At 36.4% G+C, this 144,179-nt stretch overlaps 1 protein-coding gene across 1 annotated transcript; it reads right to left on the bottom strand.

The window, feature by feature from the left end:
- TUSC1 (tumor suppressor candidate 1) lies at positions 53,146-124,846 on the bottom strand. The gene is made up of 3 exons (XM_013993494.2): positions 124,727-124,846; positions 57,250-57,316; positions 53,146-56,655 (listed from the first exon to the last, which is right to left on the bottom strand). The coding sequence occupies exons 1-3, from the start codon at positions 124,844-124,846 to the stop codon at positions 55,631-55,633; spliced, it is 1,212 nt and encodes a 403-aa protein (XP_013848948.2). The 3' UTR covers positions 53,146-55,630.

The raw sequence follows: 144,179 nt of genomic DNA, 5'->3' as shown, positions 1-144,179 counted from the left end.
AATCCCCCCCGCAAGATGCCTCTTGTTCTAGATAAATAAAAAAATAAATAAATTCTCCCTTAATCAGAGTTTCTAGAGTTTCAGAGTCTCTTCCTGATACAGAGAGGGAGACACACTTTAAATGGAGAGTTCCCTTATACCAATAGCCCCCAATTTGCAGTTCAGCATATAATTTTTCAACTTAAGCATGGTACTAAATGATATGAATTCAACAGAAATTTTACTTTGAATTTTGTTCTTTTCCCAAGCTAGTAACATTCAGTAAGATCCTCTCTTGTGATGCTGGTTGGCAGGTGAGCCAAAGCTGCCAGTCAGCTGCCAGATCACAAGGGTAAACAACCCATGCACTAAAAATCAGGCTGTGCCCATACAACCATTCTGGTTTTCACTTGGAGTACTTTCAGTGCATTCAATAAATGGCATGAAATATTCTACACTTTATTATAAAATAGGTTTTGTATAAGATGACTTTGCCCACCTGTAGACTAATGTAGGTCTTCCGTGCAGGTTTAAGATAGGCTGGCTTTGGCCATGATATTTTACATGCATTTTCAACTTCTACTGTTTTCAGCTTCAAATGGGTTTATCAGGAAATATAAGCCTGCCTACCATAGGTCAAAGATCTATAACTTATTTTTTTTTAAATTTTTTTGTCTTTTTGCCTTTTCTAGGGCCACTCCCACGGCAAAGGGAGGTTCCCAGGCTAGGGGTCTAATTGGAGCTGTAACCACCGGCCTATGCCAGAGCCACAGCATCATGGGATCCGAGCCACGTCTGCAACCTACACCACAGCTCATGGCAACACCAGATCCTTAACCCACTGAGCAAGGCCAGGGATCGAATCCGCCACCTCATGGTTCCTAGTCAGATTCGTTAACACTGTGCCATGACAGGAACTCCTATAACTTATAAATCTTATAAATTGGTAACTTCTTCAGTTTTCAGAACACACCTGTGTCTGCAGTTTCTTAAAAATAATTAGCCTAAAATAATCACTATGTCAAAGAGGTATATCTTGGGGTGAAATATTTTGTTCCCCTTTAGGAACTGTCTAATGGTCTTGTTTAATAATTTAATATCTGAAAAATCTACCTTTAAACAATTTAAGTGAGCCAATACATTTATTTTTTTCTCCTTTTCTTTTTTTCTGCTTAGGCAAGCTTAGATCTATTTTCAATAAATTCTTAATTGATACTTGTATAGATATAAGAACTGGAAATGTTACAATCTATTTCCTTCTTATAGGACTTTACAATGATTTTGCCATATGAGCTATATACAAATGAAAACTGCACTAAGAATATAATACAATTAATAAGTCGAAATAAGGAGTTGAGGAAATAGCTCCAAAGATGTCTAGGGCAAAGATTTCAGTTGAGTCAAAAAACATAGTAAGATTTAGGCTAAAGTCACCAAATATTAAAATATGAGCCAATGGGAATTCTTGTTGTGGCTCAGTGGTTAACGAATCTGACTAGGAACCATGAGGTGGCGGGTTCGATCCCTGGCCTTGCTCAGTGGGTTAAGGATCTGGTGTTGCAGTGAGCTGTGGTATAGGTTGCAGACTCGGCTCGGATCCCTCATTGCTGTGGCTGTGGTGTAGGCCTGCAGCTACAGCTCTGATTAGACCCCTAGCTTGGGAACCTCAACATGCCATGGGAAGCAGCCCTAGAAAAAAAAGGCAAAAAGACAAAAAATAAAAATAAATAAATAAAATATGAGCCAATGGAAGTTTAAATCTACCCTCAAATATTTCAATTCTTGCAGCTTTTATTTAAATAAACTGACATAGATTTTTTCCGTATTGTAACATTTAAGATTGTATTCAATCTGGCACCCTGAAAAAAATTTGTTTTTCATTGACTTTTTTTTTTTTTTTTTTTTTTTTTTCTTTTCAGGGCCGCACCCATGGCATATGAAGGTTCCCAGCCTAGGGGTCAAATCAGAGCTGTAGCTGCTGACCTGCACCACAGCCACAGCAATGTCAGATCCGAGCTACATCTGTGACCTATACCACAGCTCACAGCAATGCTGGTTCCTAAACCCAGTGAGAGAAGCCAGGGATTGAACCTGTATCCTCATGGCTACTAGTTAGATTCCTTTCTATTGAGCCATGATGGAAACTCCTTCATTGACTTTTAAGTGTAGTGTTACTTTTACTTTTGACTTCTGATTCCAAGAGTAATTATCATACCATTTGAAGAAATGTTTATATTTACACAGTTTTTTCAATATAATGCCATCCAAAAAAAAAAAACCAAACAAACCAACAACATAAAGTTATCCAATCAAGAAGACAAATAGTCTACAGAAATTTTTTTAGCTTCTATTAACCCTCTAGCCTTACTCAACTCCTTCATTTATTGTTCTGTTTTCATAGGAGCTCCTAATTACTTCCATCCCATTTCAGTTGTAAATGCTTCTTTATTGCCATTCTTTCATTAGAATAAATTCTCCAACCTATTCAAGGACCTGACATTTCACTGCTGATTTATAAGTGATCCTGATTTTATTAATCAGATGTTGGCCCTGGCTATGGAGTTTCTGTACTGCCACTGTTGATATCTATTGATGAACGGCCCTCTTTCTTCCTCCCCATTTCTGGAAAATGTACATTTTCAGTATTTTATTTCAGGAAGGCTGAAATTAAAAAAAAAAAAACTAGAGAAAAGAGGAAATCTTGGAATTGTTTTGCAAAGAGTTATTATTTCACACTGTTGGTTAAGCAGACTATGGTTGCAGTGGGGATAATGGTGACCTATACAATATTTTTCTGAAATCTTCTATTAGAAATTCTTTCTTCATAGATTTCAAGCTATTGCTGAATTGGCTGCCATAGGACCAAACCATAACATCACGTACAATATTCTAAAAGAAAATTAAGCAACACATAAAAAACCACATTAAAGTAAGGTGTCTGATTTTAGTATTTCATGTTTAGAAGTCTCTACTTTAAAATATATACTAGTGACTACTGTGAACTGAAGTTTAGCACTTGCCATCAGCCTCTACTGCAGCTTCTGACCCACAGCACCCCCTGAGTGAAGCTCAGCGTGTAGACCAGGAGTGAGGCAGTCTGTGCTCTGAGAAAACTGGAAGAACAGGTCTTCAGATAGAGATTTTTAGGAGAAGATTTTATGAGCCCAATTCTTGCATCTCCTCATATCTAGAAAAATACTAAAATCCATCAATGATGACTGATGTCTGTGATTAGTAGTAACTTTCAGGAGACAAGCAGCAAACTTCTGTAAAACATGTGCCTGGCTGCATGCACCTCACCCTTCACCTTTAATACACAATCTTGATAATTCCCCTTTCCTCTTTGGGAAATCCCTCCTGGACTGCAGTTAGTATACAGAACAAAAGGTGTCATTTGTGAGAACAGCCACTCCCAAAGGTGGGCCAGTGAGCCCTGAGGGAACTCAAGAAATCATATCAATGGAGTGATTTTGTTAAGCCCAGATCTATAGTCTTCCCAGAGAAACTGGTTTTCTATAAATCTTCTTCTGTAATTCTGGTTATCTGTAAATCTTTTTTTCCTACTATCCCTCCTTCTTGCAAAAACTCCTCTATCCTAGCTTCCACTCTTGCTTCCTCAGAGCAGTGGTTTCTCAGAGCTACCTGAGATGGTGTTTCCTGGGCTTAAGTCCTAATTTCACCTGAAATAAAACTTAACCTTCAATTTTCAGGTTGTATTTTTTTTAGATGATTATATATATATATTTATAGTATATATATATAATAGTGTATATATTACATTTATATATTAAATTATATTATATTAATGAACAATATATAGTACCCCAGTCTGCTTTTATTGTAGGAGAAAATGTCCCAATAATAATGTAGAAAGGAGAGACCCCGGCCATGATGACTAAGCAAAGTCTAGCCACCTGCCCCAACCACCCCTCCCCCACACATCTGCTTCTGTAAATTTGTTTCTGCATCTACTACCTTGCCTGATGTCACTCCAGTCCAACTAGCCAAGCACGGACCCAGAAGAAGTAGCCCATAAAAGCCTTGTGAAACCCTTCTTCCGGGCTCAGACTCTGGAGATCCATCTCCTCTGAGTCCGCCTGGGTAATAAACCTGAGTTCTCCAACTCTCCGAGTGCTTGCTTGGTTTCTCGCCATGTAAAAGAGCTGATCCACTGCAGCCACAGAGTTGCTGGAGCTGGTACACTATAGCCACAGGGCTGTCACCAGAGCTGATACGCTGCAGCGCAGGGCTGCTGGGTAGCTGCCATAACATTTCGACTTCAATCTTTGTTTTAGTTTGGTCTATCCTTGTGAGGCAGAATACTAACTCAGGTAGTCAGCATAGGAGCATGGGCTTTGATGTATTCTTTGATATGACTATTGATTAACATTTGTGGCTTAAGGGTTACAGGGAGTAACATCCCCACAGACCTTGTTTACTATAGGTAGTTGTACCTACACCCAGATAGACATTAATCTCTAACCTCATGACTTAATTTATGGGAAGAAAAGGGCAAAGAAACAATGAGACTTAAGGGATATTTCCACCCCTAAGATTCCTATTGGACAAGAACTGATAGAGGTAAATGGGCAAGGCCAATGGGAGAAAACTGCATCTTTCTGGACCCCATGTTTGTACCCCCCATCTTTATGGGATAAAAACCCCTATAGGACAACGGAGAGTGGGAGCTCTTCTGCCCCCTCCCAGCAGCCCTGGGAGCTATTTGTTTCCTGTAATAAAAAGACTTTGCTTGCTTGCTGCCTGTGTGTTCATGGAGTTCATTCTTCGACTGTGTGAACAAGAACCCTGATTCCAGTAACATCTTTCTGGCATCATTTGTATAAAATTTTTTTTCCCTTCTTTTTTACATGATTGTATTAGTTTTCTACAAACTTTGTGGTTTAAAAATAATACAATTTATATTTTCCTACAGTTCTGGGGTCAAAATCCAAAATAGGACGGCCAAGCTGTCTTCCTCTTGGAGGTTATAAGGAGAACTTAATTCCTTGCCTTTGTGAGTCCACATACATTCTTCATTGGGGTCATGACTGCTTCCTTCATCTTTTTAAAAGCCAAATCTGTATCATCAAATTTTCCTCTGTGAAATCAGTTCTGACATTAGATGTTAATCTCTGTCTCTGACCCTCCTGTTTTCTTATAATGACTATTGTGATTTCCTTGGGCCCACCTAGATAATTCAGGGTAATCTACTCATCTCAAACTCCTTAACTTAATCACACCTGCAAAATCCTTTTGCCATGTAAGGAAACACATTCACAGGCTTTGGGGATTAGGACATGGAAATCTTGGGGTGACCATTATTCTTTACCAAAATTATATAAGCCTCTGTGTTCTTTGGATTCATACTCTTTTTATTTTATGATTTTTTAAACCTGGGGAAAACTCATCATTTTTCTAATTATCTATAAAGTTTTTCATTAGTTACATTACAGCTTTTTGAGTTGCCGAGCATGAGAATTTAATTCTTTTTTTTCATTATATAAAATTTAAGGTTTCTGAATGCTAGCAGTTAAAGTGTTAAGCTCTCTTCTATTTTTAGTACATCATTTTCTGTTGTCTTGGGATTTGTTTGATGTCCCATTACTTCACCACTTAACATGAACCAGTCACTAAGTCACTTTGTATGTCTTTTAGTATGAATTATTAACGGTTCATTATCATTTGTATCATATGGATGAATAGAGCAGATGTAATTTTCTAAAAATATACTGTAAAGTTTAATTTAGGTTTAATTCTAGTTTTCCTATGCATATCTCATTCATCGTCAAACAACAGGCACCAAATATGAAGGAATGTTGGCATGAGCAAATTTTAATCATTTTTCAGTCTGTAGAAACATTTGTCTCCATGTCTTCACCATTATTGGAGTTAGGGAAATTTCCCTTCTTTCTCCTATTAGTTCTTTTGGCTGCCAATTAAAATGAAATAAGGAAGATTAGTAGGAGAAAATCTAATTTATTATGTACACCTGAGGTATCCACATAAATCTAAAGATTTCCAAAGACAGCAAGGGAAGGTGAGGTATATATATTCTGGACTAAGGAGAAGGAAGTAGTGGTCTGAGACTTTAAGAAGAAATAAGGTAATGCACAGGAAGATGAAAACAGTTAATATTTGGTAAACAAATGTGTGCTGATCCATCCAAGACAATGGAACATAGAGGGGATTTTGATCAAATGGCTTTTCTAGGTTCCTCCCCTTCCACCACACCTAATACTATATTAGAATTATCTCTGGTGATAGCTCCTTCCTGGGTCAGTCTTCCTATTTTAAGTTCTTTTAGGCAGTAAGGAGGGAGTTCAAAGATTCTTCCCAAATCTCTTGGGCCTTCCTTGACAGTTAGCTCAAAATAATATACCTGCCAGAGTGGCACAACTGGGGGCAAGACAGGAGCAGCCTGCCCTGAGTCCCATCACCATTTCTATACATCAAAATAGGAATTTTTCAGGGGCTCATTCTAAAACATTTTACCCCCATCATATATGGCTATCATTTTAGCTATATGAAAATCAGGCAAACTAAACTGTTGATCTTGGTAAGATGTGATGTCCTTCACTGAATGGGAAGCATCTCTGTGATTTAATAATGTTTAGTAATACAGCCAAAACCAGGACTTATAGTCCTAATTTGCATGGGGAAAAAAACAAACAAGGAAAAAACTCTAAACATCTATTCAGTTTTAGCAAGCTGCACCTCCAGAATAGAACACAATTTGTCCATTTCCTTCTACCTTCACTATCATTTCCAAGTACACATCTTTCACCTGTATCACAACAACTATCAGTCTCTTCTCTTTGTCTCTTTCATCTCTCTGGTCTATTGTCTTGGGACAATAAATACATGCAGAGAGAGACATATTAATGTCCATGTCATGTGAAATGTAAATTATAGCATGATATTTAGAGCTCTGCATGAACTACTCTCCACCTAGCTCTTCCATCTTCCATCCTTCCACTTACCCATCTTCTATTACAATACAGTCACACTGGCCAGTTCTGTACCCAACGAGCTCTTCTCCACAAGAGATTTGCCATGGTTTTTCTAACTGCCTTAAATTATTTTCCCCAAAGTCTTCTCATTACTGGCTCTTGTCCTTCAGGTCTCAGCTTAAACGTTATCATTTGACAGAAGATGCCTTCCCTAAATTAAAGCCTCCCTGTCATTATCTGCAGATTACTTGTAGATTTCCTTACTCTTCTCTAAAATGTCAATTCAATGACTTCAAGGGCTCTTTCTTATTTTTATTATATCCACAGAACTTTGCATAGTACCTTACACATAATAGGCAATCCATTTGTATCTAGCAAAAAGATGAATTAATAAATGAATAAATTATGAAAAGGGGGATTTTAGCTTATTCCTCTTATCACTGGTTTTTGACTCTTATTCCAGATTTATGTATCTTACAGATGCAAAAGCAATGTCGGAGAAAGAGATGGAGAAGAAATCAAATCAAAGAGAATGCCCCACAAAGCAGAAAAAGTCATTTCCAAATACTTCACCAGCTAGTTATGACACAGCAACTGGAGAAAACGCCTATGCAAATTCAGTCATGCAAGCCCCATTTAGCTCAGGAAAATGTGTAGAAATTGATTGAGTGAGCAGCTGGTGATATTGTAGTCAGGCTCTCTGGAAGTTAATTGGGAAGCGTTGTGAAAAATCCTGACATTGAACATGTAGCTATACTGACTTCCATTGTGCCCTAGACACTCATCACACTGTTGCTCTTCACTATTACAAAATAACAGGATGCCTCTGAGTCTCTGATGATGCTCATCAATAGCCTGCTAAGAAAACTGAGTAGGAGGGAGTGAAGAGCTGGAGCTTGAACTTTTATAATTGGAATGAAACAGCCCCTAATCTTGTGAGTTCCTACTCCTTTCATGAAATATTTTTGTTTTCCCTTAGACGAATAATTCCTTCTAAGGTCTTTCTTTATATTTTTCTCATGGAAAATCTAGCATTGAAATATTAATTACTTTCTTCTCCTGGTGTTTTATTTATGTATCTGTATCAGTGATTTTCATGGAAAAAAAAAAAAAAAAAACCCAAATATTGTGCTTAAAATACCACATGGCCACATATTTTTTTCCCATCAGGCTGCAGTTCAACTCCACTGTGCTATTGTTTTGGAGTGGGCGTGCTCATGTGTCCTTGAGCTGGTAGGCTGGCTGGTGGTCTAGACCTCATCTGGAGGAACATGGCTATTCTCTATGTGTTTCTCACATCTTTCATGTCTATAATATTCTAGGCATTGTGCTGTGTACTGAGAATAAAAAGGACAATAAAACTTTGTGAACTTGAAGAGTGTAGGCTATAAAGAGGAATGATAATGTGTAAACAAATATACTGCATGTATTTATTTATTTATTTATTTAACCATGAAATCACTGTGTTTCTTCTCTCTCTCTTTTTTTTCTTCTTCTTTTTTTGCCATGCCACAGCACCACATCTGGGCCACTGCAGTCAAATTGCTGGATCCTTAACCTGCTGTGCCATGAAAGAACTCCACAACTGCTGCATTACATACCATGGGCACTATGAGAGAAATCCGTGATGCATAAAAAGGACATCAGAGAGAAAATACTCAATCCTAGGTAGAGTGAGAAGGAGGAATCGAGATAGACTTTGTTATAGATGTCTCTCCACTGAAGTCTTAAAAATGAGAAACATTTTGTTAGGTCTCTAAGCAAGGATTCTGTGCAGAAAGGGCAGTTGAGCAAAAGCACAGACGTAGAAGACATGCAGTAATTCACTGGGCATGGCAAGTGGGAGATATGAATTCAGTAGTGCAAGATAAGACTGAAGAGGCTGTGGGGGCTTCATGTGCCAGACTGAGTTTGAATTATAATAATAATAAAAAATAAAATAATAATAATAATTATTTCCCACCAAAACATGTATTATGTTTTTGCTACATGCTAGGAAAAACTTCCTAAGTCTTTTCGTGGCATTTTTCATTTAAAGGTCCATATACCTCTATGATGTGGGCACTACTGTTAGCTCTATTTTAAGTGTAGTTATTAAGGTTATTTAACATAGAGACTCTGAATAAACTTATATAATCCTTCAACCCTGCAGATCAAATCCTTTAAATACAAAAAAATAAAGTCTTGCCCTATTTCACCACCTACACCACCCAGCCAGTAAAAGAAAACACAAATCTTCCTTTCTATGAGAACATAGTATTAAATAGAATTGAAAGTTCCATGCATGATGAACTCCCAACTTAAGCTGCTTGCCATGTTTCATAGCATGTAATAGGGTACTGAACTTTTAATAAGCATACAAGAAAATATTTACTGAATTTAAATAAATCAATTCATACTGATGAGGAGATATGAAATCTTTGTAGGCTAGTTAATTATGGCAATACAGAAGTTTTCTATATTCACCATAACACTAAATGATTCTAGGGAAAAACCTTCTTTTGATAAATTCAACATGCTTCTTCATGATCTCGATTAATTGTTGCATTTGTGTTAACATTTTATTGAGTATATTTTCTGTCACTCAATGCATCTTATTTACAATCAAGTTTAAAATTATTTAGGGCGTTCCTATTGTGGCTCAGTGGAAATGGATCTGATTAGTATTCATGAAATCCATGGCCTCATTCAGTAGGTTAAGCACCCAGCATTGCTATGAGCTGTGGCATAGGTTGTAGACACAGCTCAGATATGGTGTTGCTGTGGCTGTGGTGTAGGCCAGCAGCTGTAGCTCTGATTCATCCCCTAGCCAGGGAACTCTCGTATGCTGCAGGTCTGGCCCTGGGGGAAAAAAAAAGGAAAAAAAAATATTTATATATTTCTCTCCCCCGAAGAGCAGTTATGGTTTCTACTTTTAATAACTTGATTTATGTATCATATGGATATTTCCCTTTTTTGTTCTGTCTTCTGGAAATCCCAGAGACAAACATGTTTTATACAAGATTCAAAAAAACCAAAATCATATCTCTCAGCCTAACATGGAAGCAAATAATAAAATCTCTAAGCATATCATTCAAAGTGATATCAACTTTCCAAGGCTCTATACAACTAATAATGCACCGCTTATCTATGAAATGACTTTTTGTTGTTCAAATATGATTTGGGGGAATTTTCTTATTTAAAACATTTGTCATAAAAATTGAAAAAAAAAGATCAATAGTGACAGTTACCTAATAAATATTTTCCAGACATAATTTCTGTTAATATCATGAAACATATTTTTGAATCTTTTTAAACATACAACTTTAAAATAAAAATAAACTAGAAATACGGTTTTCTAACATACCCTATAAAAACATCATGAATACCTTTCTATGGTATTTGATATTTTTCTACATTGTTTCTAAGACTATTCTATTCATGATGTGCCATAATTTCCATTACAAATGTCCTATTATTGACTCTCACATTGTTTATGTATTATCACCATTGTAAACAATGGTAAGACATGTAGTCTTCTGTAAATATCTTTTTACACACTCATTTGTTAAGATAAATACATGTGAAGTAGAATTATTGGCTCAGAAAGTATATACATTTTTCAATGTTTTGATGTAGACCATTAAGATATGTCCACAAAAATTGGTCAAAACATAAAATTCCCAAAGAAAAAATTCAAGTGTTCATATCTTACACTTTCTCAAACATGGAACACTGCAATGTATTATTTTCTTTATGATTTGATTGCTAATCTGCATTACTATATTTGTTAATGGAGTTGAAACTAGCCTTATAGATCACTACTAGGGTGTTTAGGACAAAGCACATTGCTACTCCAAAGAAAAGACTTCAAAGGTAAGTCCCTTACCCAGGTCGTATATATATATATTTTTGCCTTTTTCTAGGGCTGCTCCTGCGGCATATGGAGGTTCCCAGGCTAGGGGTCTAACTGGAGCTGTTGCTGTTGGCCACAGCTTCAGCCACAGCCACAGCAATGCCAGATCCAAGCCGCATCTACAACCTACACCACAGCTCATGGCAACGTCAGATCCATAACCCACTGAACAAGGCCAGGGATCAAACCCACAACCTCATGGTTCCTAGTCAGATTCGTTAACCACTGAGCCATGAGGAACTCCATCCAGGGTCATGTTTTTATCAAGGGAATTGAATACTATAATTGGCAGTTTCCACTACATTGTTGTAGTTGGGAATATTAACTTTTCCCAAAAGAAAAAATATTACTTCTAGTTAAAAGAGAAAAGCTAATGAGTCAACCTATATGAAATTACTAATTGTATTGTACTAATTGTAGTTAATGTAATATTGTTTCCACTCTCAGAGGCCTCTATTCTGAGGATCTTGACAAAAGAGTATTCCAACGAATACTTCGTGTTTTACACCTGAAGATGAGGGGAAAATGACCTGTTTGCACATGATTTTCTGTCTTGTTTGGTTTAAACCTTTGTTTAATTGGAATCAGTTAGCCAGCTCATCCTGCTAAATACCAGAGATATAATAACAGTTTCATAAGAATTTGGGAAACAATGCATTTTCTTTGCTCATCTGCCCAAAGGGGAAGAGGAGAGGCCCAGAAACCAAGTTTATCTGATTCAGAATAACGTGTTCAGTTTTTATGAACAAATAGACTTCATCCAAACAAAACCCATGTGTATGTCTGCCAGGTCAGTCTTATAACCACCTTGCATGGCAATGATAGACTAGGCAGGAGAACTGGCATCACAGTCTGGGTTCTACACACCTGTACATCTACCACATGGATAGTAGTTAGGTTTCACTTGTAAAGGCATACAGAATCCAATGCTATATTATTCATTTTATATTTTCAAACATGTAAGACAATATTAACATAAATGTATTGCTAAGTGAACCATAGCTAATCATTTTCTGTGGATATTAACCTAATTGATTTAAGATATTAGAGATCAAAAATAAATTGGAGTTTAGTACAAACATTAAGATTTAGTTGTATGGTCTCTCCCCTATAATTACTCAATAAAATAGCCACAGACTACTTTTGTATAATACACATGTCACATTATCTTGTGAGCATCATCAATCTCAAAGTAATTGAATTACATACAATTTTTGTGCTAAAAATCTTAACCATCCTACAACTATGCTCATATTAATTCCTCACATTTGCTCACAGATGACCTAAGAGATAAATACTCTGCTAAAATCCAGGAATCATGAATATAGATGTCCAATATACAACTCTGTCTAAAGGTTACAAGTTCAATTCCAATATAGATTAGAAATGATGCATTATCATCATACTTTGAAGGTCACTAGAAAGAAGTCAACAATTTGATGCTTGCTTCCAGGAAAAAAATGTTACAAAAGTCTTCTCTTCATCAGTAAAAATTGGCCTACTTCTCATAGGTAAAATCTTTACAGAAATAGAAACCAAAGCCTTAGAGAGATCAAATTAGAGAAAAGAGTAGCAGGGGGAGGTTGCAGGGTGGAGGGAAAGCAGTGCCCATGCTCCCAGTGTACGCTTACATGAGGAAGAATAAATTTACTTGATCTGTTATCAATATGCAACCTTAGATAAAAGATACTTAACTTATGCTACATATGCTATCCATTTATTAATAACCATCTAGTATTTCAAAAATAAATTACTAATTTTGAACTATAAAAAAGTATAATATGTCATAACATGTGAATCTTTGGAAATAATTCCTTTGAAAACTGCCCCATTCAGTCATCTACGGAGATATGAATCACCCTAGTGAAACTGACAGTATTAATGTCCTGAACCTAGCCAGAACACAGATTGGGACTTGAACCCATGCACCGGGAGTTGAACCCAGCCTAAACCCAGATTGGGACTTAAACCCACGGTTTTAAATTAGAATCACTCACCCTGTGTCTGGACTCACTGATGTTCAGGCTTTTCATGTCTCTGCGCAGAATGAATTCAGGGAGAGACAAAGTGATAGGTAAGAAATAGATTTATTAAAATAGGATGCTTGTGAGAGATGCAAGTGTGCACGCAGGAAAGCTCTGCCCTGAGGATCTGGTGGGCTACAGTTTTATCATCCAGAGGGAGTGGGGGTCAGAAAAGATGACCTCTTCCTTTCTGGCAGTACTAGCTCCTCCTTGGTATCCTGTAAGGTGTGTATTCAAATCAGCAGAAGGGTGGTCCTCAAACTCCTGCCCTTGGTTTGAATCTGAACACAGGCCTCATCCCATCCTCCACCCAACAAACTGAGGCAATTCTCACACTTCCACTAGTCAAGCAAGGCTGCCTTATTCTGATGGCTTTCTTTGAGCAATTTATTAACTTACAGTGATCTCCCAAAGTCCCCTAGAGTTCCCTCTCTATCTATGATCCTCTACTGGGACATCTAAAACCATATGTGCCTACTCTATCCCTATTACTAGGCTATTCAGTTTCCATAGAATTTTCAAGAGATCAGGTTTGCAACTAGATAAACCATTGAACAAATTTTATTTTCAAATTTAGAGCTATGGAAAAAAACTAAATTGAGAAAACCAAACTATAACAAAAGAATTTTATAATGATCTACCAAACTACAATTTACATGATCTATAATTAATTGCAATATATTTAGTGCAAATTAACTCCCATTTATTTGTTAAGCCCTTTCTATTAAGGATTAGCAAAATACTAGCTAATGTGGCAAAATACTTTTTCTAAGAGTTCCCCACTTTGCCTCATATGAGTCAGTCTTTTTTATCTTTTTATGTTTGTAGTAATAACTCTTGAAGCATACTGAATCCAGAAGCTTTTCAAATTCTGTTGGAATTTACCTAGAATAACTTTCAAATATGGGAGCCATTTTCCTTAAAAACTCTTGATATTGCTCTGATCTTATTACCCTTTAAACTTACTATATTTGTCTACAGTTTTTTGTTTTGTTTTGTTTTGTTTGTTTGTTTGTTTGTTTTTTGTCTTTTTGCCATTTATTGGGCCACTCCTGTGGCTCATGGAGGTTCCCAGTCTAGGGGTCAAATTGGAGCTGTAGTCACCGGTCTACCCCAGAGCCACAGCAACGCAGGATCCGAGCTGTGTCTGAAACCTACACCACAGCTCACAGCAACGCAGGATCCCTAACCCACTGAGCAAGGCCAGGGATCGAACCCACAACCTCATGGTTCCTAGTCGGATTTGCTAACCACTGAGCCACAACGGGAACTCCCTACAGTTTTAAATTATTAGTTTGTTCATTCAATATATTTGAGCAGCTATTATGTACCAGTCAGTGTGCTAGGAGCCAAGAAAACAAAGTTAAATAGATTTGGACACTTTCTGTAAAATGCTTAATCTGGAGTTCCCTTCGTAGCTCAGCAGTTAAGGAACATGACTAGCATCCATGTGGATGTGGGTTTGATCCCTGGCCTTGCTCAGTGGGTTGTGGATCTAGCATTGACATGAGCTGTGGTGTAGGTCACAGACATGGCTCAGTTCCTGAGTTGCTGTGGCTGTGGTGTAGGCCAGCAGCTATACCTTGGATTTGACCCCTAGCCTGGGAACCTCCATATGCCACAGGTGCAGCCTGAAAAATAAAATAAAATAAAACATTTAATCTATGTTGAAAGAGAGAAAAATCTGTGTGTGTGTGTGCGTGCGTGTGTGTGTGTGTGTGTGTGTGAAGTGCTATGTTAAAGTCATTTAAGAAATGGAGTATTTCAAGCTTCCAAAATGGAGCTGGGTGACCATTGTGGATGCAGTTTAAGACACACTCCAGAATCACTGAGAACTTGAATTTTCTCTGAACTATATCAAGCACAGGGAAACCAACAGCCCTTTTTTCAAAATAATATCTTCTAGCAGCTACTAGCTGCAACATTTCCAAGTATCCCTCTCCCCCAATTAGCAGCTACGTAATCATTCAGATCCCAGCCCAACCTTGTTTAAGAGACACTCTTACTTTTTGCCAGCTCCAGTTATAATTCTTGATAAACAATCATGTAACTAAATGTAAACTTTCAGGTTTTGCCTATATAAGCCTTCCCTATTATGTAATCCCTGGAACAGAGTTTGAGTGCTTCTTGAATCTGTTTCAGCCAAGTTACAGTCCTAATAACCCTTCAGTAAACACCATTGTACTTAAATCAGGTTTATGTTTCCGAAAACTTTGTTAATAAAGCAGAGGCAAAGGAAGGAATGACTGTACTTAAGAATCAGGGGAATGGAAAATGACATCTTCTGCCAGATTTGAAGAATAAAAAATGAGTTTCTACAGTGGACAAGGGGGATAAGAATAAAAGTTATCACAGACATAGAGAATGACATTTCTGACTGAGTCTTTCCTATACACACCTTATAACTAGCTTGAGTTCTCTTATGAAATATTAACAATAGGAAACATGAACCTGTATGTTTTTCACATGCCAAATTTTCCAGTGGTTTCTCAAGGGTGCTCCCTCAAAACCATGCTCTTCTAAAGACCTGAGAGTCCATATTCTCAGACCCTCACTGGCTACCAGAGTTGCTAAGCTACTGTTTAGCCCTTCTGACTCCCTCAGATTCCACAAAACAGATGTCACATTCACCATCTGGATTCATAGCCAGTGCTGCCTCACCTTGATCATCACACCTTACACAAGTGCTATTTCCTTACCATTTTTTCTAAGCTAATTATTTTTCTGGTTTTAGTATTCTGCCTTCTTGGAGTGGCAGTTTAATTGTATTCAATGGCTATTTTGGAAAGGTGAGCATCTAGAAAATTGACCAAAGGAAGGCCATCCCCATTGCAAAGAAAATAGTTTTATCTTTATGATCTTTTATTATGTCCTTTGTATAATATTATCTCCTTCTCTTATATTTGAAAGACATTTAGAACAAAGTGATTAAAAAATTCTCAATCATTGTTTCATCTTATAATGATTTTAGTATCTCTATATTGATATAGCCTTTTATTTGGAGAGTTCTTTTTCTTACTTCTGTAAACTGATTTCTCAAAGCTTCTCTTTAAGTATTTCTAAAAAATACTGTTAATGATGGATGAGCATAGTTTGAAGTTTTAACCTTGTTCACATGCCAGTTCATTATTTTTGCAATCTAGTAAATACGCATTAAAGTCTGGAGTCACTATTTAAAAATATTAAAACAATTTGTACATAAATCCCATCCTCTACCCACACAAAATGCAGAATTTAATGGGACTAGGTTAATATGTGGCTAGAATTGTACTAAAATTCTTTCTACATTAACACAAGTAGTCTTTTAGAAGCTAAGAATTCCATTCCCCCAGCACCCTGGTATATTACTTTTTAACACTTGCTATTAATTTTAATGAAAATGATTGAAAGTAATAGTCACTAAATGTTTTGGAAATTTTCCAACCTATGTTGATACTTAATTGAAATGTGCCTAAGGCACTTAACATATATTAGCCTTACAATGATAGTTGTTTGGATTTGCATAGGACTATAAGAAAAATTGTAAATAACAGCAATGCCTTTGGGCAGGGAGGCTGGAAATTATAAAACCAAGGTTAATGAAAATGACCTTTCTGTACAAATGTTACTATCAAAGGTAAAAAGAATGGGTTATTTGTTAGCTATGAAAAATAAACAAAAAATTAAGAGTGTTCTCCTATCCCACTACTATTTTGCAATGTTTTGAACTTAAACTTCCTTTTTTCTATGGGGTACACTCCTTTTGTACTAATTTGTGTGTGTGTGTGTGTCTTTTTAGAGCTTCACCCACGGCATATGGAAGTTCCCTGGCTAGGGGTCTAATCAGAGCTGTAGCAGCCGACCTACACCACAGCCACAGCAATACAGGATCTGAGCCACATCAGCAATCTACACCACAGCTCATGGGAATGCTGGATCATTAACCCACTGAGTGAGGCCAGGGATTGAACATGCGTCCTCATGGATATTAGTAGGATTAGTTTCTGAAGAGCCATGATGAGAATTCCTGTACCAAATTTTGTTCTAACTTATAGTAAACTCCTTTTATCTAATTTCTCTAGTTTTGAATTTAAAATAATTTTGTCAATAACACGGTAAAAGTCTCATTTTAGGTACTTATGTAATATGGCCATTTATGAGGTTTTTCTTACAAAAAGTCATAAAAATGATCTGGGATAAATTCTGAATTATGCCTAAAATTATAGAGAATTAAGGGGAATAGGGGGATATGTAAATGTGGAAGAATCTTTTGATCCATTCAACAGAAATTCAGTTTACTATATTTCATGTATAAGATATTGTGCTGTTATGATTATTTTTTTTCAATTTATTGGAGTGTAGTTAATTTAAAATGCTGTGTTAGTTTCAGATTACAGCAAAGTGAATCAGTTATACATATACATATGTGCTTAATTTTAAAAAATAAAAAAATAAAAATAATGTCTGCCCACATTAATAATATAGTTGGGTAAATATTACATATTCACAGAAGTAATTAGAGAATAAGCAAAAGTAATAAAAATAGAAAAAAACTAAGCAGTTTAAATTAGAGACAAATTTTGTTTCTGACTTTCCCTTTATAGCTATGAAAACAAACTGTCTTACTCTCCTTAAGTTTAATAAATCATGAAAAAATAGTATTAGGAAAATTAAAGTTCCAGAGTTCTATAAGATATTCTGAGTTAATTACCAAAAACAGTTTTGTATCCAAAGACTAAAAATCACCAAACTCTATTGTAATTATATAGACATGTACTGCTTACTAATTTTAATGGAAGCATTAGGAATTTTCTCTGAAAGATACTAAACATACATTTAATTAGAAATGTTCAGGTTCACTTGAGAAATCAGAACTCTTGTTAGCGAATCTTTTGTGCAAAGAAAAACTTGTTACAACAGAATATAAAATCATGTACAAGACACTTGAGAAAGCATGTACAAAGATACATAAAATTAAATAGGAGCACATATGGTCTGGATTTTTCTTTTCTGTAATAACCACAAATGACATGGATGGAGGTATACAAATAAGTAGAAACATACTTACAGACATTAATTTTATCAGTCAATGAGGCCATAGGTAGGACTGGTGATATTTGCACATAGTTACCATTATTCCTAGTCCAACCACATGCATTTATTCCAAAAACCTTTCTTGATGCTCCTACAACATACACACTTAAGGATGATCACCATTTAACCCTCTTTTCTTGCACAGTTCTGTCTCTGAGATGATTCTTTTAGTTTGTCTATCATTATTCTGATTCGGCATTCTTTGTTTCCTCTATTCACTTGCCTTGTTGCTCCTTTCAACCTTTAATGCAAGGTCATCTCTAAGACTCTGGAGTACTTTTCTTATTCATTCTCACTCTATCTATAGATAGATAGATAGAGTTATATTCTATCATAAGCCTCTAAGCATCACCTCTCCTTAGATGGCTCAGAATCTTGTGTTTCCAGCTCTTAGTCCTCTGACAAATTTTGAATCTGAATGTTTATCCCCTCTGCTTCTCAGAGTTCTTTGATAACTCTACTTGGACTTACAACTTCAGCAAATCTGTCCCAAACCATCTCTCCACAAGAGTTCCATATTTCCTGTTGTCTCTTCTCATGCCTAAATGTCACTTGACTACCCTCCTCTGTCCCAGTACTCTTACATAGAGGCTCAGATTTGATGCCTATTTTTTTTTTTACTTTTTTTTTTCCCATTATAGATGGTTTACAGTGTTCTGCCAATTTTCTCATGTACAGCAAGGTGACCCAGTCACACATGCAAATATATATTCATTTTTCTCACATTATCATGCTCCATCACAAGTGACTAGATATAATTCCCAGTGCTATACAGCAGGATCTCATAGCTTACCCATTCCAAAGGCAATAGTTTGCGTCTATTAATCCCAAATTCCCAGTCCATCCCACTCCTTCCCCCTCTCCCTTGGCAACCACAGGTCTGTTCTCCATGTCTATGATTTTCTTTTCTGTGGAAAGATTCATTTGTGTCATATATTAGATTCTAGATATAAGTAATATCATATGGTATTTGTCTTTCTGACTTACTTCACTCAGTATGAGAGTCTCTAGTTCCATCCATGTTGCTGCAAATGTCATTATTTTGTTCTTTTGGCTGAACAGTATTCCATTGTGTAATATATACACCACATCTTCTTAATCCATTCATCTGTCCATGGACATTTAGGTTGTTTCCATGTCTTGGCTATTGTGACTAGTGCTGCAATGAACATGCAGGTGCATGTGTCTTTTTCAAGAAAAGTTTTGTCTGGATATATGCCCAAGAGTGGGATTGCCAGGTCATATGGTAGTTCTATATATAGTTTTCTAAGGTACCTCCTTACTGTTTCCCATAGTGGTTATTCCCATTTACATTCCCTGACCTAATCAAACTGACCAACTTTTGTTCAGCAAAGGAAACCATTAAAAAACCCAAAAAGACAATGTACAGAATGGGAGAAAATAATTTCAAATGATGCAACTGGCAAGGGCTTAATTTCTAAAATTATTGATTACTGATAAATTATCCCTTTTATTATTATATTGTACCTGTATCAGTCTAGCTGATACACTAACTTCTTAACAAGAATATAAAAACAACTTATATAACTCAACAGTAAAAAAGCCAAAAATCCAATTGAAAAATGGGCAAAAGACCTGAATAGAAATTTCTCCAAGATGATGTACAGATGACCAACAAGCACATGAAAAAATGCTCAACATCAGTGATCACTGGAGAAATGCAAATCAAAACTACTATGAGGTACCACCTCACACCAGTCAGAATGGCCATCAGTAAGTTCACAAAAAACAAATGCTGGATAGGGTGTGGAAAAAAGGGAACTCTGATGCCTCTTTTTTAAATGCTTAATTCCACCTTCTAAGCAGAAGTAAAGCCCCCCTTACTTCCTTCAAACCCCCACAAAATTAAAGTGCATTCTAGCTATTTGTCTTCTAATAAAATTTCCTTTTGATTTTTAAATTTCTACTCATGGCACCAACCCTATAGACTTTCAAGGTTAAGAACATTTATTCAACTTGATTTTTTTTTTTTTGGTCTTTTTTGGTCTTTTTAGCGCCACACTAGCAGCATATGGAGGTTCCCAGGCTAAGGGTCAAATCAGAGCTATAGACGCTGGCCTATGCCACAGTCACAGCAATGCCAGATCTGAGCCATGTCTGTGACCTACACCACAGCTCATGGAAATGCTGGATCTTTAACCTACTGTGTGAGGCCAGGAATTGAAGCTGCATCCTTGTGAATACTAGTCAGATTCCTTTCTGCTGAGCCATGACAGGAACTCCCCAACTTGCTTTATCTTCCTTATCCTCACATTTAGTTAATGCTGAAAAACAGTAGCTTCTCCTCTGCAAAGCCCTCTGGTTTGATAACTTAATTTAGGATTTCAGAGCCCTCTTCTCAAGTTTAAGTTGCCTCTTCTTTCCTCTAAAAACCATGATGCAAAGGGCTTTTTGCTACTGTATTCAAATATTTTATTTTTAAATATTATTATACTGGAGATAACAATGATATAATTATTATACTTCATCTGAGTATCCATAACAAGAACACCAAACAGTAAATGATAGATTACTTTATTTACTGGTAAATTATCCCTTTTATTATTATATTGTACCTGTATCAGTCTAGCTGATACACTAACTTCTTAACAAGAAGTGTCACACTTCTTCACTAATCTGTTCAATTCTGCTCCATCTCAAATTCTATAGCCTTTATTTTCACCTATTTCTTAACTACCACCACCACCACCATCATCATCACCATCATATTCATCATTATTCTTATAATACTTTTCAAGTGTGTGTAAATATATAAGGCTATATTCTTGTAGTCAATATATACACTATAAGAATTTGTTCATAGATTTTCATTTTCAGGGAATTTTCTTATGCGTATTTGTTAAGAATGATAGCATAATATTTAAAATCATATTACTAATTCTCCAGAGGATAAGGAATATCCTTAACCACTTGGAAATATATAATAATAAAAATGTTCCCTGAACTTTATTAAGAAGTTTAAACTTGATAGGAAATAGATAATAAATAATACATGCTGTGAGACTTCAACTAGTGTTTGAGGACAAATGTCTTAAATTTGAGTAACTCTTTACTATGAGAAAAGTACACAAACCTCCTTAAAGCCTTTCTTTCTTTGTATCAAAAATCCCCACTGAGCCTGTGTTAGCAAAAGATTTTTCACCCAACAGTATTATATTTCAATAACATCAGTGCTTTCTGAGATGCACAGGAATTAAAGGGAAGGTAATTCTAATTCTCAAGAAAAAAGTCTGTGACTAAGTGGAAATACTAACTATTAAGAAGGCCAATGCTAGTAAACAAGACATTAATTAGATTTAAAAGATTATTTTACTTATGTCTCTAGGTTTAAGGGTTGTATATCTAAAAATTTATCTCACAGGCCTACAAAGATTGAGGACCTCTAATTTTTCTTTCCCCTGTGGGGTATTGTATATTCAAAGCCTCAAATCTATATATTTTTTAATCCCTCATTTCATCACAATAAAGTTCAACAACCAGTTTTTCACTCTAGGCAACCATAAGGTCTAAGCAGAAAACAACACAATGCAACTAAAAAAGTAAACTGGATTTTCAACCCTAGTCCCTAAAAAAGAGAAGAGGGAATAAAAAGATAACACAAAAATATTATAGGCTTCAAGTTCCTGTCAAGGAGATTAAATCCAAAAGCCTCTGGCCATGTCTCATTATAATGCCTCTTTCCCTACCATGAGCAACCTGGGCTGCTCACTCCCTACTAGGGCAGGAATGTCAGAGTCCCTCCCCACTGGGAACCACAAGTCTGCTCTCCTTGGCCAAGATCTGTTTTCTGTTTTGTCGACAGGATCACCTGTGCCATATTTTAGATTCCACAAGTAAATGATATCATATGATATCTGTCTTTTTCTTTCTGACTTACTTCACTTAGTATGAGAATCTCTAGGTCCACCCATGTTGCTGCAAAAGACATTAATATTTTTTATGGCTGAGTAGTATTCCATTGTATATATGTACCACATCTTCTTAATCCATTCATCTGTTGATGGACATTTAGGTTGTTTACATATCTTGGCTATTGTGAATTGCACTGCAATGAACATAGTGGTGCCTGTGTCTTTTTCAATGAAAGTTTTGTTTGGATATATGCCCAGGAGTGGGATTACTGGATCATACCACAGTTCTATATTTAGTTTTCTGAGGTACCTCCATATTGTTTTGCACAGTGGTTTACCAATTTACATTCCCACTAACAATGAATGAGGGTACCCTTTTCTCCACAACCTCTCTGGCAATTGTTATTTGTAGATTTGTTAATGATGGCCATTCTCACTGGTGTGAGGTGGTAATCCATTGTGGTTTTAACCTGAATTTCTCTAATAATTAGTAATGTTTAACTTTTCTTCATGTGTCTGTTGACCATCCATATGTCTTCTTTGGAAAATTGTCTATTTAGGTCTTCTGCCCATTTTCCAATTGGGTTTTTTGGTTGTTGTTGTTGAGTTGTATGAGTTGTTTGTATTCTGGGCCATTTTAAAGAACCTCAATGCTTTTCTTCTCTGTCAACAGAAACTATCTCTGAACAAAACCTCAGTCCCCTAAACCAAAACTTGGGGCATCCCAGGACAATTTCTCTTCCTCCTCCCATGGCACAAGCCATGCTCCCTCTGTCAAGGGAAGGAACATTGGGCCAGGGCTAGATCCATTGCCATTAAGGACCCCTCCCAGTGGAATGACACCACCTGGACTGAACAACATAGCCTAAGATAAAATATACTTACCCATTTTCTTAAGTGTGACATGCAGAACTCAGACCAGGGTGAAACCTTCCAGTGGGGGCCCACTGCAGTAGCTGGTTAGGGAATGCCTCCATTGGCCTTAGAGTTTTGAGGGGCCTCTGGGGCTCCCTCAAAATATGCAAGATTTGACCTGGGGATGCCCAGCTCTCAAGCCTGCCAGAATGGTCCCCAAATCCTTTTGTCACCTTGGGAAAAGTCTCGCCTATCAAGGCTGGGGATGCCCAATCCTCACAGTGTTATCTAGGGGTGCATGTGAATGTCTTGGAACCAGGCAAATCTCTGACCTAGAGATGCCCAGATCTCAGAGACTATTCCTTAGTTTCTTTAACCCATCACCTTTTCCTGATGGAATCCATTACCTCTTCCTCAAATGGGAAACTAGTCAGCCCTATTGAGGATGTCTCTAAAATAACTGGGATCTCTTCTCTCCCTGGGTTATAGCAACTGACATGGCCACATGCTCAGAGTTGCCTCTCTCTGATCATCAAGAAGTCCCACTGTGCTTGCAGCTTCTTTTATTTCAATAAACTCTGTTTTCAACTTTCACTATGTATCTCTCTACTACTACTTTGAACTGGAAACTGTGAGGCCTCTGTTTTGAGTGTTTGTACATATCTGTATGTGCACTGTACATGTATGGCATTACCAAAATTAATTCATAAAAGATCTCTACTTAATTGGCTTAAAGGAAATTATGTGCTCACACAAATTCTCAAAATACATAAATAAACTGGCCAGAATTAATCCTAGGTTCATGTGAACTGGAAATATTCAATATTAAACTAATATCTGGTTTTAAAATTAAAGTTAGTTTGTTAATATAATTAATATAAACATGTTATACATTAAGTATAACACCTTTTTTTTACATATGGTTTAATAGAAATTAAATATGATCTTGTTACATGTGTTACAAATTTGCCGGCAAGAAAAATAAATTGGTATGATGAAATTTTTATAAATAAATTGAATGTAAGTAAAATAAGAGCTTCTGGGGAATTTTTAGGAATAAGGGTTCTAGGAATATCTACTTAAGGATGATCTCTCCAGATATTTCATGATGTAAAAATTAGAGTTCTGCTAAATTAAGTTAAATGATGGAAACATTTAATAGCTTGGTCATTTCCAAATAAAATAAGATACTGAAACATTACTTACTGAATATCAGTTTTATTTTTCAGAGAAACTTATGGTATGTTTGGTGCCATACTGAGGCATTTTCTATGAAAATGCATGCTTTTTAAAAATTTTTGTTATTTATTTTAACCAATCTACAGAATCCAGATATAAAAGACAGTTCATTGTTACTTAAAAAGTTAGGATGTGTGTTTTCAGTAAAAAGGTACAAGAATAAAAAGAAAGCTGGTACAGAATTTGGAGTTGACTTCTCTGTTAAAACAAGATTTTTCTTAGAATGCTGCCTTCAGTAATGAATTGCAAATTTCTTTGCCTTTAAGTGACTTCTATTTACTTTTAAGAACTTGTGTTGCTTCAGTTGAGTAAGCAAGTATTATTTCACGATCTATTTGACCAAGTGCTTTAAAATTTTTTGATATTTTTAACAAACTTTCCAAATGTCAAATTCTTAAAGTTCTTCTGACCTCTGGCTAAGTTGAGGTGCTTCAAAGGGCCCCTGAGGCATCTCAGAAAATATTAAACTAACTGGGATTACTTTCCCTGTTAAATTACAAAAAGAACATTGCCAAATAAAGTTAAGAACATGTAGATAAAGTTTATTCCACTTTGGAAAATTAACCTCTCATTGCCAGGCTATTGCTATCTTGATGTCCTTATAACCATGGCAACAATCTACTGTTAAGTAGGGGAATTTAAAATGGGTAAACAATAGCTAAATTAAACAGTTAGGGCTATGGGAAATCCAAGAAAACTACTTGGCTTTTCCTGGCTCCCTGGCAAATATAATTCTTACTTGATGGATTAAAACTTTTCTTGGCTATAGGGCTGATGCCCTCACAAAAAAAAAATGATTAAAAATGTGTTTCCATTTGGGGTATACTTTCTATAGTCTCCAGTTATCAAGGCACCTGTTTCACTGGACAAATCATATAAGCCCTAATTTTTTTTTCAGACTTCTTAAATTATCACTGTTATTATCATCCTAAATCATCAGGCAACATCAACAAGTTCAGGAAAAAAAAACTTGTACAGAACCAAATTAATTACATGGGATAAAAACTGCTAAGTATGATTATAATCTTTATATCTTTTGTTTGAAATATCACTGGCTTTCGATCTTTATTATTCAGATATAAAAAATCTTTTGCTTCAAGTTACTTAATGAACTACAGCAATTTGGTAAAATTAAAACATTTTTCGTTTCTCTCTGCCTGGTCCCTCCAAAAATTAGAGACCTCTGGGTTCTGCAACCTTATTAGGTAAATAAAAAACTGTCTCCTAAAATGTAAATAATACCTGCTCTGACCCTGACCATAAATGTAATTTTTCTTCCAAGTTTACTGAGTTTAGTGTTTACTATCTAAAACTTACCCATGAATAATTCTTTGCTGCTATGTTACATTACTATAAAATGTAATTGAATTAAAAAAATTTCTGTTTTTTTGTTTTTTTCTTTTTTATTTTATATTACTCAGTGAATTTATTACATTTATAGATGTACAATAATCATGACAATCCAATTTTATAGGATTTCCATCCCACAACCCCAGCACATCCCCCCACCCCCCGAACTGTCTCCTTGGGAAACCCTAAGTTTTTCAAAGTCTGTGAGTCAGTAGCTGTTCTGCAAAGAAGTTCAGTCTGTCCTTTTTTCAGATTCCACATGTCAGTGAAAGCATTTCATGTTGGTGTCTCATTGTATGGCTGACTTCACTTAGCATGATAATTTCTAGGTCTATCCATGTTGCTAAAAATGCTAGTATTTTGTTCCTTTTAATGGCTGAGTAATATTCCATTGTGTATATGTACCACTTCTTCTTGATCCACTCCTCTGTTGATGGACATTTAGGTTGTTTCCATTTCTTGGCTATTGTATATAGTCCTTCAGTGAAATTCAGAGTACATGTGTCTTTACGAGACTTGGTTTTCTCTGGATAGATGCCCAGGAGTGAGATTGCTGGATCAAATGGTAGTTCTATTTTGAGTTTTCTGAGGACTCTCCACACTGCTTTCCACAGTCATTGCACCAATTTACAATCCCATCAACAGTGTACTAGGGTTCCTTTTTGTCCACACCCTCTCCAGCACTTCTTGTTTGTAGACTTTTGAAGATGGCCACTCTGGCTGGCATAAGGTGGTACCTCATAGTGGTTTTGATTTACATTTCTCTAATAATGAGTGATGTTGAACATCTTTTCATGTGTTTTTTGGCCATCTGTATGTCTTCTTTGGAGAACTGTCTGTTTAGATCCTCTGCCCATTTTTTGATGGGGTCATTTGTTTTTGTGGTATGGAGCAGTAGGAGGTGTTTATAAATTTTGGAGATTAATCCCTTGTCAGTCACTTCACTTGCAAATATTTTCTCCCATTATGTGGGTTGTCTTTATGTTTTGCTTAGTATTTCCTTTGCTGTGAAGAAAGTTTTAAGTTTAATTAAGTCCCATTTGTTTGTTTTTGTTTTTACTGTCATTACTCCAAGAGGTGGATCTGAGAAGATGTTGCTGTCCTTTATGTCGGAGAATGTTTGGCCTATGTTTTCCTCTAAGAGTTTTATAGTGTCTGGTCTTCTATCTAGGTCTTTAATCCACTTTGAGGTTTTTTTGTGTGTGTACGGTGTTAGGGAGTGTTCTAATTTCATTATTTTCCATGTGGCTGTCCAGTTTTCCCAGCACCACATATTGAACAGGCTGTCCTTTCCCCATTGCATACTCTTGCCTCCTTTGTCATAGATTAGTTGACTGTAGGTGCATGGGTTGAATTCTGGGCTTTCTATCCTGTTCCACTGATCTATATTTCTGTCTTTGTGGTAGTACCATACAGTTTTGATGATTGTTGCTTTGTAGTTAGTCTGTAGTGAGGGAGCCTGATTTTTCCAGCTCCAATTTTCTTTTTCAGGATGTCTTTGGCTATTCTGGGTCTTTTGTGCTTCCAAACAAACTTTAAAATATTTTGTTCGAGTTCTGTAAAAAAATGTCCTTGGTAATTTGGTAGGGATTGCATTGACTCTGTAGATTGCCTTGGGTAGTATAGTCATTTTGATAATATTAACTCTTTCAATCCAGGAGCATGGTATGTCTTGCCATCTATTTGTGTCATCCTTGATTTCTTTCATCAGTGTCTTATGGTTTTCAGAGTACAGGTCTTTTGTCTCTCTAGGTAGGTTTACTCCTAGGTATTTTATTCTTTAGGATGCGATGGTAAATGGAATTGCTTCCCTAATTTCTCTTTCTGATCTTTCATTGTTAGTATATAGAAATGCTGTCAATTTCTGTGTATTAATTTTGTATCCTGTGACTTTGCCAAATTCATGGATGAGCTCTACCAGTTTTCTGGTAGAGTCTTCAGGATTCTCTAGGTATAGTATCATGCCATCTGTAAATAGGGATAGTTTTACGTCTTCCTTTCCAATTTAGATTCCTTTTATCTCTTTTACTTCTCTGATTGCTGTGGCTAGAACTTCCAAAACTATTTTGAATAGTTGTGGCAAGAGCAGACTCTAAGCATGTTTTTGAAGCTGATTGCTATAATGTCTGTTTGGGTGAATATCAGACACCCCTATGATAATTAGGGGTTACATGTATTGGAGAAGGTATCATTTGAAAGACTATCTCTAACTTTGATAAAATGTTTCTTTTTGGGTATTCTTAAATGCATCATGCACAAGGAAAAAAATTAACTCAAATTTATATTTCTCTCTTAAGAAGGGCCTTGCTTTGGACTGCCTATTGAGAGATCTACTAACTTCAAACTCACCTTAAAATAAGGTTCCAAAAAAAAAAAAAAAAAAAAAAATTGCCAGGACAAAAGAAGACTACCTCAGAAGTAGACAGTTCTCCCAAGATTGCCAGACCTAAACATATGGTTAATTTTCTTCTTGGTTTCTTTTTATTTTACACATAAATCAAATGTGAATTTAAAAAAATCAATCCAATTGTTAATTATCTACAGCTATACTTTGGGCTTACTTGGGTGGGTTTCTTCTCTCCATGGCCCTTATTTGTCAGCCCTTTGGTAATTTACTCTAAGGAAAATATAATTCTGTCCAGGATTCTATTGATATTACTACGGACAAAGCCAGTATATAATTTCTCTTAAAGATAAGGAAAAGATAAAGCCAGTTGAATTGGGGTATACTAGGCTGCATCTAGTAAACCCCTTAAATTCCTATATATAAGTTTTACTAACAACTATACTATTTTCTATTAATTATTTTAACAAAATTGTTGCTTCTTATATTGCCAAATGTATACTTGAGTATTTAAAATAATATATGGTTCCATATGAAATCGGTATAACTCTAGGTATGAGAAAATGCAACAAGAGGGAATAATTTCCTGGACCATAATAGACTAGTAATACAGGTGGTCCAGAGACTTGGCTACTGTTAATAAGTCCTAGTCCAATAATAGAACACTGAATGCCCTGTCAATTAAGTCTTTGCCGGACCTGGGAATGATCATTCCCAGCACCATGGGATGAAATGGCCATGAAATGCTTCCCAAAATCATAGCCACAATTATGACCACAGGGTATCCCTGTGAACTGGAGATTAACATTGTCATCTGCCTCTACATGGATTAAACCATGAACTACCACAGCTGCTGACCCTCAATATCCCCTGAAAGGAGTTCAGTGTGGAGATCAGGAATGAGGCAGTCTGTGCTCTGGAAAAATGAAGGAACAGGCCTTCAGATAGTTAGATATTTCAGATAGGGATTTTTATGAGCCAAAATTCTTGCATCTTCTCATATCTAGGAAAACACTAAAATCATTAAGAGTGACATATACTTTAGACATTTAGAAGAAAAATAAAATTAGAAGACCAAATGGAGTAGCTGTGATTCAGACATCCAAGGTAATACCAGATAATATTTCGGGAGTAATTTTAGAAAAATACTTGTATTGCTAAGAACTTAAGGTTTATACACACTTCCTGTTACCAGCCATTCTCAAATCAAGATTGGCTGGCAGCAGAGAGTTACTACCTTATGTTTTCAAGGGCCCCTCTTGTAACAACAGAAAGATAAAAACATATAATGACTAATAGCTCTTGTTATTCATATGTTAATATCACATTAACAGTTAAAACCTACTTAGATAAAACTAGGCAACTAACAACCTGGCTACAAGTCTCCCCAAAGTGCCAGGTCCAGATTGAGTTTCAGGCCTATTCTAAAAATTGAGATTTCTTTTTCTATTAACATTCAAACTTCTCCAGTTATTTCTGACTGGATCTGTTACACCTACATTAAATATATAACTGCACTAAGTGGCTTCATTACTTTATAATAATTCCCTTACTGATCTTTAGCTTAGACTTTTAATCTGCTGGTTAGTTTGTTTCTTCTAGAATACAATAAACAAATCTCCAAATGATAATTCAATGAGGATATTAATCAGTCAACATCTGGGCCACGTTGGAACAAGCCATTGCATGGAGCTGCACCTCTTTTTTCAGGAATGCCCTGAGAGAAAGCAGGCAGAGGGAATCCAGAACCCTACAATGCCCCCATTCAGCAGGAAGCAAGTAGAAGGGTCATCAGCCCTTTCCTCTTTTGATCTGGGTTCCCTTTCTTACCATAGAAGGAAACAGGCAGGTAGTTAGACATGAGCAGGGTATACAAAGGGGCCAAAGACTTGGGCCTCGAGAAAAGAGGGGGGAAAATCTTATAGGCTTCAAGTCTCCTTCAAGGAGATTAAACCCCAAAGCCTCTGGCCATGCTCATTATAATGCTCCTTCCTTCACCTTTAGCAACCTGGGCTGCTCACTCACTGCTAGGGAAGGAATGTTGCCCATTCCTCACCCTGCCTCTATATACCCTTTTCCCCATGCAGATAAGGTATCCTGCCTGAAACCAATCAGAAGATCAAAGATGCCCCATACAGAGATCAAACAACACTCAGCCCTTATACACAGTGCAGGAGGCTAGCAAATGAAATTGGGTCTCCACTCAGGTCTGCAGCGTGGGGATATAAAAAACAACAGTAAGTGAGGTGGGCCCTCTTATCACCTGTGAGTGCATGCACGTGTGCTCTCTCTCACTCTCAGAAAATGTACTTTTGCTTTAATAAATTTGTAAAATTCAGTCCCTACTCCAGAGTGGCCTGCTCTCTCTCTCTCTCTGAGGGTGTAAATAAATTTTGCCATACACTGCTGTGACTCAAGTTTGATTTTGATCCAGAGCCTCTCCCATCTTGAACAGAAGGCTCCTGCCTAGAGAGCCTGCCTGCCTCCATCCTTATGCTATGAGACTGCTGGCTCTCTGTCGGTGCTGGTGCTGCACTTCCCAGCCAGAATAATTCCCCACCAGGGCACCCAAACCACCAAATTCTTGCTGCATGTGGGCAAGAATCAAGAGAAACAATCCAGAGGGACCTGACAAAAGAACAAAGAAAGAAGGGTTCCTGCATATCTGCTATGTACAAGATACAATGTTACATAGTTAGACATATCTCTTTCAATCATTATAATTTAGAAAGATAAGTGTTATTATTTTCTATTTATATCCAAGGAAAGGAAAAAATTCCAAAATCTTAAAAAGATCTTAAAAAGATTCAAGTCCAAGTTCAGTTTTTCATTCTCTAAGTCCTTAGTAGCTAAAGAAATCAACTTTGGAGCAAATGAAATGTCATAATTGATACAAAATCTTAAAAACCCATTCATGTAATTAATGCAAAATATAAAGAGATCTTGGATTTTTTTTAATCTGTTGGCAAAGTTTAGGTTGGTTAAACATGCAAAATGGGAGGTTTATTTTGATGATGAAGTATATCCCTTCCAAACCAGAGATGAAGTTATTTCTCAGAAGAAAAAGATGTTCATTAAGTACAAAAAATCTACATAGTAACAGATGATTGGGGTTCAGTAGTTGGTCATGCAATTTGATTTAAAACAGGATGCTTAAAATTTCATGAACCAAGATGAATTGAGAAATTCAAATGTCAGTTTACTGTCTTATCAGAAACTGTACCCATTACAGACCTGGGGAGGATACAAACTACTGATGCCCCAAAGTTTCATTATGTGTTTAACAATTAAAATAAATTTTATTATGATTACCTTGCTACAATTGTATGCTCAACATCTACATTCTGCTTTAACAGGAGGCAGAGTTCATAACTGACCTATGAAGTTCAGCATTCAGGCCTCATCAAATGCATTCCCCAAGCCAATGAGTTAGCAAAATATACTCTGAGACCTTGCAAATAAACAAGAGGATAGAACACCCAGATCTTTGAGGAATTTATGCTGTACCCTATATCTTGGCTCAGCATCAGTGAAAATGGTAATTTCCATCACAACATGAATATAATGTTAATTATTCCATGGTATTCACTCCACATTCTTTTTCTACCAAGTCAGTGAATTTTAAATCTAGTTTGAAAGACAAAAAAATGGCTTTTGTTTATACATGAAACAGTGACTATCATGTCTGCTTACTAAATAAAATCAATTCAGGCTGAAAGGTTAGGAGGTCCTGATAGAGTTAAAGTCAGAAAACTTAAGCTAAAATTTTGTACAATCAAAGCAAATACCTAATACTTTTTTTGACCCTGAAAAGTTAAATAAGGTCAGAAGGAATTTTTAAAAAATAGTAGTGGCAAAACATTCTGTCATTTTTATTATGTTTTACACAGAAATTGAGTCTTTAAGATTCTGAAATGTTATTCCTTATAACTTATTTTAGAACCTACTTAATATTCATAAGTATCCCTTACTGTCCTTTGTTTCTAAAATTAATACAATTCTAAAACTGGAACTCTTATGTTTGGTTAAGAGCTTAAATCTATGTTATTTTAACTCATGCAAAATCAACTGGAGAACTAAGGATAATTATCCAAATAAATCAACCAAAAACAAAGTTTTGGAGCACTTGTATGTGATGAATAATGGAAAAAAAATGTTTTAGGTCCAAATTTTATAGATGAAACTTTCCGCTCTTTATTTTAGAGGTCTGAAACTTGGTGTGGTTCTTAGACTTATAGAGTACTATAGCAGGCAGAATAAAGACCCCCTAAGATGTACCCACTTTAATCTCTGGAAGCTGTGAATACGTTATGTTACATGGCAAGGGGGAATTAAGGTTGCATTTGGAATTAAGGTTAATAATAAAATGACTTTAAAATAAGGAGACTATCTTGAATAACAGATAAGGAGATTATCCTGGTCCAATGTAAACACAGGAGTCCTTATAAGTGAAAAAGGGAAGCAGGAGAATCAATATCAGAATGATACAGCATGAGAAACGTCCACTGGTCATTGGCTTTACTGGCTTTGAAGGTGGAAGGACATCTGAATCAAGAAATTGGCTCCTTCTAAAAGCTGGAAAAGTGAAGGAAATAGATTCTCTCCTAGATCCTTGAGATGAAAGATATCCCTGCTACCCCTTGGATTTAGCCCTTGAGAGAGTTCATACTTCTAACATAAAGCTAGAAGTTATAACACAATTCTAAGATTAACAAGAAAAATGTGGGGTTTGTGTTTTTTTTGTTTGTTTGTTTTTGCTTCTTAAGGCTGCACTCACAGCATATGGAGATTCCCAGGATAAGGGTCAAATCGAAGATATACCTACTGGTAATGCCTATGCCTAGGCCACAGCAATGCAGAATCCTTAACCAACTGAACAAGGGCAGGGATTGAACCCGCAACCTCATGGTTCCTAGTTGGATTCGTTTCTGCTGTGCCATGATGGGAACTCCCCAAAATATGCTGTTTTAAGCCACCAAATCTTTGGAAATTTGTTACAGCAGCAATGGGAAAAAATACAAATATTTCAACAAAAAACTACTGGTAGCTCCTGGATGGTTTATGGGTAGCAACACTCCTACTACCTAAGAGTGCCTGGCACACACTACAGTAAATACATTTTACTGATTACCAATTCAATTTCCATAACAGGTAAAATAATCATATAGATAAAAATATATTGAATTCACATATTGTTAACCCTGATATAAGCCACACATATATGTTTTTTGAAGGAATTTGGAAAACTAAAATAAGACAAGACTTTATCCTCAATTTTACTCTTTTTTTGGGTAGAAACAGCAAAATTTCACAAGGGAAAAAAGAAAAAAGAAAAATACAGTGGCATAGACATGTATATATTATACAATGGTAGCTGAAACAATGCTACCAAAATACCAAAGAAGGAGGACAATTAACAATGACAACAATCATTAAAATATTATTATTATTATATGGATATAGATAACAATACAGATATTAAGGTTAATTTTAGTGGTTATTATTATCATCAATTTTTAGTTGACCTCTGCTAAAAATGGAAATTCTGGATTCCATTTCTGCTTTTATAATACTGAGAGAGATTTTCTGAAATAATGTCCTCCTTTTCAAAAAAGATATATCTTCCTATTTCGGTCAATACTATTACAAAAATACAGGATTAATTTATAAAAGAATATTTATACTTGTTAGTTTGCAATTGTATGTAGATAGCTCTTTTTTACTACCCTCCAAATCTTAATGAAAGAAAATAATGCAGTGGAGGAAAGAGTAAAAAATAATTCATTAAGGGGATGTAAGCTACTCCTCTCTAACAGTAATGGAAAGGATTCATTTAGGGGAATACTTTCTGGCATCCTTTTTTTCAACTAACAGCACAATTGAATGTTGTATTAAATGTGGGGGAAAGGAAGAAGGGCACAAACAAAGTGGTTGTAATGGGACAAAGATATGATTAAAAAGACCAGAATGCATCTTAGCTGTCCTGTTTGCTTCAGACTCCAGAACAAAAAAAAAAAAAAAAACAGCAGAAAAAAGGACGTATAAACATTCTAAATTATGGGAAAAGGGTGGTTTACTTGTCATGTAGATTTAAATAAACTTGGATCAAACTGCGCCTATTTTGAGACCACCTAGGGGGTCAAACTGTGTTTTTCTCTGGAGTCACTCAGTGTCATATGGGTCATAAACCATGTTTGCTAGAACTCAATAAATAATAAAATTTTTCCTTTATCTCTTCTAGATCTCTTCTTTACCCACAAAATGTCATTTCTGGGGAAAAGAGAGAATTCAAACTCATTACAATTGTTAAACTAATGAAACTGAGGGTATATTTAACATTCTCTGAAGCCCTGACAAATACAATCTAGTTGGGGAGAAGTTTAAATGGTATGAAGGAAATCTGAGAGGGAAAGTAGATTTTAATATATAGTAATCAATTCTGTTTAGGTAGCAGGAGACAACATGCTATCTCAATCATGAGCATAGATTCAAAAGTCATAAACAAGATTTTAGAGAGCTATATTCAGGATTACATAGAAAAGATAGTCCAAGTTAATTCAGTCATACAAGTGTAGTTCAACACTGATAATTAACTCAGCTTCTTAGCAAATTAAAGGAGGATTTTTATGATCATCTTGATCTTTACAGAAAAATGAAAAAATTGAATACAAGTTATTATCAAACCTTCACAAAATATAAAAGGGGAGGGAAAAACTTGGAAAAAGTGTACCTTCCTAGAAGCACGTATTTTAAAATCAAGAACATGATAAGGAAATTCATTATCATTGCTTCCATTTAGCTCAGTTCTAGAAGTCCTTGTTAGAGTGAAGGAAAATAAATAAAATTATTAGAGTTGTTAATAATGTAAAATAATTATTATTCATAGATGCTATTACCACTATACAAAATCATCAAAAAAATCTATAAAACATGTTACAGAAAATAAGAGAGTTTAACACTGTGTCTGAATATATGGTCAGTGTACAATAAAATTCTGTATGCTAGGAAGAAACAAAGAATGAAATAATCATTATAATCATCATTTTCACCATAATCATTATCTGTCATTTATAATAGCTATCAAATATAAAGTGCTTAGAAAATGTTTAATAAAAGATATATAAAAGGTGTATGGAAAAAACAAATTTTCACTGAAATATATTAAAGATTTAAATAATTGGAGAGATACACCATTCTTACGGACAATAAGACTTCCAAATTTATATATACTCACTTACTAAAAGTCAAAATTCTAATAGAGTTTTTTCTCAGATCTTGACAAGCTAAATCTGAACTTTATGTGAAAAAAACTCATATGACCCCAAAAGAGCCACATATGAAAGATGCCATTTCTCTAGACATAAATATATGATGAACGAAAAAAACCACAATTACTGCTTCCTGAAAGAAAGGAAGCTGGGAGGAGCATGAAAGAACTTTCTGGCATGATGACAATGTTCTCCTAGACTTCGACAACCATTTGTGTGATACAAGAGATGCATGCATACATCAAAACTCATGAAATAGTACCTATAAGGTTTGTGCATTTCACTGTATGTATATTTTACCTAAACAAATATTGAACTCTAGTTCATAAATATGTAAACTGAAGTGTTTTGTGTTAAAAGTACTGATGTCCTCAGTTTATTTTCAATGCATCAGAAATAAGATGAAGTGGAAGTTGCCCTGTGGTGCATCTGTGGGGTAGATAGCAATCCCAGGTCCAGGAACTTCCATGTGCTGTGGTTGTGGCCAAAAAAAAAAAGATGAATTGATGGATATAATATATATAATATATTAATGTATAATAAAATATAAATAATACATTAATATATAATAAAATAATAATGTATATAATAGAATGGTGAAATCCATGACAGAGCAAATTTTTTTTTAAAGTTGAAGGTAGGTTTATGGATCATCAGGTAATCTTACATAATACTTGTTCAAATGTAATCGAAATGCAATGTAAAAGAAGCTTGTGAAACTGAAACACCTTGCAATTCTACTGTTTTCTAGAAGTACACCTGCACTAATTTTCAATATATAAGATATAGCACAGTTCCTAATAGCAAAACAATTGGGAACAACTCAATCCTCAAAAAAGGCTGAACAAAATTTTGTTATATTTGCATAATGGGATACTTTATAGCTATAAAAATAAAAAAACATACAACATGTGAATACAATTTAGGAATGTATTAATCAAAAATATTGTCAACAGAAACTGCATAAGCAAAAAAGCAAAATAAAAATATATTTAGGGATAATTTTATATAGGATGAAAGTATATTTTTAAAAGAAAAAAGGATAAATCCAAACTTGAAAATAACAATTATCCCTGACTATGTGTCAAGAGAATGAAATAATAAAGAACTAGTTAATGAAACTGTATTTCTTTTATTTTAGCTCTTAAATTGGGTGATAAGTTCATAGGTATGTATTTTATGATTATGGTTCCAATCTTCCATATACCGAATATTAAATGTATGATTTTATGCATTCATATCAGGAAATAAAATGCAATTATATCAACAACAATGAATTTGCCTTTTTATAATTAAAAATTAAAAGTTCAACAAGAGAGATGAAAAAATTAAATATCTAGGAACCACCCTCTCCATGAAGAAACATCCACTTAGGTTGCTTTCCTCATAAGCTATTGCCATTGCTGCCATTGCACAGATGTGTTTAATACTTCGAAGACATGTTTAATATTCACCTCAATTTATCTTACAACAACTGTGGCAATACTATTATTTTCCACACTTTACACATGAGAAAATTTAGAGGTTAAGTGATTTACTCAAGGACATACAACTCGGGGGAGATGGCAGAACAGTAATTCAGAATTGCCTGACTCAAGAGCCCAAGATTTATCATGTTGTACACAGAAGCTGTCATTGATTTTTCAGGGGTCAATTGTCTTATACATCTCCAAATTGAACATTTTATAAATTTATGAAAGAAATACATTTTAGGAAAGCCTTCAACATTGAAAGTGAGTAGAGTTTCAAAGGAATTGTTTCAAAATATGTCTAAAGATTTTATCTAATTAATAAATAATAAAGAATGGATTTGTAATACTAATTAACCCAAACAATATGAACTATTGCCAAAAGGTAATAAAATTAGGGTTTTGTGTTTTTAAAGTAAAATATGTTCATTATCCTGTATCCACTGATATTTAAATGTTCAGCAGTATCCTCAAGAGCTCCCATTCCATCTTAAGTTCCCATAAGTGAAGGACCACTCTAGTTCATAGGTTATAGTTCAGCCTGAAATTGTCACAAAAAAATGGGACTATCCTAAAAATAAATTGCAATAACATATGATAATCACAATTCAAGTACTAATCGTCATGTTTGTCTTCGATATCAGATTTTCTGTAGCTCTTGGGAAATGAGATGTGTTTATCTGGCCTTCTCTAGCTGCGACATGCCTATATATCTTTTGCAGCTATGATAATTTATGTTCAATTTCTACATAAATATTGTTTCAGGGAAACATAAATGTGAACTTCTTTTAATTCTCTGCCTTCCTTTGCTTGGATAATCTCTTGGCTATGCTCTGGCTTTTCTCCAAATACCATTAACTCAAAAAATAAAGAAAATATGAGTGAAGTAGCATGTACCCCAGCCTCCACAACTCCCTCATAAACCATGCAGTGTAAAAATTGAGATAGATTTATCAAACATCTGGTTGTAGATAATCTTCCAATCATTTAGAATCATGTAGACAGCAGCAGGCTTACTTGAAGAGAAAAAGTAGTATGCGACCTTTAAAATTAGTTTAGATACCTTCTCTTAATAGCCAGAGATAGTTCTTTTTGTAATAAGATAAACCCCTTCCCTCCATCTCAGCTGATGACCTTTCTTCACACTTTGTTGAGAAGAGAGAAAAAGAAAATAATGCCATTAGAGCCCCCCAATAAATCTGCTGATCTGCCTGTATCTCTTCACCTACTATCTGCTTGCTTTCTTATGACAAAGAATGAAGTGTCCCTACCCTTTTCTAAGGCCAGCTTTTCATATATGTCCAGACTTCCATCCTCTTGCCTCTATCTCCTCTTTTGGAGGACACTGGTCCTTTATTCATTTGCTCCAGGAATATTAGTCCTTCCCTTTTATTGCATCATTCCCCTAATTAAAAAATAAAAATAAAAATTTCTCTTAATCCTGTATTGGCTCAGTTATTTTATTTTGCTGTTATTATAATGCTGCTCCTTTAAACAGAAAAGTCTTGAAAAAGTTAATAATTAATTGTACATATATGATCCACTTTGTCACCTTCCAATCTTTCCTTAAGCTGAACCACTGAAACCACCCTTGTCAATGTCAACCATGGCCTCAGTGACAATCTATCTTACAGCTCCTTCTGTGTTCTCCTCTAACTCAGCCTATTCACAGTATTTGGCATACTTGCTAATTAATCTTCCATCTTTGTCATAGTCTCTTTGGCATCCATGAAGTATCATACTCTTGGTTTTTGTTCTATCCCACAAGCTGTTCCTTCTAAGTTTTCTTTTCTGGCTTCAGCATCTCTAAGTGAAATCTAAAAATTTAGGAGCTCAGATCCCCTTGCCTTTTCTATCTATATTTACTCCCAGATTTCTTCTACTCTGTGAAGAATGATATCCACATTTATATATCCAGCCCTGCTCTATTCCCAGAGCTTATAACCATGTATTTATAACACATCTTCATGTCTATTTCCAAAAAAGCATTATCTTGGTTTCTCTCTTGGCCCCAGAATCAATCACGCTGGTGATTGAGAATGTAAATAGATCTGTATTTTCAGTGCTCCAAGTCAGTGGCTTAATATCACATTTAGAGCAAAATTCAAACTTCTTTTCAGAGTTCACAAGGAAGTTCTGCCCTCACTGGCTCTCCTACTTCTCTTTTCTACTACATTGTTACTACCCTTTGCTCACTTTCATTGTCTCTCTCTTTCAGACATGAATAAAACCAGAATGTAATTAAGAGAAATTTTTCATATGTGATCTATTTCAATAGATTCTTCAGGTGTCCTTTTAAAGTGCTAAAATATTTTCCTTCATTTGTATTGGACAACTTTTCTTTTACTTCAAGCTAAGCTATGTTTTGATTAAATCAGCCCCTATAATTTTTTGATCCTTCATAGTATGGCTGAAACTTTTCACCATTAGTTTTTTAAATATTCTATGGAATTTGATGAAGGGAGCTCTTGCTGCTGCTATACATGTTACCATTATTTCAGAACAAAGATGCAAATGTACAACTGAGGCCATGTTAAGCAGTCATCAGTGAGATAATTAGATAAAGGAGCAATAGATTTTTTAAGGTGTTCTGATTTTACTCACTTCACAAGGAGTTCAAGGCCTTTTAATTTTATTTTCACCATTCAAAAAGCTTTAGAGGTTACCTAATAAAAAGTTCAGTTACTAACAATGGTTGGTTCTAAATTTCAGTTTTATGCTACCGTAAGGCCAAGAAAACAATAATAATGTCTTTCTTTTCCTTTTGTAATAAAGTTTGATCTAAATAACTAATCAAGTACAGTAAACACTTTACTTTAGAATGATACCTATTCTTCCTCTATCTTGTTTTGTTTCTGTTTGATTTTATTTGTAACTGCTGAGTTTAAATAATAGTTTATGGTAAGCTTTGGGAAAATCTTTTTGCAAGTAAGAGGGACATATAAATTTTTGATATGTAAAATAAACTGCAAGACAGTGTTGAACTGCTTACCAGTAGCTCTCTTAAAATGGACTTATGGCTTTAGTAAATGAGAAATTGAATACAAACCTAAGCTGTGTGATATAAAAATCATTATAATCAAAGGCTCCAGTAATAGAAGATGATGTTATACAGGGGAAAAAAATAATTGTTCTGTATTCTGTACTTATTAGACAGTACTCTTCAATAGAAATATGTCAAGCTACATATGTGCTTTTAACTTTCCTTGAAGCCACATTATGAAAGTAAACAGATAAAATACTTTTATTAACGTATTTTCTTTAGCATAATAAATCAAGTGTTGTAATTCTAACATGTGATTAATATAAAATTATTAATGTAATATTTTAATCTTTTCTGACTAACCGTGTTAAACTCAGTTTATATTTCATACTTACAGTGCAACTCAAATCAAACCACTCAAATATTCAAAAACTATCTCTGGCTATGGGCTACTATATTGGCCAATGTAGTAGATTATATCTGTAAGCTATTACCAGTTTAAGACACTATACATTTAAGAGGTATTTACAGGTACCAAATTCCAAATTATCATTATATGGAATACATAAGAAATTTAAGTAATATATAAAAGAGGAAAGATACATTAACTTCTCCTGCACTCAACTTCAGTGATTCCATAATACAGCATTTTAAATGTTTCTATTCAAATAAACATGGTTTTGTGCTTTACCTCCTGCTGCAGCAACTTTAAAATGCTGCAAGTAAAAAGCTGCTAAAAATTACAGATTGCCACCTAAGAATTCCTGCCTACATGATGATAATTAGTCCTATTTTTGAAGGACCACAAATTATTGCCAAACAATTAGATATACCTCTAGGAAAACTCATTTCTTTTCTTTCAAAATACATTTTTGGAAGAAGAGAAAAGTAATGTTTCCATTCAGTTTAGGAATCTTTTTCTTTCTCAAAAGTTAAAATAATTCTTTATTACCTATAATAACCTAGGTATTTATTAGGGATACAAGATGAATAAGACACTATTTTTTTTTTCTTTGTAGGGCCGAACCTGAGGCATATGGAGGTTCCCAGGCTAGGGGTTGAATCAGAGCTGTAGCTGCTGGCTTACGCTACAGCCATAGCAATGCCAGATCCTTAACCCACTGAATGAGGCCAGGGACCGAACCTGCCTCCTCATGGTTACTAGTTAAGATTCGTTTCCCCTGAGTCATGACAGAAACTCCAAGGCACTATTCTTGCCTTTAAGAATTCACAATCAAATGAAAACCTGATATACTTTTATATAATGTCACCTTTCAAAATATATGTTCATTTACTTCAGGGAAAGAGTCTAAGAGCAAGACATTATTATTATTATTATCATATTATTATTATTATTATTATTATTATTATTTGTCTTTTTGTCTTTTTAGGGCCACGCCTGCAGCATATAGAGGTTCCCAGGCTAGGGGTCTAATCGGAGCTATAGCTGCCAGCCTACGCCAGAGCCATAGCAATGCCAGATCCAAGCCATGTCTGTGACCTACACCACAGCTCACAGCAACGCTGGATCCTTAACCCACTGAGCGAGGCCAGGAATCGAACCTGCAACCTCATCATTCCTAGTCGGATTTGTTTCTGCTGTGCCATGATGGGAACTTGGCAAGATATTATTTTTTAAACTACTTTATTGAGGTATGATGGACAAACACAAAGCTGCACATATTTAATGTACCCAACTTGATGAGCTTGGAGAGATATATATACAAGCTGTGCCATAGACATAGTCTTCATCTTCAAAAGTTTCCTACTGACATTATTTTTGTGCATGATGAGAACACTTAACATAGGATCTACCCTCTTAGCAAAATTTTAAGTATGCAACACAGTACTGTTAACTATAGGCAGTATGCTGTGCCATAGATCTCTAGGATTTACTCATCTTGTATAACTGAAACTTTTAGTCTTTGGCTAATACCTCCCTATTTCTTTCTCCTCCCAGACTCTGACAATCAGCATTCCATTCATTGTTGCTATGAGCTTGACTCTTAGATTCCTCATATAAGTGATACCATGTGTATTTGTCCTTCCGTGTCTGGCTAATTCCACTGGGCATAAAATCTGGTTCATCCATGTGGTGAACAGGACTCCCCTCTTTGATAAGGTTGAATAATATTTCATATATATGTGAAATTTTCTTTATCCATTCAATCATCAATGTACATTTAGGTTGCTTCCATATAATGTTTCAATGAACATGGGAGTTCAGGTACGTCTTTAACATCATGATTTCAATTGTTTTGCGTATACATCCAAAGTGTGATTGCTGAATCCTATGGTAGTTGTATATTTAATTTTTGAGGAACTTCCATACTGTTTTCCATAATGACCAATTTGCATTCCTACAAATAGCATACAAGGGTTTCCTATTCTCCACATCCTCCTCAACACTTGCAATTTTTTTTTTCTTTCTTTTTAGCTAATAGTCATCCTAGCAGGTGTGAGGTGATATCTCATTGTGGCTTGGGCTTTCATTTGTCTGAGAATAAAGATGTTGAGGACTTTTTCATATACCTACTGGTCACTTTTAGATCTAATATAGAGAAATATTTATTAAAATTCTTTGCTCATTTTTTAATCAGATGATTTTGTTGATTGACTGCTATTGAGTTGTAGAATCACCTTATATATTTTGGATATTAGCCCTTTTTTTAATTTCTTTAAAGTTTTATTGAAGTACAGTTGATTTACAATGCTCTGATGATTCCTGATGTACAACAAAGGGATCCATTCTTTTTAAGATTCTTTTCCCATATATCATAGAATATTAGATAGAGATCCTTATGCTATACAGAAGGTCACCATTGGCCTTTAATAAGGTATATGGTTTGCAAATATTTCCTCCTGGTCAACAGGTTGCCTTTTCATTTTATTAATGGTGTCCTTTGCTGGGGAGAAACTTTTTGGTTTGATGTAATCTTACTTGTCTATTTTTGCTATTGTTGCCTATGCTTTTGGTGTCATATCCAAGAAACCATCGTGAAGGACAATGTCAAGAAGGTTTATTTCTTTATTTCCTTCTAGGAGTTTTGTGGCTTTAGGTCTTACATTTAAGTCTTTAAATCACTTTGAGTTAATTTTTGTATGTGGTATAAATGCTCAATGTCATTCTTTTGTACATGGCTATCTAGCTTTCCCAGCAGTATTACTAAAGAGACTATCCTTTGTACATTGTATGGAATATTCACTTTTAAATGAAATGAGTTAGGGAGAAGTTATACAGATGAGGAGAATTAAATTGGGGAAGACAGCTTTGTTCATGAACCCTAGAAAACCTCAATAATAGTGACAAAAACCACTGTCCAGATCACTATTCCATTACTTCTCGCAGTGAAATCTTTTTTCATCTTGTCCTCCTAACTAAACAAAACTTGAACGAAAAACGACAGTTTTGTATTAAAAAGATTTTTAGGAGCTTCGGCTGTGGCACAATGGGTTAGAAATCTGACTGCAGAGGCTTGGGTCCCTGCAGAGGCATGGGTCAGGTCCCTGGCCTGGCACAGTGAGTTAAAGGATCTAGCATTGCCACAGCTGTGGCATAGGTCTCAGTTGTGGCTTGGATTCAGTTTCTGGCCTGGGAATTTCCACATGCTGTGGTGTGGCCATAAAAAATTATTTCTTATTTATCTCCCTTCTATTCTTTGTATGCTTTCGAAGGTAGTGACTGAGGACAGTGCCTGTCACAGAGCAGGTACTCAACAGATATTTAGAAAGTGAATGACTATCACTTTTATTAATATAGGAATAGATTACTTTTAAATTTCTCATCTCATACATATGTTTGACACTTGATCTTCATAATGATAAAATACAAAGAAGAGTGAAATATGCTGTTTCTTGCCCTGTTTAACACAGCAGGGGGAACATATCAATGCTCAAAAATTATGTGTCTCTGGTTTTATGCCTTATCAATATCCATGTAGACAGAAAGTGCAAATTATCCTCATCGTGAAGGACTTTCAAGTGATATAAAAATGATAAGAAAAATAGTTAATATAAACATTGCATGCTAGAAGCAGCAAGAGGTAGAGGGATGGTGGATTTAGAAGTAATCAAATATATGTTTCTTTAGTGCAGGTTGAGTACATACAATGAAATAGTATATCCACAAATTTTATAACATGTAACACTCAGGGTATTATTTTAATCTCTTATGACAAATGTTGTAGATTAATTGCTTTGATCATTTTGAGACAGAACCAGTTATTTTTAAGCAATATGATAGGGCTCATTCAAAAATCAATTTTAATAAAAGTTATCTTAAATATCATTGCTGTTAGCCTTAGCAAATCCTTTTCATTTGTATCGGGTTTTCGATTTTCAATGCACTTTCATGCGCACTGATCTCTTTTGATTTTCTCAACAATTCTGAGTTGATGTTACTATGCTATAAGTAAAGATATTGAATCCAATTGATTTTGCTGACTGAAGTTTAAGGAAAGAAAATCCTGAGAGACTGCCGTAAATCCAGTCTTCCCTTCTTGTATAAATGTACTTCACTCTTTGCTTTTATCAACATTCTTCTCTGATCAACATGCTAGAGATAAGAGATGGTTTGCCATCTCCACACAAGAACCCTTCATCATCAACTTCACAATCCTAGTAAACAAAGAGCCGGCATGTTTTCCTGTAAGAAATGGTGGGTTTCTTTTTTTCTTTTTTTTTTTTTTTTTCTTTGTGCACTTTAGGGCCATGCCCATAGCATATGGAGGTTCCCAGGCTAGGGGTCAAATCCAAGCTGCATCTGCCACCTACACCACAGCTCATGGCAATGCCAGATCCTTAACCCACTGAGCAAGTCCAGAGATCAAACCTGCATCCTCATGGATCCTAGTCTGGCTCATTAACCACAGAGCCACAAAGGGAGCTCCAAGAAATGGGTTTCTTATTAATATTTTATATTTCTCTCCCAACACTGTGTGCTGGTTGCCAAGTCTCCCGTTTGTCCCTTTCTTTTACCCTACACACAAGGCAATGACTTAAAACTATGAAATTTTCAAATTGGCACATACATGATCTATATCAATTTTACTATCCTAATAGGATTAATTCAAGATAGACAACAAATAGAAATAAATCATCAGAAGACTACTTCATGAAATCCAACTCTAGAAACGAAAAGCTCTCTTGTGCATCTTTAGGTTATCTTTCAGAATGGTCTCTTGCATGTTTTCCCTCTTCATGTCCAATATGATTTCTGTACTTTTTCTTGATATCCAGACTCACAAGGGCTCTCAGACGTGCATTGGAATTCATCCACTCCTTAAAAATGTGTTGCCTCAATTATATCTTCTTCCATGGGCGTGTTCATCTCGCTTTCCTTTAGATTACTCTCACCTCTCCCAAAACACAGTCAAATCAATTCCATACATACAATAAAAATAATAATACCTTCAGCAAATTTTCCAACTCTGTTTTTCTCTTTAAAAGATACTTGTTTTGGAGTTCCTGTAGTAGCACAGTGGAAAATGAATCTGACTAGCATCCATAAGGATGCAGATTCAATCCCTGGCTTTGCTCAGTGGTCCACAGATACGGCTTGGATCCTGTGTTACTCTGGCATAGGCCAGCAGCTATAGCTCTGATTCAATCCCTAGCCTGAGACCTCCATATGCTGTGGGCGTGCCACTAACAGGACAAGAAAAAAAAAAAAAAAAAGATACTTGTTGCCCAATTCCTTGTAACTCCTCAGTAATTTATAATCTAACAGCATACCCCCCAAACCCAATGATTTAACCATTAATTGTTGACACAGGTTTACTTGGTGGTTCTGCTGATCTGGGCCTGGCTGAGTTGTCCTAAACAGGCTTGTTCATATCTATGTGATTAGCTGACTGGTTCTTTGGAAATTAACTAGTTGAAGATAGTTGACTGGTTGTTGACAGAAGTGATCAGTTTACACCTGTTCCATCCAGCTTCCTAGATTAACCTTGTTCATGTGGTGACAGCAGAATTTCAAGAAAGTATGGAAGTGTGAGTGATCTCGAGTCCTATACACAAAAACATTTTCAGTTCATTTGCAGTGCATTAGCCAAAGCAAGGAACAAAAAGGAGTAAGTTATTTTACAAAGCCTATGGATATAGGGATGGATCGAGAATAGGATCATTTTTTTATTTGGACTCTATCACAGCTTGCTTAACTTCTTTGTAGGTTGTTTTTGTTTTGTTTTCTTTCATTTTGTTGGCAGCACTCATGGCATGGAGATGTCCCAGGCCAGGGATTGAACTTGTACCACAGTAGTGACCTGAGCCACAGCAGTGACAATGTCAGATCCTTAACCATTTGAGCCACCAGAGAAATCTCATTTGTAGAATTAAATTGTTCATCTTTTTTTTTTTTTTTTTTTCTGGTCTTTTGGGCCACACTCACAGCATATGGAGGTTCCCAGGCTAGGGGTGGAATTGGAGCTGTAGCTGCTGGCCTATGCCACAGTCACAGCAACATCAGATCCAAGCCATATCTGTGACCTACATCGTAGCTCATTGCAAAGCCAGATCCTTAACCTACTGAGAGAGGCCAGAGATCGAATCTGTGTCCTTATGGATGCTAGTCAGGTTCATTTCTGCTGAGCCATGATGGGAAATCCTAAACAGTTCATTCTTTCATCAAATGTATCTTCCCTGGGTTTTAGGAATTACAGTCTCCTAGATATCCCCTTACATTTGTAGCCTACTCTTTTTAATCTTCTTACTTGACCTTTGTCAGTTCTTTGAATATATGCATTCCTCTAAATTCATTCTCTGAACTTTATTGCTTATAACTGTAGATGTTTCTCTCACAATTATATCATCTTTACTCTCTTGTCACAAGTTCTACTTACAGATGAAACAAATTAAGAAACATACTCTTCTCTTGTGATTTTGATCATGTTCAAGCCCTGTTATCTCTCAATTCAACCATTGCTCTAATTTCTTTACTGGCATTCTTACCTCTAGTTTCCCCTTTCCTATAATTATCTTCTATGTAACCTTTCTTAAACTAAGTTTGATCATGATATGAGCTACCCTACAATTCTAAATCAATCACTTCTCAAAGAATGTTGATTTTTCTCCATTGAAAGATTGAATCCTCATTTGGAATTTAAGGCTTTTCATTATTTGACCACAGACACTTTTTTCAAACTTATAAACAATCTTATATTCCCTTCAATTTAATCCTATTAGTCTCCTTATTCCTAAAGCATTCCCTATACATCCCTTTGATCATGTTCCCTTAGTCTTAAATAATCATCCCATGAAACCCAGCTACTCGATCCTATATCTGTCTTTACAGAATTAGCTCAAATAATACTTCATGTGAATCCTGTTCTTCCTAGTTGGGGGAGTTAATATTTTATTTCTGACTTCCTATTTTACATTATATGTCTGCTTCTCTGGACTGGATGTGAAACTTCAAGAGAAGAAATGATTTCATAGATTGTATTATTAATGGTAAAATATTTTAAACATGAGACTTATTAAAATATTATATATATGTTGAATGGTATTGAATCACTCAGGATAGTTTTTTTTAAAAAAAATCTCTATAATAAAGTAATATATGCTTAGTATTTCTCTAATTGTAAAACCTAATTTTTCCTATGTATATTTTGAGTTAGTTAAATCAAGAAAACATCAAACTAGATTAACTGAAGATCAAATTTTGAGATCATTTTACTCCATGGAATCTTCAAAATCCATTAAATTAAATACAATAAAAATAATAGCATGCCAATCAATATCAATATCAGTAGTGTTTATTTATTGAATCAATCTGGGTTTCCATAGGATGGTACACTAAAGGTGAGTAATTTTAAAATGGTTCAATAAAGGGCTATTTACAAAAACTGAGTTTGGTTTAGGGAAATCAGAGGAGACAGAGCAGTACCCTGAAAGTAGTAACACCTACTGTGAAGAATTTCACTTTATAACCCCTCGGCCAGAATTGGTGAGAGACTAAAGTCCATGCTAGAACCTGGAGGCAGAGGGATCTGTAAAGAAAGCAGACTTATAGGAACTGTGACTTTTTTTTCTTTAGGGCTGCAACAATGGCATATGGAAGTTCCCAGGATAGATGTCGAATCAGTGCTGCAGCTGCCAGCCTACACCACAGCCATAGATAGTATTGCCAGATCCAAGCCATGTCTGTGACCTATACTGAAGTTCATGGCAATGATGGATTCTTAACTCAATGAGCCACTGAGTGGGGGCAGGCATCAGACCTGCATCCTCATGGATACTAGTCAGGTTCGCTACCACTGGGCCACAGTGGGAAGTCCAAACTCCAGAGCTTTGACTTTTGATAGGCAGATGCAACTAGCCTGCTGTTGCCACATGAACGAGTTTAAGCTACGGAGCTGAATGGAACAGGTGTAAACTGATCACTTCTGTCACCCCAGCCAACAACCAGTCAACTATCTTCAACTAGTCATTTTCCGCAATGGGAACTCCCAACTCTGAAGCTGTTGACATTTTTTTTTTTTTGACTGGACCGTCTTACTATTTTTTTCATATTACTCAATGAATTTATTACATTTATAGTTGTACAATAATCATCACAACTCAATTTTATAGCATTTCTATCCCAAACCCCCAGCACATCCCCCATCCCCCAACCTCTCTCCTTTGGAAACCATAGTTTTTCAAAGTCTGTGAGTCAGTATCTATTCTGCAAAGAAGTTCATTCTGTCCTTTTTTCAAACTCCACATGTAAGTGATAGCATTTGATGCTGGTGTCTCATTGTCTGACTTCACTTAGCATGATAATTTCTAGGTCCATCCATGTTGCTAATAATGCTGGTATTTTGTTCCTTTTAATGGCTGAGTAATATTCCCTTGTGTATATGTACCATATCTTCTTTATCCACTCCTCTGTCAATGGAATTTAGGTTGTTTCCATGTCTTTGCTATTGCAAATAGTGCTGCAATGTTGACTTTTGATAGGCGGATGCAACTAGCCTGTAGCAAGCCCATGTCTAACCCTACTTCCTTCTTTTTATCTTTTGCTAGTATTTCAATGGGAGAATCCAATCAGAAACCAACCTTGCTCTGAAATCCAAGGACCAAGGGAGATCAGTAATGTGGTAAAAAAATGTAGGGTGGAGAGGAATGTAGAGTGAATCTAGAAGGCAAATGTCTGATATCTGGGAGTTATTTTTGGACATTTTGTTTTATTAAATTTCATTTTATGCTGCTGAATCTTGGTGTCAGAAGAATACTTCATGAATTTATTTCATTGTGAAATATTTTATTTAATATTAATGTAAAATTTTCTTTTTAGTTAAAGGGAGTCTTCTGATCCAATTATTTTGCATTTTTGTAAAGAAACTCAACATCTGCATCAATATTGTGGGAAAAAAACAATGTGGAAAGAGAAGATTGAGAAGCCTGTTGATTATAGCTTTCCGCTTGAGTACATAATCAACTTCACAGTCAGGTATTTTTGCATCTTAGAGTTATTAGCAATGCTGATGTGCCTCAATAAAAGTGCTTTTATTCTTCTCAGAAAAGGTTGTGAAACACATAGATTCAGTAATAACCTTTGGGATTTGTAGGTTAATTTGTTAGGCTTCTTATAGTTAATAGATACAAACCTTCCCAGAGTAATCACTTGAAAAATATAAAAGGCTAAGCAAAGAAATATATACTGAAAAATTCTGATGTTTTAATCCTATACCTTAAGAAGTAGTTGTGAAAATTATAAAGTAAAAAACCTAAAATAGTTTTCATTGGGAGTTCCTGTTGTCACTCAGTCATAATGAACCTGACTACTACCCATAAGGATGCAGGTTCAATCCCTGGCCCCTCTCAGTGGGTTAAGGACCCAGCATTGCCATAAGCTGTGGTGTACGTGGCAGACACAGCTCAGATCTGTCATTGCTGTGGTTGTGGCTGAGGCCAGCAGCTGCAGCTCTGATGTAACCTCTAGCCTGGAATTTCCAAGTGCCAAGGGTGAAGCCTTAAAAAAAAAAAAAAAAAAAGTTTTCATAGCTAATTCTTTTTGTCCCCAAATCTAAGGGATATGAAAAAAGTATCTTTCAAAAATAATAACTTTCTTACTTTGGGAGTATTGTATTTTAAAGCATACAATCCAAGTTCGGGTATAATATCTAATTTCAGTCTCGTAACAAATCTAGCTATAATACATACTTGGATATATTCTATTACACATTGTTTATACTTTAAAAAAGTGTGTATTGAAAAGATTAAGTAATATTCTTAAGGTTCAAAACTAAATAATGAAAAGCCCTGCAAATGAGCTTTCTTACTCCAGTGTATAGTATTAGACTCTATCAGGATCTATATAAATATTTTGAGCACATAACAAAATTCGCATATCATTTACTATACTAAGAACATTTTAGAACATACACAGAAAGAATAAAATTTAAAAGCTTGAGATAAACATAAATGTAAGAGAAAATCTGAAATTTTTTACCTGCTCTTAGCATATCAGCATACCCTACCTTGAAAATTATTGGACAATAGTACATAAACCAATTTACCCTCTGAATTAAAATAAACTTGTATTCCTTAATGCTTTCCTCATGCAAAATGAAACCTCTAGCTATCCTATGCCCAAAATTATGTATAAGGAAAAACGACAAAATGTGAAACACATTTTTAAGGAAAAATTATGAAATTTTATAACAATTTATATATATGGAGCATTGGAAAAGATATTCAGAATGATTTCTAATTTTTTTTCCTATAGTCGTAGGGCAAATACTATATGAATTATGGAATTATGGAATACAAGTTTACTTCTATCTTACTATTAACTTGAAAATCTTTCCATATGTTTATTGGCTTTCTGGTTTTTCTCTTGTGGGTTCTTCTGCCGTTTTCTGTTGGGATGATTGCCCTTTTTTTCTTTGATTTTGAGAATCCTCAGTATATACAGATATTAGCTTTTTGTCCACTTTTTGTTCTTTGTTTCTGGTTTATTTTCCTAAACATTGTGAAATACCCATATAGTTTTATGTCATTGTAGCACTCATTTGATTCCTATTTAAAAAATTCCCTAACTTAAATTGGCTTAAACAATAAGGAAATGTATTTTCTCACATAAGGGCAAGTCCAGATGTAGGACATACTCCACGTGTGATAACCAGTGCTGCAATGATGTTGTCAAGAAATAAGTTTCCTTACATCTCTCTGAAATGCTGTTGTAATGATCATATGCTAGCTGCCAGGGGTAATGGGACTATATATTTCTTTTCTGTGAGCAGCAGAGATAACTGTCCATCAAATAGGCAAAACTTTCAAATATCTACTCTGCTCCCACAAAATAGTTTATCCATCTATCCTCATGAGTCCCACAATGTGAAAATTATCAAAATTTAAAGGAACACAAAATTCCACTGTTATTTACATTGTTCTATAACACACAGAGTGAAAAACAAAATCTTTTTAATGGTGCAAATATAAGCATAGCCATGATAAAGAATGCAAAATTAGGCAACTATTGAATAATTACATCATGCTTAATAGAGAAAGCCAGAAGCATTCCTATTAAAATCAGAAATAAACTATTTGAGTAAGTCCTGGGGATATAATGCACAGCATAGTGACTAGTGACTACAGTTAACAATATTATATTCTATATTTGGAAGTTGCTAAGAGAGTAAATCTTAAACGTTCTCATAAAAAGAAAAAAACAAATTCTATCTGTGATGATGAATGTTAGCTAAACTTACTGTGATAATCATTTTGCAATACATGTATATGTCACATTATTATCTGATTGTCATAAAATTAATACAATGTTATATTTCAATTATATCTCAATTTCAATTAAAAACAAATTTGTTTCTTTTTGACCTTGGAAAAATTATTCAACTTATTTTTTCATCAGTGTCCTCATTCATAAATAGGAAAGAATACTACTACCTAGGATTGTGATGAGCATATTCTAAGTTATGGAGTATGATGTATATGTCGTTCTCTGTGAACACTGTTATGTTGTCAAAATGTGTGAAGGATGCTGGGCTAAGAGGTCTCTTTCAGCTCTGAAAGTTGTAGAATTCTAGAATGTAAGAAACGAGATGAACAGAAAACATTTCCCCCTCAAGTTATAAATCTTGATTTACATGAAATAGAATAATGTTACTAAGTACAGGCTCTTAAAACCATTTTTTTAATGTGATATATACTATTCAGAGATGGCTCATACATTATAGGGATTTCATGTGTGAAATTTAAGAGCTATATTTCCTGTCTTATTTCAAGCAACATTTGTACTCATAAGAACAGCATAAAAGGGAGTGAAAAAGGTCAGATTTTTTTCAATCTATAAAGCAATCACACTATATTTATATTCTAAATTATGTACTTTCAGAAATACTACACCAAGACATAGACAATTTTTCTAAAATTTAAGTAAATGCAGCCCTCAAGATAGTTGTTCACCAAAATGAGTTCTCCCATTTTCTCATAGTAATGAAGACTCTAAACATGAGTACATTTTTAAGCATCCTTTGAAGTTAAATGGATCATGTGATGAGGTTTTACCAAAGAATGTGACCAGAATTTATGTCATTTTCAGATCTGGCCAGGGCTCTCTCTTCCTTTCCCATATGCTGAGACCTGGATCTGGAAGTAATCTATTTCTACCACACATAAGAAATAGTGAAAAGAATCTGAGACCCTGAATGATCATGTGCAACAGGGCTTCCTGATATCCTGAAGTAATTTAGTCAGGAATTTTATGCACTAGATTTATAAATCTTCACTGTTTTTAATACTCACTGAATTGTTGGGTTTCTTGGTCATTAGCAACAGAGGCTTTGCTGTAACTACAGGCAGATCCATTACATTTAAAATGTGAGTCAAAAATAAAGTGAGGCTACCTGGAAAAATGACAGGCCACAGAAAACTTTCATCAGTTTTAAATATGAGATATGAAATAGACTGTTGTTTGAGTTTCTCCCTCTAAGAACTCAATGTTTAGAGTAGAAAACCTATTAAGACAAGAATTAAGCACCAACAAACATACTGTTGTCCTTTTTCAAATTTTCTCTAAAACCTGACAGATGTGTGAGAGTTTGGGTTTAAGAAAGGACTTCCTTACTAATAAATTAACATGAAAAATATAAAGACTATACTGACAAGTAGAGTCTGAATATAAATTTAATAAGCAAAATCTCCTATAAATCTTCTAAAACAGTTTAATTCTAATCAAGAGATGCTAGTCTTAAACTTTAAAATCTAAAATTTGAGCCCAATAACCTTATAACATCAAATATGGGTATCATCTAAGTGTTTTCCTTGGTCATATTTCCAGCACATAACTTATACACTGTCTATATCAAATAAATAAGGTATATATCAGGGAAACAAGTTTATAGTAGAAAAATTAGAGTTTATAATTGATTAATTAATCACTCCACAGAAATATTAATCATTTTTGTCATTCACTCACAAAGATTTTGTGACAAATCCTCAGTGAAAAATCTGTTTCTTTTATCAAAATAGAAAATGGTATTTTGGAATTGGAATCAAAATCAAACTTTTAACAATTATTTAGTATATATTAATAATTTAGTTTATTAAATAATTTGGTATTAGTTTCATCATGGCAAAACTCATAAAAAGACAAATCTATGTCTAAGACTCTAAATAATACAAAAATGTTTTCAAGTATTCTTCAAATATTCAAAATGTTCATGAAGCTTAGCAAGGACAGCTTGTTCTATGATCTATAAAAGTACTCATTTTATATTATTTTGATTTATATCTTAATTTTTTATAGCTAAAAAGATACATTTTTGTGAGTAGCAGCAATAAAAATCTGATTAAAAAAATGCAATCCTCCTCACTGAATTTGCTTGCTAATATTTTTGTTGCTCATTTCTATAAATTATAAGCCCTCTTTTTATTACACAACAAATGTGAAGTTATGAAAATAAAATGTCATTGTAACAAGGTATAATAATATGCTGTTTTAGTTTATTTCAGATCAAACTAGAGCCTAGATCAAACTTTTCTAATTTAACTTTATTTCTCAAACAGGTGTATATTTTGATATAATAAAACATCTGTTATATTACTACACGATGCTTTATCAGTTATCAGTGAGGAAATTCAACAAAGTTGAAATATGTATTAGCCTTAACTCATCTTGGTATTTGAGTTTCAGAATTTTTAAGAGTTTTCAGGAATTATGCTCAAAAGAATTCCTCATTTGTATGTGTGTGCCTCATTACTTTGCAAATTTTTTTTACCATACTTATACATTATTTTAATACAATAGGTGTTTAAAACTAGGTAAATTAAATATTTTGCTTCATTTTTTTGTTTTATTTATTTATTTGTTTTTGGCCACATCTTCAGCATGCAGAACTTCCTGGGCCAGGGATCAAACCCATGCCACAGCAGTGACAACACCAGATCCTTAGCCCACTGAGCCACCAGGGAACTCCTAATTTGCTTCCTTTTGCCAGTTTTGCTTAAATTGCCAGTTGCCATAACTGGGAAATAGTTTTAAAATTTTTGTATTATTACATAGAGCTTTAGCAAATTCTCTCCTGCTTGCTTATAAGGAGAGCTAAATGTCAATTCACTCAAAATATACATATCTACTAAATACCCATAAAGACATATAGGAGCAAAATATAGAAGGCAAGCAAATTTTCAACAAAATATACATTTGTGACTTTTGCAATTTGAATTATAAATCTCATTGAGATACTGTACCTCAATAAAATTTTTATAACATTTTTAACTAGGTGTTATACTCATTTTAATGGTGAGAAAACTAAGGTTTAGAGAGATTAACTAATTTATACCTCAAATCACAGTTAAGTAGCAGTAGGGCTGATACGAATTTTCCCATTCTTCAATTCCTACTGTCCCTAAAAACTGTTTTCTTTCACTACTAGAAAATGAAGTAAAGGGGACAAAAATACTTTTCATATATCTACTTATTCTCATCAAGTTTCTTTTCCTTATTTCTTGGTCATCGGGAGGATTTTAATCTTTACAAGTATCAACTACCTTAAGCAAAAAGTGCAAAATGTCTTCAATACCCAGGATTAGAAAAAGAACAAAACTATTGTCCCTAGTAACTTGTTTTATAATACATGCTGTGAAACTTTCAGAACATGCCACAAATAAAACAAAAACTCTAATTCCTGATTTTTTTCCTAGGTGTTAACGAAAACTCTTCCTACACATATTTTTTCCTTCTCAAACTGAAGTGTTTTCAACCACTTAAATACTCTCTTAAACCAATGATTTTTACCAGGGACAATGGTATCTTCTTCATTAGTAGCCAAACATGATGAACTGATTTTAGAATATTTGTCATTTAGAACTCTGTGTGTGTGTTGAAATCACAGTTGCGACTTAAAGCGCTTTGTTTTGGGGCTTTGATATACTAATAATTCATAATTTCTTAAAAATTTTTAAACACTAGTTAACATTAGGCAAAGTAGCTTTGTGCTGTACTCTAATGTCAAGTCTAAAATGTAAAAAAAAAAGAATATTTAGACTAATTTTTAGATTATTTTAAAAGATCACTGTTACATAAAGCAAAAAGTTTATAAAGCATAACCAAGTTCAGATATTAAAATATGTATAATATATACATACATATATATTTCTTAAGGGAACGTGTAAACCTTTAACACACTTCAAATAACAATCATGGGATGGCTTTAAGTTTTGTTTGTTTTTTAATGCACGAAATTCATTTACCAACTCAAAGAATTACTTATAAGCGGTTTAAAAATTCCCAGGGTGAAGAGGAAGTGGTGGGTAAACAGATTGGTATATATTAGATTATAAGGACTAGAGCTAGGGGCAGATAGGAGTTTCTAAATTGCAAACATCACCTTTTTCATAAAAGGATGGTACTTTATAGGATATCCAAGTAACACCAACTCATAAAAAAAGATAAAGTGTTGGCCATGTAAGAGAGAATGGCTGGAGGCTTAAGAGGATTAAAGAATCAACAACAAACTCAATAAATTCAAAATGTATTATTCAAAACAGGAAAAAAACACACAAGTTCTCACAATACTCAGAAAAGTTCAGACATTAGGAAGTATTGACTGGCACCCATTTCCTGCTGTTTTATAAACTTGCCCTTCCAGTGCTAGGCCTCTCTTCTCAGAAACCAGCAGGTGCCATTGACAGGTGCTCTGTACACGTGAATGGCCCTGCGCCCTTCTAAGCCTCCCAGGGTCTCCTCAAAGCGCCCGGGGAAATGTCCTGGGCTAGGCAGCAGGCTGGAGAGCAAGACTCTGGCGAGAGATGGGCTGGGGGAGCCTTGAACTGAGGAGGTGGGGCCCGCGTGAGGCCCCGCCCCCCACAGGCTGAGGCCTCGGGTTACAGCCAGGGCTCCGAGGGCTGCGGCTCGGGGGATTGGAGGCCTGAGTCGGGTTTGAGCAGAGACGGCTCCTCTTTGTCTCCATGCGGGCGCGACTCGCGCTGTTCGAGGTGCAGCTGCAGCAGGGCCCGGCGGTACATGGCCTCCAGCTTCTCAAGCCGGGCTCTCAAGGCCCTGGGGCTGCCCGGCTCATCCTCGGGGCCGCCGCCTCTCGCCCTCCGGTCTGTGCCGGGCTCCTCGGGCGCCAGGGTCGCCCTCGTCACCTCCCCGGACGCCCCGTCGCCATCCTCGCTGGGGAGCCGCAGTGCTTGTCGGAAGAGGCTGCGGTTCTCGCGCTTCAATCGCCGGTTCTCGAGCCGCAGCCGGGCGTTCTCTTCGCGCAGCCGCGCGTTCTGCCGGTCCCGCTCGTCCCGCGCGCGGATGGCCTCCAGGTGGCTCGCGGCCAAGTCGGCGAACCGCTCCTCCAGCTGCTGTCGGGCGCCGCCGGCACGGCCTCGCCAGCCCACGCTGCCGTCTCCTCCACCACCCCCACAAACGCGGCCCGGGCGGCCCTGCCCGCGGCTGTCTCCGGCGCCCCCGCTGCCGCAGGTCCCGCGCCTGGTGGCGCCACCACGCATGCGCCACATCGGTCCCGTCCCAACCGCGCCGCCAGGGCCGTGGGCCCAGGGGCCGAGCGCCGAGGCGCCGGCGAGTTCGGGGCCCGGCGGGGCGGCTGGGTCAACAGCAGAGGAGGCGAGGAGGTGGCGGGCGGCGACTGCTGGCTCGGGGCCAGAGGAGGCCGGGAATTTGCCCGGTCTGAGGCGTGTCTTGTCTCCTCCGATGGAGCTGCCCCCCGGGCCTACGATCTCCGGGCCGGCTTGCACACAATGCCCCTGGGGACCTCTTTGCTGCTCAGCCCTTTGGCAGCGCGGGGGAAAAGCGTGTATCCTCTGCCGGATTCCGCCAGGGCGCTTCTGTGCCGGCCAGGGCACTGCAGGAGCCAACCGGCCTCGCCCGGTCTCCAGCGCAACCACCAGTAACCTTGCTTTTTACGGGGAAGTTTCAAAGCAAATAATAATAGAATAAGTTCTGGGGCAGCATTATGGGGCAAGTTGAAAAGCTGTAACGGGTTCATTTACAAAGAACACAACGGTTTAACCTTACTCTAAACTTAATAAAACATTCAACAGAACCGAGCTGAGCACCTGTCAGGAGGCCCTCAAATGGGAAATGTAGTTCTCAAAAGAATATAAGCAATTCTCAGTTGGTGAACAGCTAGGGTTCCACCTGGCAAATTGTTTGCAGTTCTATAGAAACAAGGCTATAATTGGTTGATTTCTTCAGGCCTGTTCACAAAACCTATGAAACTCAAAATGCACTCATTCATTCAAGAAACTTTGGATACTCAGTAAATTCCAAAATTTCTGGGGACAGATGGATACAGGTCGTTGAATGAATCACATTCTTTGCTTCTCAGGGATTCTATTTCCACAATAACTGGATAATTGCAAAGTAAATGAAGGATAAGATAACAGTGCCAGAATCTCATGGGAGAGAGGTGGTAGCAAGAAATCTATACTTGTAACAATATCTCAGGTAATTTTTAGGTTAGCTAAAGTCCTCAAACCACTGGAATGACCTAGACGAGCATTTGAGAAACCTGGTTTACACTTGCGGTTTTTGATGAACAGTACAAATAAAAGTAACTAGAGGAAAAGACAGAATTAGTCAATTTTTATCCTAAAACACCATAAACACAATCTCTCAATTGTCGTTATCATTTCATGAAGTCAAAAATTAGTGAATATAACTTCAGAATTTTCAAAAAAATATATAAATTTTGCTTTATGAAGGCAAACACCATACCATTTTTAATTTCCATCAACAGTACATGGTGAAAACTTTGTCGCAGACAAAATCTTATTGAACAAAAGATATTTTTTCCTCGTAGTGTACATAGACAATGCAGGAGAAAATTCTGTTGAGTAAGGAAAGATGACTTCTGTTTTAGGCAAAAGCTTTAGGGACCCCTGAGATAAGAAGATGGATAAGCCACACAAGCAAGAGATAAACTGCATAAGAAAGATCCCGTCACCCCCTGGGTGTTATGAATTGAGTATTATTGCCTTTTATTTTTTGTTGACTCCACCCTCCTACTCTTACATTAGTAAATCTACTAGCATTCTCTTTTTACAGCTGGTCAGGTTAAAGCTGCTCTGTTCCCTTTGTAGAATATCTCCTAAATTTTTGTAACTGACCACTGCAGTGAACTATGCTGAGTTTCCTAAGGAACACAGAGGCTGGTTATATAAGGCCTTCATACCTTACTCTCCACCCCTGACCCCACCACCAAATACTCTTTTGCCTTCGTAAATTAATGAAGTAATACAAAATTTTATGAAAAGCAGGCAAAACTGATTAAGCAGAAAAAGATCCAATAAAATTGTCAGTCTGTTTTGTGTATTTCACAGTAACTAATCTGATTATAGCTGTATCCTCCCAAAAGACAGAATTCATTAATACTACCACTCTGAGTCAGGCACATGACACGTGTAACTATCTTTATTTTATTAAAAGAAAGGAAGGAAGGGAGGAAAGAAAAGAAAAAAAAAAAAAAAAAGACAAGGGAGTCAGAGAAAATTGATCTAGCTAAAATTATCAGTCATAGACTTGAAGATTATCTGTACTTAGTAATGGAACATTCATTTTAGCCTTAAAGGAGATTCCACCCATCTCCCCAAAAGGAGGTAGAAACAATGGATGTAATCCTAAATTGAAAGAGGATTAGGGACAACAGAATTACTAAAGTGATCACGGCCCAAATTATTCCTCATATTTAAATTTCTTTAGGTTTACTTAGAATATATTAAGAATTATATACCTGAATATGAACATTACATCATTTCTAAATATAGTAGCACAAAAGTAAGTAAAAATGCTTCTGCCAACTATTATTTGTTAGCAGTCTATGTAGGAAAATATTATTGCACAAATAATATAACATATGAAAATAAAAATATTTCAGAGGAAAATTATGGGAATGATAAAATTTAGAATAAATTATCCTTAAAAAGATAATATTAAAACTATATAAGCTCTCAACTAGAAAAAATACATAAAATTCTTGTGCTTTCTTTTACAAATGGGGGTTTGTAAAAGGTAAAATTACTTGCTTATTAAATAGAAATAAGGCTCAAAAGACACAGATGCCTCTTTCCTGACAGTGTATTTATTGTCCTTTAAGCTACTTTTGCTCAAGAAACAGAGATAAGAATTCTCCTATAATAAATTTGACAGTTGTATAAATAAAAAATAAAAACTTTAATTGCCTGCTTGGACTTTGTGTTTAGGAAATTCTAAAACCAAAAACTATTCTTAACTAATGTTACAAAATTTGGAGTAAACAGAAAAATACAAGTAAGTCATTTAGAGTGCTTGATTTTGCTATTAGCCTGAAACAACAACTCAGTTTTTTAAAGGAGTGTTTTGTAGTTTCCCCCCCACACACACACCCTCAATGCCCATTCTCTTAAATATTCAACAATTTTTACCTCATCTTATGTAAGAGAAAAAAGAATGAATAGATTCAGTTATAATCATTGTGCTTCTTTTTTGGGGGGTTTCCCCCATGGCAAGGGGAAGTTCCCTCACCAGTAACTGAACCCCAGCCATAGCAGTGACAATGCCTGATCCTTAACTGCTAGGGCACCAAGCAACTCCATGTGCTTCTTAATATAGTGCCTTAAACCAACATTTTTGTAAATACTGGAGTTGAGAAAAGTGCCCTTAAGAGAAAAGACATCAGAAAGCTTTCTTCCCTTCTCTCTCTCCACCTTGTGAGTCCACAGTCAAAAGGTAGTCATGTGCAAGCCAGGAAGAGAGCCCCACTGAGAAGCTGTGCGAGCCAGTACCTTCATCCTGGACATACCTGCATTTGATAAACACCACAATACTCTCACCCCAAGTATATGGTCTTGGACAGCCTTCTGAAGCCACAGTTTCCTCATTTGTACAATGGGAATAAAATCTACCTCATGGGTTCTTGTGAGGATCTCTTAAATATTTTAAGGTAGAGTCAGCCAATGAGATATACTCATTAACTGTTGATATTATTATTATTTTGTTTTTGTTATTGTATAAGATTCACTTTCATAGAATGAAGAATCCCTGTGAATAGCCAGGGCCATTTAAACTCTCCATTTGAGTTACTTGCTTAAGGAGCCACCCCAAATATTTTATGCATCTCCTGTGCAGATATGATTCTTATTTTTTTATAGTTCTCATTAAGTGTTTGGGTTTTAACAATCTATATTTTGTAAGCTCCAGGTGTTGAAAAGCTTGGCTAATCATATTCTGAGCTTGGTGTTTGCTAATATTCTCTCTATAGCCCTAGCTGAACATGGTTTATTTTCTGACAGCAGATTTATTAGGGCTATGAAGAGCCTGTATTGATGCTTGGTAGCATGAATATCTCTTTATTGGAATAATTACTAGAAGGTTAGGAATTGAGAATATTGATTGCATTTATTTAGTCTTTTGATATGGACAAAAATATTAAAAGCCATCAAACACTAGCATTGCCCTTTGACAACATCATTTAATTCTAGCTACAGGGAAAATTGTGACATAAACAAAAGCAGCATGACTTATATATCTTAATTAGGATACTTTCTATAGTGGTGGAAAGACCCTCCTTCCTTCAAATATTATAAAATCACCAGCCAGACTAATAAAAGAGAGCAAGAGCATTATAGATTAGTAGAAAGTAATATAGCTGAGAGCAAAACGTATCCACACAGGATACTTGGCTAAAACAAGTTCAAAACAGACTATAAGGTGGAAAATGTCTTTGTTAGTTCTAAAGCAGTGTTTCCATGCTACATATTTGTAGATTGGCATTATTCCTTAGAGTCTGAGCCTATGCTGTATACTAGCCAGGAGTGGGTATTTATTTATTATTTATTTGCTTTTTAGGGCTGCAAATGCAGCATATGGAAGTTCCCAGGCTAAGGGTCCAATCAGAGCTGCAGCTGCCAGCCTGCACCACAGCCACAGCAACACTGGATCTGAATCGCATCTGCCACCTATACCACAGCTCACTGCAAGAGATTATCCTTAATCCACTGAGCAAGGGATCAAACCTGCATCCTCATGGCTACTACTTAGGTTTGTTTCCACTGAGCCACAAGGGAAACTCCCATGGGTGGCTATTTAAGTTTAAATGAACTAAAATTAAATAAAATTTAAAAATTATTTCCTCAATTACACTGGGCACATGTCAGGTTCTCAGTAGTGTCACATGTGGCTTAGTGGCTATCATGATTGTTTGAGCAGATATAGAGCATTCCCATTATCACAGAAAGGTCTATTGGGCAGCACTGGGAAGATTAGTTTATGCTATTTCTTGCTCTAATTATTGGTATCAACCTCCAGAGAGCCATGTTGAAATTGATAATGGAAAAAAAAATTCAAGAGATCATTCTGCACATTTCCAGTATTTTCTCTGTGTTTGATTTCATGCCAATAAAACAAGGTACTTTTTTCATCAAACTTAAACGCATAGGGCCATCTTATTCTTAAGCATATATAACTCAAGATGATGATTCTGTCTCTGAGTTCTCCAGTTATGTACACATAACTGAAGTTAGTAATAGGAGTTTGGGGATAACTTCCAATTAGAACTGAGTTATTCATGAGCTATTTCAGAAGGGTGCAAAAAAAAAAAGTAATTAATTTTTCTCTTACCATCGCCTCTCAAACTCATTCTCCCAGCTCTTCCTTCCATTCCCTAATATAATATCTCTAAAATTATAAACTCTCAGATCTTGCTGGATTTCTATATCTTTTCTCTTCTCTACAGTTTCACTAAATATTTCATTCAATATAATGATTTTTTTTCTCTGCTAGTGTTTTCCAACTTTATATCTCAATCCAAAAATTCTATGCTGAGTTCCACCTTCATACATCGAGTCTCGCCTGACATGTCTTCTTGACTGTCTCACAGGTAGTTCGAACAACATTTTCAAAATGAAACAGTTAATACACTGCCCTGCTCTCCTAAACTATTTTTCTCCCAGACTTCCCCATCTCAACAATTAGTTCCACCATCCATCTGGTGGTTTAAGCCTGCTATCTTTGATTCCTTCTTCTTCCTTATCATTCCCAACTCTGGTACTAGATGCATCTCAAGTTGTTCATTTCTTCCTCTAAAAAATCTTGATTTTTCTCAGCATCTCCTCTGACATTAGATTAATCCAAAGTACTCTCATCTACCATCTGGTCTATGCAGCAGATGCTTTGCTAGTCTCTAAATTTACTCTTTCAAATCCATTCTGCATAGAGCCACCAGTGTGACTTTTTGCAAACATAAATATGAGCATGCTGTTCCTCTCCATAAGACTCTTCAGTGGCTTCCCATTACACTTCCAATAAAAACCAAAACTCTTATCATGGCCTTATCATGCCCTATAAATTCCTGAATAATCCCTGGCTCCTGCTTACTTCTTAAGACCCATCCATTTTTGTTAGTTATTTGCCTTCTACACTCTACCCTTGCTAGCCTCTTTTCATTCTTAGAGCTTGTCAAATTGTTTCCTGCTTTGGATATTTTGATCATTCATTTCCATCTAATTGGAACATATTCGTCCTCTACTCTGTGTGATTTAACTTTAAAAAAAATCATTTAGATCTCGAGTTAAATATTCTTTCCATCAAGTTTTTCCTAGATGACAACAATCTTTGCTATCTATCCCTTCACCCTACTTACTTGCTTCAGAATGCTGAAATTTAGTTGTGGCTACATTTTGTTTAATAATTTTTCCGCAAAGTTCCATTTTGACTCTGTATTTTATCTATTCTGTCCAGTCTGTAAGATATATAGAAAAAGAGCCCATATCTGATTTGTTTATCCCCTTATTCTCTGTAGGATAATATAGATGCTCAATAAACATTTGTTGAATAAAAAAAATGAATCTAGAGGTGACCAATAGTTCTTTTTTCAAATTGTTTGTTTGTTTGTTTGTTTTTTAGGGTCACACCTATAGCATATGGAGATTCCCAGACTAGGGGTCTAATTGAGCTACAGCTGCTGGCCTAAGCCACAGCCACAGCCACGCCAGATCTAGGCTGCGTCTGTGACCTACAGACTCACTGAGTGAGGCCAGGGATTGGACCTGCAAGCTCATGGTTCCTATTTGGATTCATTCCTGCTGCACCACAATGGGAACTCCCTTTTTTCAGCTATTAATTTAATTTATAAAAATGCTTGATTATTAAAAATGAAGTTATTACTGAATTAATTTTTATTAAGACTAATTTTTCAAATATTAGGAAAATAAGAGGACTTTGGAGTTCAAATATTGATAAACAGGGCTTAGTTTGATCATATATGCAGAAAATATCCTAATTTAGAGAGAGATTCACCAAGAGACAACAATTGACCTAATCAGTAGAATTTAGGCTAGAGTAAAGCAAAACTTGGGAGAAAATACTATAGTGTTGACTAAGCACTTTCAAAAATGAGTTTTGGGAACTGATTCTACAGTGTTTTCCTAGTCCGAAAGCAACTGCTGTCTTAAGCAAAAAACAAACAAAACCCCGAAACAATCTTTTAAAAAACTCAAATTACCTTGTCTACATTTCTAATCATATCCTGTATCAATAAATTCTTCCCATGATGAAACCTGAGGTAGCAGTTAAAGGGAAATTTGAGCAACAGGCAAAGGATGAAGAAGCAGCTAGAATATATTAAAACAACAATAACAAAAAACTCTTAGGACTTAGAAACAGGCAAAAATGTGGCCAATGTATTAGGTGGAGTTAATTAAGCATCCCTGAGGACACTGAGAAGATGCAATAATCCAGTCGCCACTTTACAGTTAAATGGAAACCATATCAGTGTTCACCAGTAATTTACAGACTGAGAGATAATTTTTGCATGAGATTACATAGAAGCAAAGAGAAAGAAGTGGGAGAAGACTGTGTTCTTCAAAAGAGAATAATGGGTTAGAAAGAAGATGTCTAGAAACTATGCCTCTTAAAAGGTGGCCACACAGAGGAGAAAGGACATTAGATGTTGGTACCATATAATATTAGGTTTCAACTTTTCTTGAGTATATTTTGGCTAGAACATAGATTCTGGTTTCCTAGCATACAGCCCAGAAGTTCATATAGTTGAAATTCAACATGCCATTCTAAGACAGATGGATAGTTAGCTGAATGATAAAATGGATAAGCAATCTGTTGGCAATAATAGGGCAGTAAGTGATGGCAAATGAGTGACACGAAGGCGAGTACATCCTCCCCATTCAGTACCTATGCAGATATCACTAACCATAACCTTCTTCCTCACTAAGGTTAGATATGAACTCCATCTTTAAAACTTTTTCAACACACTGCTCTGAGCTCCCCCTACTAAGATCTAATTTCAATTTCTTTCGCAAACAATTGAGAAAGCAAAGCGTGGAGGCCAGTCCTCACCTTTCAAAGACAGCACTAAATTAAATGCTTGAGTATTTTTACTCAGTATCTTAGCTGCAGCTAAGTGAAAGAGATAAGTAGATACTTCTCTATTTGCACTGTAAATTCGAACTTTGGATAAATCATTGGATAAATATTCCCCTAGATCCATAATCTCATGAACTATTTCATGATAGAGATACATTTGCTTGTTCTAGGTAATTTGAGTTACTTATAACAAGTAAAGGATAAATGATTGGTTATTTACTTCTCTCTGCTTACTTGCTACTGAGAGACATACCACAATTTGGCAAGCTACACATGTGCCATTAGGGATGATCCGATGAGTGGGGTGAGATGAAAGCATCCCCATCACCAGGCCTACTCTCAAAGCAAGCTCTGTTTGTTTGAAAAGCTAGAAATAATACTCTTCCTTTATTCCAGATATCAACAAACAACAAACAAAAGCCAAATCTTTCTAAAATCCTCTTAAATGTCTTTGGAACAGGATTGTCAGCTGAGCCTATTGTTGCTTAGAGATTTAGAGTTTTCAGGGGAAAGTCCAAGAGAAGGAAGACTGTCTGCTCTAAAAGCACTGACTTGAAAAAACAAACAAACAAACAAACAAAAAAAACTGTTTTCAGCTACCTCACAAGCAAGAGGCATCTGTCTAGGGATAAGACAAAGGGGTATCAGAACAGAGCTACCCATCAGAATGTGACTGAAAGGAAAAGGCTATTTATATTTAGAAAAACAGTCATTGAATCAAGTCATGGAATGAAGACTAGGACAGACATTACATTTGCTAACGGGATAACGGATAACAGGGATAACAGACTCAACGGGGAGTGTCTGCAAGTGCACATGTGCTTCACATTCCACTCCCAGAGAACATGCTGTCTGCTTTGTTTGTTGGCTTATTCTTAAATTTAATTTATTTTGTGACAGTTTGGTGGTTATCATTTCAATCTGTTCTTTCCCGCTTTAGTGTATATACACTGCTGCTCCCCAAGAAAGTAAAAGGCAAGTTCATGGCCTCCAGCAGGGCCGAGGGTCCTCGTGGCAACCACACTGAGGCTTTTTGGCCAGGGATGGGGCAGGGCTAGTAGCCACCCACAGGCAGTATTTTCTCTGCCAGGTTAGAAAACACTGATCTCTGCTCACCCAGAATCTTACAGTGTCAGCGAGTATAATTCTAACTTCTTATTCCCAATATTGCTTTGTATTTCAGGGAAATGGACAGTAGGTTTGCTGCTAAGGGCTGGAAACCATGACTGTAGATCCTTATTGTCAGTAAAACTTTAGGGATGTTGAACTGGAATTGATCATTTCCTTTAAAAATCCATATTGCAAAGGCTTAAAGGGGAGAGAAGTGAATTAAGTGAGATAATATGAGTTCCAGTAGATAAAGACATGATCAGAAAAATTACAGACAATTTAAGATTCTCTATTCTTACTTCCCACTTAGATGCCTCATTTCATGTCTCACAAGAGCTGTCCTGACTTCCCCACCTTTTTTTTTTAACATGATTAAATGTTTAATAGAATATTTAGAATCATAATCCTTATGATGGTTTCAGAATATTATTCATGTGTGACCTTTTTTCATTTTCAAATGAAAAAAGTCAAATAAATGTTTGATAATTCCCAATCAATTCCTATGTTCAGAAGTCACCTAGATATGAACTCTTCAGAAATGATTACATATTCAAAGTAAGTAGAAAATGAGTTCTCTTTCTCTTTCCTTTAGCCTCTGTCATTTCCTCACTATAGTTTCATCATTTCTCTTTCCACTGTCCAGGTTCAATTCAAATCTATGTCTACCAAACTGAAACATCTAGTAAGATTTGTGTTACTTCTAATTAAAAACTACCAAAAGTAATATGTAAGGTTAAGTACATAAAAAGAGAAACATATTTTATAGTAACTAAAGAGGCACTGTTAAATATACAAATATGAGGGTTTTTTAATATGTTGTATCACTGTGTATTCAGAGAAAATTCTTATATGCATGGCAAGTCTTCAGACTTACTCCCAGCATAATCAGTATGACCTCTACAGGATCTTCTGCCAGTTTCAAATAAGACAATTGTGAATATTCCAGCAGCTTCTGATAGCATTAATTTAAGAAAATGTCACTCTCTGACCTTGGCAAGTTGCAGTTCAATTCTTCAATGAACGTCTCTTTCTTAGAACTTCAAATCCCATGTTGTTTCTGGAGGCCCAACAACTTACTTTTTGTCCTATATTCTGGACATGATATAGGGTTGTATGTGTCAGGTTCAGGGGAAAGACATGGCAAAGAAGCCAAACAATTTTCATCTAGATACATTCTTCAAATCCATAAAGACTTGTGAATGCCAAATTCAAGGAGTTCTAGTCAATTCTTCTTTTTTTAAAAAAAATCACTACTGATTGAAAGGAAATTAGTAAATCCAGTTGAAATTCTTAAGTTTTCCCCAGACCAATGAAAATCAATTGATTTTTCTTTTGAGCAGAATTCATGGTCTCTGACTTCAAGATGTTTACAGAAAATAGGGGATACTGACATTTCAGTCTACCTGTGAGGTAGGCAATAAACATAGCATTGAGTGTGATTTTGAACAGGGTTAATGTTCCCTTACAACACAGTTGTATGTGCTTCATTTAGATGCTGGTGCCAAGCATCGGTGCTAATGGGTCTTGTGTGGAGAGAGTACTTGGAAATGAGTTAGAAATTAGAGCTGAGTTAGTTCTCATATTTCAATGGAGCCTGAGCTGTATTCTTCACATGTTTTTTTATGCACAGTACTCACAGGTCTTATTTAATACCCCAAACTAACGGTCATTTATAATGTATCAGTAAATAATGCACATTATATAGTATAGTTTGACCACAGTGAGAGATTTATTTTATATAAAACCTTCATGTAATTATAGATATGAGTATATAAAAATGTGCCAATAGAGTATATAACTTAAAAAGACTTTTCACAAAATAATACCTAACTTAGTATATGTATTTGATTTTTTTGTGTTTGACTTAATCAGGAAAAACATTGTTGGTTACAATCCATTGATATACAGCTTTTAAAAACTGTACTAGAAATCTAAGGAGCTATATTACACTACTAGCAGTGTTTACCACATGGCTTTTAAATCTAAAACATAAACCATGTTTTAATATAAAATGTTAACTGTTAAAAAACAGGAGTTCTCCTTGTGGCTCAGTTGGTTAAGAATCTGACACAGTGTGTAAGGATGCAGATTCAATACCTGGTCTTGCTCAGTGGGTTAGGGATCCTGTGTTGCCACAAGCTGTGGCATTGTTCACAGAGGCAACTCTGATCTGGTGTTGCTGTGGCTGTGGCATAGGTCTCAGCTGTAGCTCTGATTCAGCTCTTAGCCTGGGAACTTCCATATGCCACAGGTGAAGCCATGAAAAGAAAAAAAATATACATTTCTTTTGCTGTCTGTTATGGTTTTCTTTGACTATAAAAACAGTTATTTTATAGGTGTAAGACAATTTTAACAGAATTGTTTTTCTTTTGATTAGCTATTTCAATGGAATGATTTTTTTCAATTTGTAAAGTTCTTTTTTTTTTTTTTTGTACAACATATGGAATTTCCCAGGCTAGGTATCAAATTGGAGCTACAGCAGCTAGCCTACACCACAGCCATAGCAATGCCAGGTCTGAGCTGCATCTGCAAACTACACCATAGTTCAAGGCAATGTCAGCTCCTTAACCTACTGAGTGGGGTCAGAGATCGAACTTGCTTCTTCATGGAAACTAGTTGCGTTTGTTTCCCCTAAGTCACAATGGGAACTCCTGTAAAGTTCTTTTAATGAGTGTATATCATTTATACTTGTTTTTATTTTTAGTTCAATTTTGATTTGCACATACCCATATATCCTTCTGAATGAGATTACGGTCAGATATATACATCTGAATGTGATATATACAGTAAATATATATTTGCATTTGAATTAATAAATGTATTTGATAAGTATTTTCTTTCTTAAATTAAAAAATGCAAAAAACACAGTTTCCTTTTTTTAAATCCCTTTTTTACTGAAGGAAACATGCTGGATGGACCATGATAAGCATCTTTAGAAATCTGAGAGACTGATATGAAAAGAAATTTTGATTTTTTTTTTTAATTTTAAAAATGTTATTGTAGTATAGTTGACTTACAACGTCATACTAGCTTCAGGTTTACAGCAAAGTGAATCAGTTATACATATACATATATCTGTTCTTTTTTCCCATATAGGTTATTACAGAACATTGAGTAGACCTCCTTGTGCTATGTAATAAGTCCTTGTTAGTTATCTATTTTATATATATTAGTGTGTATGTGTTAATCCCATCCTCCCAATTTATCTCTCCTCCATATATGGTTTCTCCTTTGATAACTCTGTTTGATTTTGAAATCTGAGTTTGTTCCTATTTTATAAATAAGTTATTTTGTATTATTTTATTAGTTTCCAAATATAAGTGCTATCATATGATATTTGTCTTTCTCTGTGTCTTTCTCTTACTTTATTTAATATGATAAGGGTGGTCACTGTAAAACTCCTAGAGAAAAACATAGGCAGAGCATTCTTTGACATAAATTGCAACAATATCTTTTTTTATCTACCTCCTAGAGTAATGAAAATAAAGACAGAAATAAACAAATGGGACCTAAATGAACTTAAAAGCTTCTGCACAGTAAAGGAAATCATTTTAAAAAATGAAAAGACAACCTACACAATGGAGAAAATCTCTGCAAATGAAGCAATTGACAAGGGATTTGTCTCCCAAATATACAAGCATCTCATGCAGCTTTATACCAAAAAAGGAAAACTTCCAATCAAAATGGTCAGAAGATCTAAATAGATATTTCTTCAAAGAAGACAGACAGATGGGCAAAAAGCACAGTAAAATATGCTCAATATCACTAATTATTAGAGAAATGCAAATCAAAACTACAATGAGGTATCACCTCACAACAGTCAGAATGGCCATCATAAAAGAGTCTACAAATAATAAATTCTGGAGAAGGTGTGGAGAAAAGGGAACCCTCCTACACAGTTGGTGGGAATGTAAATTGGTGAAGCCACTCTGGAAAACAGTATGGTGGTCCCTTAAAAAACTAAATATACAACTACCATATGATCCAGCAATCCCACTCCTTGGGCATAAATCTGGAGAAAACCATAATTTGAAAAGATACACGTACCCCAAAGTTCAATGCAACACTATTTACAACACCCAAGACATGTAAACAAACTAAATGTCCATTGACAGAGAAATGGATAAAGAAGATGTGGTATGTATACATACAATGGAATATTACTCAGCTATAAAAAAGAATGGAATAATGCCATTTGCAGCAACATGGATAGGTCTAGAGATTATCATGGAAGCTTTTAAGGAGATTCAAAAGAAGAGAGTTTTAAAATATCTTAGATTATTTCCACATATATATGGTAAAGTTGCCAGTATTTGAAAATAAGAAAAATCTATTTTATTAATTTCTAAGAATCTTTAGGGAGTAATGTATACTATGACTTTTCAAATAGTACTTCAATTTATAAGACTTTAACCATTAACTTAATGTATATAGAATATTTCCTCCACAGACCATACGTGGCAGTGCTGATGTTAGAAATTTTAATGTATGAGCCTCAAAATAATCATTTTGTAGGAAAGAAAACTGAAGACCAAGAAAGATTAAGCAATTTTATTAAAAGCTGGCTAGCAGAGAAATAAGCCTGGAATTCATAGTTCCTCATTCACAGAGTGTTGTCTTTCCACTACAGCAGTCTTTCCTAATCTTAAGAATTGTTATGGTACTTATTAAAAATAAAAATTTCCAAACATTGTTCCAAAAGACTGTGAGTCAGAATCTGGAATGAGCCCGAGGTATTTTTATTTTCATTTTTCACAAGCATCTGAGGTGATTCTTACACTCAGGCAAGTTTGAGAATCATTGCCTCTGATTATTTTAATGACGGGGGTATTTGTTTCTCTTTCAATATGGACTGTTTGTTGCTGAATGTAAAAATAACAGTTTCAGTCAAAGTACAAGAGATTTCTCCCTGCATGTGATGAAAACTGAATTTTTTTTTTTTCTTTTAGGGCCACACCTGTGACATATGGAAGTTCTTGGGCTAGGGACTGAGTCAGAGCTTCAGCTGCCAGCCTACACCACACCCACAGCAACACCAGATCTGAGTCACATCTGAGACCTATGCTGCAGCTCCTGGCACCACCAGATCCTTTAACCCAAAGAGCAAGATCAGATTGGAAGTGCATCTTCAAGGATACTAGTCAGGTTTGTAACTCACTGAGCACAATGGGAATTCCCAGACCATCTTTAATGTTTTGAATATGTTTTGCTCCTTTAGAAACTAATAAAGACAGATTGCTCACAGAAATCTGAATTTAGCATAATAACTAAATGTATACATCCCATGTGTTAAAAGAGTCTTGTGTCCTATAATACTTAACCTGGTCTCCAAGATCATGAGGACCCTTTAACAACCTTCTCTAAACACCCTGGCCTCTTTTCATTTGCTAAATCTCACAATATTGCCACTTCAGCCCCAGTTTCCCTAGGTCAAATCCCAAACCACAATTATCTAGTGCTGCTATCCTTCTGAAAGTTTAAGCTTTGCTCTTCCAGCCTCTGACTACAAATCCTCATCTTCCCAGATGCCATCTGCTTTCGCCATAGAGCTTAAGTCACTGAAAAGACCAATATCTCAACTCCCATTTTTTGTTTTCTGCCTGAACTTCTCTGCACTATCCTCTAGCTACATTGGCCTCTTTTCAGATCCCTGAACATGACAAGCTTTTTTCTCTATCTAGAGTATTCTTCTGTTAGCTTCCCTAGGGTCTCTCTTCAAACTTCAGGTCCTAGCTTCAATTTTCATGACTCTCTACACATGGAAGTTGACTGCTCCCCCCACTATATCTTGTTGGCATGCTATACTCCTCACAGCTTTTTAACAACCTGTACTTATTATATATATAACATGTATATATTTACACATAATAAATACATTTAATAATATGCATGTGTGTATATAATAACATGTATATATTTATTTATTTACTTGGGTAATAATAGGCTATAAATTCTGTGAGGGCAAGGACCATGCTTTTTACGTTTATGTTTCTAATACCAAACATAAGGTTTATGTATTTTTATTTGGTTAACATGTTAACTTGGACACTTTCACACTAAGCTGTTACTTCTTTTATATTCTTTTTCTCAACAAAAAAGAGCCTGTAGAAAGAAGATACTACTTGGTAGAAGAAGCTATAGGATCTGTTTCAGATAAGGCTCTCAAAAAATGAGAAATGCAAAGAAAAAAAAAGTGCTGAATACCCTATTTATTAACTAGGCAAAGCTAACCTTAAAATGTCTCAGGATGTTTAACTTCTCTAATTTATTTTAAAATACTATATTTATTTTAGTTGCTATTCCATTAGATGTTCAAATCATTTTCACCTATCCCAAACATATTGTACAGTGACTCATCAGACATCTGTGGCAAGTAAATATACACAGTATATTTTTAGAGTAACAAATATGTGTGTATGCATTTATAGTACAGGCAAAATTAAACCTGATCTGAAAAAAAAAGTGAATTCTTCATATATGACCACTATTTGGCCTATTTTCATCCTTAGAACTTACATTTCTATAGTAAAATTTTCAGATCACCTTCTACCTTTAAATGCCAGAATTAATAGGAAATTGTTCTTTTTGTTTCTATATACTACTTTGCTAGAGGAGCCTTTCTGCAATGAATGTTGAATGCTGTTAAGCCCTATTTATGGCTTTAATAGCTTTGCATTAATGAAAAAATCAGATACCCTTTATAGACTTACCTCAGGGGTTCATCTAGGAGATGTTCTATTGATGTGAAAGAGAGTCAAATTGATTTCTGCCAAAGATGAGAAAGTAGTAAAAAGGATCAAACTGCATGTGGATGATGACATAGCCTGTTTTATCACAAATATTCACTACATGTATTTTCTACTTATTTCTTCTAATGGCTGTCTCCTGTTTTTCAAATGGCTCAAATTCTTATGTCTAAACTGTTATGTGTATCAACAGAAAGAGGGAATGAACAGAATCTCATAACATTTTAGTGAGAAGAGAGTTAAACATAGAGATATCATTTGTGCATTTTGATTTGTGTGTGCAGGTTTATTTGGATAATTGGAAAGTTTGCTTTTCATATGAGTTAGACTTCTTGAAACAATCAGATCTTAGTCACTACATTTATAAAAATGAAGTTAGATGTAGAGGCTAAGAACTTTCTAGTACAGAACTATATATATATTTTTCCTTTTCCCGTTAAAGTATCAGGAATTTCCCAGCTATCAACATTTGCTAAATCTGGTCATGCATAGTCTTCAAAAATAGGCTATGTTTCATTTATTTTCAAAATACTTTCCATTTCAGTAGGTTTCCATGAAGTGAAAACATTTATTATAATGGATGAATTTCATCAGGGAAGTGTTTCAACGGTATCCTAAATAAATAGTGGAAAAGCATTGCAAAGATATAATAAAAGGAAGTAAGCCACTTTTCAAAAAAATGTGCTAAAATTTAAAGCCCAGATTATTCTGCAAATTGGATGGTATCCCAGCTATTTTGCTAAGAGTGAGTGAATACTGCAATAGAGTCATCTAGGTTAGACTCAGCTGGACTAAGTCTAGTTATAAAAGCAAGACCACCATAGCCAGGGAGTTTACAGCGTAACTGACACACAAAGTTGGGAGTTATGGTGCTGCCAAGCAGAACCAACATTGATGAAAAGTGCCTGGGGGCAAACAGAGAATGGGAGATCCAGAATCTAATTACTCAGGTTCAAACATGAGATCACAAGATGAAGCAAAGGCCAGCTCAAGCAAGAAGACACAAGAAGAAAGAGTGATAAGCACCAGCCAGAGCATATGCATGAAATTAAGTTAGAAACATGTATGTTTTCCTGATTCTTGAAGCCTGGGGGGAGATAAAAATTCAGGCAGCAAGTCTTGTGGCATTTAAATTTGAATGTAAATAGTCAACACAATCAAGGAATACAATTAGTCATTGTCAGCAGTTTGTAAGTATAGATACTTAAGAATGTTAGGTGATCCATAACAGCTGTAAAAACAAATGAGGAAGATGTGTACTAACTGGTATGGAGTGACTTTCAGGATGGAGTTTTAAGTGCAAAAGGTGAAGTACAAAAGAAGATAGCATACAGCCTCTCATAAGGAAACAAAAGTAAGAAAAAATCAATATACCAGCTCATTTGTGCAAAAGGTAATTCAGATAATAAAATTCAGAAACAAATGAGATGGGTTACCTATGGGGATGGTGGGAAGAGTGAAAAGAATGCGGCAATGAGAATGGGAGTGGATTACAAAACAAGGGGAGGAAGAAAAGCTTCTTTGCGGTTAGTTATTGTAGTTATTGCAAATTGTACGATATGTATAGCACTGCATCTTAGAATTATAGCAATATTTCATAAACCAAACCCATATTTATTAAACTCAAACTGGATATCAGACAAGGACTGAAAATGGAATGCAAAAGTAACAAATGAACCTAATCCCATTACAAAAGAATAAACAGTCTCATTGAAGGTGTCAGAGAAAAACAGACTAATTAACTTCTTAATTTTTTTTTTTAAAAGAGACTGTTAGCCCAAAGAATAAAAGAAGTATACGCAAATATTATATTCCAGTTGGTAAATATGATTTCACTGGAGTATGGATTAGTGATTCTGAAACTATCTTATGTCAGTGTATCTTATAGAAATACAGATTGTGGGTCATGAGACCCAGGCTTCTATCAGGGAAAGGAGTTCCAAATAAGGAAAGGGGGAGGCTAGAATGAACTATGTGATGTTAGACTGGAATTGTAAATATGGGTTGGAACTGATTGGTCTTATTATAAATAATGTGACAATAAAAAATAGATGTAGATGTATATACATGGGTTACTATGCATACAAATATTCCCTAACTGTATTCACTGAGATGGCATAACAGAATGGCATACCAGTAGCAATGAGACACTCTGTGCCTAGATCTTGGTTTTTATATGCAGTTCTTCAAAATAAACAAAAACACTTGAAAGATTATTGATCTAGAACTAGGGAATTACTGGGGAAGTACAAGATGCGTATGGAACATCTTTAGGGTGCTGGAAAGGAAGGAAGTATTAAAACAAAAAAAGGATGAAGGTCAAAGAAACCAATTTAAAGATTTTTCCAACAGCCAAAGCAGAGATAATTTGAGAAAGAAACTGAACAAGGATAGGTAATGGATAATAACCCATCAAGTTAAAAAAAAAAATCTATGAGTCTATATTGATATAAATAAATGATTAAACACATAAAGAAATAAATGGGGTAAAATGGATATCTCTTCTTTAGAATTCCAAATTTTAATTCTCTAGGATTCCAGTTAATAAATGTAGAAGAAATGATAGAAATTTGCCATTTGGTAAACATTTAATAATAAGTACTGTAGGCAGAAGTCATCAATTAATGCTAAAATTACTAAGTATGAGAAACAAAATATTTGCATAGTATCCAAGTATCTCTTCATAACACATTTACTACTTTCAAAAGGAAAAGCTGAAATTTTCCAATGGATAAGCCTGGCGAAAAAATCTCTAACTGACATCAGAAATAAAACATATTATCAATTACCAAACATTATCCTAAACTCTGTAATCATTTATTTATCTGAAAACTTAGAAAACACCACTTTCTATGTTAGAAAACATAGAAACACCACTTCCATTGGAATGATTTTCTTCCTTCTGACTTTTCAGGCACAGTATTTCATAGACTGTATTCTGTGAAACTAAATAATGCTGTGAACTTGTTTGTAGTTTCCATCTGATGATAATGAAATTGCCTGGTTTAAAGTCTTCTGAGTTTATTGCAAGACTCTAGCATAGAAGCTGTGATTTAGATAGTTTTGACCAAATGACAGTCCCTCTCTATTTAGTGGCAGAGGTAATCTGACCAGCTGAATGGACTTGGACTATCATTCAGGTGATAGATGTTGCACCTGTTTTTCTTCTAAACACATAAACAACTCACTTCACAATTTCAAAAGCTAAGATAACTCAATCCTTACCTATATAAAGTTGTTGGGCATCTTCTAGGATATTCTTCACAATAGCCATGAGCCAAAGAGATGCTATTTCCTAGATGTAACATCTATTTTGATTATACTATTGGCAACAACAATTGGCTATTGTTATTTCCCTCAAAATATTCTGTACAGTGCTGGTTCTAAGGAATGTTAAACGGTGTTCAATAAAGCGGGAGGGGAAAATCTCTGTAAAAAGGTTAAAGGTATTTGACTGTCATTGCAAAAACAAAGCAAATGGAGTTTAAATTTTTACCACAATATTGGGAATTCTTACTTCAGATAAACTTAGATGTAATTCCTAAAGATTATATCTTATCTGATTAAACATAGAGTTGGTTAAATTTAGAAAAAATCAACTTAAATTTTTTACTATTAACAGATGAATTTTCAAAGTCTTTTTTATTTTTATTGTTTTGTCTTTTTAGGGCTGCACCTGTGGCATATGGAGGTTCCCAGTCTAGGGGTTGAATTGGAGCTGTAGCCACTGGCCTACGCCACAGCCAGAGCAACACCAGATCTGAGCAGCATCTGTGACCTACACCACAGCTCAGGCAACGCCAGATCATTAACCCCCTGAGCAAGGCCAGGCATCGAACCTACATTTTCATGGATGCTGGTCAGATTTGTTTCCACTGAGCCATGAATGGGAAATCCTCAAAGTCTTAATTGTCTTTAAATTGTATTATGTGTTTTCAAGAGGAAAGGAAAGATGTTCAGCTTTTCACACTTAATTGTCCTCATCACCACCACCTATGGTTTTCCAAGGATGTTTTAAGGACTAGCATTCTCTGAAACACATTTTGGGAAACAGTATTTTAAGTAACAATAAATTATCACCAAGTAACTTTCAACTATGATAAGTAACAAGAAAGAAATAAAGTCTGTATGCTTACAGTTGTGCTGCAAAATTAAAGTTTACATTTAGGTATCAATAATCAAATAATACAAAATATTAAAATGCCAAATGGTTCAGATGATTATTTCCATCGGGAATATCAGCAGAGGTTAATCAGTAGACGAAGGCAAGGATCAGAGACTGCAGCTGAGCTGTGACATGGGCGTCGGTTTTGCATAGGTAGAGAGCAGAACTGTGCAGAGCACTCCACACACAGTGGTGTTTATTAAACTCTTGTTAATTAGCCAACTAGCTTGAACTGTAAAGCCCTCAGAGGAAGCCTGGCCTGGCTCAGACTGGAAAGGAGCCACTGGTAAACTTTCCATCTGGCAGTGATACAGTGGAGGTGCCTTTGCAGGAAAATAATTAGAGCTTCTTTGAAGAAACTGCACAAGCACTTTCTCCAGTAACCTTCAGTGAGACCATTCAGGCTGTTCCGCTTGTCCTGGAATTCTTCCTTCAGAGATGAAAATTTAGCTGAAATGGTAGAGAGCTTGAGGGTATAGTTTATCATCTCCATCTTTCTCAAAGAGCATATATTAATATCTCCCTCCTGAGGAAGAACTAGCCCATTAAGTTATGACTGTGTCATCACTCTCTACACTCACTTTCCATTCAATCAAAAATACTGGCTAAGCAAGATCATGTAAGTGAGGCACTATGACAAATATTGTAATATGGAAGGTAGGAATATTTATATTAACTTACCTGGAATGCAGAAGGACAATACAAACTTTGTTAAAACCTTCTTAAATTTATGATTCATATCTTATCCATCTCTGTATTACATTGCCACACACTGAACATGTGTGTGCTCAGTAAATAACTGCTTTTACTTTGCTAAGATATGGTTTAAATAGTATTCCAGAAAACGAAGAACAGTATTATCAGATTATAACTGACTAATAAACTTTGGGAATTCTGGCAACATAACAGATCAAATAAATACTAATAGGGGTCTCTACTTCTGCAAACATTAAAAATAAAATGAAATACTAGAAAACACTACAATGAAAGTTAGTGGTTAACTAAACTTCTAAGTGTTTAGAGTGATTTTCATTGCTCAGGAGTAATTTAGATATATAAAGTAGTTTTAGACTTGGTTAACTAATGTGAATATGATAAAAATATAAAGCAGAATTCAAACATCCTATCTTTACAAATTCCAAAGCTGTAAAGGAAGAAAGATAAAGTACACTCAAAAAATTCCTTAATAAATAATGAAAGAAAGAAAATCAAATATAGTGAATCTTAAATAGAAAACATTGAAAAACAAGTAGATATTAGCATATATTATTAAATGGGTTACTTTCCCTGTTAAAGATTCTGAAATGCATTGGAAAAGAAAATCCAGCTTATACTGTTGTAACAGAGAGAGGTATAACATAATACAACTATCGACACAGAAGTTGAAAGCAAAGGAATTATATCTACTCATATGTTCATGTATGCATAAATGCACGCGCACACACACACTATCAGTGAAATACTTAACCAAGAACCCTAGGATAGCATTATTATCATACAAATACACTTAAAGGAAAAAGTCATTATTTTAAGAGGGTTGTTACTTAATGATAGAAAGAAAAACTAAGAAGCTGTAATCATGTAGTTACCATTGTGGCTTAGTGGTTAGCAAACCCGACTTAGCATCCCTGAGTATGTGGGTTCAATCCCTGGCCTTGCTCAGTGGGTTAAGGATTCAGCGTTGCACTGAGCTGTGGTATTGGTCACAGATGCAGCTCGGATCCTGTGGCGTAGGCCAGGGGCTACAGCTCTGATTCAACCCCTAGACTGGGAACCTCCATATGCCGCAGTGGCCCTAAAAAGACAAAAAAAAAAAAAAAAAAAAAAAAAGGCTGTAACAATCATGAATCTGCATCTACCTATCAACATGGCTTTATAAAAACACGTAGAAAAAAATGGCAAAATAGATAAATTGAGAAATTTCTAAAATTATTAGGGAATTTTAATACCTCCATTTCAAAACTGATATGTCAATTACTCAATCTGTTTAAAAGAACTCACACTATTTAGATTACTGCAGTCAGAAATGAAATTTGAGCTGGACCTTGAAGGCTGTGTAGAAAAAGGCACTCTGTACAGACTTTTTTTTAAGGTTTAAAAATGTTAATGTCTAAGGTTTAATCATATAATCATATCATGTATTGATATTTAGAGTAACTTTCTTTTTCTTAAAGAATTCACCATTCTGATGAGATAGGAAGGTAACCTGCATTAAAATTCTGTATTGCCACAAATTGCCACCATACTTATGAAAAGACCTGATTTAATTTACAAGTGACTTGGGGTTTCCTTGATACTTTTATGTATGCCTTACAATGTCAGGATTTACAATAACCTTTTATTTTTCCATGCAATGACATGAAAAAAAGAGTCAAATTGTCTCTTTTAATCTTGAATTCTCTCAGGTACAGGAAGAAAGGATGGAAGGAAGGAAGGAGGAAATTTTTATTTAAATTCAGATACAAATGAACTTCTTTACAGCACAGAACAGACTCACAGATTTTGAAAAACTTATGGTTACCAAAGGGGTCAGATTGGTGGTAGGGGGATGGTGGTGGACTGGGATTTGGGATTGGCATGTTCACACTGTGGTTTATGGAATGACTGGCCAACAGGGATCTGCTCTATAGCAGGGAACTCTACCCAATAGTCTGTGCTAATCTATGTGGGAAAGAATCTGAAAGAGAATGGATGTGTATACATGTATTGCAGAATCACTTGTACAGCAAAAATTATCTCAACCTTGTAAATCGACTATGCTTCAAAACTTTAAAAATGAAAAAAAAGCATATGCATACAACCAATTATAATAAAAAATAAGTTTAAATACACACAGCATCTTAAAGATGAAAAAATGTCATTACATCTTTATCTGAAAGAACTGATCAATCATATAGCTTCCTCTAGGAAGAAAGCAACTAATACAAGAATATGATTACTGGGCATCCAGGAAGTAAAGAGCCCCAAGAAAAGTAATGAAAGGGGCACAGAAAGGGAGATAACAGGACTCTAAAATCCAACTTTGCTTATCTCATACATTTTTCCCCTGAGTTTGTGTATGTGCAAAATTTGAATATACCTGAAGCCTTTAGAAGATTCTAGCATATCCTTTAGGCCCCAATTCTATTCCAGGCAAAGTTTGCAGATTTACAAGCACAATACTTAATTTTATTTGGAGCAGAGGAAGACAGGCCTTTAATCATTCTATTTGTGATAATAATTTTGAAAAGAAAAAGAATATTTTGCCATGTTTCCTTTTTATAAAGTCTTACTAAAGGCTATGAGTCAAATAATATAAAACTCTTTTTCATATAATTTTCTACCTCCTGAATATATAAAACTCCACTTCACTCAAAACAACTAATTCATCTTAACCACATAAAATGTAACTTTTCATAACTGCAAAAAATAGTATACACATCATTTAAAACTAAAATGAGAAAATCTTTATATGAGCAATAAATATAATAAACATGTTTAAATGTAAATGTAAAACACAAACCTCAGACAATGAGTCTACATGAACACTCTGATATTTAGACATTTGTCAGGCAGCTTTTTTCTGTTTTGACAGCCAAATGAATGCTATATATAGAGGGACTCTCTTTGGAAGACAGACTTCCTCGCCTGATTTCCTTTACTCTGAATACAACAGTAAGACATTTCGATGTGTGGGAAGCATCTATGGTGCAGAGAGTTGGAAAACATTCAGGCATGAAGTACCAAAACAGTCAAATACTAGCAAAATCCAATATGCTTGTCCATCATAAAATCCTTCTCTGTTTAAAGCATATTTTCAAAGCCTAGGACAATCCAACCTGGACAGTTAACAGAAGCCTTTTGCTTTTGATCATCTCACAGATGAGTTTAAAAAGAAGGAACAGGAGTTCCTGTCACGGCCAGAGGAAACGAATCTGGCTATGTGAAGGTTGATCCCTGGCCTCGCTCAATGGTTTAAGGATCCAAATCCGGCTTTGCTGTGGCTGTGGTGTAGCCCAGTAGCTACAGCTCTGATTCGACCCCTAGCCTGGGAACCTCCATATGCTGCAGGTGTGGCCCTAAAGAGACCAAAAAAAAAAAAAAAGAATACACAATCTAAATGCTAAAAATTTTGAGTTCTAGGAGGTGTCTTTTTTCCAGTGCTCAAACAAGAGACAAAAATAAACCGCAATCTTATCTTCACATCATTTGTAGTCTTTGCTTTTTTTTTTCTTTTTTAATTCCTGCTTTGTATAAAACTTTAAGAGGAGAAACCAGCAATGTAACTTTTTGCATAAAAGAAAGCAATGATTCCCAGAATCTTGGTTTTAATTTGATTAATATTCTCAGCATGGGTTTCATTATATCCAGCTGGAAATTATCTTTGAGATCTTTGGATATGACTAATGTGTGTGAATTTTAAATTTGTGAAAACAAAATAACAATATTGTTGATGATTCATCATTTATGGCAAAACCTTGACAGTTCTTTCCTTTGATAACTTTCAGGAGACTGTAAACAAGTATATCTTCTCCCACACTCTGCTCACACTCGGCTTTTCAAGAGAGGTTGTTTGAATTATTCTGTTCTGAAAGAAGTATATTTAATACATCTTCTTTCATCTTTGATTATGTCTAGCTACTTAAATTATGGAATGGATATTTTTTAAGTAGTGTAGGGTAAGCAATTAGAAGAAAGAAGAAACAAGAAAAGTGAAAAACTTGAGGAATGTTAACACTGGCAATATTCATTTTGTTAGCACTAGGACAATTATTAGAGCTCTTACAGAGAGCTTAATGAAATCTGGAATGTGTTTTCTTTTACTTTTTTTTTTTTTTTTTTTTTTTTTTTTTTTTTAAAGGCACGTCTGAGGCATATGTAAGTTCCTGGGCTAGGAGTCAAATCTGAGTTTCAGTTGCTGGCTTACACCACAGCCACAGCAATGTCATATCTGAGTTGCATCTGCAACCTATGCTGTAGCTTGTGGCAATATGGGATTCTTAACCCACTGAATGAGGCCAGGATTGAACCCACCTCCTCATGAATACCACGTCAGGTTCTTAACCCACCGAGCCATAATGGGAACTCCCCACATTGAAAATTTCTTTCAAATCTGACCAAGTAAAGTAAACCCATTAAGAAATGTGAATACAGTGAAAATATCATATTTTAAAAATTATTCCCTTTCTTAAAAAAAAAACAGTGCATTTGTAATAATCTCCTTTCAAATCATTTGAGAATTTTGAAAATAAATGCTTACAACCCCTAATATTCTAATTGAACTAAGGTCCTTCTATATCATTATATGTAAGATTTTATGACCTATACATTTTTAATGATTATAAACAAGAATGAGAAAAATTAATTCTTAAAATATATGAGAATGCAAATGTTCTCCTAGTTTATACTACTAAATATAGTTACTTGCTCTCCATCTAAGTTATAACTTTTCACTCTTTTCACAAATACACCTAAAATTTCTTTACTTATTTCATTTAGATAATTCTTTAAAAGATTCAGCCAATCCAAGAATATCCATAAGATATAAACACTGTAATAAAATATGTAAGAAAATGATAAATAGAAAAAATAGCCAAAAGACTTAAGTAGATACTTTATAAAAGAGAATACACAAATGACCAATAAACACATAAAAATGTGATTCACTGGTAATCACCACAACACCAATTACAACATTTTTGTATTACCATAATTAAATCCTCAGAATGTCTAAAATGAAAAAGATGGTATCACCAAGTTTCAGCCAAGATACGTGTAAATTAGTATAACATTTTGGGAAAGTTTTTGGCAGTCTTCTAAAGCTAAACAATACTCTATGATCCAGCAATTATCACTCTAGATGTATAACTATCAGAACTTCATTCTAGGAGTTCCCGTTGTGGAGCAGCGGAAACGAATCCGACTAGGAACCATGAGGTTGAGGGTCCGATCCCTGGCCTTCCTTCCAGGTTAAGGAACCGGCGTTGCTGTGAGCTGTGGTGTAGGTCGCAGATGGGGCTCAGATCCTGCATTGCTGTGGCTGTGGCATAGGCCAGCAGCTACAGCTCTGAATGGACCCCTAACCTGGGAACCTCCATATGCTGTGGGTGCAGCCATGAAAAGAAAAATCTCCCTCTCGAAATAGCCATTGTTTCACTTTTTTCTGTGTTATCATGCTGACTCAAAAACATCTCCGGGAGTTGAAGAGAGATCAAGTTTAGGAGAAAGGAGAAGTCTAGGTTGGGAAGAGAGGAGGGTCTCAAAGCCACAGCTTTTAGCTAGAAAGAACTAAGCAAACATGGAAGGTAGAGGCATGGACCCCCCAAACTGGGAGAACCCAGAGCCCCATTCCTTTACAAACTGATTCATTCAACAAACAATTATTACATGTCTCCCAGGCACTATTTCAGAGGATGATGGCTCAGATTTGAATAAAAATTCCTGTTTTCCTTCAGTCAACAATCTAGTGAGGGAGCTAGATAATAAGTATCACAAACGGTGTATGTATATGTTAGAAAGGATAGAAAAATAAAGCAAGCAAGAGAGATAAGCAGCATCACAGAAATGGATACATTTCTCTGTAGGGTTTTCCTAAAATTCCCCATGGAGGAGAACTTGAAGTTAAGGCCTGATGGAAGCAAGCAAGCATATGAATCTTGCAGATATTTGGGAAAACATATTTCAGGCCAGATGAGCTACCTCTGAACCACCTGTACAGAAACCCCATGGCATAAGAGGGGAATGAAGAAGGGAATGTAGTAGGAGAAGCAGAAACAAGGAGTAGGAAACTGTATTAGGGAAATAACAGAGGACATGTTCATAGAAGGCCTTATTTAAAGAAATCCAGGGCAACGGATTATATCACTGTTCATTAGCATTCATCACCACTTGCTGGAGGACAGTTGTACTTTCTTCCTCCTTGACATCATGTGTGGCAATGTGACTTGCTCTGGTCAGTGATGTGACAAATATGGCCTATGTCCCTTCAGACAGAAGCTGTAAGAGCTAGCACACATGATGTGAGCTGTGGTGTAGGTTGCAGATGAGGCTCGGATACCACATTGCTATGGCTATGGCATAGGCTGGCAGCACAGCTCTGATTCGATCCCTACCCTGGGAACCTCCATATGCCACAGGTGCGGCCCTAAAAAGACAAAAAAAAAAAAAAAAAAAGAGCTAGCATATCCTTGTTTCCCTTCTTTAGGACAACCAGCTCTATCAGTCTGGTTCTGGTGCTCAGAGGAGAGGTGATATGGAGCTGAACTTCAGCAAACCCGAAATGGTCATGTAAAGTAGGAAATCAACCTTTGTTGTTATAAGCTACCAAGATATTAGGTTGTTACTGCGACACAATTTGGACTATTTTGGATGATGAATACTCTTCTTCTAGTTACAAATGATTAGTATCTAAACCTAGTTTTGTTTTGACGTTTGTTCTCCTTAAGAATAGCACTGTAGTGGTAAGTAGTGGTAAGAAGAACATGTTGCTTTGGACTTGGTGGTGCTGTAGTGGGTCCATCCTTCTGAAATATCACTCCTGGGATAGATGATGATGCTTTCAGCCAAAAAGAGAAAGGTTCAATCACAACATCATTTACTCTCTTTTGCACAAACTGCCAGTTAAAGAAAAATTCAGAATTCCATTTGAAAGTTACTGCCTTAAAGATGGTGGTTGCTGCCTACTTTCTCTCTCTCTCTCTCTCTCTCTCTTTTTTTTTTTTTTTTTTTTTTTTTTTGGTCATGTTTGCAGCATATAGAAGATCTCAGGCCAGGGATCAAGTCCAAACAGCAGCTGCAACCTACACCACAGCTGTGGCAACACTGGATCCTTAACACCCTCTGCTGGGCCAGGGTTGGAACCTGTGCTGCCATGGAGGTAACAACAGGTCCTTAACCCACTGTTCCCTAGAAGGAACTCCAACAGCCTACTTACTCTTAACAGATGTGATATGATATACAATCTTGTTCTAAAAATTGGGAGAGTAAAAAAATATAAGAGAGAAGAAGGGAAAGAGAAGAAAATACATTATCTTTCTTCTTTATGCTGTATCCACTTCTACCCAGCTTTTCAACTCATAGGCAGCCATCAGTCTTGATGATCTGTCCACTCAGCCTCCCAACCTCACCTAAATGTCTTTTTGTTTGTTTGCTTTTTTGTCTTTTTAGGGCTGCACCTGAGGCATATGGAGGTTCCCAGGCTAGAGGTCCAATAGGAGCTGTAGCCACCGGCCTACGCCACAGCCACAGCAATGCCGGATCCTGAACCCTCTGAGCGAGGCCAGGGATTGAACCCACATCCTCATGGATGCTAGTCGGGTCCATTACCCATGACGGGAACTCCTAAATGTCTTCGTAAAAACACCATCCACAGTTTTCTGTCCTTGCCTTCTGGCTACAAACATGTTAATTCTCCTGATGAAGAAATGGAGGTGAGGAAAGAGGAAAATTAGAATATGAAAACATAAGTAGATACCAAATATAATGGTGTATTAATTAAAAAGGAATGATGTAATCAGATAAATACACTGAAAAATACCATTGGTCTTGTATGCCTCTATCAATATCATAAAGAAATTATACAAGGCTATTTTTACAGCATTTATCTTAATTACACAATAATACCTTCCTTAAGGATAGGAACCTGACTCATTCAGTTTTGTATCTTCTATAACTAACTAATATTACCTAATTGTATGTAAGCACAGAAAAAAAGTCTGTTGAACTAGAATTAAAAATCAAAAGCAAAGCCAGCTATATCCCTGCAGATACTGATCTTCTGTTTGAAAATTTATTAAAATTTAATTTGCTTTTCATACCTCTCTCCCCCCTTTTTCAATCTAGCACATGAATTAGCAGTGACATATCAGAGATACCTAGAAATTTACATATATATATAAATATATATACTATGTACATATATACTATGTACAGATGTATATACATGGATATATATATACATACATACAATTTTAAATATTTTTATTTGCCTCCTGTTACATTTGATAAACTCACCAATTTACTAAAAAATACAACTTTTTTTTCCTGCAATGCAAAGAAAGCCTGTTGTAAGAGTGAATTGATTGCTTGAATAGATATCTCAATTTCTGTGTCCTTTGATTTTCCTGTTGTTTAATATTGAAAGCCAATATTTTCCTAAACCCACAAACTTTATTTTTATTTACTGATTTTCTGTAAAATGCATCTGGGGAGGGGTTTGGAGGAGAAAATAGAGTGTCTAGAATGTTATTATTAATATATGCAGGAGCTGTCATGTTAAGAATGACTACAATGTTGTTAATATGGCTTTAGCAGAATACACATAGCCTCTAAATGGTGACATAAATTATATCCAATGTTCATATTACTGCTTGATGCTATTACCTAAGACAATATAAATTTTATACTTGAAGTAAGTTGGCTACAGTCTTCAATAAGATCTAGCTCTCATACTGCAACTCCTATAGCAAAACTAATTAGGACATAACACTAGTGACAGATAGAATCCTCACAATGTTATGTGATCTTCTGGGATTCAGTTCTATTTTGCCCCATTAGCTTTCTTTATGCAAAAAGAAAATCCCACATTTGTTATTCTTTGACACTTTTACAGATGAAACATGAACAGCATTACATATATGAATGCACATCTTTCCAATAATTTCAGCTTCACAGATCCTTATTGAATAAGGAATTTAAGAGATAGGGAAACCATAGGAAGAGACAGGGAAATTCAAATCTATTAACTATCTTATTTATTCCTTTGGAATAGCTTTAATAGGTAAAGGACTTGGAAAGTCATTGGCCTTAAAGATGTGAGGGGTACATGTGGATATTTTTCAGTGTCTCTGCATTGCCACAATAAATAATTATAGCTTACTTTCAATTTCTTTCAGCTAATAGGAGGGCTGGAAAGAAGACTAAACAAATTTTTAAACTATTTTTGATACAATAAATCCTTAGCATCTTTTTTATTAAGTCAAATGTTTCCTTTGTGTTCACTGAATTTTTGTTGTTGTTACTGTTATAATTTTTCTTTTTATTCTTCACTGCCTTCTAATAAGGGCTTACAATTGCATTTTTTCCTTCAGTAAAACCTAAGACTCCGCTAGCCAGAATGATATTTAGTGCTGGAGTTATGTAGCTTAGACCCATTGTTCCAAGAAAAAATGGCTTTTAAGGTAGTAATAAAAAAGACATAAAATTTGAAGTCATGAATTAGGTTTCATAAAATTGTACTAGGATAGAAAAGTACAAATGAGGAAGAGATTACTCAATGTTTTGGCACATATTCAGTTTCAAAATATTCATAATGGAAAAGTGACAAAGTACTATCTTATTTACAATTTTGAAGTATGTTGGAGAAAAAGCTACCAATCTATCACCAAGCTCTTTTTTTTTTTTGCTTTTTTTTTTTTTTTTTTTTTTTTTGCTTTTTCGAGGGCCGCACCCACTGCATAAGGTAGTTCCCATACTAGGGGTCTAATTGGAGCTGCAGCAGCAGGCATCTCCACAGCCACAGCAACCAGATCCAAGCATTTCTGTGACCTACACCACAGCTCATGGCAATGCCAGATCCTTAACCCACTGAGTGAGGCCAGGGATCGAATTCACATCCTCATGGATACTAGTTGGGTTCATTACCCCTGGGCCACAATGGGAACTCCTATCACTAAACTCTTATAATAACTTTTTACCTACCTATTCTTCCTATTTCTCAAATATGTCTTTATCCAAAAATTACCTTCTTCTACTGGTTAATTTGCATATATATGCTAATTATATATATATATATATATATATATATATATATATAGCTACTTTTGAATCAGTTTACATTTTATTTTATTTTATTTTTTTAAATTTTTTGGTCTTTTTGTCTTTTTAGGGCTGCACCCGAGGCATATGGAGTTTCCCAGGCTAGAGGTCCAATTGAAGCTATAGCCGATGGCCTATACCACAGCCACAGCAAAGCCGGATCCGAGCCACATCTGCAATCTATACCACAGCTCACTGCAATGCCAGATTATTAACCCACTGAGCAAGGCCAGGGACTTAACCCACATCCTCATGGATGATAGTTGGGTTTGCTAACCGCTGAGCCATGATGGGAACTCCAGTTTCCAACAGTTTAATCTTAACACTATGCTCTCTTTTTTTGAAGTATAATTGACTGGCAATATTATATTAGTTTCAGCTATGTAACATAGTGATTCAATATTTTTATATATTATGAAATGTTCACCATGATAAATCTAGTTATGATCTATCTCCACACAAAGTTATTAAAATTATTACTGATTATATCTTTACATTACATTCCCGTGATTTATTTTAATATTTGCTCATTTTGCTTCATTTTATAACTGAAATTTGTACCTCTTAATCCCCTTCACCTATTTTGCCATTCTCCTCCCCTCTAGTAACCAACTAGTTTATATGTGTATCTATGAGGCTGTTTCTGTTTTGCTATGTTTATTCATTTGTTTTGCTTTTTAGATTTTTATGTATAAGTGAAATCATATGGTATTTGTCTCTGACTTATTTTGCTGAGCATAATACCCTCCAGGTGCATCTATGTTGTCACAAATGGCAAGATTTTATTCTTTTTATGGCTGAATAACATTCCATAGTATTTATATATGTATGTATTGTAAAAATATCTCCAAGATTTTATTTAATGTGAGTTTCAGCTGGCATTATTGTCTCTTGGACATTTTCACTCTTTCCTTTACAACCACTTTTTTAATTTAAGTCAATAAACGTTACCTCAACTAAGTTATCTGGTTGCATATCTAGAATCTCATGAATGACACCAGTGTTACTACTCTAATGATTAGCTATTTCAACTATAACGCCATTTGCTATTAGATTAAAATTTTATGTAAATCTTTATAACTTTTTATTTCTTTGCTTCTCTTTCATCTTTTTTGGACAATTTCCCACTTTGATTATCCACTTTTGTAAAATATCACATAGGTTCATCACTGAGAGATGAGGAGACAACACCACTATGCACTTTTCTGTTTGTGCATGAACTGAGTAACGGATGCATTGTGACCAATCATTGACAGACTTTTAAAGAAGTGATATTGCTGGTCACTGATAATGATGCACATCTCTTATCCAGTAATTTGCATATGGAATAGCTTGCAGTACTTTACGTAATTACTCACAGTTAATATGCCATGGTAACTGAAATTTGCGTCATGTTCTTTGGGGAATTATGTTCTTTAACTAAACCATGGAAACTTGAAAACGTTAAAAGTGAGCACCTGTTTGGTTTTTTTTTTTTTTTTTTTTTTTGTCTTTTTGCCTTTTAGGGCCGCACCTGCGGCATATGCAGGTTCCCAAACTAGGGGTCCAATCAGAGCTAAGAGCTGCCAGCCTACATCACAGCTACAGCAATGCAGGATTCAAGCCGTGTCTGTGACCTACACCACAGCTCACAGCAACGCCGAATCCTTAACCCACTGAGCAAGGCCAGGAATCGAACCCGTGTCCTCATGGATGCTAGTTGGCTTCGCTAACTGCTGAGTCACGACAGGAATTCCAAGGACCACCTGTATTTGATTAACTATTTGAAACTGTTTTAAAAAGTATGTTTCATTTTGCTCTCCATAATCACCACAGCTAGAATCTATATATTTGTATAATAAATGTGTATGTTAAGATTTAGATATTCAAAAATGCTATATATAATTTGTGTAAGAGCTAATAGAAATATGGATATATATAGCATCTATAACTTATACAACCGCCATGCTAAATCATCCACTAAGAGATATGTTATTCTAGCAGTCTAATGACCTACTCAGCAGTTGCTAGAATTCTGTAATCATTTTAAGGGGCAGACATTAACTACCAGAAAATTATCTGGAATTTAATCTCTTTATGATGTTAATCCCTAAAACTCATGAAACTGTATCCTTTTTCTGAGACACTAATCACTAGGAAACATTCACTGAACCTTTCTTCAACATAACATATCTGTGTTGGACACCATACTTTTACAATTTTGAATTTTAACAATAATGCTGCAAAGTTGACTTTAAGTAGTATTTGGAATTTGCAGATAATAAAATAAAGGCCCAGAATCATCTTGTAATGTGTTCAAAGTTACACATGCAGATATATCTGTCTCCAAATCTGGCATCTCATCTCTGAGAGGAATACCACTCTTCCCAGGTTGGATAAATCTTTCAAGGGATGCAGGGAGATAAACCAATAGATGAATCCTATCCAAGAAGGATGGGATTAAAACCAATTCACATCCATGAATCAGGAAGCATGGTTAGTAGAAACCCTATTGTACAATGAAGCCTAAAAAACATCCTGCTTCCTCCAGATCCTTTCTGTTGATCAGTGAAATAAATCTGACCTAAATGTGACTCTACTCTCTCCTCCTAATCTTCTCTCAATTCCACTGCATATAATTGAGGGATTAAAATCTTTTCAGAGAATTTTTAGCTCAGACACTCTGCATAAATGAGCTCACTGTATTTTATATAAGACAAAGGCTTTCTATTTACAGTAGCTTATTTGTTTTCTTTGTGTTTGTTTCAAGGCTTGCTCATCTTTCTGTAATTGATCAAGCTATTTTTAAAAATCTAAGTTAAAATTGTAATATATCTTGCAATGTAATATATCCTGAAAAAGGAAGATCAAAAGAATAAAACTCTGTATTGCACTATACAAGAGTGTTCCAGTATTCTGTGAAATATAAATTTTACTTTCAATTTTGAAATATAACAGATTGTATCTTTTAAATTACTACAGTAAATGTGGAGGAAAGGCTCTGTATTTGCTTTTTTTTTTTTTTTTTTTTTTTTTACTAAATGTCCCCCAAACTAATTAAAAGGAGTGAGGCTTTTATGTGGGTAAGTCTTGAAGAGTGTGGATAAAATACATGAGAATTTTCTCACTGGTATTTTGAAAATAACTGGAGCTAAAATTGAGGAACTATGCTTTTACTATCTAATGGTGTCTATTTTAAAGCAAAATAAAACATAAATATTCGTTATCTTTTCTTCTAGAATTATCTTATAGCTTTATTCTCTGATAATATATACTTCAATTTCTTACACCCCCATCTATAATCTCATCTGCAACTCTTCCCATCTTTACTGCTTCCATTCCTGTTTGGCAGGATGTCATGCCTCTTGTCTACAGTTAATCCTTCAACCTGTGCCCCAGATCTTATCCTCTCATTTCCTCTCAGCCCTTGTTCCATCAATTTTCTCTCCAATCTTCTGCATCTTTAACCCTTCTCACACCTTTCTCTTGGACCTCATCATATACACAAGCTCAAGTCTGAAACTGGATTCTGATCCTATTTCCCCACTGAAATTGCTCAAGAAAAATCATCAGTAACTTCCAAAATAGTGAACACTAGGTACTTATTTCACACCCTCCTTTCTGGACCTTTCTCTAGCAATGGACCCTGGTGATCATCTTCTCCTTGAGTCTTTTCTATGATGCATCTTCCTGATTTTATTCCTATAATCTCCAATCCTTTAAATCCTCTTTGTATTTTTTCTACCTTGAGTTTTATCTGTTGCTGCCCTCACTGTCCTCTATTCTGACTCTCCTCAAACTTCTAAATGACCTTATTCTTGCTTATTCTTGTCTAATATGGTTATGATTGAAATCCCATGCCCACTTCTGTCCAGCCCTCTCTCAGAAACTCCAGATCATAATCTTAAAATGCCTCTTGTACATCATCAGGCACTTCAGGCTCAATTTCCCTTTTCCCTCCACAGTTACTCTTCTGTTTTCCTTATCTTAGTTATTTGTACCACTATCTACCAGTTCCCCAAGTTGGTAATGTCAAAGTGTTAACTCACCTTCTCTTGTCCTAATAACTCCCACCTACTCAGTTACTGAGGTCTATTGGTTCTAACCCTATCTCTCAAATCTGCTTCCTCCTCTCTGTTCCCACTTTCACTGCCTGTGTGGGGCCCCTTATTATTTGGGGAGTTGATAACTGCAAGGACATTGGCCTTTATCCTCTTCCTCTCCTAAATCTATCTTCACTCTGCCATTGGAATGATTTTTTTTAAAACACCATTATTATGCTTAAAATTCACAGTTGTCCTAATTGTATTTTGATCTCTCCCATTGGGTTGGACCAGGTTCTTTCTGTACCCTGCCTGCCTTCTAGCCTTTTATGCTACTGTGGAGATAATACAAGTTAAATATAAAGTATTATTTCAGGCTTCAGATGAGGAAATAAAGGCCCAGAGTCATTGGTAACTTATACAAAGTGACACATGTGGGAGCTCCTCTGCCTTCCTTCTGTAAAGATACATGCTTTGCACCAGCCACACTGACTTGCAGTTCTCTAAATGTGAGGTGCTCTCACCTGTTTCTCTGATTGGAAAAAGGCCTCTGTCCTCTTGTTGGAACATTTTTCTCACACATTCACTTCACCGTATTCAAGAAACAACAATAACATTTAAATACCCACTGGCTTAGGGACTTATCCTATTTTTACAATGATCCTTAGTTTCTGGTCCCCCATGCTAAACTGTAACTCCTTAAATATTTTGTGTGTGTCTCGCCTATGTGTCTTCTATCTAGTGTATAGTGCCTCAAATTTGATAGGGCCTTAGTTATCATCTTTAATATTCTGAAAACAGAGAAAATCATTGATTTTTCTTATTTTTAAAATGTACTTGGGCTTATAAGATCACTCAGGTCCATTCTGTGACACTGTGATTACTATTCTGTTTATTTGGTAAAGTTTTATAAACATTCTTAGGATATGCATCTATTCTAGGGCCTGTAAAATGGTGCACTTGGTTAAATTTTATTTCTTTAGGACACAGGTAATGATTAATTTTACTGCTGTGATGTATATACACGGGTGTGTATAACTGAGTTTAAATACGGTCACTGAGAGACAAGGCAGACAGGTAGAATATATAAAAAAGAGAATTTCAACTGAATGGTATGTATATTAGGCTGTCAGTCTGACACTCAAACTGGTGGGCTTAGTCAATTAACTATGAGCCAGTTGGTAGGGAAAAAAGTTGAAGAATATTTCAAGTTCACTGAAGGAACTCATTCTTCTCAAAATCATTTGACCAAATTAATCAAAATTATTTATGCCCTCAAAACTTATGGGATTATATATATATTTTATATAGTAGTTGAGAGGATTAAAAGGCACAAAAATACTTACTGTTGAAGGAATAAATGTTGAGATAAATAATCATGCAGATTTCTTTACAATCTGTCACATTCAGATACCCCAGATCCTAAAAGAGGCAGAAAAGAAATTCTGTTTAGAAATAAAAACTATTTATCTGACTTGAGATCCTTAGTTATTATAAAATAAAAACTATTTATTTGACTTGAGATCCCTAGTTATTTTCATGTGTAGCATATTCAAACATAAATGCATTTCTCAAAATCAAATTTGACAGGCACTTTGTTTTTAGGTTTTGCCCAATCTGGGTAGCAGATTCTTTTTTTTTTTTGGTCTTTTTAGGGCTGCACCCATGGCATATGGAAGTTCCCAGGCTAGGGGTTGAATCTGAGCTGTAGCCACCAGCCTATATCACAGACATAGCAATGCCAGATCCAAGCCGCATCCGTGACCTTCACCACAGAGGCCAGGGACTGAACCCACGTCCTCATGGATACTAGTCGGGTTTGTTACTGCTGAGCCATGAGGGAAATTCCAGATTCTTCATTCTAATGAAAACATGATGTCCATTATTTCCAGGTATAAACATATAACAATAAATATTAACTCAAAAACATATAAAGTTTGAACCCATAATATGTCATTGGAAAAATATAATATTTACTTGTTAGCTTATATAGGCATTTTACTACACAAATTACATTGCTATGTAAATACTGCGTAGTAAAATGCATTTATCATAAGAAAAATGGAACAAAGACTAAGTAAAGAAAACCAATACAGAAGCGGTAATATGTTGAAAATTCAAAATCTAGGCAATGAGGCCCTGCATACTTGTTCAAAGGAGAGAAAAAATTATTTCTAAGTTCTGTAGATCAGCAGAAGAAAATAAAATAATAAAATCAGTAAAGCCACAACATTTGTAGTGTAAAACAAGTCAATTGTTTGGGGAAGAAAAATTATTCCTATAAACACTGAAATATATTTATCTACAGGTTTTCCTAGAAAATATACTATATAATAAAAAACAATCAACAACACACTTAGAATAAGTACAATGCTGAATATTATGGAACTGCTTTTAATGTTTTTCAATATAACTTGATGTTCTTATGCCAAAGTTAAAATGACTTCAGTAGATACATCAATTTATGTGATTTCTATATGTAATATCTTTCCATGTCTAGCTTCACAGAAAGATGTTTTATAGAGGAGACCATGAAATAAAATGCACTCAAAGTCAGACAAATAATGCAAATTATGCTAAGATAGGTAGAGATGGAAGATCTATTATAGCATGTCTAAACTAAAGGGAATTAAATGCAATTAAGAAGAAATAACCTGTGTAGAATCAACAAAGCAAGTCTAGAGATAAAGAACAGCTTTATTCAATAGTTTTCCAATTTTGTTTTAGAGAATTGATTGAATAAATAGTTTGTATATACTTCAAGAAGGTTGCATGAATATTTCTTCAACTAATCTTATGAAAATTGTTGAAAATTAGTAATGTTAAGATTATACTTCATATGCTTGAAGTCTGGGTCCTTAATATTATTAGTAAAATGATCCCTATACATTAACAAATAGATAAACTGGGGTAAAAGGGATATTCACCCGCAACAAATCAAGCAAGAAAACTAAAGCATAAAACCTGAAAAGAGGTGATTTCGGATAGAAGTGTTGAAATATTTATTATGATTTTGGAGATTTTAGACACAATAAAAAAGACATCTTAAAATGAAAAAAATAATGTAACAATGATAGAAAATAAAAAAAGGAATCCTTAATGGAGCAGAAATTCAATGATTCTCAAAAAAGAGAGGATTATCAACCACTGGCCACTTTCAAACTCATAAGGCAAGCTTCTGATGAATATCTTGAGATCTTCATTGATCCTAAGAGTCTCAAAATTGTAAACTCTTCACTCCTCACTGGAAATATACAATATTTTTCATTGACCTGACATATATTATGAAATATTGTTTCCTTCTCTTTACAATTTTATCCATCTCTATGACACTTTGAACCCTGTCACATTTCTTTCCTGACCCCCCAAAGTCAAATCAAATCAAATAAAAAATGAAACACATGACTATTTAGCCTCTAAGGATTGCCAATGTTCCTTGACAATGTTCTGAATTCTTTGGGTAATTCAGACTTGAATTTGTTTTTGTTTTTATTTTTTGTCTTTTAGGGCCACACCCACAGCACATAGAGATTCCCAGGCTAGGGGTCGAATCAGAGCTGTAGCTGCAGGCCTTCTCCACAGCCACAGCAATTCGGGATCCGAGCCGTGTCTGCAAGCTATACCACAGCTCACGGCAATGCTGGATCCTTATCCCACTGAAGAAGGCTAGGGATCAAACCCATGTCCTCATGGATACTAGTCAGATTCGTTGAGCACTGAGCCATGACGAGAACTCCATGAATTTGTTTGTTGATGGGTCATCTTAGATGGGAAATTATCATACTGGCTATGCCACAAAAGATCTCAATTCACCTTTGGAATATAACTCCTTATTTTGAGGGGTTGGGGGAACAAATCAGCATAACAGATTATTCTCATGAGACCTTGTTAACTGTCCAGAGATGTGAGTTAATACTTACAAGATAGTAAGTCTTCCAATAATGTGGGATATTTTTTAAAAAAGAAAGTTTTCTAATCCTCAGTAAAAACTAATTCTTGAACAACAGGTTGAGAAAATTCTAAAGGCCTTGATGTAAATACAAGAAGTAGCTATTGTGAAGGCAGAAGCTCACTAAAACAAACACCTGATCCAGAAACTAAGGGAAATGGAAATATTCTGGGTAATCCTTATAAATATTTAAGATAGTCCTTACAAAATTTTTTGCCCCTGCAATCCTGTTATGCCTCTACCCTGGGCTTATAGGATCCATTATTCAAGCCAAATTTTATCCTAACACTAGAGGAAAAAAAATTAGAAAAAAAAAGTCTGGATATAAGTTATATAAGATAATCTCAAGCTTCCAAGAAAGGCATAAGATCTCAAGTGAAAACATACTAAAATCCCAATGAGATGGCCCCCAGTCACAAGGACAATATTGTCTGTAGTATATTTCTCACCTACTAAAACCATAATTCTAACAAATTAAAGAAAGGACATGGATATGGCCAAATCCTTAGGCCTATTTGAATAATGCTAAATGGACTTTACATAATTATCCCTGCAGTAAAATATGCATATATTATGGTTGACATATTTCTTCATGTAAAGTGTGGAACAAATCTTTACCCTTTTGTAGAACTATAGCTCTAAAGTGGCTGAAAAAGTACTCATTTTCATGTATTCTACTCAGGAAGCCCCAATCTATCTCTCTATTAATAGAATTGTTCCTTCGACTAGAAATGTCATTAAAGAGCTATGCAAGGTATTACAGCTTCCTCAAAAACTCTGCTGTTCATAAAATCTGATCTTTAGGTGAAGAAAGGACAAATTAAACTCTTAAATTCGTTAGCCAAAACTTTGAAAAAAGACAAAAACTTCCCCAATTTCTTTCTTCGAACTTTTTACTAATAAGAAAATCTCCTTTGGAACATCAATTCTGCCTTCACATATGAGTCAAAGGTAGATTCATGCATCTAGAAGTATAATCTGTGATCCTAAACTTTGTACTTTTGAGATAGGCTGGGATTTGGAAACCTTTACTGCAGTGCTTGCACCTGGACAAACATCTTCTCAAAAAGCAGAATACAAAGAAACTATAAGAGACTAAAAATAACTATGCATGCGTAGTTGAGGCAAATTATGAAGATAGACCAAAACCCAACTACTACTTCTGAGGCTGCCCAGAGCTAAATCAGGTTATTGAGCATAATCATTGCACACACACAACAGAAGAGGTGGGCAGACCACTAAGCCATCCCTCAGGTCCAAGCTACTGATTCACCACTACCCTCACCCCATTTAAGGGACCAGCACACCCCCTACTTGGGAGCAAGCAAGGGAACCTGTTTTTTGTTTTTGATGCCCTTCTTGCAGGACTAATTCCAATAAAGTCTTGCCCGAATTCCTCACCTGGCCTCTTATCAATTTCTATTGAGTAAGGAGTCCAATAATCCAGGTCATTAACAATTTTGCAAGTAAATATACCCCAATAATATAGAGAACCCATGGAATACAGATGGTATTATCAAAAATCACAGGACAAGGAGTTGTGGTTCAGCTACAAGTTATCCATGATAATTTGGGTTTCATCCCTGGTCTTGCTCAGTGGGTTAAGGATCCAGTGCTGCCCTGAGCTGTGGTGTAGGTCACAGATACAGCTCAGATCCCGTGTTGCTGTGGCTGTGGTGTAAGCTGGCAGCTGTAGCTCCAATTCGACCTCTAGCCTGGGAATTTCCACATGCTACAGGTGCAGCCCTAAAAAAAACAAAAAAGAAATTACATGAGGACTTTTCCCAATTTTCTTCCAAACAATTTTTGTATGACCTAAAATGTAGAAATTTGGTCTACTTGAAGAGATGCCAGATAAAAAGTTCTCTTGAAAAGGACATTATCTCATACAATTAGCAACTAGCAAACAAATAAAAATCTAAGGAATTGATCTATGTGTACAAATGCAGAATGACATGTGACTCATATTTCTTCATTCTTTGCTAACATTTGGCCTCACTTACCTTGACTCTCACTGTAAGAAAGCAATTGGTCTAAAGAGTCATACTTTATTGATGGCCTATTCTTATAAAATTCCGAGACTAATCAATAGGTAGTACAGCAATGTAAAGCAAAATAAGAAATGTGAACTCACTTCCTGTCATAAAATACCATTAGAATTACCTAGGTAGTGTTCTGTCAAGTGGCAATAAGAGAGTGGAACTTAGTCTTCTCATATCATAAGCAGCTTCTTTATTGGAAACTTTTCTCAGTGGCAGAAGGTAAAATCCATTGTCTACATTTGGAGCATTATTAAGTTACTTTGAATGCTACATTTGTTGGAAAACACTGTAACAGCCATGTAGTGGGTATTTTAATTGTTTCATAAATGTTGACAAAAATCGTTCATAAATCTTACCAGAATCTGTTAAAAGGAAGAAGGAAAGATACAAAGAAAAGAAAGAAGGGAGGGGAAAAAGAGTAAAAGGAAGGAAAAATATATTTTTTATCCTCTCACTTAGAAACTTGGAAGAAAATCAATATAGATGGAATATGGAAACTAAGAAGCATGGTAGCTAAATGTCTTAGTACACCCACATTTTGATGTACATAAAGTTCATTTGAAGGTATCAGTCCTGCACCATAAGATTATATTCCAACTGGTTGAGGGCCAGGAGTAGAGGACAGGAATTTTTAAAAGAAGTTCCTCTGATTTTACTGCAAGCAGTATGAGAACTTGGCTTTGAGAAACTCTTCGCTCCTGTCAATTTGTCAGGAGGAAAGGTTTAGATTGGAGATTTAGGACTCTTTTTGTTTGTCCCATTCTGTTCTTTTACCCTACTATTGGTGCAAAAATTTTTTTAACTGTGCTCATATTTTAATCACAGGTATCTTTACGTTTTGTTATTTTTCTTACAATACTCTCAATAAATATATTTGTGTTTGAATTGACAAAGTTAAGGGCCACTGCATTATTCATTAAGGAAAATGTATACAGGATCACATATGTATCTGTGTCTCTCTCTACATAAACCTGAGTTTGTATTTTCTCCAGTGGATATTTGCTCCCTGTGGGATTAAAGTTCTTTTGGTGCATTATAGTGATGGAAGGACTGTTTAAAAAATTTTACAGCAGAGTAACTCTCTTCCTGCCTAGAAACACCATGTAACTTCCTACAATAATGTATTAAACATCCCTGAAAACAGCAGGTAATCACCATTACCCATTTTTGGTTCACTATTATGCAAGTTACATTTATTCCTAGTAATCTGCCTGTTGCATTAAGGTAAGAAATCTCGGCACTTATTTTTGCCTACTTGGAGGTATTTTGTTTGTGTGTTTGTTTGTTTTTATTACTCTCAGAGGAAGTGCAAGAGCCAGATGCAGGGTAAAGGAATGAATTACACTGACTCTCCTTTAGAAAAAGAGACAGCTTAGTTTCTTTATGCCCCCTATGTACTGCTCTGCCACTTGTTTATATTGCTAGTTCTCTTTAACTTAAGGAAAGGAACAATAGTGGCTATCTATACTGTTAAAAACAATTATTTTCAATTTTTCATTATCCTCTACCTATCTACCACTTTTGATTAGTACATTATACCATTTAGCAAGTAGATAAAATACAATAGAAATATGTATTAATTTACTCTAACAACTACAGGAGAAAAATGAAGCTCATGCTATTTAGATACATTTGAAAGGTAAAATGATAACATGTGTGCCTAGGGCCTATTTGGCCTCCTGAATCAATTCTAAAGACCCCAGATTCCCCTAGGGACCTTTGTTCTAAGACCTCCAGATATTTTTTAGTTACTCTGTTCAGCACAAGCTATAACCCTTTTTTGGAATAGCTTGAACCTAATTCTATGAAACAAGACCATTAGTAGTACAATTAAAAGTAGCTGACACAATGAGCAGACGTATTGCCTGGGGTTTGTATGCACACCATCATCCACATACAACTTGGAGCAAAGAGTCCACTGAAGTTAAGATCCTTCCCTCCCATTAGAGACTAGGAAATAGGGAGGCTGTATCTTCCTTGATGAACACCTTTCTTTTTCTTTCTTTCTTTCTTTCTTTCTTTCTTTCTTTCTTTCTTTCTTTCTTTCATTTTCTTTCCTTCCTTCCTTCCTTCTTTCTTTCTCCCTTCCTCCCTTCTTTCCTTCCTTCCTTCCTTTTTCTTTCTTTCTCTTTCTTCCTTCCTTCCTTTCTCTCGCTCTCTCTCTTACTCCCTCCCTCCTGCCCTCTCTTTCTCTCCTTCCCTCTCTCTCTCTCTCTCTCTTTTGTCTTTTTAGGGCCACACTTGTGGCATTTGGAACTTTCAAGGCTAGGGTTGAATTGGAGCTGTAGCTGCTGGCCTAGTCCATAGCCACATCAATGCCAGACCGAGGCACATCTGCAACCTACACCACAGCTCACGGCCATGCTAGATCCTTAACCCACTGAGTGAGACCAGGGACTGAACCCGCATCCTCACAGCAACTAGTTGGGTTCCTTACTGCTTGCTGAGCCACAGTGGAAACTTCTGATTACATTTCAAAGAGAAGTTTCCCAGGTCCCTCAGAAAGGCATTCCTGGGTTGTACAAATGGCAAGAGGCTTTTTAAAAAAATATATCTCAAACGGGTAAAGAAAGAATTAACAATTGCAAATTTTCTAAAGTAAATCTTCTAAGACAAGGGAGATCAGTGTCTTGAATCTTGAAGAAGCCTGTTTAAACTGAGGGAAACACTAAGGTCATCTTGTTCAGCTGGTAACAATTCTCTAAGTCTCCTGGGTAGGAAATGAGAAAAATTTTAAATATAGCGGCAATGAGTGTTGAAATCCAAAATCATGTTCATGATCTCTTTAGGAAGTCTCTTCAAAGAGTAATAATCTCAGGAATTTGATTCAAAATTCAGTAAGACCCCAAAAGACCACAGTGATAGGAATCTGGAATTATTCATTTTTTCTTTTTTAGGAACAAGGGAAATGTTAGCAGTTGATAAGCTAATATTTGGACTTTTATTCCTACAGAAACTATATCCTGAGGCCAATTGTTTAAAATGTCTACATCAAGGATCTTAAACAATGAAAACAAAGTTCTAAAACATGACCCTGAGGCACAATGAGATCTTTAGTCATCAAGGAAAAAAATGTAGTTATATTCTAGGTACTTACTACTGCAGAAAATTGTATGAATCACATTTTAGCATCATTTCTTTCTAAAAATTGGGGTATAAAATTACTTTCAAGAAATTTAAAATAGTATTTAACCCAAATATTAGTCTTTTTTTTCTTTTAAGGCCTCACCTGCAGCATATGGATGTTCCCAAGCTAGGGGTCAAATCGAAGCTGCAGCCAAGGCCTACACCACAGCCACAGCAACATCAGATCCAAGCCGCATCTGTGAACTAAGCTGCAGCTCATGGCAACACTGGATCCTTAACCCACTGTCTGAGGCCAGGGATTGAACCCACATCCTCATGGATACTCTGTCGAGTTCTTAACCTGCTGAGCCACAGCAGGAACTCCCAAATATTTTTCTTAATTAGGATTTTACTATATTGTTCTTAAAAAAACTCAATTATGATGAGTATCAAACAGGGGAAATGTTTGAATGACTTTTGGTTCTATTTTATATCAGCTGCACCTCTTTGCAAATGTTTTTATTTCCTATAGGAGGTCTATTTTATTACAGTTTGTAGTTCATTGAGTACTTTCAGTAAACCAGACCTTCATTAGAGATACTGTTGAGATAATTATATAAATTTAAGAAAGTCAGCAAGGCTTGACTGCGCCAGAACAGAGAAGAGAGGTAACTATGTTTCTGTACACCATGGAGTACTTTGTAGTCTTTTGCTATAGTAATTGCTATTTTGGAAGGGCTGAGTTCTCTCCATATATGAATTAAGTTGAATTAAGCTTCAGGCATTTCTGAATCTCTGTGAGTGAAATTGCAATTCTTCCTATCCAGAATTAAATTATTTGACCTTGGGGGAAAATTTATGATCTTAAATTATAATGCTTTAACTTTCTTTAGAAACTTTGTGGGGTCATGTTTTTGGTTACCCTATGTTCACACAGGGTCATTCTTATCCTCTTGAACAATATTATTTTTCATGGTCTCCAGAAATCCTAAATTTGGCTAAGAATATCTAGGAATAAATTTGGAATTTCCATTTATTTGTTATATATTATTGGGAAAGTCATTTAACCTCTCAAAGCTTCAGTTTTCTTAGATGTAAAAAGAACAATAAGTATTCACAATGTTGTTGTGGCTGTAAGGAAGATAATTTATTCAAAAGTGTCTCAAGTTGTAAAACATAATTCGAGTATAAAAAAGTAGAATTGCAACTTATTCACCTATTATAAAGTTGTTTTCTTCAAGGTTACAGATTTAGCCAATAAACTTTGATGCAGAATGAGATTTTTCTATATAAACTTAACTCCTTCAGAAACTTGAAGGCTGTTTTTGGAAGGCTATTCCAATGTCAGCCCTATTGGGAGACAGAAATACCTAGAACTGGGACTTAAATATTCTAGGCTCTTGAGTTTACTTCCCTCCCATTTACTTGCTTTATGTTAAATATTTGAATGTCTTTTTGCTATTTCCCAAAATGTTTCCCCCTCTTGGGAACTGCTATATTGGAGATTGCAGGTACTTTACTATTTACCTTCTTCTACTCCCAGAACTCCTGTGTGCTTGTGACTGTGTGTGTATATGTGCATGCTTGTGCGTGCATGTGTGTGTGTGTGTGTGTGTGTGTGTGCACATGTGGTGGGGTGTGGGGGAATGGTAGGGAACAAACCTTATGAAGATAGTGTATTGAAAGTATGATATCAAAGGAAGAAGTGGATAATCAAGGGATAACTTTATAGTCACTGTTGGGTGTCAACGCATTCAGCAAACTTTCAATAAATTTGTAAGATCTTATTAATAAAATATGACTATTTATGAAGTAGTACACAATATTTTTAAGATAAAAATAAGAACCTATCTTCTCTCCTCTCTAATGATAAGTGGGTGACATAAAAGTGAAAAAGGAAGGTTCATTTTTTTTTTCATTGACTTCTGGTTACTTATCTCAATGGTGCATTTACTTCATTTTGACTTTTAGGTTCTGTTCCTCATGACATTTGCTAATGAAAAATTAATCAGTTGATCTAAGAAAGAAATGGGAAATCTTAATTGAGCCAAATTTGAGGATTATAACCAGGGAAGAGCATCTTAGAAACTGAGAACTGTTCTTCCCATTAGAAGTCCAGACACAGTTATAATAGTTTTTTGAGGCAGAGAGCTGTACATCACATGGTATATTATTGATAATTTACATAATTCATATCTAAAAGCCATGTGACCCCTATGGAGATCAAGAAGAAATGTTATCTTTTAAGGAATTGTCTTCTTAATGCAAGGAGAATGTGGCTTTTCATAGTGGAGTAGGTATTCTCGCCCATGGGGGAAGTTTGGTAGGTGCATAAGACTGATACAGAAGGAACAGTGGGGGAGGAAGCCAAAGGTCATTTTTTATGTTTAAATTTTTCTTGTCTTGCCATAAAATAGGAAGTTTATTATCAAAGAGGAGTGTACCTAAAATCATAAGCTTTAAAACTCGACAGCAAAGAACACTTAATAACAAATTTCATTTCACAGATAAGCAAGATCATCAAAAACCCTGGTTTACCTAACACAATCCAGATTTAGACCTGCTGTAGTTACTGTTAGCAGTCTTGTTCACTCTCAAACCTGTCCTGGTATGGATGATAAATTATGATCATCTTGTAGGCATGGAAAATCAAACATAGAAAGTCAAAGGACTCAAATCTGCTCAAATCTGAGTAATTATTTAGCTCTGCCTCTAGGGCCAGAACTCAGGCCTTGCTGACTCCTTTCCTGGGGTTCTAGTAACTGTCCCCAGGATACTTGCCACTTTTATCTCTCAGTCATTGCAATTCATGAATGATTTTTAAACACAGATGTAAAGGCTAACTCTCAATATAAAAAGTAGACAAATTCTCCTACAACACTTTCGACCATCTTCTACCTAAAAGAAACAGAAATGTTTTCAATTTACTTTCTTCTACACTAGTGTGTATTATTATTTTATACAGGGGATTTTTTGGAATAATATGCTAACAACATCAAAAACTATTTTTTTAAATATAAGTGAATTAAAATTCAGCTGCTGGGGACCAAGGGGAACATAATTTCTTTCATGATAAAGCAATCCATCAGTAATCAAACAAACATCACTGGGCTCTTCCAGTTACTCAGAAATATGCCAGCTGCAAAATATTTGCTGCCTGCTTTTTAGCCCTGGGAAGTAGAAGAAGATCATGCTTGTTACTGGGTAATTATGCACTACGGAAAAGAAAAGAACTGATACTGAAGCATGTCCTGCACCTTTTAGTTTTAAGGGCTTGAACTTGAAGATTGCCTCCTGTCAGAGGATCCCTTGGACATGGAGCCCAAATTTGAATAAAGCCCTATTGTTTCGCTACTAATTTGCTATGCATCAGGCTTGGGCAATCTGTCATGCATCTGCTATGTTCGGACTTTGCCTGATGATGTGGGAGGATCACAAAGTCTAATCTGACACAATGGCTATGTAAATGTCATCTGGGTCCCTTGTACATTTGCCTAAGGGCTCCTTGATGGGGGCACATTTCAAAACCGATAAAGGTTATAGCATCTTGTGAAGGATTTATGCCAAGCAATCTCCTGGCCGTGATTTAGTTTTGTGGCAGACATTCCATTTTAAATTTAGGAATTAATCATTTAGCATAGCTAGTTTTATTGGGTACCATGGAATATACAAGAAAGAAGGGATGAGATTTCTATACATCACTGATTTTGTCAATGAAAATAATAAATTCTTACATAGTTTCTCTCTTTGCAATAATTCTGGTAGAAAAGATATTAAATAGACATTAATCAAAACTTTCTTTTGCTTTAGAATGGCCCAAGAGGTTTACAGTCAAATAACATTGCCAACTAATCATTGATATAATCCAACACTGCAAAATTCTAATTCTAGAAATCAAACATTCTTAGATTAAATACTTTAATGATTTATGGAATATTTTAATTCCAGTTTATGGAATATTCTAATTCTTTAATGATACATGAAATATTGTAATTCCCACATACATGCATATACAAATTAATTATTATCCCTAAACCAATATGTAAAGACATTTTTGAAAAGCAAAATTTATTTTCACCTAATTAACATGAATAAAGCACAGAAAGAAACCCTCAGCATACCATCATCCACTAAAATTATTCCTTCATCCTCTAAACCTATGGTTCTCATCGTGAGCACTTCAGAATTACCAGGGCTCATTTTATATAGTACCAATACCTCAAATTTCCTCCTTCCTTTTTGGGCAGGCAGTTACTTCTGTAGTTATGAGAAAGCATCATCAAAGTCCATATTTGAAAGATAAAAAGTACGAGCCAATTTAAAGGTAAAATGCCCACAGGAAAGTAAGGCTGAAAAGATATTAAGAGCATGCTTACTGTAACCTTAGGAATGTGATTATTAGACTAAGGGTCTTCTAGACTTATCACACAAGTTACTTGAATGCAACGAATAAATAAAATCATTAGTATTGGAGATTGCTGAAAGATGTTAGAATTTGTACATCTGACAACAGTATGAAATCATTCTAGGAACAGTAATTTGATTTCTACAAAAAATGTTATGCTGTCCAAATTCACCTAAAACAGTGACCAACGATTTCAGTTAGTTTGAGACTAAGCAATTTTGGGGAAGTGAGAAACACTCCAAAAACTAGAGAACTCTTGGGCAATCCAAGATGAATTGGGCCCCTTATTAACTGCCTGCAACCCTAGGAAAGGGGAGAAGGATATTGCCAAATGCCACTAAAAAGTGCAAGTATATTCATATCCTCGTAACAAAACAATAACTTAAATGATTAGCTCAATCGATAGCTTTGATTTATAACCCAGTAAATTCCCATTATCTTGGTCATTCCTTGCCCACATCCTCCCACCCCTTTTCCTGTAAAGTGCTCTTTGAATCTGTCACTGCTTTTTGTTTGTTGTCCACATTCTAATAACACTGACTTGTTTATGTGAACAGACTTTGAAATAGGTTCCAATATATTTTATTGTCTCCCCTCATTTATCTTTGTCTAGTTTTAGTCAGATTGTTCTGTTTCTATTTCATATGGTGGCTATTTTTTACAAGTTGATTTATTCCCTATTTTATTTATGTTTTCTGTTTAGTTTTTCAATATGGATGTGTCTTTTTTCAATATAAAATATTTCAGACATACAAAAAAATGTAAAATATAATGTAAAAAGACCTATTTACCCATGACCAATGGTAAGTAAGAACATAAAAATGAAGTGGAGCCCTCTTACCTCAATTACTTATGCTTACTACCTTCCAGAGCAAATGCCTCTACTGAGTTTGATGTTCATCTTTCCCAGACAATCTGGCTATGGAGAGTAGATTATATTGTTTGGCATGATTTTTAACATTTATATACATGAAATCTTATTCTATGCATTGTAGGGGAGGAGAAATAATTTTCTCTCTGTCCTTCCAGGTTTTAAACACCCTGGAATAAGACAAATTAAGGGAAGAAAATCAGAAGATATAACATATATAGCTCATGTAGACATAGAAGAGACATAGGAAAAAAAAAGAAGAAGAAAGAAAGAAAGAAAGAAAAAAAGATGGGATTGAAGCCAGTTAAGGAAGGTACCAGGAAAAGCACAGTGAATCAGAGTGTGGTTTCTACAGAGATCTAAATTGTGGCCTTCTCCCTTGATAAGGATTTCTAGAGATTTAATCATCCTTCTCTTCCTGGTACAGAGAGATTATAAATAGAGATTTCTCTTATAAATTTAAATGTCCTTTACAAAAGAGTAACTTTTCCTTGGTTTTCAGAATTTCTCCTTTTTCTGAAGTTCTTTCTTTTTTCCCTTAATTTTCACTGGCTATATTTACCACACCATATTTCATATCTGTGATTCATTTATTTTGCAACTGGAAGTTTGTACCTCTTAATTTCCCTCATCTATTTCTCTCATCCCCCCACACCCCCACACACACTCTTCCCTTTGGACAACCACCTGCTTGTTCTCTGTATCTATCACTCTGTTTCTATTTTGTAATGTTTGTTCATTTGTTTTATTTTTTAGGTTCCACTTATAAATGAAAGCATGCAGTATTTGTCTTTGTCTGACTTATTTCACTTAGCATAATGCCCTCTAGGTTCATCTATGTTGTCTCAAAATTGCAAGATATCATTCTTTTTCATGGTTAATATCCCCTTGTGTATATAGGTGTGTACACAAACACTCCACACACCTTCTCTATACATATGTAAACACACCCCACCCCTTATTTATCCATTTATCTGTTAATGGGCACTTCCATATGGTGGCTATTCTAAATAATACTGCAACAAACATGGAGGAACATATAACTTTGCACTATCAAGATTTCCTATTCATGATATTGTATATCTCTCAGTTTACTTAGGTATCCTTTAATATTTTTAATGAAGTTTTAAAAAAATTTTCCCCATAGAAGTCCAGTGTATATTTTGATTGATTTATTTATACCTATGTTAATTATTTATTTATTTTGGTTATAGCTTTAAGGATTTTTTAAAAAATCTTTTTCTAACTTGAATATATTTGGTTTTTATATACAACTTTAAATACAAAGATCTTAGTGAATTATAATATAAAAGTCAATAATTTACTTCTAAATTCTATTGGTTTCATAGGAAGACAATCCAATGACAGTTAAATTATGACAATTTTGTCTTTCTTTCAAATTTTCCATACCTTACAGATTTATGAAATATATTTTATTTGATTATTATATAATCTATAAACTCTGGTACAATATTCAATTGGGTAACATGTATATTCTTGTTTCCCATTTCAAAAGGAATGTCTCTATGAATTTCTTTATATCTTTGCTACAAATTCTTGGTAGATCAGCTTTAATCAAGTCAAGTATATAGTCTCAAAATTAATGTCTCCACAGTGAGGATCTCAGAGAATATTCCAAAGTAGTATAGAAAACCTGTATTGAAACTTCTATTTATATTCTTCCCTTGTTAAAGAGAAAAACCACAGGCCCAAAAAGGTATCACTACTGCTGTAGACCATGATACCTAACCTAGATTTAAAACCTAAACTAAAGGCAGTTTCGCCTTCACCAGAAATGTAATCTTAATCAATCAGTCTGGAATTTTCTCATCAGCACCAATGAGGTTATCTATAAGTAGGAAAAAGGGCCTCTCTACCACCCCCACTCCTCAGAGGAGGAAGAGGCAATCTGCATGATAAAACCCAGGGTTCTCCCTTTCTCTTGAAAAAGAAGGCGTCCTGCCCCCAATAACCTTTTGTTTTCTTTTGCTAATGACTTCCTTGCCTCATCCTTTCTACAAAAACCTTCCATTTTGTATAACTCCTTGGGGCACTTCATGAATTGCTGAATATAGCCAATTCGTTGTTCAAATGTGCTTAGCTAGATTTTGCTATTTAGCAATCGCTGACTTTATGTTTTGGGGTAGTATTTGTCCAAATTCTTGGTCAAATGCCCTCATCCATCTTGAGTCTAGCTGAACAACACTCTTCTCAGTATTTTATTATGAAAATTTATAGTAAAATTGAAACACCCTTCATCCCTATCATTTAAATAATTCTGATGATATTTTGGCTTTCATTTTTCATTGATTGTGTATTTACATTTTTCACCAAGCCACATTTCTCCCAGGTGATCCCTATTAGAGCTCTGGGGAAAGAAAAATGGTTGACCAGAGCAGTGAGATCTCAAGCAAGATTTATTGACCAGCAAACCAGAGGCCACGAACACTGAGCATGAGGAACTCAGAGCCTCCCCACCCCCCACCATTGGGAGAGTATCAGGTTTCATAGCCAGGGGGTCATGTGCTGAGTTCTATAGGTCCAGGATGGCGGTTGAGATGATGGTATAAAATATATATATATATATATATTTTTTTTTTGTCTTTTTTTTTGCTATTTCTTTGGGCCGCTCCTGCGGCATATGGAGGTTCCCAGGCTAGGGGTTGAATCGGAGCTGCAGCCACTGGCCTACGCCAGAGCCACAGCAACGCAGGATCCGAGCCGCGACTGCAACCTACACCACAGCTCACGGCGCCGGATCGTTAACCCACTGAGCAGGGGCAGGGACCGAACCCGCAACCTCATGGTTCCTAGTCGGATTCATTAACCACTGCGCCACGACGGGAACTCCGATGGTATAAAATTTAACTTTCTCCCTGGGGCTGTCTTTGTCCTTGGGAAGTCAGCTGCTTCGTGGGCTTAGATGTCCTGCCTGTGGAGGTCTGATAAAGTGGAGACTGCAGGCCTGGGCCTGGGTGGGTCAATGAGTCATGCAGACTCATTCTTTTTTAGGCCTTCGTTTTAGTTTCCATCTAAGAATCCCCAAGGAGTTCTGTAAGTAAAATCTTCACTCAAAAGGACACCATTTTTTTCTCCAGTTCTTTGACAAATGAAAACAGAAGCCTACGTTCCAGTTTCTCTCTTGCAAGGCTCCCTTTGATCTCCCACTTAGGCTTTTCTTCCCCCCCCACACTTTTTTTTTAAGTTTCCCTTGGAATCAAGTATGTAAGAGAGAAAGGGGAAGTAATTGTCTTCTCCTCATTTCTGCAAGGATGATCACTTGCTCAACTAAAAGTGGAAAAACTGATAAAGTCGTTACACTGTACCATGTATATCATACACAATTAGGTTTGCTTCATAAAAATTTGTACCAATTGCCAGAAATGAACTTGCTTCCTACACAACATATGTTTCCAGCCAATATGTAATAGTAAACTGTGGCCCAAATACATTGCTTAAAGTCACATTAATATTGATTTATACACGTTGATTCTTTGTGAAACAAGTTTGGAGAAATTATTCTCTTATTGGAAATTCTCTGCTGGACTTCACCTATTTATTTTCTCTTCATTTCTAAAAGGATTTGTACAGAAAGTTTTCTCTTGTACTCTTTTTAAAAAAATGTTCTCTCAGAAGCATGCTGAATGAGGCAAGGGATAGATTATACTGAATTTTGCGCAGTGTTTGTAACTTTGTTATTTAAAAATACAATAAAAAGTTAAAAGTCTTAGTTCCTAACTATTGCACACAGCAATCTACCAAGTTAATACAAATTTAGTTACTTCTGTAATACATAAATCATATGGCACAGTATAATAAGTGATAATAGTACATATTACAAAGTGAGCTGACATCTTAACGAAAAACATTCTAACACATGGTGATTATACTGAAGGAAAACAGTATTGTAAAGTAGCTACACTTGCAATTTGCTTAGAAAATGAATAATAATGCATTAATACCTCTGAATAATTTGCAAGTAAATTAATTTAAAAAATTGCATAAATGACCAGCCGTAGGTATTTGTTATTGGGGGGTGGGGGGTGGGAGAGGTGGTGGTAAAGGGAAGAGGAATTGAAATAAAGCCTTGTGTTAATATGTACTTTACAGTATGCTGAGACATAACAATTAACCAGCAGAGGTAAAATTACTTTTGTATATATACAATTACTTTCTATTTATTATTTTGCTGATTTGTTTGCTAATAAAATGTTATCACCAAACAATAATGTTTAAATAACCACATAATGCTTCTCTTGAAGATTAGCTAGATTAAATGACAGAATCCAATGGCTGAAGAATTACTTCAGAGTTCAGCTAGTCACTCCTAAATTTCCCCAGATTTCTTTTAAATCATGGCATAAGAATGTCTGTTCTTTGAGTCTGTGGCAAACCCTCTATCAAAGGTATAAATCTCTTCTTTCTCACTATCAGAATCTTGAATTTGATCAGGACTGCAAAGATGTCCTAATGAAATTTTCACTGTCTCAGCCATCCTTGTCGTTAAGACTGGCCTTCTGATACAGCTCTAGTAGAAAACAAGTAAGCAGAAGTCTCCTAGAGGCTTATAGGAAAGCATTTTCTTTCCTGACAAAAAGTATCTTTTTTTTTTTTTCTATCTGGAATACAAAGTAATGGAGGAAACTATAGTAGCCATCTTGCTGCCTTGAGAAAAAGATCAAAAAACTTGCAGACATTGAACCTGGCTAAAGAGAACCTCCATCCTCCACCTCACAACTGCAATCAGGAAGCTGGAAGTCTGGAAGTTGTCACTGTAGCCCCTCGCTAGTAGAGCACACTGATTTGGAAGCTCACACTGTGCTAGGCTCTTGTACTTAGCATATTTTCCACAATAGCTCATTTAATCCTTTTAACAATCTGATGAGGAAGCATGTAATATTAAATATATCTCTATATATTTCTGTAGTTTTTAGTAGCAGAGCTGGGATTTAAACATAGATAATCTCATAACAGAATCTATACCCCCTGAATTCTCACTTCTCCCTTGCTTACTTCCCATATCCAGTAGTTTACCAAATCTTGATTGCACTTCTTTATTACCTATCCTGTGAGCCTGTTTTGCTTCCTTCCCAAGGGCATCACTGTGTCCTTTCTAATCTCAAATGAATGGGACTCTAATATACCACCCTTTTCAAACTACCTTCACATCACTAAAGTTATTTTCCAAAACCTCGAATTGAATGCACTCTCTCTTTCTTAAAGTCTTCAATGATTATAATTATCCAGCTACTCTTATTTTGCAAATGAAACCAATACTATGTTAGACCAACTTACCTGATAAATACCAGAGCTGTAATAACTGACTGCTTTAATAATTAACTAAACATTTAATTGTATGCTTTAAAAAATAGGATGACAATAACTCCTACAATATAAGATGGAATCATCTTGCATAGAACCAAGAAATGGAAGTACAAGGGCAAGATCCTGTGCACAGCCTGGTTTTATTTGACCCAGGTGTGCTTTTAAAAAGAAATTAAGGTCTGAAGGTCTAGAAACAGTGTTTCAATATTCCTCAGGCAACAGTTGGTTAGAACTGAATAGCAGCTGCCCACTCAACAATTCACCTTAGGCCCTGCAATGTCCTTCTGTTTTTATATTCAGGCTATTCTGCTCATTTACACTATGGGCTGGAATCATGGGCATCCGAGTGTGGGACCCTACATCACTGATATTCCAACCTTGTCATTGTTAGAGTTGCAATCTTAGTAGTAGCAGCAGCAGTAGACTTATCATTTGGGCTTAGTGGCTATGTGTTTCTCACAATAGAGGACACAAAGATTCCCAATCTGACTATAATTAATAATCCGGATAAGGATGCTTGATGCGTCAAATATGGCAGAATGAAATTGTGAATTCAGAAAGACCATTCACAAGGTTTACAAATGAAAGTACTAATTATAGCAATGTCACATGTCTGTTATAAGGATAAAACAATAAAATAAAATGAAAGCTTCCAGCAGTCTGCCTGGCATCTATTAGGTACTTAAGTGGATTAAGGTTTCTTATTATGTGACAGGTACAGAAAAAGTTACAGAACCCCTTCGAGAATCTACTGAAAGCATGAACACTTAACCTAGGCACAATAAAACCTTTACTTATACATACAGATTTTTTCATGTGATTTTATAATCTCAAGTCACTTAGAGGCCACGGAAGTAGATCTCAGGATGATACATGATGTAGAAAATAGAAAATAGGACTTCTTGGTACATATGGATTTATAATAACTAGGTTTCATTTGATTGTTGTAAGATAAATGAATTTATACCAGAGGCAAAATTAAGGGTCGGTTTGTAGATTGTTTACTGGAGTGTTCTGAAATATACTAGAAAACTTATAAACAGTTTGGTTTCCAGGAACATAAGCTTTCTAAAGACTCCTGCCCCCAGCTCTGAAAAAAAAATTCTGTAATTAGTCTTATCAGTATTTTTCTAGAGAATCATATTGTTGTTCCTTCACTGTGTTATAAAACCAACATTTCTTCCAACTATAATTGAGAAACAATTCTTCAATAGATTAAAGAGTGTGCGTATAAACATAAAATGTTACAGTTAGATTATTAATGACTCTCATGTAACAAATCATATAAGTAGTAAACACAATTGACTTTGTAATTAAGGTCTTAAACAGTGTCCTGAAACAAAGATCTGAGCTTTTAGACTCATCAAGATGTGGAAATGCATTACCACGTCATAACTAGATTTCAGTTTGCTGTTACTGAGAGGATTTCACTATTAGTTCAGTCCTTTCCTGACCACATACATGTGTCTCTCTACTCAAACAAAAGGACTCATAGAGTGAAAGTGTTCCAAATGAAGCTCCCCAACTTGTGCTGACCATTCTGAGCTGAAGGCTGATGAAACTCATCAGACTGAAGAAAAATTTTACATCTCTCTTCACTGCCTAAAATAATTTAGATGGAGGCCTGGCCCAGAAAGAGAGCTATTACCCAGGGACGACTTTTTCTTGGAAGTCATCTGTGTAGCAGGACAAACATCTAATTACCAAACATCTGGTTTTCTTATTCTGTGAATCAGCTTTCACCCCTTTGAAGGTCCAGGACCCAATCCCATTCTTTAGTTCAAAATAGCATTAAAAATTCTCAACTGACTGACTTTGAGTCTCATTGTTTCAACGGAGCCCCCATCCATATGTAATGAAATTTGTTGTTCTCCTGTTAATCCAGTGTCAATTCGATTATTAGGGCAGCCAGAGTGCCTAGAAGGGTTAAAGGAAATTTTTTTTTCTCCCCCAAAAGAGCAATAAAAATACAATCAAGAAGTGGACATTTATATAGGAGGACAAGAGGGAAAGGAAACTAAAACTTATAATAGTCTCTATTATATGTAGGGCTCTATTAATCCATTTAATCTTCATAATATCCCTGTGAAGTAGTTATTATTGTGTCTATTTTACAGGTAAGGAACTAAGGTCACACAGGTAGTCAGCAGCTATATACTTACAATCAACCAAGGAATGGGGGCAGTAGTCAGATGTTAGTGATGAAAGTGTCATGATGTTATTATTGATTGGTTTTAAAAGGTATTGGTTGTCCATATAGGGACTGCAGTTTAGGATTCTTGGCAGTCAAGTTATTTAATTATGTGGCCACTGATTGTTGAGCTTTGCCAGAATCATAAGAGTGAATGGATAAGACTGATGGCAAAAGTTTAAATATCTGAGCAATTCACCACAGCATGTTTTTCATGAAGCTTTATAATATTCTCTTGGAGCCAAGTATAAATTGATCCATGTGTATCCAACTCTAATCACAATATTTCAGAAAGAAAAAAAATTCTGAGATACTTGATTTCTAGAATTTAAAAAACATATTGCACTATAAAACTGCCTCTGAAATCTCAGAAAGAAAAATATTCATTGAGAGCCAAATCAGATAAGCGGTCTGGTTTTATGCTCGGTTGAGTGATACCAGTTGCTTTGCCAGTTTGCTAAACGTTAATAAATTTGCTAACTTTAGTACACATATTTTTTCCTCTTCCACTTTTCTTTCCCTCTGCCACTATGTTCTTCTCTCTTTTATGTCTGATTATCATGAAATGAACATACCACAAAGCTTTGCTCTTTCTTAAAAATGTAAGTGTAGAAAATAAAGTCTTTCTTGGGAGTCAAACCAAGGCTTCTTTCCACCATTTACAAAATACTGGGCTCATTTTCATATGAGGCTTGGAAATTGAGGGAGATAGATCACATAATGAAATGTCCTCGCAAGCAATTCCTGCATGGAAGGCCAATGACAAATTTTATGGCCTTGGATCCAGAAATAAACACCATTCGGTGACTGTTTGTATAGTCAGGCTATTAAGTGCAATGATTTGTATTTCCCCAAGAGATCCCTTAAACTACAGTGCCTTGTGTTTGCAGTAGCTTGGCAGGAATTGTATTTTTTTTTTTTTTTTAATTCTGATGTTCATTGGCCAATAAAGTGTCTGCAGGGCACAATACTTCTCAGTAGATATGAAAGAAAAGGGATGGGACTGTGGGGATTCATAGAGTCTCTGGGAGAGGTCATGCATGTAAAGCATGTTTAACACCAATCTATTAATAAGCTGCATTGGAACAACTTTCTTCATGAGTGAAACTGCTTATCCTCTACTGTCTACTCTGTGCTCTGAAACTCTGGCCAGAATAGTTTAGACAGTTATCACTAATAGTTCTTAAGAGGGTTCTTTAAAGAAGAATCTTACAAAGATAGCAAAAAACGTATGATGATGATTCAACAATTACTACTCTGACACTGTTCTACAACTATTCAATCAAGGATTCACCATAGCAAGCAGATATTTTTATAAGAAAATATATTTATAAAAATCACATTCAGTAGTATAACTGCCCCCTAAAAATTAGTAAAACCCATCCCCAGTTAAATATGGGCTTCATTCTCTAGAATTTTCTAAACTGTATTCATCCAATTGTGGATGACCTGTGCTCTTTATATAATTCATTATATTGTGGATCTTCTCTTGTAGGTTCAGGACTTATTCTTGCACTTGTTTACATGATTGCTCAAAGTTCACTTTAAAATGTCCTCATAAATTTATACAAAAATATTTTCTTTTCAATTTCTTTTGAAAAATGCTGATGTCTGCTTTGCATATTACCCAAAGAAAAATTTTCTTTTTTTTATAAAATTCTGTGCCTTGTTACCTTTTATTTTTTGGAGTACTCTGTTTTCGGATCTCTGAATGAGTTCAGTGTCATCTAATGAACTGTGGGGTAATCAGGAGAACTGAAATCTCTTTCTGATAGAAGAAAAGTATTTTTCACTGGAGTCCAGGCAAAAGATGAGTTTCCACACTGGACAGAAATATATGTCATGAAATACCATTATTACTCTTCTCTTACTCCTCTATCACCCAACAATGAGGCTCTGGAGGGTATATTTAATTTAAACTTGTTACATGCACCTGGAGCCCAAGTTCACAGATGCATAGTACCTTCCATCCCACAGGAATTGAATTAGAGTGCTGATTTTAAATGTGAAGATTTTTACAAAGATATAATATTTAAAATGCAGTCAGTTCTTCTATTGAATAGCTATTACATATCAGGCACTGTGCTAGGCTCTAGGATGCAAAACTAAGGTCTGTGATTCAAAGGAATCACTTTCTAATGGCAAGATATATGTCTATATCTATCTATCTACAGTATATAATGCCAAGTGCTAAAGTATAGACACATCAATGAAGTGATTTTAGCATTTGAAATCATACTGTTTCATTGGCTAGGCAACAGATTGTATATCTTGGAGCAAAAAAGAACATGTTTATAAACAGATAAATGACTAAGATAACAAGAGATAAAAGAAGCCATTTTGTGGGGGGTGGGGGGTATTTTTTATCAAAACTGGAGAGTCAGTACATCTGAATCTTTACCTACTATTAGCTTGTAAATGAAAATATTAAATCAAGAAAAACAAAGAAAATCAGAAAGTAGAAGGGCTCTCTGACCAGCACAAAACCTAAGTGTACCTCTCATAATACAACTGTAAAGTTGGCATGACAGTCTAAAAATGGACATTCAAAATTTTAATTTGGGTAACAAGAAAAATGGCAAAAATAACTAATGGGTATTTCCATTTTTACTTGGGTATTCCAATTCTTAGAACACTTTATGGTAAATATATTTACAAGTATTTATTGAGGAACTACCATGTATGAAACGCAATGCATGCTCAAATAAAATATTGGGGCTTTTAAAGTGAGTGCTGTGTGCTTTAGTTCTTGGTAGAATCAATATTCTTTAAGACTATCTATGGGAATTTTTGGCATTGTTTGGTTGTAATTATGTTTCAATTTTCATATGAACTACTCACAGTGAAGGCTGCATCTCAGCATGCTTTGGTCATCCATATATCACTTTGTATCACATAACATTAGCATTCTCCCCTACCAAGTCCTTATTTTTCCCCTGTCTCCTCCTGAGCCAAACACCAAAGTCCCTGCAAATCTTTTTATTTATCACACATTTTCCCTGTGTTTTCCTGTCTTCCTCCACCCCCTAATTCATTCAATGGCTTCCCTGAGTTCATCATTGCTTCAGCAGGCCACACTCTGGAACTGATTCTTAGACTGGCTATGGAAATCTCAACTGATGCATATGGGTTTCCTTTAAATGCACTTGCCTGTCATGTGTAGCACTTAAATAGCATCTCATGTGAGGAAATCATACATAGTTTATTTAAAAGCCCCTCAGCTCCCTTGCGGCAACAACCAAGCACAGGCTGCTAAATCGTTGAGTGCCTCTGTTGTTTGCTACAAATCATAACATCAAATACAGCATCACGCACACTGAGGAGCACCCCAAAAGCAATTTATGCTGATGAACCCCTGCTATTAACATAAGTAGCGCTGACACTGTCTGCCTTGCTGAAAGCTAGATTGGGCTAGGAATAGGGAATCATAGAAGAGAGGGAGAGCTCAAATCTCTAATGGCTTTTCTGGGGTGTAATTATCGTAGGTATGCATGTATAAATCATGTTTAACATTTTCACAGTACAATCACATTGGTGCTTTTCAGGAGACTAGAAAAATGAATAAAGAGAGATACTAGGGACAGAGATACCCCCAGGAATTACAATTCTCCATAAAGGCTAAACAAAACAATGGCATTGATGAAAGTGAGTTTCTGCACTTGTTGGGATTATAATATTGAACTGAATGTGTGATGATTTTACAAAAATAGCAACTGAAGAAATAAACTCAGAAAAACTGTGCAGGTGGCTGTAACTAAGAAAGTTAAAAAAAAACAACAAGCAGAATTTTAGACTTTTTCTTCATGCTACACTTTAAATGAAAGATTGAAGGCCAAAACAGCACATGCTTGTTTGGGATGATAGGAAAGGCTGACCCAAGCATAGTGATGCTGTTAATCAGAGAGCTTTATCAATACCAATGCCTGTAAGTCTATTTAACAATCATATATCCCTACAGCAGAAGTGATTTGGAGCCAAGAGAATATGCATGACAAAGAAGTTCAGCTGGTAAAGTGGCATAAAGTGGCATCAGGTTCAGAGTGCCTTCAAATCAATACTCATCAATTTTGAAACAAAATGAGAAGTTTTCATGTCTGACACAGTAGGTAAAATGTTATATTTTGTATAACTGAGTTTCTGATGTCACAGCAGAAGCCTTCACCTATGTCCTTTTATAAGACATATCAGATTTTTGGTTGTGGAAAAAACTTACTATTCGAAATGAGGAAGAGGTATGCCAGCAGGACCATGGAAAAAAGCTGTTGAATGGAAAAGGTGACACAGTCACAGGCGATATTATACAGATACAATTTTCAGGAGTCTGAATGGATTTCTGCAGCTACAGCCTAGTTAGACAGAAAATCTTTCATTCAAATATACTGTAAAAATCTATAATCCAGGAATATTTAATTTCTTACACTTAAAAATGATATTTAGAAATGCCCCAACATATTGAAAACTGAGCTTTCTAAATTGCCTTCTAAGAAAGAAAATAACACATTTCCAAGCATGGTTTTTTGACCAGTTGTGCTGATGAAAAATGACTAAGACTTAAATCATAATTTTCTTTCCTGACTCTCCAAGTACTAACAGATTTTCAGCCAGGAATTCAGAACAGATCCTCATGTTGACATGCAGGATTATACAACTTTGTTGCACCTGTGTGCAGCATAAGTCAAGATCATGCTTTGTTTTATACCAGTTTCCCTTTACATCATTAAAGAGACATCAAAGTTTCCAATCACTTTTTCTCTCATGTTTTTCCCTTTCCTTTCCTTTCTTTTCTTTCCCTCCCTCCCTTTCTTCCTTCCTCATTCTAAATCCAACATTTTGCAAAAGCTCATTAAGATATGTTTGATATTGAAATATTGTCATTCACAAAGATGGTACATGCTTCTCTTGTCCTGGGTCTGACATATATTCAACAGTAACAAACTTCAGAAGGAACGTAAAAGTAATCATTTGTTTCTTTGACAAACTTCTGGAAGAAGAACAACACATAACACATTTTAAACTATATCCTCAGTTTTCTCCATAGCATTCCTTTGGTAGAATGTGAGATATTCTGAGGAACACATGTAATAGCTACATCAACATTTTTATTGTGCATCCATTTGTGTTCAATTATGGGACTAGGAGTTCCCGTCGTGGTGCAGTGGTTAACGAATCCGACTAGGAACCATGAGGTTGTGGGTTCGGTCCCTGCCCTTGCTCAGTGGGTTAAGGATCCGGCGTTGCCGTGAGCTGTGGTGTAGGTTGCAGACGGGGCTCAGATCCTGCGTTGCTGTGGCTCTGGCGTAGGCCAGTGACTACAGCTCCGATTCGACCCCTAGCCTGGGAACCTCCATATGCTGCAGGAGCGGCCCAAAGAAATAGCAAAAAGACAAAAAAAAAAAAAAAATTATGGGACTAACAGAAGGCAGGGTATCCATTCTGATGAGTCACAGGAGGGATTTTCCTTGCTAGATTTTGGACTTGCCTGAAACCAATGACCATTTTCTTCATTTTATTGCTCCTTTGAAAATGGGCATGTCTACTCTGTGTCTGTCCCACCACTGCCTTTTGGAAGCACATAATTTGACTGGTTTCATAGGTTCACAGGTAGAGAAGAATTTTGTCTCATGATGAATTACACTGAAAATCTCATTCATATCTAAATTTAGGTAATATTTAGATGAGACTTTGGACTTAGAATTAATGCTGAAATAGGCTAAGACTTTGGGGGCTTTTAGGATAGAAATGAATGCATTTTGATGGTGAGTAGAACATAAACTTTGTAGATTCAGAAGACAGAGTGCTTTGGGCCCTAAACCACCCAATGTGACTATAATTGGGGACAGAGTCTTTAAAGAGGTAATTAAGAGTAAATGTGACTATAATGGTGAAGTCCTAAACTGATATGACTGATGTCCTTAACAGAAGAGAAAGACACTGGGGATGTGCTGCACACACACAAAGAAAAGCCTGTGTTTGGACCTAGTGCTAAGACAGCTATCTGCAATCCAAAGATAAAGGCCTCAAGAGAAACCAAACCTGCCAAAAGCACCTTGATCTTAGATTTCCAGCCTCCAGAACTCTGAGGAAATAAATTTCTGTTGTTTAAACCAGTTAGTCTGTGGTATTTTGTCATGGCATCTCTAGAAGATTAATAAATCCTAAAAGGTGGAGAAAAGAAGGCACACTGTCTAGCAATTTTGGAAGCTGAGGAACAACATGGTGAAACTGGCAATCCAGAAATGCCGATGGATGAAGATAAAACAAGCCTCAATAAAAGCTATTCTCTCTAGCCAAAGATAACAGAAAGAACAAATCTGGAAATTTGCTAAAGATAGAAAACTTTTAGATAATAATGCCTCTTCTCTAGCCAATGACACAGAAAATACTGTGGATCCACCCACACTCCTACAAGCAAAGGCTGAGTGGAAAATAGACTGCCACCTCCATCAAGTTGTACTGATGCTAGGTGAGGACACTAGATATCCATTCCCAGCACTAACAAGGCAGTTATGTGATCTCAGAGGAAGCCTAGAAGACAGGACAATGAACACCATCCAATGGTTAGCAAGGCTATATACTGATGGAATCAGTGAATGCTATGTGGAGAGTAGTAACAAGGACTTACTACTTTTTGTAGCCAAAGAAGTCTCAGCAGGTCTAGTAGGGAGTCAGAACTATTGCTCTTACTCAGTAGTGATGAGAAGCCCCTCCCCCATCACCTACCAACATTAGTCAACTGTGGAACATGAATGTCTACTCATACCTCAGGGGAAGTAGTGTTCCCTCTTCCCATACCAGATCAGTGACAGAGGCAATCAGATACAACTGGAGATTTAAGTAACATCCAAAGACTCATTACATAACACCTAGAAATAATAATTATAAAGCATCATTCATAAGAATTATTTCATAAATTTCATAATGATTTCAATAATAAAATGTTACTCATCATAGGAAAATGTCAATGCTAATTAAAAAAGCAACAAATAGATGACAATACCAAGAACATAGAGTTGTTTGAACTATCTGACAGACACTCTAAAGCAGCTGTCCTCAGTGTACTTCAAAGATCAATTACAAAAATAGTTGGCAAGAATGAAAACAAAAATTCTTAGTAAATAAATAAAAAGTATAAAGAAAATTTTGAACTGAAATAAACAAAGTCAAAGAAAGGGTCCAACAGCAAAATGGAGGACTCAGAGGAAATAATCAGTGAAGCTGAAGAGAGGACAATAGAAATTACTCAATCTGAACAGCAGAGGAAAAATAGACTGGGAAAACAACAAACAAAAAAACTATGAGACCCTTAAGGACTTTCAAACTATAGCAAAGGATCAAATATTCATATTGTGAGAATCTTGGAAGAAAAGAAAGAGCTGGTCTAAACATCACTTGGCTGAAAATTTCCAAATTTGGCAAGAGGAATAAACTTAAGAGATTCAAGTAGCTGAGTGAACTCAAGACAAGAAAAACCATCAGAAATTCATATAAATGTATATCATAGTCAAATTTCTAAAACCTAAAAACCAAAAAAAAAAAAAAATTCTTGAGCAAGAGAGGAATGTTGCTTTATCAAAGAGGAAAACAATTTGAACAATAATTCTCAGTAAAAAGTTACACATTAATTGACATACAAATTTTGCACATTATAAGTTGATTTTAAATTAACTATAGATAGGATTTATTCATCTTTACCTTTCCAATATAGTTGTGTGAGATTTTTAGTTTAAAAAATTAGTGTTCACTATCGTGAGCTATATATATTATTTGTAAGTATAAAGCCAAATATTCACATAGTATATAGATTCCTTTATTATATTATTTTTTGTTTTTTCTGGTAATTTTTAGTATGATATATATATGTATACACACACACACACACACCACACACACACACACACATATTTGTTTGTTTTTTACCTTCTATGTTTCATTAAATGGCTCCGCATTGTTTTTTCCCAGCTGCTTTATCAACAATGCATTCCAAATATTCTCTAATAATAGAGACTCCTATTTTTTACGGAAAACTTCCTAGAGCCTTCTTTCTATCTGTTCCAGCTCAACCTGGTGATTTGTTAAATCTGCTGTTCATCTAACATCTGGATTTTCATTCACCTTGCTCTCACCTGAGATTTACTTTTTATTGACTCTAATCTTTTGGTTTAAAGCCTCATTTTGCAGGATATCCTTCACTAATTTTCTAAGGAAAAGCATATAAATAGTCTCTTTTCTTAGCACCCACAGGCCTATATTTTGCCCCACAATTGATTGATATTTTGGCTGCATATAGAATTCTAGAGTCAATTTTCCCTAAGGATTTAAGGGTATTTCACCATGGTCTCCTAGCTTCCAGTACTTTTTAGAAGTCTAACTCTATCCTGCTTCCCAATCCTTTTAAGTGAGCAGTGGTGATGGTGGCCATGGTTTGTTTTAATCTAGAATTTTATGAGATTATCTTTTAATATATGGTGTTTTTGAAATGTCAAGATATGCCTTTATGTGAATCTACTTTTACCCACAGTCCTGGACACTGGAGAAGCATTTTCAGTAAAGTATTTCACGTACTTTGATTATTCAAATTTTCTTATACCACTTTCTTTTTCTATTTTTTCAGTCCCTTATGTAAGACATTGTTGGTGTGACTGCAGAAGGTAAATACAAACAATAAAGTAGCATGATAGCTCTTAATGCTTTATTTAACTCAGAGGGCAAATACAATGCTTTTTTTTTTTTTTGGTATTTCATTAGGTAGAGAACAAGGTTTATGTCAACAGATTAAATGAATTTTCCTCTCAAGGAATGGGTCCCCTGGTGAGAGCTACTGAGTATTTTGGAAATAATACAATCTACTACACTTGGTGTCTGTTCATATTTATGAGTGGCTATTAGTTCGTGCATGGTTGCTGATGGGTGAGTTCTGCCTATAGGTGGGAAAGAGCCACCTATTTAACAGGGGGACACTTGCAATTTAGTATATAGAGGTATTTTCACCTGTGGGTATCCAGTTTCTTCAGAAAATAATTGATAGACTTCTGCTTAGGAGAATTTAGTGGCCATGACCATTCTATGAGCAAAGGGGACTAGGAATGGAAGCCTTCAATGGATTCTCCACTTTCAGTCACATATCTTGTCTTTGCTTCCTAGTACACTTGAGTCTGTAATTGCCAGTTACATCCTATTATGTTTCTCCAGACTGTAAACTTCTGGTCCCTGCCTGGGGGCTTTCATATGGCTAGGAGCGATTATGGCATAATCAGACACTGACTTGCAAATAATTACTCTGTTTTCCACTTTATCCTCATTCACTAAAGTGTATGTAGCTCTTTGCAGGAAGCTACCCTCAGCAGGAAGCCCCTTTCCTTATCACTCTAGCAAAGCTATTTTGTAATTAACTTTTACCAGGCACCCCCATGCTCTATTCATCTCAGCCCAAGCACACCTTTCAAATATTTTAACTACACAATACCTTGTCCATTCTTTCCATAGACCAAAGAAGTAGAAATGAAGAATGTATAATTAACAGATAACCAGATATCTTTCCTAGTTTCCCCTTCAGTAACCTCAAGAACAAACCGTGTGAATAAACTGTGTAAACAAGATAATGTTAAGGGGAAGATCATAAGAATTCAGTGAGCCTGAACACGATGGGAGATGGCAAAGACTCTGACCCCCCATCTCAGTAATTAACTGAGATTACTTTCCTTCTTCCCCTTAAAAGTTTCACTGCCCAGTAGAATCTTCAGAGTGATTTTTGGGGGGACATCGAGTCTACGAAACTCCTCAGATTGCCAGCATCTGATCAAAAGCAGCTTTCCTCTGTACCAACATTTGTGAGTATTGATTATATAAGCAGTGAGCAGTGGAACCTGTTTCAATAACAAAGGATTTAATATCTCCGAGCCCCAAACCTTTTAAAAGTCCCTTGCCAAGGAATGACTCACTTTATCTACAGTATCCTTCTATCCATGTGTCTGAGGTTTTAGGCCTTCCACCCAGATGAATTTATTATTCCTCTTCCATTTGCTTTTCAATTTATCTGCCACTGTCTCCTCTCCCATAATCTTTGTCCTTGTGGGTTTATAGCATTTTATGTTTTTTAGTATCATTTCAGTAGCCATTTGGGAGGAAGCAGAGATAAGCACATGTGACTGGAAGTCAAAGCATAAAGGCTCAAAAAGCATAAAAGGAGGTGGGTAATGTTGAAGAATTTGAGACACTCTGGAAGAAAAGGTAATAAAGCACTATGTTCAAATCAATTCTTACACTTAAATGAAATGAGAATGATAACAGTGAACAAAGAACAAAAAGGAAAAGAATGGATATAAATTGGGGGAAAAAGAGCAAAATTCCTTAAGATAATGAAATGGACATAATAGATGAGAATAACCAACAAGCTATAATTAATATGAAGATGAGAAATATGATTAAATCAGTAAAATAATATCTTAATAATAATCTTAATGAGCTCTCATAAGTTTGTTTTCTATACAAGATAAAGCTACTTTAAAAATTCTGTAATATGATGTAGACCCGAGGGTGGAAAACAAGTTTTGTTCATTTTTTTTTTTACTTCCATTGCCTAGCTGAGTGCCTGGAACATAATTCAATTGGTGTTGCTTGAAGGCCTTAATGTCTTCTTGATTTAATATAATTGAGGGTCATAATATCAATTTAGTAATTTTAATTCAGAAAATTTGTGAAATAGGAATCTGGAAGAGTTATTTAGGCAGTTTATTAAAACACAACACAGACTATATTTGGGAAAGGACTCCATGCTCAGGGAAATATGATGATGTTTACATGAGTCTTTCATTTGCAAAACATTTCATATTGCTTCTGAAATTGCTCAAAACTATGCTTTGCTTGATAAGTACAGCCAAGACTTGAGGTAGCATCACTTCTCTTGAACAGAGGAAGTATGATGTTTTTACAAAACCATAGCCAAAGCTAAAATGACTCAGACTGATTTATGTTATTATGGACACATGCATTCATTCAAATATGTATATACATTTAGTAGCTATAGTTCAGTATCTATATGTTTGAGGTGTGCAGCATGAAAAAAATAGGAAGACCTCCATCCCCTAATGAAACATATAGTAGTAGTGGTAGACACACACACACAGACACACACACACACACACAAGCACAAACAATAAAGTATGCAGCAAATTGGATTGTCAAAGGAGTTATGGAGAAAAATAAAACAGGAACGGTAGTGGTGGAATGTATGCCTAAAAGGCATTTTTAGTAAAATTAGAACTTGCTGATGGTGGGGGAAGGGTTCCAACAGAACCAACATGGAAGTACACAAGCCATGTGGTGCTACATATTTTATATTTAGAAGGAATTAAAACTAGTTTGACAAAAGTACAGTGTGGGTAGGAAATAAGTAGAAAATAAGATGGGTAATAGAAGAACAGATAATGTAAAAAACTTAGAGGCCATTAAAAGCACTTGGCTTTTTGGGAGTTCCTATTATGGTGTAGGAGAAAATGTCCCAATAAAATGTAGAAAGGAGAGACCCCAGCCATGATGACTAAGCAAAGTCTAGCCAACTGCCCCAACCAGTCCTCCCCCATGCATCTGCTTCCATATCTACTACCTTGCCTGACATCATGCCAGTCCAACTAGTCAAGCTTGGACCCGGAAGACGTAGCCCATAAAAGCCTGTGAAACCCTTCTTCCGGGCTCAGACTCTGGAGAGCGATTTCCTCTGAGCCCACCGGCATAATAAAACTGAGTTCTTCAACTCTCTGAGTGCTCGCTTGGTTTCTCGCCGGGTGAAAGAGCTGATCCACTGCAGCCACAAAGCTGCTGGAGCTGGTACACTACAGCCATGGGGCTGTCGCCAGAGCTGATACGCTGCAGCGCAGGGCTGCTGGGTATCTGCTGTAACATTTCTGGAGGCCCCAGCGAGATTCCAACTGTTCTGGCCCCTGGAGCCACCGGAACAGAGGTAAGGCCGCCCGGGAGCCGGGGAGCCTCAAACCGAATGAGGCGGCGCGCCACCCGACGGTATTCCAGGTCCTCCTTTGTGAGTGGCATTCCTGACTCCCGGGTGACCGAACTCTGACCAGACTCAGTGGAGAGATGGACCAACTCACCAGAAAGGCATCCAGACAAGGTAAGGCCCCGGGGCCAACCCCAGTCAGGTCCTGCCTCAGTGGGCAGAAGAGGGAACTGATCACCCCCTGAGGGAGACTCTCCTGGTCGGAAGCTGTGCCTGACTGGAGCAGCAGTCCTAGTGCTCCAGATTGGAAGTAGAGGAACCTCTTGCTTGGGTGGATCAACTGTCGGGTGTAGCCGATTGAAAGTTGTGCTTGATTGAGCTACTAGTTAGGGATTCCCAGGGAGTGGGAATGCATTGTGATAACCTCTGAGTGTGTGTGAGAGTGAATGAGCGCTTCAGGTTCGAGTTTGTGGCTCCACGGTCTTAGTGGCTACAGAGTCCGAGTGGGTCCTAACCTGCAGTTCCGCGGTGACCTCATATGGCTTATGGCTGCAGCGGACTCTGAGGGTTCTCGTCCCTCCCTGCGAGTCCAATCCAAGTTCGGGGCTTATATGAACCAGCCAATTGCTAAGAGGCACCTAAACTCCCGAGAGGGGGGCGGTCAGGTGGACATCTGAATGGCCACCTTCTAAGAAGGGGGCACCCTCCCTTGTTTCGTCTGCAACACTGGCACAGGGTGGCCACATGGGGTGGGACCTAACCCAGAAGCCCACAAGCCAGAGACCCCTGTGCATCCGCCATCTTGGGCCATAAATTCCTCCGAGGAGATAATCTAACTGGACATTTCCCCTGGGCCTCCAGGAACTCCCGTCCCAGACTCTAGACCAGCCATGGGACTGCCCATTTTGTCAGTTCATGGAGACCCAGGATCTGAGTCAAGGAGACAAGCCTGTCATCCCTGGCTCAGTTCAGGGTATAGGGAGGATTGGGTACAAGGTCCCCTGTCCTTTACCCAAAACATTAGAACTTTTCTGAGAGTGCCTTCCTGAGACTGGGGGCCCAGATGGATCAGAGATACTTACAACAAAGCAGGTGCTCTTCCCAGTCATAGAGCAAGCTGAGTGGGATCTGTCTTGCTTTCAAGAGTGGTGGAGGCAAAGCTATTGGGGATACCACCCACAAGGCCAGAGAAGGTCTCATAATATCAGGCCATAGAAAAGATCCACATAAAGACACCATGGGTTCACCCAAGTCTAAACCTGTGGTTGTAGACTGTGTGATCAAAGATTTCAAAAAGGGATTTTCTGACAATTATGGTATAAAACTAACCTGATCTTTCATCATTTCCTTTGCCATTACCTCAAATAGAGCTGTGGGGGCAAAGGAAACAGACCTCTAGATGATAAGACCATCCTGAGTTGTTACCTGGTCTGTGGGGGAAAAGGAGTTCATAGCTAGTATTCATCCAACTTAGGCCAAGTGTTTAGCCTCAGAGCCTCAGCATAGTCAGTTTTGCTTTTTGCTGTTTACTTTCACCCTGGTCGGAGTAATTAATGGCTCGTTCATCCAATTTACCTGTTAACTGTGGTTTGGAAACTTTCCTAATGTTAATACAGGGCATTTCAGAGTGAGCATGTTAGGATTTGAAAACCCAGGGCAGGGCCTGTTTGCCTGGGTTTTCTTCACCTCTGTCCAGAGACAGATAATGGGCAGGGATGACGGGAAGAGAGGCTACGCTGGTAAAGAGTGGTTAATTCCAGTCAGCCTGAGGTCGGATGGGACATTTGACCACTAGTATCTAGCTGCTCCATATGAGAGAGGGGACGCCCTCATGTAGCCAAGAAGGACAATAGGCGCTGGATGCTGTTTTTTTGTCTTTTTCAGATGGGAGCCACACCCTCAAGCCTGGTGCATGACTCAATAGCAACCCCTCTGACATGTGCCTTGAAGAACTGGAAAAAGTTTGACCCTGAGATTCTGAAAAAGGAAACATTTAATTTTCTTTTGAACAAAAGCTTGGCCATTATATAATCTGTCAGATGGAGAGCGACAGCCATCTGAAGGCTCACTAGCTTATAATACCATTCTCCAATTAGCCAGAAGTTAGTCAGCCTTCTCCAATACCACTCAAGGCTCCTCCTCCTCCCAAGCCAGTGCCAAAGTTATATCTCTCTCTACTCCCTTTACAAGAAGTAGCAAACAGAGAATGGGGACAAATACAGGTCCATACACCTATTTCACTTCAGGACTTAAGGCAAATAAAAACAGATTTGGGAAAATTTGCTGATGACCCAGATATATTGAGGTCTTTCAGGGTCTCATGCAGTCCTTTGAGTTAGCCTTCAAGGACGTCATGTTATTACTGAAACAGACATTGACTATAAGTGGAAAATTACATAAAGTCTCCAAAACTGCCCAAAGCTGGGGAAGATGAATGGAATGATGCTATAAATGCCAGAGGCAGATTAGAAGAGGAATGATCAAGATTCCCCACAGGGTGTGAGGCAGTTCCTATGAGCAATCCCAATTGGTCTGCTGATGAGGGAGATAACAACAATTGGCATAGAAATCATTTTATTACTTGTATAGTTGAGGGATTAAAAGCCTCATGAGTAAAGCCTGTTAAAAACTATCGGAGGTTTACTAGGGGAACAAGAGTCCATCAGCTTTCTTTTTTTTTTTTTTTTTTTTTTTGTCTTTTGTCTTTTGTCTTTTTGTTGTTGTTGTTGTTGCTATTTCTTGGGCCGCTCCTGCGGCATATGGCATATGGAGGTTCCCAGGCTAGGGGTCGAATCGGAGCTGTAGCCACCGGCCTACGCCAGAGCCACAGCAACGAGGGATCCGAGCCGCGTCTGCAACCTACACCACAGCTCACGGCAATGCCGGATCGTTAACCCACTGAGCAAGGGCAGGGACCAAACCCGCAACCTCATGGTTCCTAGTCGGATTCGTTAACCACTGCGCCACGATGGGAACTCCCCATCAGCTTTCTTAAAAAGACTCAGAAAGGCATTGAGAAAACATAAAACAGGGAACCCAGAAACAATGGAGGGCCAAATAATTCTTAAGGATAAATTCATAGCTCAATCGGTGCCAGATATATGGAGAAAGCTCCAAAAATTGGCTTTTGGCCCTGATCAGAACCTGGAGCACCTCCTCAGAGTAGCAACTCAAGTATGTTATAATCTGGGCCAGGAAGAATAAAAGGAGAATGAGAGGAGAGACAGAGAAAAGGCTGAGGCTCTAGTTATGGCACTACAGGGAGTCAACCTGGGAGTTTCCAAGGTGAGAGGACTAGGGCAGAGACCTATGCCCGGAGCCTGTTTCCTCTGTGGAAAAGAGGGACCCTTTAAATGGGAATGCCCCAAGACTCAGACCACAGCACCTAGGCCATGCCCCATATGTTGGGGAGATCACTGGAAGAGGGACTGCCCCTGAAGACGAAGGTCTCTGGGGTTGACCCCTCAGGCCCAGGATCAAGGCTGAGAGGACATTTCCATAATGGCTCCTGACCTTATCACCACTCGGGAGCCCTGGGTGACTCTAAATGTAGGAAGACAGCCTATTGACTTCCTCCTGAATACGGGAGCCACTTTTCAGTCCTCCTCTCCAATCCTGGGCTCTTCCCTTATGAATCTGCCACATTTATATTTCTGGCAAGCTGGTTACAAAATTTCTTACACAACCTTTGAGTTGTGACTGGGAATCCATTTTCTTCTCTCATGCCTTTCTTATTGCTCCAGAGAGTCCAACTCCTCTTTTAGAAAGAGATATTTTGTAAGAGGTTAAAGCCTCAATTCACATGGCAATGGAGCCTAATCAAGGTTTATGTCTGCCTTGGAGGGAAGTATATATTGACCCAGAAGTCTGGGCCATAGGAGGAAACATAGGAAGAGAAAAGAATACTCAACTGGTGGAAATAAGTCTTAAAAACTGGAATTTATTTCTTTGCCAAAAGCAGTATCCTCTGAGACCCAAGGCATGACAGGGACTTATCTCAATTATAGGAAGCATAAGAGAACAGATTATTAATTGAATGTATCAGCCCTTGTAACACTCCTACATTGGGAGTGCAAAAACTTAACAGGGATTGGTTTCTAGTACAAGACCTTCATCTAATAAATGAGACACTGGTCTCATTACATCCAGTGGTGCCCAATCTCTACACTCTTCTTTCACAAATTCCAGAAACAGCAGCATGGGTTACTGTATCAGATTTAAAAGATGACTTTATTCTGCATTTCCTTGACTAAGGCTTTGCATATATAAATTCTCAAAATATGGAAGGTAACTAACTGACCAGAATTAATTTTAGGTTCCAGTAAACTGGGAAATATTCAGTATTAAATTAATATCTTAAATTAGAATTGAAGTTTGCTGATCTAATACACACATGTCGTTACAGCTGTCAACATTAGGTATAATATTTTATCATACCTAGGTTTAACAGAAGTCAAATGAGGCACTGAGATGTCAGTTACTAAAGAGAAACTAAAGGTATTTAGAATAATTAATCAATATGATTGGTGCCACCCTGAATGGTCTCCATAAGAAAAACATGTGTTTTTAGAAATTATAAAGGACAGTCCATGTTTGCTTTAGAAAAGTAGAATGTGTGTGCTTTCAATATAGAAGGAATGAGGGATGGAACTGCATTTTATTAAGGCAAAAGAAAGATAGTCGGTCTTTAGCTGATTGCTCTGGTTGGAAAATAAGGGACAGACTAATATGGATACAGTAAGTGATACAAGGTGTGTGGGAAGTGGACACTGAGAAGAGAATTTTGTGCATGGTGGGGACTGTCTGTATTTGAGTAAGTTAACTTTAAAAGTAATGTGGTGCCATAAATCATACTGCTCACAAGGACATAAGGTAGCTTTCAATTACATGTTGACCAAGGCATACAAGTGTTTCATAACCAGCCAGAGAAATCAGAAAAATCATACAAGTTACCTGTGCCATTATAAAATCTAAATGTTGTATTCTTGATTGTTCACAGAATGTGTCTAATTCCCTTCTAGATCTTCAACAGTAGATTCATGAGCGGTCCTATCCAGCTCCAGCTTTTGGAGCTGCCCTATGGAACCAGATGACCTCCTCCTCCTGGTGAAAATGTTTCTTCACCATATCTTTTTATTCAGACCCTGTATAATTAACTGTATTTCCTGCTTCATTACATCCTGATTAAAAGCCATCAACCTTAAAATGTTGATAGAAGGGGTACCCAAAGCAATGTATCAAAGCCCACTTGACCATCCCATGAGTGGAAACCTAACTGTTATCCCTAACGAAGCCCCTTTTCAGCAGGAAGAAGTCAGAGCAGTCATCGCCCCTTTTCCCCACAGTTAGAGTCTCCAACTCGCAGGGGGGATTGAGGCAGAATATTAACTCAGGTAGTCAGTGTAGGAACATGGGCTTCGATACATTCTTTGATGGGGCTATTGGTTAACATTTGTAAATTAAGGGTCGCATAGCAACCCCAACTGCTATAAAGGTTACAGGTGTTACCCCATGGATCCATCACACCAAAATAAAGAAGGCTGCTCCCGCCATTGACACAGACACCTGGAAAGCTGTCCGGCACCCTGAGAACCCCCCTCAGGATCAAGTTCCAGAGACATTCAGCACCGGAGGATGGCAGGCCCTGCTCTGTTCACACCCAGAAGCTGGCCAGTTTACACACGGCAGAAACTTGAGGAATCTACAGCCCTGCCCCAGCCACATGCTGGAAGTTGGTTGGTTTGTACAAGTGGAGGCCAGAGGATCTCCATGCAAACTTGAACTGAACTCATGTTCTGGTGGGGAATATTAGTAATTGAAATTGCCATAGCCCTCATATTTGGAGTGGGGCTATATGCAGTATTCCCTTCAGATGGGGACAGGGAGCCCAGCTACTCATCTGTGTGATGTATCTCCTGACTGTCAGTATACTAGAATCCCTGTTCATAATGGGTCAGTGAAAAGGATTAAGGGAATCATAGTCACTCCAGGGGCAACAGACTGGGACAACGATCTATGGGATGGGACAGGATTAACAGATGCTTACCAGTGCCTCCCTGCTAATTGGACAGGGACCTGTACTCTAGCCTTTGTCACTCCTCAAATAGATATTGTCCCTGGGAATCAGTCTCTTATGGTGCCCATAGAGGCACATGGCAGAACAAGACAGCAATGCAAATTATCCCCTTATTTAGTTGGTTTGGGAATTTCAGCAGGGATAGGAGCAGGAGTGGGAGGAATAGCATCCTCCACTGCTTATTATCATCAATTATCTAAAGAATTCACAGATGACATGGAACAAGTAGCCCCTTCCCTAGTAGCCTTACAGGATTAGGTAGACTCTCTGGCAGAAGTGGCCCTTCAGAACAGGAGAGCACTGGACTTATTCACTGCTGAAAAAGGGGAACTTTGCCTGATGAAGAATGCTGTCTTTATGCCAGCAGATCTGGAATAGTCAGAAACATGGCCCAACAAATAAAAGAACGCATAGCAAAGAGAAGGGAAGACTTAGATAACTCCTGGTTAAATTGGAGCAAATACTGGAGTTGGGTGGCATGGCTCATGCCTTTGGTTGGGCCCCTCCTCATGCTCTTCATGGCCCTCACATTTGGCCCCTGTATCCTGAACTGTCTTGTCAAGTTTGTCTCCTCAGGCCTAGAATCTATAAAGCTACAAACGGTGGTGATGTCCCAGCCACACTTATATCAGCCTCTGGGCCAAGAAGGCCAGGAAGGTTGATGCTTGCTTCAAGAATGTGAAAAAGCATCAAGAGGGGGGAATGGAGAAGAAAATGTCCCAATAAAATGTAGAAAGGAGAGACCCCAGCCATGATGACTAAGCAAAGTCTAGCCAACTGCCCCAACCAGTCCTCCCCCATGCATCTGCTTCCATATCTACTACCTTGCCTGACGTCATGCCAGTCCAACTAGTCAAGCTTGGACCCGGAAGACGTAGCCCATAAAAGCCTTGTGAAACCCTTCTTCCGGGCTCAGACTCTGGAGAGTGATCTCCTCTGAGCCCGCCGGCATAATAAAACTGAGTTCTTCAACTCTCCAAGTGCTCGCTTGGTTTCTCACCAGGTAAAAGAGCTGATCCACTGCAGCCGCAAAGCTGCTGGAGCTGGTACGCTACAGCCATGGGGCTGTCGCCAGAGCTGATACGCTGCAGCGCAGGGCTGCTGGGTATCTGCTGTAACAATGGCACAGTAGAAACAAATCTGACTAACATCCATAAGGACTCAGGTTTAATCCCTGGCCTCACTCAGTGGGTCAAGGATCTGCCACTGCTGTGAGCTGTGGTGTAGGCTGCAGCAGACATGGCTCAGATCCCATGTTGCTGTTGCTGTGGTGTCATAGGCCAGCAGCCAGAGTGCCAATATGACCTCGGACCCCAGCCTGGGAACTTCCATGTGCCATGGGTGTGGCCCTAAAAACCAAAAATCAAATCAAAACAAAACAAAAAACACAACCAAACAAAAAAACCCCCAAAGAACTTGGCTTTTAGTCTGAGTGAGATGGAAACCAATGAGGATTTTAAGTAAAAGCTCAAGAACAACTCATTTTATCTGAGTACACTTTGGATAAAATGGGTAGGAATTAGATAGGGTTATAAATTTTAACTGACTAAATTAAACTCAGTATCCAGCTGTGGCTATTACTAAGAATGGTTGAAGTTGAGCTTCTATTATTATCATTAAATTTGTATGCTGTGAAAGATTAATTGCATTAATGCTATCAGATCTTCAACCCTGCTCAAACGGGAGCCCTTGGACATATAAGCTATCAGCTTCCCACTCTATCGCTGGGTTTCCTTTTGACCACTGGGAGTTCGAGTATAATGTATAAATAGTACCCTGATATACTTTCATGATTGCAGCTTCTTGCTCTTGTCCTCTGCTAGGGCCATGAAAACATATTTTATAGAGCTTGAAAGAGGACCTACTCTATCCCATGTGGAAGAGAGTTTAATTGCCCATTTTCCCAAAATAAGCCATCTTAGATCACCCAACAGAGAACTAAGCTCCAGACGTGTACAAAACTGGCCAAAATCAGAAAACCTAAGTAAGTGACCCAAAGCTAAACACAGGTGCATGAGCCAGTCCGCTTGAGATCACCTGGGTCAAATTTAGATTGACTGAAGGTTACAGACTTAGGGGCTAAACAAATGCCCTGAGATTTTTGGTTGCTTGTCATAGAACATTATATGGTAATAATAGATAACTGATGCATACATTAAGAACTTGAATTAAAAAGAGGGAAACATACATAACCAAAATTTGAAAATGAAGTTATAAGAAAAGGTAAAAAAGAAATTTAAAATTTGAAGAGGATACCATGCATAGATATATAGAAATAGTGTATAGTCTGTTTATAAATAGAAAAATGGAAGATTTCTCAATTAATTTTATCAAATAAGAATAACCAAAAAGTATAAAATATAACAAACCCCAGAAAACCATAGAGTAATATTAAAAACTAAAACTACAGAATAACATGTAGATTCAAATTTCTAACCACGACAAAAATATTTTTAAAGCAAATAAAAATAATTTATTAAAATTATTAAAATGCTCCATTAGAGCATGATGTAGTAATTACTTTTTAAAAACTATTAATATAATACATAAAAGGTCAAGTCTTACCTCCAAAAATGCCAAAATGCATTTAATAAAAGGCAATTATATTTTTGTTTAATAAATTCTTTACAAAAAAGATGTATATAAATATTCATATTTCCTAATATAAAGAAGGATATAGATTTTAACCCAAGAAATCACATTATACTTGAGGTTTCCCCATTAAAATCAACTGAGATGAGAATCTGTGACAGAATTCTAAAATGCCTCCAAGTTTCCTGCTTCCTGGTGTAGACACCTTCTATAATCTCCTCCCATTGAGTGTAGGCAAAACCTAGGAATACAATGGGGTATCACTCTAACGATTAGATTACTAATCTGTTGACCTCAGCTTCTAAAAGAGATTATCTTAGTTTGGCTATTCAGTACATCTTCTGACCTACTGATACTTTGAGATAATGAACATCTATTTTAAACCATTATTTTCTGCAATTTGTTATGCAGAAGTAGAAAACTAAAATAGATTGCATAATATCATCATTGTGATATAACATAATAAAAATAGCATAATTAAGAGAAATTCTGTGATAATCAAGTGAAAAATTACATGAATATGAGTTTATTTATATATGAAAACTTATGTTAGGAAAAGTACCTGATTCTTGATAGCAATAATTTTTAAAAACTAAAATGAGCTAGATTAAAATTTTATTGGGCCCAGATTTTAAAGAATGTATGTGACATCTCCTAATTCAGTATCATCTATTCTTTTGATAATTCTTCAATTTTAATTTGACCAGGGATGCCTCCCTAAAGTTCATTAAATTGAACTAAATCTTTACATGCTCTTGGTGCTCCACATACTCAATACCACCTCTTTTACTAGTTACTGTGTCGAAAATTATATCTTTATATGGTTCATTCTTTCATTATTCTATTTCTCTAATAGAGGACATAGAATCTCTCTTTTTGCTCAATGTCTTTCTCCAGGATATCTATAGAGTTTAGCCCTCAAAAAATATGTGATGAAAGTTTATAAATGATAGGAAAAAACAGTATATAGATGTTAATCATCCTAAGTTTATAACTGCAAAAAAGTGTCAGTTATGGAATAGTACAGGTGACCTTCAACAGAGATACTTCATTATGCAGTAAAAATATAATCAACAAAACATGAAGATAATGATAGATTATATAAATGCATTTGTACATAAATTTGTGTGTGTTTCTGTATTTATCTTATTACCAATTTAATTTCCAAATTATCTCACATTATTTAATTGGTAACCACATAAAGACAGTGTGGTGAAAAAGAAATTGTGATAGAATTTGATTAACTTCTAAACAGAGGCAAGAAGAAATAGAATTAAGCCATTCATATCTAAGCTAGAATATCATATGTAGGGTACTAATGCTTTTAACAACATATAGGAAAAAATTATGCCTAGGACACTTTATTAAGGAAAATGTTCTTTATAAGGATGGAAAGATTAGTAGCACCACTTTCAGTATCTATGGAGAGGGTAGAACTAAAGAATGGGAAAAAGATAAGAAAAAGTTACAATATAAGTAGGATACTTCCTTGTAAGATGAGAGAACAAAGAAGGTTAGGCAAAAATGAGGGAGGGAAAAAGGAAATGAAAACAAAAATAATAGAGAGAGTGTTGAATCAAGATGATGGAGGGGTGGAGCTCACCTTCTCCCACAAATACATGAAAAAAAAGTCTACATGTAGAACAATTCTCACAGAGCATCTACTGCATTCTGGCAGAAGACTTCAAACTTCCAAAAAGGGCAAGAAAATCTCTACATAAAGGAGAAAAAAAAAAAAAAAAAGAGAGAGAGAGGAAAAGGAATCAGAACAGGATTAGCACTCTTAGGTGGGGCTGTGAAAGTGGAAAGGAATTCGCACACTGGGAGGCCCACTGACTGGATTGGATATCATTCAGGAGAGAGGGGGAGTCTCAAAGCCTCAGAGAAAAGCACGGCAGCCAGTCTAGGAGGGCAAAACAAATAGAAAGCTGCACAGACAATTGGTACGACTGCCTGGTGCATCCTATCCTGGGACACTCCAGCAAGGTTTGAGTGCTGAGGCTCAGCTTTGGAGATTAGTGTTGGGGAAAGGACTAGGGTTGGCATGGAAACAACATGAGGGGGCTAGGCCTAACAGAGAAGCAAAGTGCCACTTTTGCAGAGTGGAAGATCATGTGGTGGGGGGAACAACCATAGAGAATTATTTCTCTGAACATGTAGGCTCTTAAGCAGCAGGGTAGCTCTTGAGTGGGTTAGGAAGCATGTGCAAGCCATTTCAGACTTCAGAGGTGGGCATGGCCTACCACTGCCTCTCACCCCCACCATTCCAGGGACTGATGCTGCTGCAGAGACCCTGCAACTGAATGCTGCTCTTCTCCACCACCTAGCTGGAAATGTGCACACCCATTGCTGCTACCAAGGTCCCTGTGACTGGGAACTTTCTCCACTTCCCTGGAAGTTGCTGCCAATGCTGAGGGCCCTGCAACCTCCCCATGGGTCACCACTATAGCCAAGGGTCTGGAAACCAGGTACTGCCTGCAGGTGCCACACATTGTCCCCACCTCTCTAGAAGCAAGCAGGCCAAGCACCTGCACACCCCATATCAAGGGGATAAAGGACTGTACACACTAAAGAAAGAGAGAGAAAGCATCCAAACAAAAATCAGCCCTCACACAAAAAAACAGTAATGCAGACTACTTTAAAAAGCAATTAGAGACTATACGGAGGAACTAAGAAAAACTAGAAAATCCATTTACCAAGATGAAAGCTGAGCTAAAGGAAGGAATAGCAGAAAGAATAATCAAATGAATGAATATATATTCATTTGAGATAATATACAGCATGCCAATCTATGCATAATAGGGATCCCAGAAGGAGAAAAAAGAGAAAATGGGATTGAAAATATATTTTAAGAAATTATGACTGAAAATTTTCCATATCTAAAGAAGGAAACAGATATCCAGACACAAGAAACAAAGTAGGCCCCAAACAAGAGGAATCCAAACAGACCTACAGATATGTTATAATAAAAATGGCAAAAGTTCAAGATAAGGAGGGGATTCTACATACAGACAGAGAAAAATAAAGAATTAATTACAAGGGAACCCTCATAAGGTTTCTCAACAGAAACACTGTAGGCCAAAAGGGAGAAGCAAGATATGTTCAAAGTTCTAAAAGGGAAAAATTAACAAGCTAGAATACTCTACCAAGGAAGATTATCATTTAAATTAGGAAAAATAAAGAATTTCTCAGACAAGCAAAAACTAAGAGAATACAACAATACTAAACGTATCCTAAAAGAAATATTGAAAGGTATCCTTTAAATAGGAAAGAAGCAAGAAGATATAGGATGGAGGAAATCACAATTGGAAAGTAATCACATAACTAAGCCAGTATACAGAACAAAAAGAAAAAAAAAGTTTGTGAAAGCAATGATAAATACAAGGATTAGCAAAAATGATAAATAGATAAACATGAAGATGTAAAAAAGGACATCAAAATTATAAAATGTGGGGATAGAGAATAAGAAAATCCACATAGTTTTTTAAAAAATGTGTTTGAACCTATATGACTATTAGTCTAAAGCAAGCAGATATAGGAAGGGGTTAACAACACACTCACAAAATGGGGCAACAACAAACTGAACATAAACAACAGAGTCACAAAAAGCAAAAAGAAGAGGCCACCAGCATAAAATAAAATGAAATAATTAAATCAGAAAAAGAAAGCAACAAAAAGAAACAGAATCAAAAAGGTTTAAAATGACAATAAATACATATCTATCAACAATTGCCTTAAATGCCAATGGCCTGAAATCTCTGATCAAAAGACAAAAGACAGTGGGATACTGGATAAAAAAAAAAAAAAGCAACAATAACAACAACAAAGCAACAACAACAACGACAAAAGAGCCTACAATATGCTGTCTACAAGAACCTCACCTTGGGGCAAAGGACACATATAGACTGAAATTGGGCAGGGGCAATGTAAAAAGGTATTTTGCACAAATGGAAATGACCAGAAAGTGAGTGCTGCAATACTCATGTCAGACAAAATAGACTTTAAAACAAAGGTCATAAAGAAAGATAAAGAAGGACATGATTTAATGATAAAAGGATCAATTCAATAAGGGGATATTATACACATCAATATATATGCCCCTAATATAGGCACATACAGATATATAAAACAAATACTAACAGACATAAAAGGAGAAATTGATGGCAATACAATAATAGTAAGAGATATCAGGTGGTGGAGCAAGATGGGGGAGGAGTAAGAGGTCACACTCACCTTCGCCCACAAACACATCAGAAAAACACGTCTACATGTAAAACGACTGACACAGAACATCAACTGAATGCTGGCAGAAGAACTTAAACCTCCAAAAAGGGCAAGAAACTCTTGACATGACTGGGTAGAACAAAATAAAAAAGAGAGAGAGAGAAAAGGAATCAGGATGGGACTAGCATTCCTGAGAGGGAGCTGAGAAGGAGAAAAGGAACCCACACCCTGGGAAGCCACCTAACTGACAGAAAGATCAGCCGAGTAAGAGAGACCTCAAAGTTGCCAAGAAAAGTGCAGCAGCTGGACTGAGAATAGCAAAGCAGAGTAAGAGCCACACCGATCATCTGGACCACTGCCCTGGACACCACAGCCTGAGACACTCGGGCGGGAGCTGGGCAGTGAGACTTAAGCTCTGGAGGTCAGTCCCAGGGAGACGACAGGGGCTGGCTGTGTGGGGACAGCCTGAGGGGCTAAGAAGCAGTGCAACATGGATGGGGAAACAGTATGCCACAGGCTGAGGAGGGGAACTCCATGGCAGAGGGAACCTGTGAGAAGGTCTGGACCCACAGGAGAGGCCAGATGCCTTTGTTAGGGAGGGTGAGAGAAAGAGGGACAGACCACCAGTGTGTGCATGCCTGTGGGCTCTCAGAGGGCGGGGCGGCTCTGGCACAGGCTACAGGCAGCAAGAAGCCTCTTGCTCATTTAGGGGAGACTGGGTACTTCTTGTGCAGGCTACTAGTGGCCAGGAACCTCTTGTATGGGCTAAGGGCACCAGGGGGCTAAGTGAGACATAGTGCCTCTTGCACAATCTACAGGTGACGGGGACAGAGCATGGCAGTTGTCTCAGAGGCCAGAGGGAGGTGTGGCTTGTCACAACTAGGGGCCTGTGAATGGGCTCCACCTGAGACCCCAGTCACCTCAGGGGTTGGCAAAAATGAAGAAAAGAGGCACTGCAACCAAGCACCATATACTGTTGCTCTCATTCCCCTGGGAACACACCCACCCTACAGCTGCCACTGCCAAACACTCTGGGTGGCCCCCAGACACTTGGTCACTGTCCCTTCCCAAGACCTTACAACTAGGAGCAGCTGGTGAAGCACCTCCTGCGTGGGCTAAGTGGGACAGGGTGCTTCTTGTGTGGTCTGCAGGCAGCGGGGGGCAAACTGCCACAGTTATCCCTGATTCCAGAGGTGGGCGTGGCCCACCACCACTGGGGATACCTGAATAAAAATCACTTGCAGCCCCAACCACCTCAGAGGGCACCACAGAGAAGGACATTGTGACGGAACACCACCTGTTGTTGCTCTCACTCCCCTGGGAGCACCCTCCTGCTGTTGACACTGCCAAACACTTAGGGCATGCCCAGACGCTTGATCACTGTCCCTTCCCAGGAACCTGCAACTTGGAGCAGCTTGTGCAGCACCTCCTGTGGGGGCTAAGCAGGACAAGGTGCTCCTCGCATGGTCTACAGAAGGTGGGGGCAAACCACAGTTATCTCTGGCTCCAGAGGCTTGCCACCACTAGGGGTCCCTGCAGCCCCATTCACCTCAAGGGCACCACATAGGAGGGCACTGTGATCGAACACCACCTGTTGGTGCTCTTGCACCACTGGGAACACACCTCCCCTGCTGCTGCCACTGCCAAACGCTCCAGGTAGTACCCACACCCTTTATCTCTGTCACTTCCCAGATCCTTCAAGTAGGAGCAGACTGTACCGCACCTCCTATGTGGGCTAAGTGAGACATGTTTCTTCATGTGTGGTCTACTGGCGGCAGAGACAAACCACCACAGTTATCACTGATGCTAGAGATGGGAGATGGTCATAGCCTTTTCCCACTAGGGGTCCCTGAACAGGTATCACCTGCAGTTCCAATCACCTCAGAGGAGGGCATTGTAATCAAACACAAGCTGTTGTTGCTCTCACCGCCATGGGAACTCATGGACTCTACTGCTGCTACTGCAGAATTCTCTGGTCACCTTGAAGATCTGCCTAGATCTTATTACCACTTCCCAGGGCCCTGCAACTAGGACTAGCCTGTGCCGCCTTCCTGCAGGTCCTTGCTGCTATTGAGAGCCCAATAACCAGGCAATGACTGTTGGCCCCGTCCATTGCATCCTTCTCCCTGAAAACACACGGAGCATCCTGGGAACAACAGCCTGCTCACACCGAAGAAAGAGACAGAAAATATTCAAATGCCCACACCAAAAATAAATAGTAACCCCCCCAAAAAAATACAAAAGGGTATTCTTGCATAGAAGTAGCCTTACAAGACTACAGTTTGACTTCCTCAAACTCACAGAAAAATAAAAACACAAGCAAGATGAAGAAGCTCAGAAACCATTCCCAGTTAAAGCAACTGCCAAATTCACCTAAAGCAGTCAACAATGAAACAGACCTCTGCAGTCAGACAGACATTGAGTTCTAAAGGGAGACAGTGAAAACACTGAAGAGAGGATATGAACAGTAATGCAGATTCCTTTAGAAAGGAACTAAAATATATAAGGAGAAGCCAAGAAAACTAGAAAATTCCTTTGCAGGGATACAAACTGAGCTTAAGGCAACAAAGACCAGAATGAATCATGCAGAGGAATGAATTAGTGATGTGGAAGATAGAATACTGGAAATTACCCAAAAAGGACAGCATACAGAAAACCAAATGGAAAAACATGAAAGCAATATGAGAGATCTATGGGATAATATAAAGCAGGCCAATCTATGCATTATAGAGATTCCAGAAGGAGAAGAAAAAGAAAAGGGGATTGAAAATATATTTGAAGAAATGATGGCTGAAAACTTTCCAAATCTAAAGGATACTGATATCAAGATACAGGAAGCACAGAGGGCCCCAAACAAGCTGAAGCCAAACAGGCCCACACCAAGACATAGTATAATAAAAATGGCAAAAGTTAAAGATAAAGAGAGGATTCTAAAGGCAGCAAGAAAAAAGCAAAGCATTAATTACAAGGCAACCCCTATAAGGCTATTAGCTGATTTCTCTACAGAAACACTATAGGCCAAAAGGGAGTGGCAAGATATATCTCAAGTGCTGAAAGGAAAAAATTTGCAACCTAGAATACTCTATCCAGCAAGAATATCATTTAAAATAGAAGAGGAAATAGAGATTTTAACACCCTGCTCACATCAATGGTCAGGCCTTCTAGAAAGAAAATCAATAAGACAGCAGACACAAGAGAACACTTAGACTTAATTCATATTTTCAGGACATTTAAAAAATCTGAATATATATTCTTTTCAAGTCCACATGAAACATTCTCTAGAATTGATCACACACTAAGGCTTAAAACTAACTTTAACAAATTTAAGAATATAGAAATTATTTCAAGAATCTTCTTTGACCACAATAGCATGAAACTAGTAATTAGCCAAAGGAAAACAAATGAGAAAAAAAGTGACTACATGGAGAAAAAGTGAATTAGTACTAAAGAAAACCAATGGGTCAACAAGGATATCAAAAGGGAAATTAAAAAGTACCTTGAGATAAGCAACAATGAAAACAAAACCATACAAAATCTATAGGATGCTGCAAAAGCAGTTCTTAGAGGGAAATTCATCATTATACAGGCCTTCCTCAAAAAATAGCAAAAAGTTCAAATAAACAACTTAACCTACTAGCTAAAATAATTAGAAAAAGAAGAACAAACAAAACCTAATTTCAGCAGAAGGAAATAATAAATATCAGAGAAGAAATAAAGTAGAGATTCAAAAAAACAATAGAAAAAATTAATAAAACCAAGAGCTGGTTCTTTGAAAGTTTAAAAAAAATTTGACAAACCTCTGGCAAGGCTCACACAGAAGAAGAAGAGGACCCAAATAAGCAAAATAAAACAGGAGAAATATCAACTGATACTGCAAAAATACAAAAAGCCGTAAGAAAATACTGTGAACAATTACATCCCAACAAATTTGATAACCTAGAAGAAATGGACAAATATCTAAAAATATGTAGTCTACCAAAACAGAATCAAAAAGGAATAGATAATTTGAACAGACTGATCACTAGAAATGAAATGAATATACAATAAAAAAAAAAAAACTACCTACAAACAAAAGTTCAGAACTAGATGGTTTCACAGGCAAATTCTGCCAAATATACAAAGAATTTATACCAATCCTTCTAAAACACTTACAAAATATTTTTTAAAAAGGAACACCAACAAGATATTCTATAAAGCACCATCATTCTAATACCAAAACCAGACAAAGATACTACCAAAAAAGAAAATTATAGGCCATCATCCTTGATAAATATAGATGTATGAATTCACAACAAAGGAGTTCCTGTCATGGCACAACAGAAACAAATCCAGCTAGGAGCCATGAGATTGCAGGTTTGATCCCTGGTCTCGCTCAGTGGATCAGTGGATACAGCGTTGCCATGAGCTGTGGTGTAGGCTGCAGATACAGCTCGGATCTAGTATTGCTTTGGCTGTTGTATGGGCCAGTGGCTGTAGCTCACAGGCCGGCAGCTATAGCTCCATTAGACCCTAGCTTGGGAATCTCCATATGCCGCTGGTGAGGCCCTAAAAAGAAAAAGAAAGAAAAAAAAAATTCACAACAAAATTTTAGCAAACCAAATCCAACAACACATAAAAAAGACCATACACCATGACCAAGTGGGATTAATTCCAAGTTCACAGGTATGGTTCAACATATGCAAACTGATCCAACACTTCATTCAAAAAAAAAAAAAAGGTAAAAAACCTCATGATCATCTCAATATATGCAGAAAAAGCATTTGACAAAAATTTAATATCCATTTATGATCCAAACTCTTACCAATGTGAATATAGAGGGAAAACATTTCAATATAATAAAAGCCATTTATCACAAACCTGCAGCCAATATAATACTCAATGGAAAAAAGCCGAAATCCTTCCCACTAAAATCTGCAATAAGACAGGATGCTCACTCTTATCATTTTTATTCAACATAGTATTGGACTTCCTAGCCTGGCAATTAGACAAAAAAAAAAAAAAAGAGAGAGACAGAAAGAAAGATCCAAGTTGGAAGATAAGAGGTAAAATTGTCACTATATGCAGATGATATGATACTATATATATATAAAACCCTAAGGACTTCACACAAATCTACTCCATCTGATTAACAAGTTCAGCAAAGTAGCAGGATCCAACAGTGACATCAGTTACATTTCTTTCTTTTTTTTTCCTTTTTTTTTTTTTTTTTTTTTTAATTTTTAGGGAGGCATCTGTGGCATATGGAAGTTTCCACGCTAGGGGTCAAATCAGAGCTGCAGATGCCATCCTATGCCACAGCCACAGCAACACCAGATCTGAGCTGTGTCTACAAACTATGGTGCAGCTCACAGCAATGTTGGATCTTTAACCAGGCCAGGGATTGAACCCACATCCTCATGGATACTAGTTGGGTTTGTTTCCACTGAGCCACAATGGGAACTCCAACACTTCTGTATACTAACAATGAAAAGGAAATATATATATATTATATATATATATACACACACATACATATAAAACACTTTTTAAAATTGCACCCTCCCAAAATAAAATATCTAGGAATAAACCTGGCCAAAAATGAGAAAGACTTATATGTTGAGACTATATATGAAATATTAATAAAGGTAATTAAAGAAGATTAAAAGATAGAAAGATAGCACATGCTTCTGTATTGAAAGAATATTGTTAAAATGGCCATACTACCTAAAGCAATCCACAGATTTAATGCAATTCCTACCAAATTACCCATGACATTTTTCATAGAACCAGAATAATACAAAAATTTATATAGACCCACAAAAGACTCAGAATTGCCAAAGCAATACCAAGGGGGAGAAATAAAAAGCAGGAGGCATAACTCTCCTAGGCTTTAAACAATGTTCTAAAGCCTCAGTAATTGAAACAGTGTGGTATTTGTACAGAAACAGATATATGGATCAATGTAATAGAATAGATAGCCCAGAAATAAACTCAGACACCTACAGTCAATTAATCTTCAACAAAGGAGGTAAGAATACAAAATGGGAAAAAGAGTCTATTTAGCAGCTGGTGCTGGGAAAACTGGACAGCTGCATGTAAATTAATGCAACTAGAACATACCCTCACACTATGCACAAAAATGAACTCAGAATGGCTTAAATACTTAAACATAAGACAAGACACCATAAAACTCTTAGAAGAGAACATAGGCAAAACATTCTCTGACATAAATCATAAAAGTTTCCTTAGGTCAGTCTCCCAAGGCAATAGAAATAAAATAAAAAATAAACAAATAGGATGTAATCAAACTTACAAGATTTTACATAGCAAAGGATACCATAAAAAAAAAAAAAAAGAAAAGACAACCTACAGAATGGGAGAAAATAGTTGCAAATGATTCAAACCACAAAGGGCTTAATCTCTAAAATACACAAACAACTCATACAACTCAACAACAAAAAGCAAATGACCCAGTTGAAAAATGGACAGAAGATCTATTCTCCAGGAAGACACATGGATGACTAGTAGGTACATGAAAAGATGCTCAACATTGCTGA

The sequence above is a fragment of the Sus scrofa genome, chromosome 1, assembly GCF_000003025.6.
Source record: "Sus scrofa isolate TJ Tabasco breed Duroc chromosome 1, Sscrofa11.1, whole genome shotgun sequence".
Classification (NCBI taxonomy): Eukaryota; Metazoa; Chordata; class Mammalia; order Artiodactyla; family Suidae; genus Sus; species Sus scrofa.
This window is presented reverse-complemented; position numbering and strand designations above follow the sequence as displayed.

Excerpts from the sequence above, each read along its gene's own strand:
- TUSC1 (XM_013993494.2), bottom strand. The coding sequence starts at position 124,846 with ATGCCACTCACAAAGGAGGACCTGGAATACCGTCGGGTGGCGCGCCGC. Across the intron at positions 57,317-124,726 it reads TGGCTCCAGGGGCCAGAACA|TTACTTTTATTTGTACTGTT; the intron begins GTTGGAATCTCG and ends CTTTTCCTCTAG. Across the intron at positions 56,656-57,249 it reads TTTCTCAAATGCTCGTCTAG|CAAGGTTACTGGTGGTTGCG; the intron begins GTCATTCCAGTG and ends CCCCGTAAAAAG.